Source organism: Anguilla anguilla, chromosome 2, assembly GCF_013347855.1.
Source record: "Anguilla anguilla isolate fAngAng1 chromosome 2, fAngAng1.pri, whole genome shotgun sequence".
Classification (NCBI taxonomy): Eukaryota; Metazoa; Chordata; class Actinopteri; order Anguilliformes; family Anguillidae; genus Anguilla; species Anguilla anguilla.
The window spans coordinates 18,942,880-19,087,058 of NC_049202.1; the positions used below are offsets into that span (position 1 = coordinate 18,942,880).

At 42.9% G+C, this 144,179-nt stretch overlaps 3 protein-coding genes and 1 long non-coding RNA gene across 12 annotated transcripts in view; 1 reads left to right on the plus strand and 3 right to left on the minus strand.

The window, feature by feature from the left end:
- Positions 1–2,490: 2,490 nt before the first annotated feature.
- ldb3b (LIM domain binding 3b) lies at positions 2,491–32,365 on the minus strand. Of its 2 annotated transcripts, XM_035402064.1 has the most exons (9): positions 31,923–32,358; positions 22,167–22,318; positions 15,913–15,988; positions 9,401–9,423; positions 7,875–8,078; positions 6,696–6,725; positions 4,635–4,801; positions 3,297–3,333; positions 2,491–3,059 (listed from the first exon to the last, which is right to left on the minus strand). In XM_035402064.1, exons 1-9 carry the CDS (start codon positions 32,016–32,018, stop codon positions 2,963–2,965), a joined length of 882 nt encoding a protein of 293 aa, XP_035257955.1. In that variant the 5' UTR covers positions 32,019–32,358; the 3' UTR covers positions 2,491–2,962. The 2 variants fall into 2 exon arrangements, with proteins under 2 accessions (XP_035257955.1, XP_035257964.1); XM_035402073.1 differs by lacking the exons at positions 6,696–6,725; positions 7,875–8,078; positions 9,401–9,423 and adding an exon at positions 14,321–14,535 and having other exon boundaries at positions 31,923–32,365.
- A 20,053-nt stretch (positions 32,366–52,418) lies between these two features.
- On the minus strand, positions 52,419–86,232 carry LOC118219832 (melanopsin-A-like). Its single transcript, XM_035403289.1, has 12 exons — positions 86,133–86,232; positions 85,717–85,879; positions 69,939–70,081; positions 68,706–68,839; positions 63,776–63,979; positions 62,824–62,995; positions 62,144–62,305; positions 60,911–61,018; positions 59,994–60,174; positions 58,466–58,630; positions 55,543–55,611; positions 52,419–53,504 (listed from the first exon to the last, which is right to left on the minus strand). Exons 2-12 carry the CDS (start codon positions 85,861–85,863, stop codon positions 53,280–53,282), a joined length of 1,710 nt encoding a protein of 569 aa, XP_035259180.1. The 5' UTR covers positions 85,864–85,879; positions 86,133–86,232; the 3' UTR covers positions 52,419–53,279.
- LOC118219833 lies at positions 85,723–88,325 on the plus strand. Its single transcript, XR_004763855.1, has 3 exons — positions 85,723–85,850; positions 85,973–86,018; positions 87,045–88,325. It is a non-coding gene; the product is annotated as an uncharacterized LOC118219833 (long non-coding RNA).
- A 24,861-nt stretch (positions 88,326–113,186) lies between these two features.
- LOC118221694 (inactive ubiquitin carboxyl-terminal hydrolase 54-like) overlaps positions 113,187–144,179 on the minus strand; it is a 93,033-nt gene continuing 62,040 nt past the window's right edge. For 2 of the 8 annotated variants that reach the window (XM_035406988.1, XM_035406990.1), the window contains 17 exons: positions 144,162–144,179; positions 142,987–143,069; positions 141,109–141,220; positions 136,834–136,980; positions 135,886–136,035; positions 133,390–133,558; positions 131,991–132,173; positions 130,995–131,598; positions 130,198–130,331; positions 127,888–128,049; positions 126,468–126,587; positions 124,148–124,337; positions 118,922–119,874; positions 117,515–117,645; positions 116,793–116,927; positions 113,915–114,109; positions 113,269–113,383 (listed from right to left, as the gene is read on the minus strand). The exon at positions 144,162–144,179 is cut by the window's right edge and continues 96 nt beyond it. In XM_035406988.1, the coding sequence (XP_035262879.1) occupies positions 113,960–114,109; positions 116,793–116,927; positions 117,515–117,645; positions 118,922–119,874; positions 124,148–124,337; positions 126,468–126,587; positions 127,888–128,049; positions 130,198–130,331; positions 130,995–131,598; positions 131,991–132,173; positions 133,390–133,558; positions 135,886–136,035; positions 136,834–136,980; positions 141,109–141,220; positions 142,987–143,069; positions 144,162–144,179 (3,441 nt within the window). In that variant the 3' untranslated portion in view covers positions 113,269–113,383; positions 113,915–113,959. Of the gene's footprint in view, positions 113,384–113,914; positions 114,231–116,792; positions 116,928–117,514; positions 117,646–118,921; positions 119,875–124,147; positions 124,338–126,467; positions 126,588–127,887; positions 128,050–130,197; positions 130,332–130,994; positions 131,599–131,990; positions 132,174–133,389; positions 133,559–135,885; positions 136,036–136,833; positions 136,981–141,108; positions 141,221–142,986; positions 143,070–144,161 lie in introns of those variants that run through there. The other 6 variants (XM_035406989.1, XM_035406992.1, XM_035406991.1 and 3 more) reach the window with 6 other exon arrangements.

The following is a 144,179-nucleotide window of genomic DNA, read 5'->3' on the forward strand; positions in this document are numbered from 1 at the left end:
ACTTCCACAGGAAATATTAGTTGTCCATGCCAGTGGAAAACACAGTCAGCCCAGAATTCTCCATAAATACTCAATTAAGTCCAGGTCTGGTGAATGGGAAGGGCATAGCTTATCGATAACATTGTTATCATGCTGATCAAACCATTGGGTGACTGCACATTCTTTGTAGGTTCGGGCATTCTCATCCTGGAAGCTACCCATCCCATTTGAAATTAAATGGTGCAACATGGGATGGGATTAAAGTAATACTCAGAATAATTGAATAGTAATTATCATTGACATTGTCTTTTAAGGGGATGTGCATACTCAAATCATGCTCTGATTGTTTTTACTTTTGACAATAAATAATAATAATAATGATAATAATAATAATAATAATAATAATAATAATAATAGGTGGCACGATGCAGTGGGTAGCACTGTTTCCTCCGAGCAAGAAGGTGTTTAGTGCAAATCCCCTGGGGCCTTTATGTTCTCCCTGTGTCTGCATGGACTGTTTGCTTGTCTGTGTTTTCATGTGCCTATGTTTAGTTTGTTATTATTGATGTATTTTGTGATTTTAGCATGCTTTTATCTCCTAGCCCACCTCCCCTTCCCTTAAGTGGCTTTTGTCGCTTGTCAGGCCACCACTGTAAATAAGAATTTGTTTTTAATGACTTTCCTGGTGAAATAAAGGTGAAATAAAAAAATGGATTTCCTCTAGGTCACTCTGGTATCCTCCCACAGTCCAAAAACATGCAGGTTAGATTAATTGGAAAGTCTAAATTGCCTCTGGGTATGAGTGTGGGAGTGAATAGTGTGTGCAGTGTGGTGAACTGTCCAGGTTGTATTCCTGCCTCTCGCCCAATGCATGCTGGGATAGACTCCAGCCTCCCAGACCAGGAATAAGCAGGCACAGATAATGGATGGATGGATAATGATAATAATAATAATAATAATAATAATAATAACAATCATAATCATAATCATAAAAATATTAATACATAATAAATAATAATAATAAGTCCTTCCTGAAGATGCAGAGACAAAGAATGGCAGCTATCTATCCAGTTTATCTCATATTTTCTGACCCGAACAGCTGGTCCATGCTCAGTTCATGTAACCCAAATCCTACCCAATATTGATCTATTAAAAGGCTGATCCTGAGTCAGTGGCCAGGAGCTGTAATTATGTGACCCCGTAGCAGAAATGTCAGAGTACACTGACGTATTGCAATTCTTAATAAATGTCAGAGAACAACACTCCACAGCAGACCCCAGGGAATAGCTCCATTTTTATGACACAAACTGTTTGATCATGAGGCCGCATTTCTTTCGACACTAAACCTGTTTGACAGAGGCAATCTGTAGGTGAAAGAATACCATTTTTCTGGTGGGGGAGGCGGGGGTTGGGTAGGTGGGGGGGGGGGGGGGGGGGGGGGTAGTGCTGGAGAAAGTTGCCAAATCACTGGAAACAAGAAAAGACACTGCCAAATCGGGAGCATAATTCTCAGATCGTATGACAATGGGCGAGTGTGGAGACGCTGAGGGAGAGAGAGAGTTACGTAAGACGGCTTTACGCTGGTGCCGCGGGGTGTAATCCAGATAAGCTACCCATATGTGTACCTGGGATTATGGGATTTGTAATCAGTGCTGTGTGATGATAGAAATGTAAAGGGTCTGATGAATGCCTATCATCCCACATTCAGAAGGGAAAAATGTAAATGCAAGGCCAAAGCCTTCAGTGTCATTAATAACCTGGATTGCCCTGGTGTGACCTGTGATTACATGCGGTTGGTTCATATAAGGAACGAATGACTTCTTGCAGTTCTCCTCGAGTGCACGCACGCACGCACGCACACGGTCTTGTTGGCTACCGCTCCCACACCCTTTGGCTGTGTCACACCTGCTACCCTGTTAAAACATGCAAATCTTTTTTTTTCTCTCCCCCTCTTGCCTTTGTTTATGCAGAAAACACAGTGGAAGAAACCTGCTTTATGTTTTGATTAGACTTGCATTAGTAAGATCACACTTTTTTTGCCAGCAGTCTAAATTGTTATTCAGTACACCTATGATTGCTTGGCTTCCAATATTCTGATAGATAAGTCAATCGATAAGCATAAAAAACGGTTTAATATGCATAAGAATATTGGATGGTGGAGAACATAGGGAATGAGACAGCTTTAGACATTAATATATTTTGCCAGAAGTCTAAATTGTTATTCAGTACACCTATTATTGTTTGGTTTCCAATATTCCAATAGAGAAGTCAATCGATAAGCATAAAAAAGATTTAATATGCATACGGATATTGAATGGTGGAGAACAGAGTGAATGACATAGCTTTAGATATGCATATATACTGTCCTGCATATGAATTCAATTCTTTCTTCTTGTTCTTCATCTTAGTAGGAAAAATAGCACTAGGTGTTGTAAAAGTAGAATTAGTAAAAAAATGTGAACAAGTAAAGAAATTTCCAACTTCACCCCAGAAACAAAGCTGACAAGGCTCTTGTGTGGCTCACTTCATTTAAAGTGGTATTTATTCACATTGATGAACTCTTAATATACGGGAGAAAATACAACGTAATAAGGGAGAAAATACAATAAGTTCTTTCATAATTCTTTTTTGTACAGTAGTAATATGTTTCTTTTAGGATCAGCTGAACAGCCAAAAGAGAAAAAAGAAAAAGAAAAGAGAAAGAGCAGAGCACTACATCATTGCCATGTGTTAACTGGCTGAAGGATATGTCCTTACAGTGGCGGAAGGATATAGGAACAAAAAAAAAAAAAACACAAAACAAAGTGAAGAACAAGCACTTTCAGGGCAGCGTTTCGTGTTTACTTCTGAGCTAGTCTACCACTCTAACACACATTCCAGTTGCATTTGTTCAAGTCTTCCCTTCTCTGCTCCTCTTCTTGCGCTTCTGTTCAACTTGTCTGCTTCGATGCGGTTACTCTGTCCATCTGCCACCTTCGCGGGCTCACTCCTGCACGTTAAGGATCTGAGCCGAGAGGCCGTGATGCCACTTTCTCAACTTGGTGAATCGCGGGCCCCGGAGTTCCGTTTCAAACTTTTCCCTAAGATGTGAAGAAAGAGGGGGGAAAAAATCAAGGGGCAAGAGATGGGTTAGAGATTGTGGACTCCTTGGCTGGGGTCTTCATTAACGGTGGCTAATAGCCTTAACAGTGACATTTTGCATTTGATTAAGTTACTGTTATAGTAACTACACCATGTGTAACAATGTTGTAATTACTTTAGGAACAAGCACTCTCCCACTGCCACAAACACTGACACTGACACTGCAGATGGCCTACCTTGATTTCCTCAGGGCCTCTTCATCTGGGTCTTGCACTAAGAGAGGGAGAGAGAGCGAAAGAGAATGAAAAGGAGAAAGAGAATGAGTACATGTTTCTGCATCCCACATCATTTATTGTTTTTTTAAAACGGGATGGGTAAGGAAACGTAAAAGGCCATTAAGACAGAAGAGAAGAGGTTTGGAGTCACGGCTGCTGCAGCTTGCTTGCGAATTACTGTACAAGCATATGATTTCAGAAGTCTCCAGCAGTCGCAACGAGGCCTTGAGATCACTGTGACTGGTGTCCTTGCAAGGCGGTGTCACACAGGGAGTGTGAATTTCAGTTAGGCAGGAAATCTTCTTTTTCATTTCTGTCTTCTGTCTCATTTCTCAGCGGTAGAGAGAGATGTAGAGGGAGAGGTAGAGGGAAAGAGGCAGAGGGAGAGAGAGGCAGAGAGAGAGAGGTAGAGGGAGAGAGGTAGTGGGAGAGAGAGAGAGAGGTAGTGGGAGAGAGGCAGAGGGAGAAAGGTAGAGTGAGAGAGGTAGAGGGAGAAAGGTGGAGTGAGAGAGGTAGAGGGTGAAAGGTAGAGGGAGAGAGGTAGTGGGAGAGAGAGAGAGAGGTAGTGGGAGAGAGGCAGAGGGAGAAAGGTAGAGTGAGAGAGGTAGAGGGAGAAAGGTGGAGTGAGAGAGGTAGAGGGAGAAAGGTGGAGTGAGAGAGGTAGAGGGTGAAAGGTAGAGGGAGACAGGTAGTGGGAGAGAGAGAGAGAGAGAGAAAGGTAGAGTGAGAGGTAGAGGGTGAAAGGTGGAGTGAGAGAGGTAGAGGGTGAAAGGTGGAGTGAGAGAGGCAGAGGGAGAGAGAGGTAGAGGGAGAGAGGCAGAAGGAGAGAGGCAGGGAGAGGTAGAGGGTGAAAGGTAGAGTGAGAGGTAGAGGGAGAAAGGTAGAGGGAGAGAGGCAGAGGGAGAGAGAGGCAGAAGGAGAGAAAGGTAGAGGGAGAGAGAGGCAGAGGGAGAGAGGTAGAGGGAGAGAGAGAGAGAGGTAGTGGGAGAGAGGCAGAGAGAGAAAGGTAGAGTGAGAGGTAGAGGGAGAAAGGTGGAGCGAGAGAGGCAGAGGGAGAGAGAGGCAGAGAGAGAGAGGGAGAGGGAGAGAGAGAGAGGTAGTGGGAGAGAGGCAGAGGGAGAAAGGTAGAGTGAGAGGTAGAGGGAGAAAGGTAGTGGGAGAGAGGCAGACAGAGAAAGGTAGAGTGAGAGGTAGAGGGAGAAAGGTGGAGTGAGAGAGGTAGAGGGAGAGAGGCAGAGGGAGAGAGAGGCAGAGGGAGAGAGGCAGAAGGAGAGAGGCAGGGAGGGAGGCTTGACTCACTGTACTCGGTGCCTGTAATGTGGGCCAGCATGCGGAAGGACTTTGACTGCAGGTTGGCGGCACGGCGGGCCCATTCGGCCAGGTCCGGGTCCTTCTCCTGGTTCTTGATCACAGCCTGGTACACCGGGGAGGCACTGTCTACCAGACGGTCTTTAACAGGGAGCGTACTGCAACCACAGCGAGAGCCAACGTTAGGCGAGCGACCTTTAAGCCCAAAACTAGCCCCCATGGATCCCTGAAATAATCTTTACCACGGAGTATATCACAAACATAGAAAGAGCTGAGTTAATGTCAGGTACATGAACTTTAACCCTGCCATCTTCCCCTATGAGAAAAAACCCACCCCACACTCCACTCCGACACAGTCTTTAACAGGACAGGGAGCATACTACAAACTCACAGAGAACCACACAGCAGTATCACAGTATCACTGACTTTTAATCTGACCCCCTGCACCTGTTGCCCCATGCAAACCCTGACAACCCTCCAGCAGCCCCCACCCCCCACCCCACTTCAACCCAGGAAGCTGTATTGCAGATAGTCTTCCCTGCTGTCTTCCCAAACCTGTGTGCAGTGCAGCCTACCACACTTTGAAGTGCAACTTAATGACTCAAAAGAGCCTGTGAGAAGGAGCAAGCTGTGGTTTTTTGAATGATCCTACAGTCCTGATAGTGTCTAAGAAACACTGCGTAAATGTCACTAAACCCACTCACTCTCGAGCCTGCAGTCGTGTGGTTTTCCTTGTGAATGAAAGCGACTGCTTTACAGAACACTTTGTCAGCAGTTTTTCTGCACTGTCTGACGCAACAGTATTTATTTTATTTGTTTTTTTCCACCCCGTGTAGGCATGTCTTTAGCAGGAGGGCAAAATAGGAACGTTTTCAGAACATTCATGCTTCAGTTAATCATGAAATTTGCAATGCCAAGCAATGCTGCAGAAGTCTGTTAAACAGTTTTTTGTGTCTTCATGAAATGGCTGTTCCTAATGACTAAGTTAAATACTGTGTGCTACACTATCTTGCTTTTGGAATGTCAGCCGCTACTTCTTCCAGTGTTTCCTAATGTTCACAGACTGTAGAAGTCAATGAAAACTGCGTGAACTCAAACTCTGTGGGCCATTGTAAAAACCCTTGTGTCACATCAGCCCAAACTTTAAAATCTGTTTCTTCTTCTTGGGTATCCAGGCAACTAAGTAGTAAATTGTAACTTATATGCGCACTTGCTGTTGGGAAATATTCTCTTTTGAGACTACAATCCATCAAATGTGCATGAACGTTCATGACTATTGAGTTTGAAATCATCTGCCATGTGATACTTAAGGGGACCCTTGACTAACGGACTAACTAACTTGCCACAAACCGAGGTGCCTGAACAATAGAATGAATGTCATGCTCAGAGCTCCACCTTGAATCCAATCTGAAGGAAGTGCTCTACTGAGAATCTGACCTGACGCCCAGATTCTGGCCTAAAGCCATTGAAGAGAGCAGCCTGTGCAGGTGGCAGACCTTGCAGGTTATTAATGGAGTCGCAGCTGAGCAGAATGTGAATGGAATGAAAGCAGTGGGTTCTTATGACAATAAAAACCATGGATAACAGCCTGGATCCTCTTCTGACAGCTAGGCTGCTCTGTTCTTCAGTTGAGTTCCTCTGTTAAAAGCCACGTGTCAATAGAACTGTGTATGTATGCATGTATGTGCATGTCTGTGTGAGTGCAATACCACTATTGGTATTGATTGCAGTGACCCTTCACCCCTGTAAACGCTGTAAAAGCACTCGTCTATTATGATGTCATCACTGCGCTAGTATGCATCACTGTGCCGGGGATTGTTTTACTCATCCACGAGGGAGAATGAAATGTGTCAGCAGAAGGATTGAGAAGAATAGTGAGGAGAGATGGAGAGGAAGAGATGGAATGATAGATAGAGAGAGAAGCAAAAAGGGAAAGATTACAGTTAGGATAAAGAGACAGTTAAAAATGGAAGAAGATAGGAAGACAGCGTTAGAGAGATAGAGACAGAGACAGACTCGACACCAGTGTGAGATGACCGTCAGTCTACTTACGCCAGGGGAGAACCAGTTTGACCTTCCTCACTGAGTGACCAGGGCGGGGAATGGGTGGGGCCAAACCACAGAGGGGGTGGATGGGGTAAGGGGTACGAGCAGAGGGGAGAAGAAGTGAGATGGAGGGCGTGGTGTGGATGTTGGTTGGTTTGGTGAAGGAGTAGCAGAAGGGTTGGGGGTTTTGGGGAGAAAAGGAGAAGTAGACATGAGCTTGTCAATGGAATATGTCCGTTCAAGTGACATTCCTGATTAAGACATGGGATACGCATATGGATATATACACCATTCATGCAAATTTACATACATGCACACATATTGCACAGATATACGGACATGTATGTCTTTGCAGGCATAAAGACAGTCAAAAACATGTAGACAGCAGATACATAATTCAATGGAAGTAAGGTCCCTGGTTCTTACTAAAATGAAACATGGATTAATAGCAACAAAAAAAAAAAACATGCTACACATTTTCTAAAGTTGTCCATGTGTTAATTTATTTCTGTGTATTTTCAAATGGAAATATATTTGTGAAAGGAGCTTTAACTGTGAGTTAAACTATGGGTCCAGTGAAAGCAATGGGCTAATGAGATAATGACAGATATATTTATTTAATCCAGTCACAATTTTGTGAATCAGGATGATGTCATGGCTGGTTGGTGTAGAATCAACAATGGTTTAATGAGTGAATGAGTGAGTGAGTCAGTGGGTACTTCTGTGTTATGATCACACAGATAGTTGCTTATCATTGACCCTACATGAGGTGACCAAGTGTACTAGGTGTCCCCTGTGTGTTCGTAGGCTGTCAGTGTCAAGAGAAGGCCGCATCCGTCTTGGTCTCTAAAACCAACCAATCACTATACCTCCCCTTACACCTCTCAGTGGATCTCAGAGCTCTGCCATGCCCTATGGACAATTGCTGAAGATTTTAACAGATGGCACTCCTCACAAATCACACATCATGCCTGCTTAGGAATAGCCTTAGCTTGAATGTTATATGCATATCTATTACAGATAAAATAAACAGGTTGTATCTGTGAAATTTTAAGAAACCAATAGCATGCAAACATTTTTTCCTCCAAGAAGGGGAGAAGCCAATCCCAGTTCCAGCCAAGAGCTGGTCATTGGCAGAGAACAGGAAGTTCATGCAGGCCAAGGGGGAAAAGGGGCGTGTCTTACCCAGACATTTCATTGCCTCTGGCCTGGGCCTGGCCAGCTATGGCGTCCATGATGGCGTCCTGGGAGTACATGCTAATAGGGGTGTTGTACTGGGCGTGGATTATAGTGGCCTTGCCACCCGGGCCCTTAACCTCAATTGGCTTGTGAGTGGAGAGGGCGGAGTCCTTCAGCACACTGGCGTTGAAGTTGGGAACATACTCAGTGCTGCGAAGAGGAGGTGATCACAAGGTGGCAGTGATGAGCATACGAGAGAGAGGAGAAGGTAGAGGGAGAGAGAAAGACAAAGGGATAGGATAGCAAAAGAGAAGAAGTGAGAGATAGAGATGGAGACAGAAAAATGAGCAGGAGATGAAGATAAAGAAAAGAATAAAAAAGTAAAAGATAAAGCAGAAGATAAGACGAAAAGGAAGGGATAGAATGAGAGAGGAGAACATTGTGAGAGGTTAGTTAGGCTGTGCAGGTGCAAGGTACAGCAGGAAAGGACAGCGCACATAACAAGTCTTGAAATAAGATGTAGGCACTGGTTAAGCCTTAGTACAATTTAAGACTTGACTTTAAGTATAAGCAGTATCTTCCTACCAAACTTGGCTACACTTCCATATTGTACAAATCATCCTAGTTTCTTAGTGTAACAAAGCACACTCACCTAAATGGAAAATAAATTATGAAATCCAAAATATGGGGCATACATCTTAAAGGGCATCACACTTAGGATGGTCAAATAAGTTAACATAGCATTAAACACTGAAAACGTCAACGGACACAATCACACAAACCAAAAAAAGCTTTGAGCAGAAAAACAAGCAGCTCACATCTACTGTGCCTTTGGCAAACTAACTGTAACACATGCTTATGAGGGTAGCACAGGAAATAAGGCTCTCTAAGCCATACAGGGAATTAGACTCACACGAGAGTAAAATCTTTCAGTTCATTGGCCAATCATGCCACCACACAGCCGACAGCATGCACAGCACGATCTCCACGCTATCACCAGAGAAAACCGTATGCACCACTCTTGGCATTCCTGTGGTCACATGCCACACACAGCAGTAGCTCTTGCAGTGACATCGTGCAAAAACACAACATCATAGATGTCAGCGCGTGTCACAGCAACAAAGATATTGGAGGGAATCAAAGGATCGGCCTCAAAATGATATCAAGGATATCAGAGGATAACATCAAAGATGGCCCTCAAAATCAAATAATTGTTGATGTTTCTGAACATAAAAAGCATGACACCAAAGTCATTGGAGAGTGACGTCAAAGATGTCTCAGGAAATAGCATTCCCAGAAGTGCACTCTCTCTTATGTGGAAAAGGTCACATGGTCACATGGGTTTTCCACATGGGCATGCAGCAGGCAGTGCGGTCTCAGTTCACTGGCTGGCTGAGTTTTATTGCATTTTTTTGTCAAAAAAGCAAGCCGAACGAGTTTGAAAATGAATCTGAAAGCACATGTTCATGATCAAGCACCATGCTCCACGCCACACGGTCCTAAGCACAGAGAACTCAGGAGATAATACTAACGTGGCAGCAGTGTTGGCAATGATCTGTAACAGCAACATTTAAAGAAGGAGAGAGAAAGAGAGAAAAAGAGAAAGAGAGAGAGAAAGAGAAAGAGAAATTAAAAAGAGTTTATCTTATTGTCACGTTCACTTCATGGAGTGGGAGTTTTGTTCACAAAGTTCAGGAAACATGAAGACAGAAGACAGAAGAGGGGAAGAAGTGTGGTGATGCTGAAGATTGCCTGTAGATTAAGGTCTGATGTATAACAGAGCACAACAGCCATCATTGGGCAACTCTTTCAGTTAACTTCACACACTGGTAAATGGTAAATGGACTGCATTTATATAGCGCTTTTATCCAAAGCACTTTACAATTGATGACTCTCATTTGCCAGAGCAGTTAGGGGTTAGGTGTCTTGCTCAAAGACACTTCGACACACCCAGGGTGGGGTTTGAACCGGCAACCTTCCAACTGCCCGACAATCGATCTTACCTCCTGAGCTATGTCGCCCCTAAACTACACACATTGATGCAGTCATCCATGTGATGGCTCAAGACCACATACACAAAAACATTGGAATTTTGACCATGACTACAAGTATTTGGGCAGGTCCCTTGGCAAAATTATGGAAGCAATTAACCTCTTAAGGAACAAGCCAAATTTTGCCAATCCTTGCCCATTTAGGGGGTACCCTATTTAAAGCTTTATAACTCCAGACGTGAACACCACAGAGACTTGAAAAATGGCTTAAATGAAGCAAGACATTTGTACAATTTACAATACTAACACAGATTAGTTTATATTCATAATTTTGGAAGAAATAAAGTGCCACAAATGCAATTGTTTTGACAAAAAATCCAAAATAAATTTGCACTTTTTAAGTTTGCAATGAAATACTGCGAGATTGAATATATGCAGGAGGTTAAACTATACATGTGCTAGGTCAAAAACGTCTTGACCACAAGTTCATAAAATCTAAGGGTGGATATGTAGAACTACTATAGATGTATGAAGCAAAAACTAAGCAGTGTACCCAGCATCTCCAAATCTATCCAAAATGTCTAAATTATGCATTGCTGTAAATCATAACATATCCATGTATTTCACTACAAATCAACTGTTTTGACTCAAGAAAATCACTGTTGCATAATTTTCAAATGGGAATTACAAGCTTTCAGTCAGTACAGTGGTCTAAAATAGCTAGGTGTCCAGAAACATATCCAAAATCTCTCCAAAATTGAATAAAATGCTTTTTGTCCATTATAAAGCATATAAATGAGCCCCTTATGAGGGTTTAAGATGAAACATTGCTATCAGATTAAAAAAATAATGCAAAAACATTGTCACACAATGCGGTACAGTACCTAAATGTGTAATAATTAACTCGTGTGTATTTCTATACTCTGTACTCCCGTATGTTTTCTTGTATGGGGATGAGACAACATGAAAACAATTTTCACCCGTCCACCACGTTTTGGCAATGTTCCAGCTATGACGTCATCACTGTTGCATGCTTCACAAAAACTATTACACTTCCGTCTAACGCTTACATTACAGTGTAAAATATTTACATTATATAACACCACTAACCTATTTAAAGATACTCAATTTCAAAAATAACGTATATAACCGAAATATTTTGAACGGTAATACTTACATAGCAATGATGAAATCTCCTCTATGTTCAGTAGATAGAGACAGAGACGGTATCAATGATATTGTTCTATTCGCTTCTGTTTTGCTCCAGAAAACGATGTCAGCTAGGTCTATCAGCAAACATATGGTTTAGCTATGTTCAGAAGTCCTCAATAATAATAGTATTTTCCAAGAAATTACGAAATATCCTTGAACACGTTTCGTTAGGTGCATCGTATTTGTCTGCTAACAGAGTGATTGCGTAAGTGAATGCTATGGTAAGAATATTTTCTGTTACGCTGACCTATAAAACGCTATTCCAAAAGCAGAATTAGACATGTTATACATCGTTAGAAAGCTTATACTCTCGCCTACCGAATAAATGAATTGTAAATCAAGTCAGACTGTACTAAAAAGGACGACGACGCCGTAAACAACAGGTGTGGTGTTACGCACAGCTATTTTGGAAGATACCCAGGCGTCACAGGTGCGCCTATATTTCCCAAACGGATTGTCCAAGACAATATATGACCACGCAGTCTCAAAAGGGACATCTCTACACGTAAAACCAACAGTAAGGTTTTATATTTATTCAATATTTAGTCCCAGATATTGACTGTAGAATGACATGGTATCATTTTTAAAAACTTTTTCTCGTTTATTTCGTTATTCAGTGAGCAGCGTTTTCACTGCTGTATAGGCATATCTTAGTGCTATTGTCGGGTTTATCTTGCTGCTATGACGGAATACGATTTTTTAGTGGTGAAAGAATATTTTTATTAATGCCAGGATAGACAATATTGTCCATTATGTCAAGGGTGGGGGGTGTTTTTTAGATGAGACTGCAGGGAGGGGGTGCGTGTTAAATGAACGACCGGAGCGACAATGGTGGGGCTGCGAAACTCCGTTTTCGGCATAGTTGTCATGTATCGTCTACTAATGAAACTGAAACAACGCGTTTCTGTTTTCATCTCACACGTTGGTTGCAGTAGCACCGAATGTTTGACTTTAGTAATCTAGGCACGCGGGCGTGCCCACCACTAGGGGCAATGCGCTAAGAGGTTAAGGAAGTAATCTTCTGAAAAGAGAAAGCTTTATGCAGGGAGGGTATATGGAGGAGGTGCTGTTCTTCCCCATTGCCTCTATAATAAGACAGGAATGTGGAAGCAGGTCATCATCATAGCTTTGCTCCCTTGCCTGGACCTCTGAGACAGGGAAACACCAAGCTCTGTGACTGCCGATCATGTCAAATCCCTGCAAAAAAAATGTCAACCCCCCATGATTCACAGGACTCTGCTGATAGGGTTCTCACCTAAATTGAAGCTTCCCAGAGAACATTCTGTGGTGAAAAGTTGGTGAAACCGTGTCTAGGCATTCAGGGAAAAACCCAGCTATGTTTGATTGAAAAGTGAAAGTTTTATAGTCGACTAGAACATAGCCAGGCTATATCCTGGTAAAACCTGAGCTATATTGGGGTTAATCTAGTCTGTTTATGTCAAAACATCTCTCAACCAAGATTTCCACCCCTCTAGATGTCTAGATTCTGGCTTTTTTTCCACTGGTTTGGCAGTGCATAACTCAAACCCTACACTGAATACACAGGCTCCCTGTAAAGTTACCCATCGCACTTTAAAATCTTGATCCTGGCTATGAAACCATTAAATGCTCTGGCTCCACTTCAGTGACCTTCTCCATTCCAAGGAATCCAGGCCAAAAGCTTATTTCAGAATCTGAAAAACATTCCTCTGGGGATCGAGCCTTCCATTTGTCAGTTCCTAAGCTCTGAACACAACACATCCACCAGAAAATCTCTGATCAAACTTTCCCTGTTCTGTATTCTTACTTACTGTGCTGCTTTTTGCACACTGGATTGTTGGCAATTTGGTGGACTTGGACTGATCCTGTACACCGTAAACCACCCTTGGTAACTGGATAGTGCTATAGTTTTATTTATATAGAGCATTTTAGGCATTACTAAAATGTATATGCTGAGGAAATGCTCTACAAGTATACAGCAGCAAAGAATGCCCCCTGGGATCTGTGATTGAAACCTCTGCTTAAAACTACATGGTGTTGTCACACGCAGCGAGACTCTACCTTTAGCCAATAAAAATAACACTGTGTACTGTACAAGAGGAGTGAAAGGGGGAACTACTGTACTGCATCTAGGGAGGTGAGAGCATACGCAGGGGGTGTGGGCAGGGGAGTGGGTAGGGGAGTGGGTAGGGGTTGGTTTAGGATACACAGGAACTTGAGCCCTGACATTGCGGAGCCCTAAAAAGGAGCGCGAGGAGCAGGTGCGCTCCTGTTTTGACGCAGCCAGAGGGAAACTCTACCACCCAGCGCTGAGGACATGCTGTGCATTGAGGAACCTCGCTGTTGCTTAGCAGCGAGGCATGAGGTCACCTGGACAGCTTACAAGTCCACAGAATCTGCAATCCTGTCTTTATTTTAGGTCGCTCCGGTTACTGCAGCGCCTCTTGCCTTCAGACTGGAGGTAGGGGGACTAATTAGACCCGTTGCAAGTGGGCTTTTCATGGGCGGTAATTGGATCTCGATTCAGCATTCTCGGTTTAAACATTATATGGCAAATTTGAGTTCCAAATTAAGATGAAACCTGATTTTTGACTGAATGAAGAACGTGCTTTTCTAAAACCCAAAAATAAGGTATGGAATGCTACGCGACAGTGAAATAGTATCCTTCGAACAAGATGTTGTCAGGGAGACCTTTCATGTCGCCTTCTCGAGAGGAATCGGTTTCACCAAATCGGACACAGCGATAGGATGGCTGACATGTCCAAGGGGCTGTGGCAGTGAGGAATTATAAGGGCTGGTTAATATTACCCAGAGCACAGCAGCTCACCTAAAGCACATTTCTTTGCTTGTACCAGAGCCGGCTACTGGCATAAACACTCACACATTTTTATTGTACTTTATTGTTATTTATGTCTCTGCAGTGTCTGTGGTTTCCCGGTCCACGATTGGTTCCCCCAATGATCCCCCGCCCTCAGTCCGCAATCAGTTCGTCCTCAAACATTCTTATTTAGGGCCAGCAAAATCCTAGAGCTGGCCATGGCTCCCAAGTGACTGAATCACCATGATGAAATTGCTGTGAAGTGGGAACCAATGAGTTTGGGCATGTAGGTCAAAGAGCGAATGTGCTGACGTTCTCATCGCCTTCCTGCTAAAGACGCGACTGCACCACTCCAGCTGATCCCGACCAAGCTCCGCCCCCTCCCGTTTCCCTGGCACCAGTCGTAGCCGCGCGGGCTACGAGGCACCCTGAACGCGCGTCTCATCACGTACCCTACAGGACCCCCTTCGGCAGAAGCCCCTCCTCCTTGCACCCCTTGAGCCAGAGCCATCTCCTCGAGCGTTTCGGCAGAGTACAGGCCGATAGGGGAGTTATACTGCTGCCTTAGCCCAGAAGCCTGCTTTCCTACAGGGCTCCGTAAAGCAGAGGACTGGGCGACGGGGCTGAACACGCTCTTTGATGGAGGGGTGGCACCAGCTTCAACATCCTGCAAGTCAGAAACTGGGTCAGTGCCCCCGTAGAGGGAAGGAAGGTTTCCCGACCAAGCTGATGTGAAATCTTTGTTCTGGTGTTTCTTCATCCGGGCTATCCTTGGAAAAAAAATGGGTTACCTAAATATACAGTAAAATGCAAAAGTATTGGGACAGGGAATGAATATGAGGTTAAAGTGTGGCCTGTCAGCTTTAACTGGAGAGCATTTATCAGGTGGTTCATGCAGGAATTTCAGCCCTTCTTCCCCCCCCCCACATTTTCGGGGAGCAAAAGTAATCGGACTAATGAATTTCATATGAAATAAAGTCATCATATTTAGTACTTGGCTACAAGTCCTCTGCATTTGATGACTGCCAGAAGTATGCGACCCTTAGACATCAGCAGACGCTGGGTATGCTTCCTGATAATGCTCTGTCAGGCCTGTACTGCAGTCACCATTCGCTCCTGCTTGTTTCTGCAGCATTTTTCCTTCAGTCTTGTCATCAGCAAGTGAAACAAATGAATTCAGGATGGGTGATGGACATGGCCAGTCAGGATCATTCCACGTTTTTGCCCTAAAGAACTCCTTAGTAGCTTTAGCAGTACTTTTGTCTTGCTGCAAGATGAAGCACTTATATATGAATATGCATATGCTGTGACTCTGTATTCCAGCACATTGGATTTCAAATAAAACAATGAATATGAGGTTCAATTATTCAGGCGATCCCTGCATAAAAAGGGCTGTAATTCCTACACGATTCAACTGATATGGATGCAAATACTCTCAAATTGAAGTTGGCAGCCTGCAATTGAACCCCTTCTTCATTTTATTTCAAATCCATTGTGCTGGAGTAGAGAGACAGAGAGAGAGAGAGAGAGAGAGAGAGAGAGAGAGCAGAACCAGTGAAACACAGAGTGATTCATCTTGATTGACTGTCATGTTAGACAGATGGGAAATTAATTTTAGGTAGTGGTCCCATTGGGAGTAACACTCCAGATATTCACTGATGTTGCATGTGCACTCCAATTCCACTAGAGGGAACTAAGCTGACACCTGCGTTAGCTGTTAGTTAAGTCATGATCTGGCCATTTGTCTGCTCTGTGATCCTGATTTTTATTTCAATGGGATATAACACATGCAATTGTGTATGAGTGCCAGTATCACACTAGTTTCCTTTGGCAGGTATGATGGAAGACACACATGCACCCACACGCGCACCCAAACACACCCACACACACACACACACACACACACACACACACACACGCACACACACAGATTCTCTCAATCTCTGCCTTTTCATTTCTCCATCTTTCTGGATGTTTCCGACCTTGTTTTCTTATTGGGCAGCACAGTGTTGGCTGCTGACTAGTGTGGTATGTTTTTTTTTACCTTCTGATGGGCGATGACCGGCATTGGGGAGTCCATTCTTGGGGTAGCCGTGGGAACAGGAGCCGGGCGCTTCGACCTAAAGCAGAGAAGCAAACACAACAATGAAAAGCCACCGACGATGGCCTTGATTACTTCAGCCAACAGCTGTGGACACAAAACAACACATTTTCAACGTACAACCAGAATCACTGGTGTCAGAAAAAGGTTTTATTTAGCAAAACACACACTAGGCGAGGCTCTTGAGAGAGAAAGTAACCTCTCTTTAGATTGTATCTAGACTCTCCCATCACTTCTCCCTAGCATTTGTTCAAATCTTCTTTTAAGACTACATTTGGCAATAAGATACTTGAGTTTGCCTGTCAGGAAAGCTAATCGTACTTGCAGTATAACCCTGTCAGCTCTTTTTGCTCTGTAAACGGCAGCATGCGCGTTATCTTTTTGTTGTTACCATTGTGATGCATGTGTATACTTTTGTAAGTTGCCCAGGCAAGACGGGTGTCATGCTAAAAGGATATAATGTTCTATAATTTGGTGGAGATGTTAGCGGTTGGCTTCCGTAAGGGCTACTGAATCGGAGGACTGATGAACTTCGCAGAACGGCGGATCGCTGAAACCTCCCAGTCAACAGCGAGGCTAACGACCCCGCTCTGACTCGACGTGCCAGCCGCAGTGCCCCCCAGAGGCCACTCAAATTTGACACGGCACCGCGCGGCGCGTTTTACGAGAAGGCTTTCGTACTCCCGCTGTGTGAATGAGTCAGGTGCTGAGCGTCGTCCGGGGGCTTCCCCTGATTCGGCCACGGGGGCTCCCTGCGTGCGTGACCCGGTTTCCCAGCTTCTTCACCTTGCTCAGTTAGGGCCTCTGAAAACACCCATTGAGTTTGCCCTCTATGTGCCCTCGCCACCTATAACCTTGCGTAGGCCTGACTCATTCGCGGTTTACTCTCTCTCTCTCTCTCTGGCCTTTCACAGGCTGCCATTCAGCTCCGATCACTCCATTACTCTGTGCTGTCAACACCAGTGCCATTCTATCTATCAATTAAACCATCAAATCACACTCGGTGTAATCTCCCCTTTGAAAGTTATTGCCACTGAACATTATGAAAATGAATTCATCATTCAGTCTAGACTCACACTTCGGAAATTGCAGGTTAGGTTGAAATAAAAAGTAGTGTATTATCAGGGATGGGGAGGGGCAGGACAGAGTTTTTGGAAGCCATAGTCAATGCCAGTTAGCACTTGTTATTTCACGCTTATGGATTTGATGATGATCATGACAAAAGATACCAGCAGGGGGGGCTCCTGAATGGCACTTTCTGTGTCGCTGCAGAATACTGTAATCAAGGGTCATTTTTTGAGGGTTTAACGTAAATGCCATGGCACAAGATATTAGTGATGAATCAAGACTTCTTTAGATAATAACTGTGAATGGGTTTTGTAGTTTTTTCAGAATTATACTTCTTTGTGTTTGAAGTGACCTTCAATTTTTTCAATTTGTGACTCTCTGAACCAATCATGGTTATTCATGCCTGTAACTGAATTGCATGTATGATTACAGAAAACTGATGTGAGATAGCCTTTCCAAAAAAAATCTAGCTGAATGCAGCTCTTACACAAAAGGATATTACACTATGTTTTACTCATCTAAACAGTTACATTTTATAATATACATTTTCAGATAGTAAACTGTGATTTATGGATATTTTGAGGTTGGGAAGGAAGGGTGAGCAGTGCCGTTGAAACAAATTATAAGATAATTCTAGAGAAGTGATAAATCCATCAATAATTCCCCAAAACGCAGAGGTTGTCTCTAAGAGACAGCAGAGGAAAGAGTCAGAATGCGGCTCTTTCATCAAGGCGAACTTCCCCCCGCTCCCCTCCACTGATCGGAGTGAGCAGACACGCTCTGCAAACCCCTGCACACAACACAGCTTGGGAGACTGTGACTCTGGACATAAGTCAAAGAAAGGCTACAACCTAAAATAGGACTGTCTGCACAGCCCAATACTCGTATCCCATGATGCAGTCCTTATTACGGCCCATATTAAGTCATCTGTAATGCTAGTAGGCCGACGCTATTTACTAAGTAATCGACCGCTGATTGGCAAGCGAACGTTTGGCGATGAGCTAACTTTTTATTCGCAGAAAATATCAAAATTCACATTCAGAATTCAGAAATGATGTTGCAAGTTTTCATCTGTTTTTATCTGGCTGTCTATTTTCTTTGCCTCTAATTTTCTGGACAATCGAGCAGCGGCTTTTCCCCCGGACCACCGAAGTCAATTTGATTCCCTATAAAAAGCTAAAAGTCTATTTTTCAGCAGTTGGTGACAATTTATCTTTGAAAATAGCATACATTTAAAAAAAATCTATTTGGATCGATTGATGGAAATTTGAGGGCTATTCCCAGCCTCATTATCTCTTGTTTACAGAGTTCGTTGGTGTGGTGAGAAGAGAGAGAGTATCCGCACACTGTTTTTCCTGCTCCCATTTGTGATTTAATGGTACACCCAGTCACATGTTCCGGTTGATGTACCCGAGGAGACCTTTGAGGTCGAAACGTTGTACCATTAAATCACTTTGGGAGCATAAAAAACAGTGCGCGGATACACTCTCTCTTCTTACTAACTATTTTTTTTATCCTGCACCTGTTGGAATATTTCGGATGTGCGTGCATTCCCCCGGACTTCATTGGGGTGGTCGTCTGATTTTGGATGTCATAATGCTATTAATTTGGAGGAATCAGTACCACCTGCACCGAGGGCTTCGATTCTGGTGCAAAGCTACCGAAATACCATAGAGGCCATATTTCCTGAATGGCCTCGTCTCTCTGGTCTGCTGCTATTGTTGCCTCGGCAACACTGCACTGATTACATTACCTGCTTGAGTAAGCTTGGAAAATCTGTGGCTCTTTGGTGTTTATTTGTATGCAACGTTGTACATACAGTTATATACAAGAGGAAACCTTTTCATCTTGAAAAATACTTTTCAATAATCTTTTTTTAATAATCTTTTTACTAATTAATAATCAAAAATTGATGAAGGTTTAGAAAACAATCTGTGTTCTTTCATCTGTTGCCCACAGGTTTAAAATATGTTCCTTGTGTGAATAAATCATTTTAGACACATGGCCCTGAATAACTGGATAACAAAACTGGGACTAACACCGCCCTAATGATAAAAATAAAATGACATCACTGCAGGTTTCGGGTCCGGTGTGTACTTGAGGTCCTCTTTCAGGTTTGACCTTAATGACACTGAGTGACATGAGTGACATCCTGGAGATAAACGGGTGACAATGGTGCATAAAGAGGTGCCTCAGAGGCTCAAAAGCGATGGTTGAGTATGGGTTAAATGGACACAGCGCTGTGGCAAAAATTCCGATGGGTGCTCTTTCTCAAACCACGCAGCAGGGAAGATTTCTGTGTCCTCTGTCCCATCTTCGTCTTTACATCCCGACTGCTAGTCTCCTCTTTTTGCAAAAGCCAACAACAAAAAAACGTAGTAACTGGTTGCATCGGTATATTCTCTAAAAGGAAAAATGTAAAGTTTGTGTCATTGAATTTCGCTTGCTCCTCAACAACCTGAGCAAAACATAGACCTCCTGAAATTAGACTGGAAAGTACAAGACCTCTATTCATAGACCAGCTGCTATGCCTTTAGTTTAAAAAAAAAAAACAGGAAAATTTTTTGCCTGAGTTTTGAAATTATAGAGCTAGCTACAGCAAAAGCCTACACCCACACCAGACCTTTTGATTAACATTAACTTGATGAGAGACCCAGTAGCCCTGTAAGGAGGTTTTTATATTTTAATGAACCATAATGCTTGGATGATGGATGATTCATTAACTGAATTTCAGTTTGTCCAGTTATCAAAAGAATGTAATTATAACTTTCAGTAAAGATGCTCTTTCTTTTATTTTTTTTTTGCTACAAAGGTATTTTTAAGTGGGCAAAATAAAGCTCTCTTCATGTTCTTCGTGTTCCTGCGTAAGTGAACTCTACTGCGGCAGTGGGCATGGAGTCTGGGCGATGGGATGGGGTGTGGGGGGGGGGGGGGTTGGTGGAGAGCCTGGCAGAGCATGACAAATTGCTGATCTGATTAATGTAGCTGCCACAGCCAGCAAAGCCATTTATTTACCGGAATGAAAAGGGGGGCAGAAGTGAGAGAAACAAGGCTTCCCGCTGGTCGGAGAAGTCCGGGGATTTGATTAACCGTAATCTTTATTGGTAGTGTTTAAGGGTAGCCCAAGTCTTCAGATCATCAATAACATCCCCGCAGAACATTATCCTTTGTGGAGGGAAACGGGGGCAATGCTGAAATTATTTATGAGCTCACACTAACAAGGCAGAGCAAAGGATGTCATTTCAACCAGAACGCGCGCACTATAGATGAACCTCTAATGAACCTCCGGAAAACATTTATTTTCCAAAACGCATTGCTTATTGTAGTGGAGGAGGGAGCGCTCAGGCTCCGCGACAGTAATAACTAGCCGAAAGGTCTCTCGCCGTCAGAAGCCTGCGAGCGGATCCGCAAACGTATCAGGGTTAAGTTTGCAGCCAGTTTTCTTCTTGCTAAACTCCTTGCATGCCTTTTCCAGGGTCGGTGTCACATTCTGTAGGTTCACGTGCTAAGGTCTCCGAATTCTGCGACACAGAGGGGTGCCGCATGATCATTCAGTCACCTGCACATCCTAACCCCACCGCCTAGTCCACCACATTCTGCGCCAGCCCCTCCTACTCTTGTTATGATTAATGAAGTCAAACAAATCTCCACCAGCTCTCCATCCAGAGACCCTACTGGTCTTTTATGCAGGAAGGAAGGAAATAAGAAGAAAATGAAGTGACCTCACTCTTCCGTTTATCCCAAGAATCGGTGTTAAGAGAAAGCACTAATTAATGAGACTCAGTGGAGTGGGGCAATGACTCGGGGTATGGTAACATATCTGCCTTTAGGCTTACTCCAAAACACATACTCAGTCCAAAAGCACCCAGACTAAATTGGACCCAGAGCGCGGTTTGCATTAATTAGAAATCTATGTAGCCCACTGGCAGCTTGTCTCACAAGTCGCAGGCATTTATTTTAATTGAAAATGCTGTGAGCGATAATTTCTCATAATCAGCTTTTTGAAAAAGCAGCTTTTCCATTTTCTTGATCTCTCGCAATTGACATTCCTTCCGCATTGCGGCATTTCACATTTCAATTATCGCCACCTCAAATAGTTCTCATTTGTCATGTGAAACCAGACTTTAATGACAGAAAGGGATTCTTCAGGGGAGGGATGAATGGGCGATGTGAGTCACGCGCGTGACTCATCCGCGTAAACGAAGCCGCCAGACCGTCCTCCAGCGAGGCGCTTTGGCGCCCGCCTCCAGTCGCTCCGCGGGAGCTCTTCAAGCATCGCGCTCGGAAAACGACGTCGAACACAACTCCTGCTGCCTACGACACACCAGCTACGAATCCTACCTGTTCCGTATTAGCGACCGATTCACTAACGCAAGCAAGTAAGCCACTCAACCGCGCCCAATTCGTTTGCAGAGGCCGTTAATGGTGACACAAAACAAAAGCAAACCCAATTGAGCGGAGACTTGGTGGTTACACAATATGAAGCGTGATTTGGAAGAACTTGTCCAAAAAAGTATTCAACCAGAATAAGCAGTTGGGGTGCATGGCATTGACACTATGGAGTCATGCATTGACGTTTGGCTAATTAAATGTTGCCAGGTTTTATTTGTTGTACAAATTTGATGGTTTGTGTCAGGTAGTCAGAATGAGCTAATTTACAACGCCATAAATTAAGTACCAATTCAGCACCTTGGTAAAACTCCTTTTAAGGGGAGCTGTTCAATGCACTAAATCCAACAGCTTTCCATATTCTATTGCTGTGTTGGCTACAGACCATGATTTTAATAGACCTCTTACAACAAATGGGTCTTACTGGAGTGAGACACTGGCTCATGTACAATAATGTTATTTTTAGTTGCAAAGCATGACATTTTGGTCAGCCTTCATTAAATATTTTTTGAGGAAGAGTCATGCTCACACAGCCGCACACACACATACACCCACACACACACACACACACACACACACAAACACACTCACATGCACGCACACACACGCATACACACACAAAACAGAACAGGGGTGACACAAAATACTAACTGTAATGTGCTGCTGGTCATTCTCATGTGGGCATGTGTATGTGTATGTGTATGCGTACGCGAGCATGCGTATGTGCGCGAGCTGGGCACCTTTGCATGCTGAGTGTCAGGCTATGGGTGGCCGCCTTGATTTTGTTCTGAGCCTCCAGATGGGTCAGGCCTTCTGTGCTGATCCCGTCAATGGCCGAGATGATGTCACCAGAGCTCAGATTGCCCACCGCCGATTTGCTGCCAGGCGAGATCTGTGGACGGACAGACATCCATATTACAGGATATCGACAAGCTGCCAATGCTCTCCCAATACTGCTGTTCCTCTGCTGCTGGAAAAAATATGGTCCTTAAGAAAGTGTCCAGATAAAAGGTCAATCAATTAGCTGGCCAAACAAAGCCCCATCCATTTACCCGATTGATTGATCGATCGATCAATCAATCAATCAATCAATCAATCACTGCACCATTTAAGAATCACACAAATCATCACAACAGCAGTACAAATTCCTTAGGATCAGTTTTCAAAAGACCATTCAACAAAATATTTTATAGTGGTGTCAGCTGTTTTTTTTTCACATATTCAAGAGTGGCAAGGCTGGGTTGGAGTGGTGGCAATTCAACTGAGATAAACCATTTGAACAGTATTAATACAAGCAATGGGATTGACTCAACACAATGAAAAAGGCTTTTTTTCCTCATAACCTCCCCCCCCCCAATCCTTATTTACAGCTAGATCTGTTGAAGTTGAAGTGGCATGGCACACCCCAATCTGGAAAATCCACCTGTACTGTCCCATATCTATCAGGGGTGGGGATGCACATCCATCTGTCTGCGCTCTGTCCATGGTGAGCTCCTCTGTTCTCCTGGGAGACCGAGGTGAAATCCACCTTTATTGGCCTGTCTCATAAATATCAGCACTAATTGGCAATTGGAGCTCAGGGAATTCCCCAGCAAATCTGAAAGGTTATCACTGGTGGAACATGCTTCTTCTTGATGACTCATCTTGGCATGGAGCCATTCAAAGCAATTACAGGACGATCTTTGACCCCGCCCCCCCCCCCCCCCCCCCCCCCCCCCCACCACTTTCATCACAAGTTTAGCCAAATTCAGCCACCTGGTGCCCAGTGGCTAGGCGGATATACTGATTGGTGGCCCTCATCTTAGTTCATCTGAGGGTGCAACAGAATGAAATGTTGAGTTTGAAGAAGAATGCAGGTTTCCACCCTGCTGGAAACAGAAGAGGGAGCCTAGTCATATGCAAGTCCTTTTCCTAATATTTGTTGTTGTCAGTTGTTGTATTCCCTATGACAATGGCAAACAAAGAGAAGAAGAACCTTTTCTTCTGCAATGGATTGGTGACCTGTCTCTCAGCCATTGCCTGCCCCCCTCCACGACCCTGACCAGCAATGAGCAGTTCAAGAAAATGGATGGATGGAACCATCACTTTCTTCCTTTGCAGTTTATGGATGCTGAGGGACAGAGGGGTAATTTTGGTGGTGAACTGCAGAGCAGAGCAAGATAAGACACGTACGCATTCGGAAAGGAATCTGAACAGGAGGCACACACGGATAAGGTGTGTCCAAACACAAGAGGTTCTCTATCAACAAAACATGGTTGAGGAACAGTGCTGCATCAAGGTATCAGTGCTGTGTTGGTGTACAGTCTAGGACATCTTTACTAAGAATAAAAGAAAGGAATTGCTTAGACCACACAGTGAGTTTGGGCGCTGCAACTGGCTACTAGACCATATCTTTTTAACCCCCACCCTAAAGGATCTCATGGGCTTGGCATTCACGCAATGAAAAGCTATCTGAATGCTGTAACAGTATAGTGATGGATTACACCCCCTAGGGTTAAAGTTTCAGCACCATATCTTAAGAGTATAGAGATTTTCACATTTCCTTCCTCTAGAGAATTTTTAATGGGAACATGTTGCCATTGCATTCTTCAGTTGTAGTATGCCTGTTCAGATGTTCATTCTATTTACATGTGCGGACAGGTTTACTGGGCCTGACAGATTTGTAACACATTAAAAATGTGCATTTTAAATCACAGTAAACCCTTCAAAGCATGACATAAGACTTATTATACAATATTTTGAGTTTTTTTTAAATCAAGTTTTCAGCTCTTTCATACAAATAATTGGTTCCCTTTGGTTATTGAATGTTTGAAAGCCATGAATATTTATAGACATGATATGATTTCAGTGTAAGTCACGCAAGCACCTTGCCCATTATCATGATATCTGCACTTAAAAGGTTGGCAACACACAATTCTTTAATGACCTCACCAAGGTTGTTTAGTGTTCAATCAAGCATTCTCCTTGAATAAACAAGATTATCTTCACAGGAATGCAAGACTTGAGAGTTGATCATTTTCAAGAAAAGAATTGAGATCAGGTAAATGTTTTGTTACTACATGTACTCCAAATGTATCAAATATGTGTTTCATTAATTCCTAGTGAGTACTGCTCTGTAAAAGAAACTAAAGGAGGGAATGGTGCCAAGCTACATACGTACATATTTTATACCTAAATTGATGTAGCAGCCATGAAAATGACTGAGGCCGGTCTAAAATCCTTTCAAACACTTGATTGAGCCTTGATTGAAGCCTGCTCTGAGAGCTGGATGGGCAGGGCTGTGCATTTAGTCTCATTCCACTGGATCAGGCAAACTCAAGTGACTAACAGGTAATGCATCTGAAAAGACTTTGTCCCAGGTCTGTTTTACAATTCATTAAATATCATCAATGTGTGTGTGTGTGTGCGAGTGTGTGTGTGTGTGTGTGTGTGGACTAGCAACAGTGGGTTGCGTTAAAGAAGGGCCACATATTCCCTCAGGGCTTGTGCTGCTACCACCCTATCAATATTCATCTGGACTGGCCCAATAAAAAAGGTGCCAGACCAGGTGAGAGCATTGATTTGATGTGCTGTGTGGCATAGTGGTTAGGGAACCGGTTTAATTCTCAGGAGGGGCACTGCCATTGTACCCTTGAGCACGGTACTTAACCAGAATTGCTTCATCCTGCTGTATAAATGTATTGCGTGTAAAAGGAAACCATGGAAGCCACCCTGGATAAAAGCGTCGGCTAAATGCAGTGCAATGAGCCCGAGCCAGAACCAGAGCTGGTGCCCCGCGTTTGGACTGAACGGCGGGGTGAAAAAAACCCAGCGCCCTGCCAGATCCATGATCCACCCGATCTGCTACAAGTACACTGACCTTCAGCTCCCTGCTAAAAACAGCTCCGCCTGTCAGCAGTGTGGCTGCTGCCTTTAATACCCCAGGCCTGGGGGGTTGGAGAGGAGGGGGGTAAGGAGGAATGTTGGCGCTTGTAGGGGCTAACAGGGCTAACATTAATGACATGTGCTATCTCACTGTAGCTACTTTTGCAGGATGGCGCTGGGGCTGTATGCTAACCCCTCCCAGTCCAGCTGGAGACCCCTCTCTCACTTCAACATTGGCCATCGGGGACAATGCTGGATTCTATTGTGAGAAATTTTTTCCAGCTTCACAATCCTTCTCATTTCTGTTAAAGTTCTACCACAGATGCACTGCTTAGCAACAACCTTCATCAAAAAACATACTTTCAAATCAGCCTGGATACGTCCTGTCACAATCAAACCTCAAGCCTCGACTGGCACGTTGCCTGTGTGTAGTTTGGTCTTGTTGACATTTCGCTTGAAGCCATCAGTGGACTTACCACTGAACTCTCAATGGAAGGTCAGCTAGAATATTTACTGGTGATACTTGGAATGATCATGATGATCGGCCACCCTTTTGAATTTGCGTGCAGTGCATGGGCATGCATATGATAGAAGGAAGGAGTGGGGGGTTGTGTTACCACGGTTACCCAGTTTGGCCCTACACCTGACATGACCGCTGAAGAGCACAGTAGTGCTCACTGCTTCACGCCAATAGGTGTCATGCTAATTCTTGCAGAGGTGTGGTCATTAACACCCTAGTAAAGTCTGATTCATTTTTGTAATATCATTTTGCCGTGGAGTAACAGACATACAGTAAACTGCAGCCTCTAGTTAGCGCTGCATACTTTGGTGAGTCTTAAAATGATGCCTCCATTTTATGTCTGAGAATGAATAATGTTCATAAATGTATTTTACTGTTTTAAATTTCTTTCAGATAAAATAAACTGTGTCTATAATCTCATTTTGATAACTAACATTTCACATAAGCACTCTATTGTTGTCAATGTACTTATTGTCGAGATTTTAGATTTTGAGTCTTTTGCGTATGTTTTTAAATATGGTTCTAAAATCCAGATGGCTTAGAAAAAGGCTCATATAAGCATCTGAATGGAGGAGCTATGCAGCGTGACAATGCATTTATGTTACAGTAAAAGTAAAATAAATAATACCCTACTACGCAGAAGTCAATAAAAATTGGCTGCTTTGTAATGCTGGGGTGGTTGGGGGGAGGAGCAAAGAGAGCTGCCCCTCCTCATTGGCCACTGGCAGAGCTTCTGCTGTTCCCTAAAGCCTGGGAGCCCGTCAGGACCACAGACAGCAGCAGCTTCACTTACAGGCATGCACAGCTGAGGATGATTTGTAATCAGCTCAGGAATTTCTTGGTCCCTTAATCAGTCACTTTTTAAAGGCACAGCCTGCTTTAGTTTGGGAGAGACTTTCATGGACAACACTGGCAATAAATTGTATTTTTTGGATCATGGGATATTTTATTGTACACTGGGAGATAGTTTATTGTCCATTGGCATGACACCTGACCCTGAAATTTCATCTGCATCATCCAGAAAAAAATAACCCTCTCTCTGTCTCTCTCTCTCTCTCTGTCTCTCTCTCTCTCTCTCTCTCTCTCCTTCAAAGCCATTGGTATAATCTATTTAAAGGGTTCTCAGTTTCTTGGTTTTTTTCCACCAAACAACCAAGAAACTGTGTCCCAACTGTTGCCAGTAAGAACTATGCTACTTCCAATCAGCTCCCTGCAAAACAAGATCCAAAGTGAGAGTCCCATGTATCTGCATGACGCTGCCAAGACCACAAGCTTCTTCACATGCTATGTCCACAAACCATTAACATAATGCTACGATAAGCAGAAGCCTGCCTGCTGACCTATCACATAGTTAAGCCTGTTTTCAAGTGGCAGGACTACAAGCTTACATTGTACTGAGAATGTTAGCAAACTATTAGCCCAACAAGTGGTTAATATGACTGCAAAACCTGACGCAAACTGAAGATGCACAAAAATAGCCTGTATTTTGTTTCAGTTATTTATGAGGGTTCCCCATCAACACTGACATAAAGGTTCTGATCCCCACGGGGGAAACACGCCCTTCAGGAAAACTTCCTTTTTTTTTAAACGCCATGTCAAATCTCTTTTGCAGATGTGCCTGATCTTTGCTCTTCCCCACTACTAAAATGCCCGGTTCAGCTAATTACACCATGATTACTCAAACCTCTGTTCTTCTGTGGTTACATAGCAGAGAATCAGAATGGCCCTCTGCTGGCAAGCTACAAATGAAGACACATAACTTGTAAATGTCATAGTAAACCATTAGGGTGAGGGTGGCTTGCCTCTGATGCAGGGTCTATAACACTTACCCAGCACCTTATGAAATCCACACTTGCACGTGCCTTTTCCATTTTTTTTTAATTTTTAATCTTTAGGAGGTGAACAAAATCTATATGTCATTTCTCTCTTGAACCAACATGAGTCCATAAAACATGGAGAAATTTCACCCAGCTCAAAGTATGCTTCCTGCCATTCCATAGTGTGAATAACTTCAAGCAGCAAAACCATCTGTTTGACAAACTTATCACGAGCCGTTCGACTGCGAAGCTGACCAGATGAAATGCGATTTAATTTCTCTGCTCTGAGTTGTATCTCTATTTTAAATTTTAGACTTTAGACGCTCTCCCCGTCCACCCAAGGTAATGAACACCCAGCTAGCGCCGTTATAAATCAGATGAACAAACTGCTGATGCTGCTGTGAGAAGAAACTGATTCTGAGATGATTTTCTATTTATTTTTAGCAATGCCACATAAAATTTCATTTTAGAAGACGCTGGAACTTTATTCATTCCAGCCTGCCTGCCAAGTGAAATTTGCTACTCACTACAGTTGCCAGGATTAAAGTTTAAGGTTGGCCTTCGGTGTACCATCTTTTTTTCTAGTATTACATGTTTTGTCATGCAAACCAGGATTGATGGTCTGATTTAAAACACGAGAACGATACACAGGAAGGTGTTCCATGGACAAGCCGCTTCATTAAAAATGAACATGTCTATCAACATACGTCATCCCTGAAACATGCCAATTAACGGGTGTCATCACCAAAATGTTTGCATCATGACCTCAGAGAAACATCTTTGATGTCATAATGTGAACTCTTACTGCAGCATTGTGAGAATGTTACAGTAAGTTACAGTACAGTAATGTATCTAATATAAATCAGCAAAATTATTTTATTACAAATAACCTGAAGTTTAAATTGTACAATGCCAATAATAAACAAAAGCAATGGGCCCTACAAAATCAAACCACATTTTAATCAGATGTAAATTACAGAGAAATGTAAAAATATGTATTTAAATATGTATTCAGTTTCTCTTAAATCAGAACTCAATCTAGTGAATTTCAATCACGCACAGTAATTACGATAAAATGCTTTAAATTCAGTAACTTATGCATGCATCACAGAACAATGAAAATGTGATTGCAGAATTAGCTGCTCATGGTGCACCACTAAAATGAATTGTTTTTTTTTTCTTTCTACTTTCAACTAATCAACTTCAAATTGTTGCATGGCTGAGGCGTTCATACTATGCATATTTATTGAAATAACCTCCCACAGGAGGAAAAGCAACTAGGTGTTAGTTTAAATGGATTTAATGAATAAATAAATTGTCATCTTGTTCTTAAGCGAATGCAAAATGGTGTTTCCACAAACAGTTTATTTTCTCCACAGCACAAGGCACACTGCAAATAGAGACTAACTAAAGGTAAATGGGAAACCATTTCCATTTTTCCTCATCAACCAGTGCTGATCTGCTGAATGTTTTGCCCAGGTAGAATATGCTGTTCTTCTCAATCTTTTTGTGAGGACCTTTACACAAAAAAGGTCCTCACAGTAGTATTAGAACTACAACATTTTTTCATTTTTTAATTCAGTGTGTCTTCTTGGTAGCGAAAAATCACAGCAAAACAGCTGATATGGTGACATGCATGCATGTGCAGAAGAGAAACCACTTCGGGGTGAAGGAAGAGAGAGGAAGTCTGAATACATATGACTAGAACAGACCTGGGTCAAATACATATTTGAGCCTGCCAGTATGACCTGAAGGCGGGATTTGCACTTTTTGAGAGTATTTCATTGGTTCCAATACACCAGACAAGATCAGGAAAGCGTAGAAAAGTATTTGAATACAAATCAAATACGTATTTGACCCAGGTGTGGACTAGGGCCACCAGTTTGTCTCCCCTTGTTTTCTAGCATGGTACCTGCACAAAACCTGCACCCACACCAGCCCTTTTCTGATAAGATTGGACACATTTATACTGGTTCATTTTTCTGCAGCAAAGCTCAATCCTGGTCCTGGAAATCCGCAGATCTGCTGGTTCTTTTTTTTTCTTCTTAAGATCAGCTATTCGGACCAAAGAAACCACTGACCTGAGATAACTCTGTAGTCAACTGCTTTAACTGATCAATTGCTGTGCTACTCAAGTGCTGAGTAACAACAAAGTCAGCAGACCATGTGGCTCTCCAGGACCAGGAGTAAGGACCAGCTACATGGTTTTTGTAGCATTTGAACTTCCATCCATGTTCGCTTTTTATCCTGATTCTCCCCATACTAGATCAACTAATTATTTTTCAATTAGGAACTCAATTGTACGATTGATCATTTTGTTGTGACGTTGGAGTGCCTGTGGGGACCCCTGGAGGATAACTATTGAAATACAAGTTTAAATCCCTGGGGGTCACATGGTGGGAATAAACTGGTGGCCCTACATATGACATAAGCATCCTCTGCTTTGGTTCATTTCCCATGCCTCACCCTGGTCATACCTCTGCACACATCCCTAACATGACTGGCACTCATTTAAGTACAATCTGAAATGTCCAAACTCTTCATTGTACCACCAATATAAAAAGACTGATGTCTGATTATAAGTAGCGGTAACCTAATGGGGCTAGTAATCAGAAGACTGCAGGATTCCATTGTATCCTTTTAGCAATTAATTCAGCAATAGCCCTTTAAACACCATCTCACAATTAATGAGATGCACTTTTTTAATGCACAATTTAAAAACCCTTTAAATATTAATTTTAGTGTTTGCTGAGTTAAAACTTAGCAACGAGCATTGAGTTGCAGCAAGGTAAAAGACAAATTGTGATTGAGTCCATAAAGTTGAAATCCAGACCTGTGCTTGCTTTTTGTATTCAGAGGCTCTATTAATGGAAATGGAAAGATTACATGCTCTTGGATCTCAGTCAAACCAGCACTAACTTTTACAGCCAATTTTGGCCTTCAATCAAGTTCTGAAAAGCTGCCAGACGGAGAAAGTCAAACAATGTTCCACTGATATCACCCTGACAGCACAGAAGGTATGAGATCATGCACCATTGATACTATCTCAGTGAGCGGAAAAAGGTAGCCTAGTGTACATTGTTCCTGTCATGTCACAATTACATGGAAATCAAAGGACTGTAATGCTGTTCTGTTCGTCTGTTGTGGGGCAGGATCAAGCTCCAGAGTTTACATGTATATGTGTGTTTTTTTCAGTCCTCAATTTGTTTGTAAATCATGTTAAATGCCATTGCAAATGTATCCTGATGAGGGCTGCAAATAACTCCCTGCATATAAATGCCCCCTAGGACTGAAATGAATTTCCATCTGAGACACAGGAACCTGAATCGGTTCCACAACTTTGGGTGCCAACTGCATACCGTTCCTCATTTATATTGATAATTTCCTCCTTGTGATAATCACACATTCTTGAAAACATTCAAATAACTAGCCTCTACTACTACCAGATCAATAAACCCCATGTTGTTTGATGGCAGACTTGGTTTTGTGGATACGCACCACACTTACAGTATGGTCAGGCAACTTGCATTCAGACTTTAAAGGCTCAAAGATGTGTTAAAGTGTATTTCCACCTAGGCAGTCAAAAGAAGCTCCGCTTTTACTTTACAATTAACATTTAACCTTGCACAGATTAAAAATAAAGTGGAGTGAGACACAACAAGACAAGGTCGTATAAAGTTTAGTCATTTAAAAACAGAATTTCAAACTAGGCAAGCAGAAGCATCCCACCGAGTTCAATACAAGAACAAATAGCCAGAGAAAGAGGCTACTGATTTATGGAGGGAAATAGCAAATGCAAATGTAAAAATGCCTAGCTTCATCTCAATCGCATATCCTCTTACAAATATTGTTTTTCACAGAGTTCTTGCATTTGGCGCTATACATAGCCATACATTCTGTGAATGCATCTTCAAATTTCACAGTTTATTTCATTGCAGGGGGTGGGAGAGGGGGGAGGGGTGGCGCTGGAAGAAGAATTTACATTACAGATATTCTAACCATTTGAATCGCAATAACAAAATTGAGAGGGACAGGACATTCTACGATGAATGATGCACAAAATGATCCCTTTGCTGTTCTCATAGCTAGACCCACAAACTCCTTATATGTGTGACAAGCTAACCCAGTTCCACGGATAATTTTGAGCACAAATAAAAAGCATGCTCACTGATGACTTAATCTACATAAATGAGGACTTGATGTCCATCAGCAAATAACCAGAATGCGAGCAGAGAAGCAGTGTGCTAGTGTAGAGGTCAGTGGCGGAGTTGCGGTTGGGTGTGGTTTGTTCTTACCCGGGAGATGGTGAGGGGCATGTTGAAGTCCTTGCCTCCTTGCAGTCTGAAGCCCCATGGTGCAGGTCCTTTCAGGGTTACAGTGTAGTTGCTCATTTTCAAAAAAATAAAAAATAAAAAATATATACGTATATTTATAAACAGATATCTTTTCTTCTAATTCTCCTCCCAGTCGTCCAGGGAAAAAAAACCAGGGAGGGGGGCCAGCGAGCACCAGGGAGCCACTGGAAGGAAAGATCGACAAATGAAACAAAAATCCCAATGGTGAGAATAGCACAGAGGAACTGAAAACAGAAAGGATGAAGAGATATTTCACACGTTCCCCGTGTAAACCCCTAGCGCTCTATTCCTTTCACTCCCTGCCCATGCAACAACAACCCCCTCAGCAACCACACCAACTACTGCTTGTACACAAACCCCGCAAAATGAGAGAGAGATTGGCAGAATTGTAATAAAAGAAAAAAGGGAGAGATAGAGGTCTTGCCTGCTCGGACGGGCCGAAGTGACAGCCTAAGAATAGCCCGGTTCTGCAGAAAGCAATAGCACTCTGGCCCTGGGGGTCCTTATATGGCCTGTAAGGGGACACCCAGAATGTCAGGTCTCCATGATTCACACAGCTGATATAGCCTCTTCTTTAGCCAGACATTTCTAGTCGGCCCCCACCCACCCACCCACCCACCCGCACAAACAAGGCACCTCCCACTCCTGGCCTAACCCCCCTGTCACGGTGCACTAGACGAGGGTGAGGAAACAACAGATTAACTAATTAACAGGAAAAAGGAGCTCTTACTCCTGGAACACCCCAGGTCACCTTTGACTCAACCCCAAAAGCATGCACTCCCACCCACCTGCCTATTTTTAGCTTCACCTGTGCGGCCCAAAGCATGGCATCTCAGCATTGTGAGGATATTTTGACAGGACTTTATGGGTGTGTGACAGTCCGATGTACTGACTGACAGATAGACAAGCGAATTGGGTGAATAAAAATAAAACTGTAAGAGGACGTGTGTGAAAATAGTTTGCCGTATGCTGTAAGGCAGCAGACAGAAACACAAACCTCCATCCAGCGCTGCACCCAATGCAGCACATATGCTTAGAATGTAAAACACATGCTCTTAAACCAGATGGTTGTGGTTGTAAACCCCAGGCCGAGCATTGCTATTGCACATTTAACAGAGTACGTAACCTGAACTACTTCCATTAATCCCCAGGTGCATAAATAGATGACGTGTGAATATTATTAGACATAAGCCTATGCAATATTCATAAAATTTGTTCATCATCTGTCTAAATTGATGTAGAGGAGGACATCAGCTAAGTGAATTAATAAGTATAATTGCGGGAATGTTTATTTTTGATGCTGTCATGTTTAATTAATTTTTATGTGAGCTGAATGATTCCTAGATTTAAAAAAAGTTACTCAATGCACTAACTATGGCTATAACTTGAAAAATGCTGATTGGCTTTTAACCAAGGCAGGGGGAAACCTGCCAGAGTTAATTTGAGGCCTGAATGTGAGTTAAATGAGTTGGATCTCTTAAATTTTATTGCCCGTTAATTCCTTTAACTGTTGTGTTTGTAGGTGCTTATTTCCCCCCTTGCGAGTTTCATTGAAGCTCACCTTTTCTGTAATAGTTTGTGGATAAAGACATTTCACCTGAAATAATTGAGTTAAATAAGGCAATGCAACACTCTTTTAATTTCAGCTCACGAGTGAAATGTATATCCAACTTGACAGTAGAAACTGAGGAATGTGGCTATGAGAAAGGCAACACGTTCCCAAAGACTGGGTCTGCGTTCTATGGCACCCCAAGTAGCCTGTCAAGAGTAGATGATGTTAAATTATCATGGGAGGCGATAACTAATGCAGTTGAATCGTGTAGCTATCAATTTAGTGGAGAGATCCACCTATGGGGAATGACATCCAGTTATGACCTCTGTAGAAGCACTCCACTGCACTGGCTCTGGCTTTGCCTGGCTCTGTCAGACAGTAGTGTGTCCAATGCTAAAGGAGGCTCCCACCCTCTTGAAAAGGCATATAGGACATGTGTGGCAAGCAGGGCAGTCTAGATGGTTCTCTTCACTCAATGTTTCAGATAACCAGGGTTATGACAGTAACTTAAGGTTCTCTTTCATCATCTCATGTTCAAGATACACCAATGGGGAAATATGAGCAGCTCCCAGATTGCCAGATATGTACTCTGGTGGACAGCACCCCAATTCACATCCTGGCACCAGATCCCCCCCTGTATATCTCATTAGGGAGGGTGGGCTAGGATGATGCCCGCCTTTTGTAGGGTTGAGGTGTCGAGCTATGGAGGGTTCGACAGCTTGAGGTTCCCTTATGGCATGGGCTGCCATGTCTTTGACTTCTAGGCCATGTATTTTGACTTCTAAACTTTGGTCGTGTTTCATGTGCTTGGTGGAGGCATGGAGAACTGGGAAATTATGTTTTCGGGGGTCTGGGAGGGCCCAGTAATTTCCCATCATAGAGCAATACAGCAGGGAGCAGGGAAAGAAGCATGGGAGAATTGGCAAGCTAGTATGTATCCTAAACCCAGTCCTGTTCAACATTAGCAAATGCAGAAAGAAGATCATATTTAAGGCATGGAGCCCCATACAGAAGAGTAGGAAGCTAGCAACAAGTGGAGCTTGTCAGCACTGCCCTAGCTTCCCAAGACTTTCATGCCCTACAGAGACAGATCCAAGGATATATCATCATGTGCACTCCAATGTTTGCAAGAAACAAATATATTCACTGAGAAGGAGTAGCGTAGCAGTGTCATATATGCTCTTCCAGCAGGGTGGGAGCCTCCTTTGGCATTGGATGTACTACTGTCTGTCACAGACGGACTTGGTGCAATTGGATGCTTCTGTGGAGGTCACAATTGCATGTCATTGTCCTTAGGTGGATCTTGAACACAAGATGATGAAACAGAACTCAACATCAAACTTTGAATATTATTAACAAGTGATGTGTTCCTTCAGGAATCATCAAGCCTGCTTCCATTGTACAATAGAAATCGTGCAGTACCAACAATCTAGAGATTAATTTCAGAAAAGCATGATGCAAACAATTTGTTGCTTGCGGGTTGTAGATAAATCTACTACCACTTCAGGAAACTCACCTTCCCTTCAGAACTGGAATTCGTATGACTTGTATAGAGAAGGAGAATCATGGCTAAGAGGCATTTTTCACCTTCAACAATTATGTTTCTTCATATGTAATTTTATCATTGACAATTAAATTGTTTTATTGATAGTATTAAATAGGCCACAGTATAGTTATAATTATCAACTGGAACCTACTTTTAGCTAAAGGATCTCATTGTTCATGAGTTCGTATGCTCACACTTGCTACCACTTAACTGAAGCTAGGTAGGGAAATAGTTGTAGATCTACTGATTTTTCCCACAAGTTCTGTGCAGAAACTTTGCAAGATGTCTTTTGGGAATTCCATTTCTTTGTGAAAAGCTCTAATAAAAGACAAAATATTCAAATCTCTGATATTAGCTGACAACCTTAGAACTTACATTACATTACAGGTATTTGGCAGACGCTCTTATCCAGAGCGACGTACAACAAAGTGTATAACCATAACCAGGAACAAGTGTGTTGAAAACCCTAGAGGGAAGTACAGTTCCAAGTGCAGGGAGTGACCGCATAGTTTAATTTGGACCCTGTAGATTAATCTGATCAACACAAACAAAAGCAGCAACAAAGCAGATGCAAACAATAATACAAGCAATAATTAAGTAGGCACGAATGAAATAACTAAAATAAACTAAGATAAACAGCTTACCTAGCTACAAACCTAAGCTTACATAGTCAATTAGAGACTACAGGGAGGTAGGGAGGGATGGGGAGAGGTGCAGCCTGAAGAGGTGAGTCTTCGGTCATTGCTTGAAGGTGATCAGGGTCTCAGCTGTTCTGACCTCCACGGGAAGGTCATTCCACCATCGTGGAACCAGAACAGACAGGAGACCGGGAAGCGCAAGTGCGAAGAGAAGGAGGTGCCAGGCATCCTGAGGTAGAGGAACGGAGGGGTCTGGCTGGCATGTAGGGTTTGAAGATCTTATGGAGGTATGCTGGGGCTGATCTCTTGACTGCCTGGTATGTTAGGACCAATGTTTTGAATTTGATGCGAGCCATGACAGGCAGCCAGTGGAGGGTAGTGAGCAGGGGGGTGACATGGGAGTGTCTGGGGAGGTTGAAGACCAGACGAGCTGCAACATTCTGGATGAGTTGCAGGGGTCTGATGGCAGATGCCGGCAGGCCAGCCAGAAGAGAGTTGCAGTAGTCCAGGTGGGACAGTACCATTGCTTGGACCAGGAGCTGGGTTGAGTAGGTGGTGAGAAAGGGATGGATTCTCCGGATGTTGTACAGGAAGAATCTGCATGCCCGGTTTACCGCTGTGATATTCTTGGAGAGGGACAGCCTGTTGTCCATCACCACTCCGAGATTCACTGTTCTGCTCACTTTCAAAACTATTGTGAAATGTACAATAATCAAAGGCACAGTTACGTTTTAATATTTTTTATGATGCTAGAAATAGAATACCCTAAAAATCAATAAACAAAATAAACACTACACTTCCACAAAATATTTTGAACACCTCTGCTTTTATTAAACACATGTTTTGGTCAAAATAACTTTTTTCAAAACATTGCAACAACAATGTAGAGGTCCATCCTTTAAAAGTAGGTAAACCTCCAAGTGTATTCATGAATCAGAAGCATTTTATTTTTTAATGAATTGTCATTACCAGTCCTAGGTACACTTTGAGCATGGACAGAAGACAAGCACTTTGCATTTTAAGTAGTGAAGTTGTCTGTGACGCTAAACAGATCTCTGTGTTGGCTGATTTTAGTTACAGTACGTGCTGACTGGACCGTGTCACAAATCGTGGGCATGCGGTCGCTGAGATAACAATGGGAAAATAGGAAGCTGTTGGTCAGGTCGTGTGATAGCCATTAAGAGTGGCAGCATTCCTAATTAGGCAAACTCATGGCAAGCTGCAAGGCAGGCCATTATAGTTGTCTCTCTTAGGAATTGAGTCTATACCATAAGAGAGCCAAACACAAAATGTTCCTGATTTATTGGTTTTTATCACTGGTTTACTGGAGGTCTTTTTTATGATGGTTTTATTGTTCAATTTTGTTTTATTGTGGTTTTATTTGTTTTTATTTAAAGCTTTCTTGGCCTTTTGTCCCTTTTTAGTATCTTTTTGTAACATTGTTTTAGATTGGAGGTTATTGTTTCTGTAAATATTTTTTTTTTATGATGTTCAAATAAATCTCTCTCTCACTCTCTCTCTGCATTGTTTGAGAGAGGCAAAAAACATGACAGGGTAAAAGGAGTGCGATATGAATATGTTATCAGCATTTAAATGTCTTCAAAAATGAAGGCTGACACATTCATTAGAAGGACAATATCTGTCATGAGAAGCAGAAGTGTTATAAAGTGTAATTCCCCTTTAAGCTTTGTATCTGTCAAGACCTGTGTGGGAGGCTTTGGGTAGATTTTGATATGGGGGTTTTCATTCTGGGTCCAGGGTACTGTGCCAAACACAGGCATATGCTCTCTATGGTTAATTTTTTATTTGGACAAGCAAAGCTTGCAATTTGGATCACTAGGAGGAAGAAGATTACAACAAGGGGAGGTCACGGATCCATTGCTAGTTTTCAGAGGGTGGTTTTAGAAAGTTTTGCTTATAGATCATGTGTATTTTAGTTGGACTAGTAATATAAGCACTTACAGAAAATCTGGGGGTGTTAACGAGGCTGTGTCGTCGATGATGGAGGGGGCTACAAGGTATGTTTTAAAAGAACACGATGTAATACATGGGTGGACTGGAATGAGTTTGGCTTTTATTCTGTTTTGTTTTATTGTGTTTCTACTTATTTATTTTATTCATTGGTTTTTATCTCTGGTTCACTGGAGATCTGTTTTCTGATGGTTTTATTGTTCAATTTTGTTTTATTGTGGTTTTATTTGTTTCTACTTACAGCTTTCTTGGCCTTTTGTCTTTTTTTAGTTTCTTTTTGGAAGATTGTTATAGATTGAAGGTTATTGTTTCTGTAAATATTGTTTGTAATGTTCAAATAAGAGGGACATAAAAATAAAAATCTCTCTCTTGCTACATTATTTTAGGCTGGTATAGTATTTGCTGTTCCCCCAGGCTCTGGCAGGCATCTGCGTGCTTACCTACCTGCATAATGCAGCTCAGTATTTGAAATTTTTAATTAGAGAAGCTATATGTGAATATGAAAAATACTCTTATGTGGCTGAATTTGTCACGTGAGAAAGTGAAGCTTTCTTCATAGCATGCATGGACGAGCTGTAAACATGTGCTGCTTAGCATTCTGGGCCAAATGTGCTCCTCGCTCCACGTGTGTCTGCTATCTAGTTTTCAGATGATCACCTTTGAGCAACAGACAATATAATTTGATTGGCCAAATTTGCTCTGTTTTTATCATATGAATGTTCTCTATCCCAGCTTTCCCCTCTACAGACATCAAAAGAAATGTTGTTTGAAGCAATTAGAGGAGTTGCACAGTGGGTCTAGCAAATGAATACAAAATCCAGGGTGTCCTGGAGTGTTCTCTCCTTTAAAATTTTTTATTACTTTAATGGCTTCTGGAGGGAACACAAAACATCCAAATTATTGTGGGCCAGAGCTCGGTGTGACCAGAGAATGCCTATCAAAGATCAGTTGGTGACAATTTATTTGAAATTGGTGACATTTGTTTGAAATAATTTATTGAAAATCTTAATGATAATGGTTGTGACTCTTCATTTTAACTCCTTGAACCCAAATAACACCTATTGGCATCATAAACACTCCCTTAAATCTCCATTGAATAACTATCTTATTTCTAAATGTAGGATCGTTTTCTTTTTTATTTTTTGTTATGCGGTGGAGACTTGCATCTCTCAAATGCATTTAATTGACTAACTATAAAACCATATTTGCGTTTAAAAACCACAACTACATTTAACAAAAGGCTAGCAACAGAACTAGTTGCTGAAAACACAAAGCACAAAGCACACAGCACTGCAGTTTTAATACTGCAGGAACATGTTTCAGAAATAAACATTTTCAGTAGAACTACTACTTCATGCCATACTTCATTCTAATGACGAAGATGATGATTCGAGAGGTGAAAGTGAAAGTGTGCTTTCTGGGGATGGAAATGTTTATTTCTGTGAAAGACGACGTGCAACTGAGGGCGAAGTGAGACTGAAACTGATAAATTCACACTATTCGAATAGGTAACATGTTGTTTTTACAGCACATGTAATGAAATACAAACATTATTATATACACATTCCACTGCTATACTGACAATTATAACTATTGGAATATAACCATTGTTTTATAGGCATTACAAAGCCTACAGTTATATCGAAAATGTATTTGAAACATTGGGATTCAGCAGGCTGTTTCTGTATTCTGCCACCTGCTTCAGTAGCTATTTAGTAGTAGTAGTAGTTATTTATACAGGTGTTTATTTTTGTTTTATTTCATAGTTATATATAATGTACATACATTTTTATTGTGTAATTTATTATTGTTAGAAATATGTATTGTTTGGATTGATTCCAGTGTCATCAAAATAAAAGAAAACAGTTTTATTTAACCATTTCAGTTCTCAGAGCATATTTCTGCCAGATACTCTGCTAATATTTATTATTCATTATAAAGCAATGGTATGCCATCTTTTTGCAATGTAAGATGAAGTACCTGAGCGGGCAGTTTTGTTTTTGGAGATACTCAAATGAACACATTTTTTTTAGCAAGCAAAAAATATTTTCTCCTCCTAAAACAGGGCCTACCAATTAATCCATATTATATCCATGCCTAAACTTGGTATTTCCAGGTGGGGACAAGTCTTGTGAAAAGAATCATGGGTTGCAAGAGGGGTTATCTCTTGGGTAAACCTGTTTAATCTGGGTAGTGGGAAAAAATGTCAAAATCACCTTAGGGCTTAAAGAGATGTGTGAGAAGATTTGTCTTTATTACACTTGTGTTGAAGTATTCAAAGTGCCGTTAAACAAGGGTGTTAGCTGTTAAAACTGCTCAATTCCTAACATATTTCACTCAATCCTCACTATCCCAACAGGAGTAATGACTGAGCAGCTGAGCTAATGAATTGAAAAGAAGTGTCACCCAACAGTGCAAAATGCTCTGGAGGAGAGTGTTTTGGCACAAGCAGACCGCATTCTGGATCACACGCATTTTACCTCTGTAGACATACAACGAGGAGGCACCAAAAATCTTAAAAGATCAATAATATTGCACATAAAAATTGAATAACATATAATATCTTTTTACAAAAAATAGCACAGACAATTTACTCAACTAAAAAAAAAAAAATCCTGTTGGTACAGGATGTTTTTGTAAAGGTGGGCAAATAAAAAATAAAAAAATGTATTCATTGCACACAGATTCAGTGTGCTCTGAATAAGAGTAATGTATTCCACTGTTTTAAAAAATCCAGTCTGTGGGCAGCTGGGTTTGTACTTTAGTTTAATGTATTGCAGAGTGCAATATATTCTAGAACCAATAGCCAATCATCTGTATGTCACTACAAGCACACACATTTAATTATGTTTGAATACATGAGCCACGATACTATACTTATAGCCAGTCATGCCTTCCACCAACATCATATTAATTTCTCTATGCAGCCACGCTCTCCAAGGACTGGTCCATGGTACATTATAGGAAATGCTGAAATATCTTATACTGTCTATTCTGTGTGATTGTAAACTCAAAATAGCTGTACCACTATGGATTGACTATGTGTATATTGGCTATGTGAATATAATTTGTTTGCTGCATGACTGACTTTGGGTACTAATACAGTCAATCAAATATTGACCCACTATTGTCAGGAGCCCAAACTCACGGAAATGAGGATGTAGATCTATTAATACCACTGAGTATTCCTAATTCGGAAAAAAGAAAGAGATCTTGGTAAGAACTGGTGAAAAATATGCAACTATGTTGAGCTGAAGTTAATCATTATATAAAGAGCACTTAAATTAACCACTGGTGAATTCCTCTTCAATGTAGTGTAGTGATGTCCACCAGCATCGCTATTTAGATCCTGCTGGCATCTGGAAAAAATGAATCAATGCACGTAATGCAATGCAATGCAATAACAACCCCGGGAATTTCCCCATTCAGACATTTAACATGAGGATGGACTATGACCTAACTCCCTCTCTGACCACAGCCTTTCAGAGCATGGAAAATATGCAGGGCAGTCCATTGTGTTGAGATGTCTCTCGAACAGTGGATAGGTGTCTATATTTAACACACCACGTGTTTCTAATTTATTTATTTATTTTTTACAAGTTTGTAGGTGACTTCCTAGCACATAAATGAGACCAATCCTATGGTGACATGAGATTAACCATATGGTACATGACAAGGAAGGAAAAAGACTATTCCATTTGAGCCAGCAGAAAATGGCCATCAGAAGGTTTTTGATTATTTCTTGTTCTGCTGTGTTGCAACATCAAGTTAAAATACCGGAAGAGATGATAAGCAGTTTTTGTTGCTCACAAGTGCAGAAATGCACTTCATCATCTTTCATCTTTTCTACAGCACTATACATTAATTAGAGGAGCTCACTGACCTGCATAGCCTTGGCACCTATACAGCACACACACCATTTGGGGCGGCTCAATCCTTTTGCAGCTGTTGGGTAACATTCAATGCCAAACTACATTCTTTGTCCTAGAAATGGTAAACACAATTTCCAGCTTACAGGGAGTGGACAAATTACAGGTAGTGGACAAAACCTGAGAATAGTTTGGTAACAAGGGTTTTTAGTGTAAAATAGTTTAAGTGTACCAAGCGTCAATAATGTGTGGCCCCTGTGTCAAATTTGGCTCTTGCAATATTATTAGACCTACCAATGGCCTCCTATATGTAGACGTTATTTAAGGTAAAATTTTAAGATCAATTAAATATGTTCTTAATAGAGCTGGTGTTACATAACATGACATAACATAATATAACATGACATAACATATCATAACATAATGATAAGGACAGGCCATTCAGCCCAACTCTGCTGGTCATTTTCCTGACTAAATTGTACCTTGTGCTCTGATCACCTACAGATTAGACATTATCTAACACCATATTATGTGAACATCGTGTTTTGTGAACATGAAAGAGTCCAGCCATCCCAGCCCATCTAGTGGTGCAGCAAGGAACCAAGAATCCATATTTGTGAGAGAGTGAGGAGCAGGTGAGAAACGCTGGTGATCATTGTGTAGTCCTTCTGGCTTTGACACTCAACTACCACTGCTCTATTATGGGGAAAAACAAATACAAACTGCAAATAAGACGTGGCTTTGCAATCCTGAAAAAAAATATGACTGACTGTGAGACCAAGAACAACCATGTACAATCAACATCTCAGCTTTTTAGTAAGAATCTGTTCAATCCTCAGACTGTAGCTACTATGTTGCTGGTCCACAGGAGCTTGTTTTCGCTGTATCATCTTAATGATAATTTTCCACAAATGGAGTTATACTTATTGTTGGGTTTTGCTAAGTCACAAATTGTGATACATAAAGCATTTGATTAATTATTTGCCAACCATTGAATAGTTAATCAGTGATAAGCAGGCAAGATGGTTTGGAAAACAATCAAAAGGTGATTGTCACAATATTTTATTTTTTTTACGGATGTCATGGTTCCTGGTTCTACTGTTTTTCTATTTTTAAAATACGGGGGTCTCCATATTGAAACACATACCAGAGTACGTGGAGCCTAGAGTATGTGTTCTCTACACTGATGTGTTAATTATTTAACAAAAATGTGATATCAGTAAAGTCAACATTCCTTCAGTCTACCTGAAAGCAATGTATTTAGCAGATGTACTGTACAGTATTTTCTGCATGGTCCTCCAGCAGTAGCAGAGTACACCAACAGAGGGCGCCAGTACCTGGGCTGCCTCAGAGTCAGTATTGTGACCCAGAAGATCACAGGACTGTTTCAGTCTGGGAAAAATCTCGGGCTTGACACATAAACGGCCATAAACTAGGAGAGAACTGCATGTCTTTAACCTGTCAGGCCCAGTTTGAACCTTAAATTGTCTCTTGTCTCAGGGCTTTTATTTGATTTAGTTCGGAGCCCAAAGCAATTCTCTTGGGTAGAATCAGTCAGTCTTTCTTGTGTAGAGGCTGTGATTGATGTTTGTAATAGTGACCAAGGACCAGGGTAAAGGAGAACAATAACAAACAAAAGCAATAAAAAACTGCACTTAAAATTCCAGTATGTTGGAACCCAAACCACTCTAATTAGAACAATCCACGTTCAACTCAAATGGCACAAAGAATTGACAACAGAAAAAGTTAAATTGAGTGCAACAAAACTACAGCTCCGTTTGAGGGCTCCAGTCCTGTAGCATGAAATGTTTACACTCAAGTGCTAAATTAGACGTTCCATAAATTGTAACTGCTATCTAACGCTTGTTCTTTCCATAATTGTCTTCAATAATTAATCAAGGATCACTGATTAATCTTTGGATCATCAGAGCTATCATCAGCATGCCTTCTGCTGGCCCAAGCAATGCATCCCTTCTCTGCGAACTGATTGTCATAAAGAACTTATGATGCCTGCGAGTCTGAAACATGTAATCTATAGGGCCCAGTCTGTGCTCACAGTGAACAAATTAACAGACTGATTGAAGATGGTATTGTGAATATTCACTTTGTCTGTTGAGATTAGCAGACTGTGTTCCACTTCTTCAACAGGGATACTTGGAATTCCACTAATGCCCAGCATCAACAATCCAGAGCACAGACCAGCCAGAATAGTCACAGAGTAATCAAAGTAATGCCCTCATGTCCATGATGAAATTGCAAATGGACGTGGGAACACATTTGTGTGCATTATTGCCTTACGGTACATTATATTACATTATGTGTAGGCGTGGCAAACACCATTATCCAGTGTGTCTAACTTTGCATATAGTAGCTTACGTTTTCTGTGCTGTACATTTATACAACCTGGATATTCTCAGACATAATTTAGGTTAAGTACATTGCCAGAGGGCACAGCCATAGAGCAGTTCAATTCCAATCAGCTCATTTATCATGATGAAATGCGATGAGCAATTAGGAACCACTGAATGGACATTGCATTCACACCCTGTCAACTATAGGCTGATTGCAACATTTTTGATTTGATTGCTTACATACCCCATCATTAATGTGGGCAAATCTCTCTCCTGAAAAAATTACATTACCTTGTGACATTTGGAACTGCATATATTTAAACATTTTAATTCTCACATTTCCTACGCTCCAAAGAAAACATCTATCCCATCATCTCAGGGGGATTCATTTTATCTCATAAAAAACACGTTTTCAACGTACAAAAATGCCAAGTTACTCACACATACAAGACATGCACTGTCTATAACTCATTCATTCAAACCACCAAAATCTAGGTTTGTCATTAAAAGTATTGATATCAAAATGACGCCAAGTTACTGTACTACAAACAATATAGGCTATCTTGCCTCCCAAAATTAAATAAGCTGTATTCCAAAGCAATACTACCCAATGTTTCCTCAATTGTTTCAAGTCTCTTAGGAATTAGTAGAACCGGAAGACTTGATAGTGGAGAATAGGAGTAGACGCATATGTCCCAGCAAGCTTTGCATATGATAAAATAACAATAATATGAGAGAAATGAGGAGAAATTATGAAATTGAGTAGTTGAAACAATATGTTTTTAGCAGAATGGGCATGTAGGGGAAGGTTGACATGATCACAGGCTATAGTGCAAAGTAAATGAAGTGACCATGAGCGAGCTGAGCTTCCTTATGGAACGGTATATATAACAGACGGTATACAGTAACAGTTGTTGAAGTGGTGGGTAAAGTAATGTGTGATAATGAGAAAGAAATCTATTGCACAGATGTGCTTTTCTCATGTTCAGTATTCGTAGTTATAATTATGATTGAGTCATGATTTTAAATGTAATGTTTTAATGGGGAGTTGCAGACCGTACATACTTAGTAATTATTTGTATGTGGCTAGATAGAGAACAGGGCGAGGTAACATGAATGTAGAAACGTGGCGTTTGCTGATAAGGTTTTCTACAGTAGCCAAGTGAAGAAATTTAGTTAGTAGAAATGGCACAGTGGTCAACTGGTGTAACCTTTTTAAGAAAATCAATACATTTGCCATCATGAAATGCATATGGGTGGCCGTCAGTGACTTTTGGTAAAGCAAATATAAGTGTAAGAAAACCTTAGTGTAAAATATGCAAATATCTGCCTGAGGGCGAGGTGGGATTCGATCCTCCAATATAGCTATGCATTGCATGAAATTTCATTGGCAAACCATGGTCCATGGTTTTAAAGAAGAACACAGGCCACTAAGCACAGCCAAGCTCCGGTTGAATCCATATGGCCTGGTGATATTGTAGCCGGTTAAGTGAATGTGCAGATGGTATGTCATAATGCAGTGTGTATGTTCGGTGAACGGCGGGTAGATGTGGTGCAAAGGAAAATTGTTGAGAAGTAATAGAGAATTATTAGTGAGCAAAAATGCAGGTTAAAGAATGTTGTTACTAGCTGGGCTTGAAGCGACGACTTCATGATCCATAGTCAGTAAGGCTTACCTGTAAGCTGTGACCTGACAAGCTGTTGAACATCGGAAATTTCTTGGGTGATAATAGAAGAACTGGGCTTGTGACCGAAAGGTCATATGTTAGATTCCTGGGTAGGACACTGCTGTTGTACCCTTGAGCAAGGTACTTAACCTGCACAGCTTCAGTATATATCCAGCTGTATAAATCGATACAATGTAAAAACCGCTGGATACAATGACCGCTAGGCCACAAACAGACTACTGTTGACAAAACTGGAAATGTTTCAGACTAAAAAGTTATGGGTATTTTGCATGTGTATGCGAGATTTTGATTGGCTCGTGTACGTGGAAGATTGGCTGAACTCCTCCCTCTAGCTCCCTCCTCACATACTACTGACATGCATTACTATGCACCTATTATACATGGTTGTGTGTACTAATTATTTATTTTTTTTGATGATATGTTGACTGTACCCCTGTATTGTGTCATGCTAATATGGATTGTCCATTTATGTATTGTGCTGCAGAGTAGAACAACACACTGTACCGAAAACAAATTCCACCGGCCTTGGCCGTGTGGCTAATAAACTATCTATCTATCTATCTATCTATCTATCTGGTGTCGGTAAAATGACCAATGGGGAGACATTTTGTTTGTGGGATAGGCGGCAGGAAAAAGAAGAAGAAGAAGAAGAAGAAGAAGAAGAAGAAGAAAATTCAAAATCCCCTTAGTTTGGGGCTGTATTGTGTGGACATGTGAAGTTGTTTATGAATTCTGTCTGTTGAAATGGGGTCAGAACGTACAGAATTGAATGTTTTTAAGGGCTGAGTGTCTGTGGTTGTTGCGGTTCTTTCTGTGGGGAACCCTGAAAAGTGTCAAACTCTCGGTGCTGTATAGGTATGGGGCATGCCCCGCCAAGGCGTAACTTGGCAGGATGGCATACCTGCCATCCCAATTACCCTTCTGGAATGCAGTGCCAGATACCATCTATTCAGCAGAACAGGAATGAAAGGGAACAACCTCCCCTGCCTCTCTGAGGAATTCCACTTTATTCTGTGGCATCAGTCCTGACTGACAGTTCAGAATGTTGCATGACCTTACAGTTAGCCAATCAGTTAGCCCAGTGAGCCAATCAGCAAGATCAATCAGAGGTACACAGGGTCCGAAGTCTCTTCTGAGCGGAGCATACGGTGCTGTGAAAAAGTTCTTTTTTTCTTCTATTATTGCATATTTGTCACACAGATCTTTTAACAAAATGCAATGCTAGACAAATGGAAACTAATCAAACACAAAACACATTTTTTCAAATTATTTTATTTATTTAATGAGGTCCTTTCAAAGACATGCATTTGCATCCTAAGAGAAATTGTCTAGCAGCCTGGGACTCCGTTAAGTATTCCTTTTGGGCAATTCAGAGTAACTCTGAGGTCAAGACATTTATTTGACTGAAAAATAGAAACAGCAGGCCTTTGACAGAAAGAATGCAAGAAGAAGGACCAACGCACAGGGACCTCGCCAGTAAACAGCCGAAGAACATGGTCTATGTAGACTGCCATACCTCACATAGAGTACTGCAGTGTGTGGTGGCGTCATTGGTTGAAATGGATAAAATACAGAAGAAGATTACCCCCTTAGGGGTTGGGTATGGTGGTTGCAGGGGTGAGGGTAGCGAAAGTTGGCCAGTGAAAGCACATTTGAAACAACTTCACTACAGGCACATCAGTGCATTGGTAAATTTGTCAATGCACCCTCATTATATAACAAGGGCTCTGAAGGGGGGAAAGACCCATTTAGGTTGACAGCGAATGGATGGTGAATGGAAAAATCACTTTCCCACTAGATGATTGCCAAGGGACTTTTGGCATTGTGGGTCCAGTCTTGTGACAATAATACAGGATTAGCAGCGTGCTAACTTTAGAAACAATTAGATTTACAAATAACCTCACACAAACATGCATTAGCTCACGCATGCACAGACATACATGTATAAAAATTGTAATTGGCTTGACAAATGTATTTATAAACAGGACATATGCACATATGAACTGTTAACAATTTTACACACATTCTAATTGCCTTGACATCCATATTTATGAATTTTAAATTAGAAAGCATATTACATATTTAAACAAGCTGAAATATGTTTACACACACACACACAATGTAGGAGGGTACATAAAGTACTGAAAATGGGTGTGAATAATTGTGATACATTTGAATACATTTCAAGCAAAATCTTTTCTCTATGATATTGTTTCAATATTAAAGACTATAATTTACCTTTTTTTAACCATATTATAGAGCCCATTACTTCTATTGTTAATTTACTCATACTAATTTACTCATCTTTCTCAAGAATGTGAATAACTTTGGAGGGCATTGCACATACAGACTATGAACCTGATGTACTTAGCACATTATGTACTTAATCTAGGTATTAGTGTGGCTGTCCTGAAAGGCTATGACAAAAAATATGTGTTTTAAGATCAATAATTTTAACGTACATTGCTGCATCTCCTGTAAAACTTTGTAACGATAAGACCATGTGGACACCAATTCCTTTGTTAATGATTATTCGAACACCAGTGTGTATGTTCAGAAAAGCAACACAATAACCAAAATGACGAAATTAGTAATTCCTTACCTTTATTTAAAAAATGGCAGATCATGATTTTAAATTACACCAAGATTGAAATAAAAATACAACTTACATCAGCGTAATAGACTAATTGTGCAGCTGAAGTCACTTTGACATATTGTGTGCAACAAAGGCCCTGAATTAAATGACAAATATTACAGAATGCGGTTGAAATTACTCCCCCTACTTCCACCCTGGCTTCACAAACAGTAGACACTGGATTTATGCATACAATCTGACAAGTTGTCAAAATTAGTCTGTAACAGGGACGAATACGTTAAAAGAAAGTTAATCAGCTCCAAGGAACTGTGTCATTTGTGGTATCGCAGATTTACAGTATATGGCAATGGAATGTTCTCAGTGTGTCTAAATATTTTTGTACATTACATGCAAAAACTTTCATTTGAAGTTCCAATTAAAAACAGACTGATGTCTAATGTGTAAAATGACATTCAAATGGAAATATTTAGATTTGATTTCATAGAGGAGAACTAGCTGAAGCTTTCTTATATTAAATTATAATCTAAAAGCACGGTCTTTCTTAGCCTGACAGGATTTTGTAGATGCCATAATCTTCTGCATGTTGAGCCAAATAATCAGAAACTCCATTGCCCCTCCAAATTTTTGCTTTGCCCAAAATTGAAATAGTAGTTCAGTCGTTCAACAGGGGAGTGCCGTTAACAGAAATAGAAAAAGCCATCCCCTGGTTAAAATAAGGCAATTATGTAAAATAACATAAAATGGAACATTTTCCCTAAACAATGCAGCAGTTCTAGTATTCAATATCATATTGGCATGCTTGTCAGCATGCACGCTATAGGCAGATATCTTAAAGTGTACTTCAAGTTCAATGCACGCTTTTGATTGCCAAAGACAAAAAAAGATTGGTAGGGGAGGCTATGATGAAGAATAAATTGCTGGTAGCTGGGCTAGAGGGTGTGGTGTGATTTATGAGATATTTGCGGCGTTAACGTTAGCAGCATGCTAACAGGCAGGCTTGCTTTGGGCCATGGCCAACAAAACAATGCCAAGGACCTGCAGAGTTTTTTGAGGTTGTCAATAAAAACAGGATATTTACTGGTACAGTTAGAACAGAGGGTACTATTATACTATAGTTTTTGAAATATATGCGTGCAGTGTCTATGCTTGTTAGCTGATATTCCAACCACAAATTAATTGATCTAACTTACACATTTAAAATAAATAAATAAATAAAAATAATTCTGCAATCTGGTTGGGTTGCTTGAATTACAGTAAAGCAATACGGGTACTCTGGTTTCCTCCCACAGTCCAAAGAAAAGCAGGTAGGCTAATTGGAGACTCTAAATTGCCCATACCTGTAGGTATGAGCAAGTGAGTGGTGTGTGTGCCCTGCAATAGGTTGACACCCTGTCCAGGGTGTATTCCTGCCTCTTGCCCAATGCACGCTGGGATAGGCTCCAGCACCCCTCGCGACCCTGTCAGGTTAGGTAATGGATGGATGGATGGATTATTATACAGCAAGAAAGCTACCGTAATTTAATTACGTGGGTTTAGTTTAAATGGGACAAGTTGTACATTAAACATTTTCTGTCTATCAGTGCATTCTGCCAATCATGAAGCAGAACGATAACATAGCTCTTTTAAGCATGTGTAGCTGATGTTGGATTAGTTGTAACAGTCACTTTATTCAGTAGTGTTGTGACTTTATTAAATTTTTGTACTTTCTTTGTTGTGATGACCTATGATCCCCTAGAGTAGTGCTTAAATTGAACCCTGTCTTTTTGGAAAAAGTACTGCCATTTCTGAATTTTAAATGATTGCATCAAGCTAATTGGGATGTATTGATCATTCCACACTCTGGCTGGCCTCTCACTTAGTACAGCTGGTTTCACTCAGGGCATAAAAAAACAAAGGGAGGTTTAGCCATGGTTAGCTAAGTTGACAAAACATCATCTAGCTAACAATGAAGTAAGATAAAGCCAAGTTTCACAATTTTGTTTCATGTATAAAGTGTGTCTAATTTAGGACTGTGGCTGAGAACATACATTGGCCATAAGCTGGCTAGCTTTCAGATTGAATAAATAAATTTATGAGGCGAATGCATGGTCAAAACTTAATTGGTGCTACTGCAGTAGAAGCGTGTCTCATGTCTGGTGTACTATATATGGAGCCATAGTCCGATACAATTTTGATCCAATTCAACAGTTATTGAAGCAAGATAGCTGCCATCTGATCCAATCACGTGCAATCCTGGAAAGGACTGGCGCACACACAAATTATTTAGGAAGCAAATATATTGCCCCTGCTGCTGGCTCGGGAGAGTGAACATAATCTGCAGTTGTCCTCCGAAACGCATTCTTGCCAGCCAGCTGCTTCTTTTCAGCTGCAAGCCACGTATGCACAGAGCAGGGGAGAGGAAACCCATTCAAATGCATGCGCAGAGAGTCACTCGAGCAACAAAAAAATGCTGATATCCTGACCAAAATTGCAAGTTACTTTGAGAAAAAAGTGACTGATGTTTTTAGAGATTATTGTGCAAACAACTTTGTTCCTAAGCTATGTTCTCACAAATGTTCATTTTATTTACATATCTTTGGTCGAGAAATCATTTCTTTAAACATTTTGCACTTACTAAAGATTCATTAGAATGTATGTAATTACTCTCATTTAGTACGGTGTTCCTCAGAATATGTCTTGTATAAAAACATGTAGCTGACATCATAATATGGACAAAGGTTTGTTTTGGCACCGTATTGCCGCATAATACATCCATCTGGGCCTCAACCATCAAGGCGCCAGGTCTGTGGAACGGGAGTAAACAAAATTGGCATAATGTCCTCTCATTGGGCCTCATTCACAAAACTTTGGTTCTTAAAAATGTTCTCATAAAAAACCAATATGGGATTCATGACACGTGCAGACCTTTGTCTTCGTCAGGTCCAGATTAATATAGTCAATGCTTACGCTAGTAGACAGCTTACACAATAGACAAAAGTTGCTGGCCAAAATATGTTTGCCTCTCCAAAGAATGTTATTGCCATCCTCTCCCAACCAAAGTGGGCTATAACCAGGGCTGTCCGCCACTTTTCCATTAGAAATGAAAGGAATGGGTTTTTTTTTGGGATTTCGACCATTCATATTTTAATTTGGCAATTCAAGTTTTTTAAAATTATTATAGTCATATTGCAAGTCCCAAGAAAATCTGTAACAGCTATGTATGTAACTTTGAAGCTTTAAATAATAAACCGCGTCCCAACATCTAGGTAAATTAAAGTTTGTCTTGTCGGGCGGCAGAACATATTTAAAAATTTAAACATTATATAGAAACGTTTTACATGATAATGATACAACAGTGGAATAAGACAATTCAAGTTGTTCTCCAGCAAGCCCAGCTTTTTCCCATTCTGCTTATCTGCTTCAGAAGCTGAAATACATTAGAGAGTTGACAACATGTATAAACTACACAAGCACTAAGCACATTTTGTACATTTTGACTGTCTACATCATATTCCAAAGGACATAAAAGGTGCCATGGACAGAAATCATATTGCGTTTTACAAAAGGACATTCTACACATGCACAACACACAAAAAAAAAAAAAAAAAAACATTTTTAATATAATGTTTCAAAACATAAGGTACAAAAATATGTAATTTCCATCACTATATTCATATTGGTCAGGGTTACTGTACTGTACCACTGTGAGGAGGGCTCATCTTATATTACATTCATACACATCCTGCACGATTGCACGTGGATACACTACAAAATGATATAAAGAATGTAACAACGCATGCTCGCACGCACGCACACCTGCGCACAAAGGAAAAAAATGACAGTAGAAAAATAAAACATTTAAAATTCAAATATTAAAATAAACTCCCCGGCCCCAATAAAATAACCTTTGTAATCACTTCCATAGGTAAACAACATTTCAGGTAAAAGTGTGGATTAGAGGAGGTGCGACAGCAGCAGGAGCTCTAAGTTGAAATCCAGTGGTTTTCTGGGGAGTGGTGGGGGCTGGGGGGGGGGGGGGGGGGGGTGGGGGCGTGGCAGTGGTGATACTGTAACAGAATTGTTATAATGAGCCTGAAATTGCCACTCCTGAAATCCAGGGGTCAATCCCTGGCTCACAGGCATCAACTGGGGAATATGCACTGCTTGTCTTAATCTGTACCCCCCCCCCCCCCCCCCACACACACACACACACACAGTGAAAGTCCTGGGGCAGTCATGTGCACAGGCATGGCTCTAGCCTTTCAGCCATCCAGGACCGGGTGGAGGGAAGATAGCAGTTATATACTGGGGGGGGGGGTTAAATAGCAACCGACTCTTGACTACTTTTATACATCTGGACATAACAGCCCTTTTGTCAACTCTGTAACCATGAGACCTCATTTTTAAATTGAGTGCAAGCAATGGCGTACATGCATATGCAAAATATGCTAATGTGACTGCAGTCTAGTACAAATAATAAACCTATTTACTCTTTTTGGTCAAGAACTATTAAAGCTGCCCAAAGTTGGGGGTGGGGGCGGAGGCAAGAATACTCAGCTTATGGTGGCTACTGAGCCACTGGCTAGTGTATGACCTTCTTATTTAAATCTATTGTCCTAAAGTTAGGACCGGAGGTCATGCTCAGAGAAAGCAGTTTTACTAGACTCCTGCAATGTAACAGACAAACTGTCACATTAATCTCACCCTCTCACATTCTCTTGGTCTCTCTCTCTCTCTCTCTCTCATCTCTGGTATTTGAGAATCTGACCAGCTGTACCAGGGAAATTTCAAAATTTACACGGCCTGCTGTCTGACCCTCCTAAATGGACAAAGTCCAACCGGGACCAGCATTCCACTCACCGCCAACCTATCAGTTGCTTCCCCACGGGGGGTTTGCAACACACCTTTTCTGCACCTGTGCAAATGTCTTTCAGTATTACATTGAACAGGGAAAGCACAAGAAGACACAACACAGGTAGTGGCTGGAGTCATCAGGTGGAAGTAGGTATATGCTGATTACAGCCCCTTAACAACTTTGCACAATCATATATTTAAAAAAATAAATAAGTATAGCTCTGTATGAGCCAAAAAGGTGATGTGGGCTTTTTCAGATGTTTTCGGCCTGACCCGTGGAAGGGAGAAGTGAACCCTGTTGGCCCCCCAGCGACTCCACGGTGACTGGCCTTGCCCCCAGTTCCCCATTGGTTGTTTTGGAGCGGGAACCATGGCTGCTTGATCTGTGCGGCGGCAAGACGGCTGGGCTAGACTCTGCGGTGACGAGGATGCAAGGTATCTGCCCGGAGATTGCATTAAGCCCCACCCCTTCACCAGCCTGGTCAAACCCAGAGAGGAAGAAAAGACCCAATCAAAAAACAGAGTGGTCCAGTATCCTACTCATTGCTGAGATGTTGTGAGGCTGTAAAGGCTATGACACTGTTATTTGTTAAGTTCACATCCTGACTGGGCATGTTGTTGTTCAGTCCAAAAGCTTGAATACAGGAAAAATAATCACTTCAAGAATTCAGTCAGCGAACAAAGTGAGCGTGAGCATTGAAAGGCAGTGGAAAGAGCATTTGCTCTGCTTTTGACAATGGTCATAGCTGTCCTGAAATTTAACACCTACATTTTCCCTGAATATGTAAGGCTCAATGCATTTGCTCTGCTAGGTCCCTATCACATTTCTGTTACCATTCATTTTATCTTAACTATTACACTGGGCCAACCAGTGGAAGATGGGCTCCCCCTCTATAATATAGCCAGATTTCTCTAGTGATTTCTTCAGATCAGGGAGTTTTTTCTTGCCACTGTTTGAGTGTTTTTCTTCCCGCTGGGGAGTTTAAAAAAAAATCTCAATTGCTTGCTTTTTTTTCCACTGAAGAAGGGACTTTGTGACGGAGTCTCTGTAAAAAGCGCTATACAAATAAAATTGAATTGAACTACTGTCCTGAGACTCTAGAATCCACTGGTGCCCAGAGACGGTAATGCTCTCTGCTGTTCTAAAATGGTAATGCTTTCTACTGCCCTGAGACGTGATGCTCTCTGCTGTTTTGAGATGGTAATGCTCTCTGCTGTTTTGAGATGGTAATGCTCTTTGCCATTCTGAGACTGTAATGCTTTAGTGAAGACAGTAATGCTATTCCTGCAATTACAAGAAAACTCCCAAAGTCCATTAATGGAGTTTGTCTCTAGCCAATTGGCCCAGCTGAGCCACTACTTTAGACTCAATAACAAATGTTCTACTTTACGGCTGTTTGTACACAAAGCATGCATACAGACAATTGCATGAACAAAGGATGGATCTCAATCCGCCTGGCCTCATTGCCCTGCTGTATCATCCATGACACCAAAACGTTCTGGGTCAGTCCTCAGCCATGCCATGCTAGTGCCATTAAACTACGATTTCATGGTCATACCATAGCAGGCTTTTTGGCAACAGCAGGAGATTCTGCTTTGAGTCTAAAATGTAAATGAGCCAAGTCCTGTCCCTGTGTGTGTGTGTGTGTGTGTGTGTACATATGTGTTTCCATGCCATGTCATATCAAACAGGTCTTCTAAGCAATTTCTCTCTCTCTCTTTCTCTCTCTCCTTTCTGCTTTCCATCCCTTTTTCTTATACTCTCCTATCTTTGTTTCTTCCTTTTGTGTTGCACCTGCAACAGGGCCTGCAGTCTGGGCTGGTCAATTAACGCAATAATTCCTACAGTTTTCTGCATGACACGCTCAACCTTACAGTGGAAAGTCAAATGACTCACTACTTAGCTCCAATTTAGAATGCAATTTTCCAATAACCAGTACCAGAAGAGAATGAGAACCATGATGGTTGGAGCCACCATGTGCTGTCAATCTTCTAGCTGCTTGAATGAAACATTGATTGGCGATTGATTCATATTAGTGATCAGGAAGCATTCTGTCCATTGGATTAGCATCAAAAACAAATCACTTCAGAAGTCGGGCAGATAGTCTGTTGGAAGCCATCATTAAGCCAGACCTTTTTATCAATGCATGTGAGCATTGCAGTGTAAATCTCTCAGCAATCATGTGACATCCACCCCAACTTCACACTTCTACCACTTCTAATTGGCATGCGATGCTATTTGTCACTTTTCCAACGGCAATCTTTTTATTTCATTAAATACTCATGAAAGTCCAGAATGTATAATGAAATCATGTGTTTGTTGTCATTATCAACTCACTCGTTTGGCAAAACTGATTTCATCATTCAAGGACGCTCAGCTGGCTAACTCCAGTGCCAAGACAAGGAAGCATTGAAAGCTTTAGACAAAATATCCCTGGGCACTAAAATCAGATGCCATTACACAGAGGGTAGTAACTGATGGGCCAGTTCAGTCCGGTCACCAATGATGTACTTACCATTAAAGGTGAACTATGACTCAGTTGGCCCACTTCAGCCATAGAGATGTCGTATGTGCCCGTAGAGGCCTGTTGGGGAGGGGCACAGTCAGGTTAGAGAACATTCCCGCGTTCCCACGGCGACACAGAGATCACACAAGTAATGCTTCTCTTCTCGCTTCACATGGAACCAAGTCAGACCACAAAAGCAGAATCAATACTTTGCATCCTCCTTTTGGAGTTTTAGTTTTGTGCCATTATTCACCTAGACCACATTGTGGTTATCATTTCTGCAGAGATTATGGTGTCAAAGCCTCACTCACTACCTGGCTGACTCACTGACCCATTGTCTCAGTAAGTGGCTCTCTGGCAAACTCATTCACTGAACAACTTGGTCACCACCTTTTACAGTGGGACTGAGTGGAAGACAGTGGAGGACAGTACCCCGTTTCACCACTAGATGGCTGAAAGGGACATCAGAGCAGATATAAACCCTGAACATTGCTTTAAGTTGTGGTCTCTCTCTCCCAGAAAACAGAGTAGGGCAGATGTTCTAGGAAGAGTTTCCAGAGACAGGCTCTCCATTCGAATTGCGTATTAATGATACGTTATTTGTCAGGAGAAACAGTGAGCTCCCTCAAACGTGGACATGGTACCCAGGTTCGAGGTGAAGGGGGGAGTTTTCATCGCCGGTACTTGGTGGTGGCCACCAGCGCAATCCCGCAGTGAAAGAAGTGTGTTCAGGGATTATCTCAAAGATCATACCAGATTAGTCCAGAAAAGAATTAAACCTCACTATAATCGCAGAATAATGGAGTCTCTCTTCTCTCTCTCCCTCACACTCTCTCTCTCTCTCTCTGCCTCCCTCCCTTGTCTGGCCCTCTCTTATTCCATCCTCTCGTAACCTGGCCCCCATATTGACCTGGAACTTCAGTGCTGCTATTGTGAGCTGGTACTTTATTGGTGTGTGTGGGGGGGGTCAAGTACCCAGCAAGACATAACATTTTGTTCCTGATCCCGTTGTTCCTGCTGTTCCCTGTTTGTCCGGTGCCAATCGGGAGGGTTCTTTCGCCTTGTGACACTTCTCATGATCACATCGTGACAGTGCTAATGCGCCTCGACCGTGCAGCACAGCCAAAAAAACACGGGGGCCTGAACGAGCCACAGTCTCCAGGCTAGCCTGAAGTACTCATGGCACAACAAAAGAGCATTCACTAATTGAGAGGACTGGCAAATGGAAAACAGTTGGATGGCAACAAGAAATACTGGAGTCCTCCAGACCATAAATAATCTAGCAGACGGCTTCCCACGTATGTTCAGCATCATTCAAAAATATTTAATGGCCCAGTTTCCCCAGCACACAAAAAAAAAAATTGCAAGGGGAATTGACGATGACAGTGGAAATAATTCAGAAGAATTTAATTATATGGACCAGGAGCAGCAGTCCAACGCTAATAGCTCGAGTGATAATGCCCCCAGAAAGTAATGGTGATTTAAAACCACACGCACATTCTCTCAGTCCCACCACAGAGCAAGCAGGCTGTGCGGAGGTTCTATCAATGAACCTCATTGACAAGATCACTTTCGTCTCCCGGGTTGCCAGATCAAAGCAGGAAGCAGAACGTCTCTGGGAGCAGCGATTGTCAGATTAGCGTGAAGGAAGCATGACAAAGAAATATTTGTTTTGCGAGGGAAAAATATTCCCCGCACTCATTATAATTATTAATTTGCTTAGCATATGTTCTCATCTAGGGCAGTGTATATTTTTGCATATCAACCATTCATAATGCAGGACATTTTCTGTTGAGTTAATGCATGCTAAAAATAAGGGATTCTGACCTTGCAAGAAAAAATAAATCTTTATCTGTTAAATGTGTATTTTAGTGACAAATGGAAATACGCTGCCTCCACACACAGGAGCTTGGAACAGATATCCAAGATTGTTTGAGGTTGCATGGATGGCTTCAAACTGCACAGTCCTTTGCTGTTTAGTCAAAGAAAGTTTTAGTGCATTACACACTTTTATTTGCAGTATGTGCACACTAAAGCAACACTGCAAATATGGATTTCAATCATGACTACATGTTGAGAGTCCTTTAATATATATTTTAAAAGAAAAAGTTTTCATAAAGGTTAATGTTGCTAGGTTGTGCGATAAGTGCTCTTGCCTTCCAGAGGGATAAAAACAATAAATATTGGTGTTCCTTATTTCTGGCAGGGCACAGTTCAAAGTCACACCTTGTGACTGCTAATAACACAATGTTATTTCCCAAGTTTTGTTCCCTTGGGAAACAAGAATTCATTCATTTTGGAAGCCAGTTCCCTGTCGAATTTTCAAGGGCCTAAGGAGTGAAATTTGAAAATCTCTTCCTGAATGAGCCAGTTCATCTGTAACTGTGCCACAATGTACCTAAGATTGTTTATTTTTGCTCGAGCTCAGGGGGGTATTTCACAAAGCAGTGCCCTGTTTTGTGAAGCAGGATTACTCAGTTAGCAGGATAACTACACTGAGTAAAACCTGGAGCCTTCCCAAATCTGGAAAAAGGACTGAAGTAAAAAAGAGTTTGTCGGGATTTTACTCAGCGCATATTCCAGTTAACTCAGTAATCCTGCTTCCTGAAACAGGAGGATTGAAATCCAGCTGTTTCTATCAAAGTTTTTGCTGCAGCACTTGGTTGAAGGCCTGCTTAAAGATTAATATAGGCTTCAATTATTCACTTAGAAAACTAGTGCTTTTTGAAAATGTATTTTACTGTACAAGACATCCATCAGATGTTTCTCAGATATTTTACCACACACCCTTGCTTTGCCCCACCTGTTCCATCCGCTTCTGTATTTCCTCACCTCCAAATCTTTCCCCTTCACAGAGACCAATTCCGGCTCCTCCTACACGCCACCTATGCCCCGCCCATTCATGCCGGGAGGTGGAGCTAGCGTCCATTACCTTCTCGCAGATCCCCAGCTCCCGGCCCTTCATCTTGGCCTTGAGAGAGTTGGCGGGCTTGCACTGGGGCATCTCCTGCGTGTACTTCCGGGTGTCGCTGGAGACCTGCCGGCTGGCGGGGTGCGACCCCATGCTGGAGAGGTCCGCCTCCGTGTCCGTCCAGCCCTGAAACAGAGATCGAGCGCCAAGTCCAACCAGAAGCATCGCTGCGGCATGCATTACGTCTCGCTTCACCTTTCGAGCGCCATTTTGTGTTCTTGTTACGCCTTCCACTTTAGGTGTATTCACACTTGATGCCTTTGTTCAATGAGATAGAGGGAAAAAAAAAAAAAATACTCCTTTTCTGCTCGTAATAGCTGGGATTATGTTTCAAAATACTTATTCCTCATTTATTTCATTTTTCCCAATTAGGGAAAAAACCTTGTATTCGAGGAGCAGTCAGAAGAGTGTATTAAATATTGAAGGACAATTCATACACAGCTGGCACAGAACACTGTAGGCATCCAGCTCACCAAAAGATCCTCTGGTGAAAAATGAGACAGAGGAAAATCCTGCTGACTAAATTCCTCCCTCATTGGACGAAGGAAAGCAAACATCAGGACGTAGAGGAAAATGGACAGACAGACCTGATGAGTGTGTGTGTGTGTGTGCGTGTGCGTATGTGTATGTGAGAGTTTTATGCTATGGTATATTACAAGTATTCCATATTATCATTACAGTCAATTACATGATACTCTACCACAGTGGTCTCCAACCCTGGTCCTGGAGAGCTACAGGGTCTGCTGGTTTTTGTTTTCACCTTAAAATCAGCACCCAATTGAGACCCAAGACACCAGGTTAGTTGAGTTAACTGTGTAATCAACTGCTCTATTTGATTCATGAAGTGCAGAGTCACTATGGAAACCAGCAGACCCTGTAGCTCTCCAGGACCAGGGTTGGCTGCTCTACCATGTATAAACTGCAGTTAAAGTGTGTGTAGTGTTTATTAGTACTTCAGTACTGTATGGTTCCATAATGTGTGCTTTGAAGTCAGAGCCAGAGAAAACAATTGAATGAAAATGTTTCCTGTTTTCTGTAAATCTCTCCATACAGTATACAGTACATGCTTTATCTGTTCATCATTTAAATCCCCTCCCCTGCTATCTTTCTTTCTGTCCCTCATTCCCTCAGATATGTTGATATGCTCACCCTTTACATGAACTCTGTACAACCCCATAATCTACGAGATCACACACCCCAAATACAGGTAATGTACACAGGATAGCACCATAAATATAGTCACCATACACAGTCCAGTACACACAGGCTGCAGGGTCACACCCAAAATATGAGCGGTAATTACATGTACTGTAAAATATATCACATGTACAGAGGCTGTTCATCACCCTCTGATGTTGCTAATATGCTATGCTGTACTGTGATGTATTGCAGTAATTGTAATGCCTGTGTTTGTTTTGCGACGCTAGACCGATTTTCCTCAAGGGAACACAATAAATGAATTTATGGGCCGTCAGCCACGCCCACGTACAGACTCGCTGTCGGAGACGGATGAGAGGCGGGGCTTGACGCTGCGCTGGTTGCTGTTCTCAGAGCACTGGCTGGTGACGGTGAAGCGGCGCGTGGACATGAAGCTGCTGCTGGCAAAGCGGTCCCTGCTCGGCACGCACAGGATCACGCCCAGACACGGGATGTACTTAGCAATGGCTGACCTGGGGGGGGGAGAGAGAGAGAGAGAGAGTGAGGGATAGAGAGAGAGAGAGAGAGAGAGAGAGAGGGATAGAGAGAGAGAGAGAGAGAGGGGGAGAGAGAGAGAGAGAGAGAGAGAGAGAGAGAGAGTGAGAGATAGAGAGAGAGAGAGAGAGAGACTGGTTAGAAGATCTGTTTCATATGATATGGCATGGAAACACATAAAAGATATGTACACATGCACACACATCACACACACATCTTTTACACACACACACACACACACACAAAGAGGGACAGGGCATGGCTCATTAATATTCTGGACTCAAAGCAGCACCCACTGTTGCTGCCAAAAAGCCTGCTACAAACTATAACCATGAAATCTTAATGGCACCAGCATGGCATGGCTGGGCATTAACCCAGAACCTTGTGGTGTCACCGGGGATACAGAAGGGCAATGAGGCCACACAATTTGTGCACCACTTAACAGAAAGGAAATTAGCTTGGAGCTACACAGTGTTTTGTGGGTCAAAGCAGTCACCTCTGAAATGGAGATGCCAGATTGAATTAGCCTATCAGGTGACAGCATAGAAGGAGTGTCAGAGAGTGCTTTACTTTGCAGAAACATTTCACCGTGCAACGTGTCAGTATTTTGGCATCCATTCCGTGTACATTATAAGTAATGACATATTTTGGGTTAACTGGACCGTCACCCTGTGTGTGGTGACTATATTCGAGGTGCTATCCTGCATGCATTACCTGTATTTGGGGTGTGTGATGGCGTAGATTATGGGGTTGTGGATGGCTGAGGCCTTGGCTATCACCGCTGGTACAGAGTTCATGTAAGGGGTGAGCATATCAGCATATCTGAGGGAGAGAGGGACAGAAAGATAATAGATAGCAGGGGTGGGGATTTAAATGATGAACAGATAAAGCATGTAGACAAATTGAGAGATTTACAGAAAACAGGAAACATTTTCATTCAGTTGTGCTCTCTGGCTCTGACTTCAAAGCACACATTATGGAACCATACAGCACTAAAGTACTAATAAAAACTACACACAATTTAACTGCAGTTCATACATGGTAGAGTGTCAAGCAATTGACTGTAATGCATTTTATAATGATAAAATGAAATACTTATGAAGAACCTCATAACACACATACACATATGCACATGCACACGCACACACACATACACATGCAATAAACTTTTTTGCGTGGGCATGTATGTGTGTCACATGCTTCAGGGCTCAGAATGCACAGTGCATTAACCTGGTTCTCAGTGGCAAGGCTGTATGTGTATGTGCGCTAAGGGGAAATCAGGGAGAGTGGATTGCACAGATTAATCTCCTGAGAGTAATGGGTGAAATGTACACTATTACCCTTTAATGGTGATGAGCCTACATATAAATCAGGTCTGCTATTAACCTCATACAGAAACACAGGCATTTGCAGACACTGCATACCTTCTGCACGCCAGGTGATTTACTGAAAAGGTCATTCAGAAATCTGAAAATTTTCTTTACACCATCTCAACATGTTGTTGCAATATCATGGCAACCACCAATGAGGGGTTAATTTGTCTGATCTATCTGTCTTTCTATCTGTCTGTCTATCAATCTTCATCTATGACAGTACTTTGCAGGTTGCACAGATAAGCAGATTGAAGCTCTTTTCTCCAAGGTAACATCCTGGAACAGATACATACTGTACAACATGTTTTACTATAGGTTTTGTTTTACTACAGGTTTTACTATACTAAGCAAAAGACCGTAAATTCAAGCTGTAAGAGATAGTGTTAGTGTGGTAATGACTTACTATGACAGCAAGTGGCAGCGTTACTTTCGATATATGAGAGTAGAACTCCATGAATGAAACACGGTTGTAAAATACTACTGCAGTGAGAGACAATGTTATGATGCTGAAAAGACAGTGTTACTATGGCAGCAGGATCTACATTGTAGCTGTGGAAACATGAGAAATGTTTACCCTGCGAAAGCTGTCAGGGCAACACAGGAGTAGGGGGACCAGGATATGACGTAGAGTAGGATGACGATGAGGGCGATCTTCGCCATTTTCCACTCGTTCTTCATGCGGTGGAATTTCTTAATTGAGTCTTTGGTGTTGTCCCCAGTAATCTTACCCACCGCCCTGCAATAAACACACACACACACACACACACACACACACAGGCAAACACACACACACATAACCACATACACACAAACACAAACACGTGCACATACACACACACACACACACACACAAACATATAACCACACATACACACAGGCAAACACACGCACACACACACACACACACACACAGGCAAACACACACACACATAACCACATACACACAAACATATAACCACACATACACAAAGAAACAAACACACACACATGCACACACACACAAACATATAACCACACATACGCAAAGAGACAAACACGTGCACACACACACACATAAACATATAACCACACAAATACGAAGAGGAAAAACACACACACACACAGACAGAGAGAGGGAGCAAGAGAGTGAAACAGAGAGAGAAAAACACATACACAGAGACTTTAACAAACTAATATTACTGTAACAAATGAATATTATGCATAAGCCATAAGGGCCCATAAAATGACTGCAGCTCAAGGGGGGCGGAAGCTCACATGTTCGTGTCGCGGATGGCGCGGAAGATGAAGACGTAGCAGTAGATGATGATGAAGAGGGGGATGAAGAATACGAAGGTGAACAGCAGCATGGTGTAGGCGCGCACCGAGGGGCTGAAGGTCATGTAGTCCCAGGAGCAGGAGGTGAGCAGGCCCTCCGGGACATAGGCACCTGTGGGATGGCAGACAAGGCGCTACACTCAGAACCCTTCGTTTCTTACCAACCAATAAGGATTTCTTCCTGTCTTTTCGACCCCTCTTTACATTGGTTCTTGTGTACATCTCTCCCACCTGCATTCATGACAAAATTACTCTTCTGGCCGCTGTAATATGTGTTCCAGCTGCTTATCCCAAACAAGTACCTTAACAGATTCATGGAAGTGCGTGGAGACCTGATTTTCCAAAAATCAGTCACCATCAACAATGGGCATACAACCATTTCTTAAAAATAAACGGTTGCATAGGCAGTGAAGCAGATGACAAGAGGTGCTTATTTTGCATAATTACAAGGACGAGGATAACCCTGCCAGCACCCTACCTTCTTAGGTGATGCTACACCCAATCATGTCCCACCGTGGAATCAATGCCAGAGCATAGGGTGCATCACTACACTGAGACCCAACTCTTTAGCAGGACAAAGACCCTGGGCAGCTCATTCAGCCCATGTATGTCAAACTATGTTTTCTTAATTTGCAGAATTAGATAACAAGGTGTGCATTCATTGGCTACATAGTATTGTATGATTTTACATTTATTTTACAACAGCAAACTGAGTAAAAAGTTAGAGCTAGTTAAACATAGAAAATGAACAACTGAAGTTTTGGCAAAAAGCCAATGCATGCACATCAGAGTACTGCTGGTAGTCCCCATATCACCACAACATCCAAGTCACAAGGAATATCTTGATGGACAGTATACGACTTCTACCACCCCTCCCCTTGCTGTCACTCACTCCAACCAAAGAAAGGGGGCAGGCTCCACCCCATGGAGTAGACCCAGCTGGCGGCCAGGATAAGCATGGCGCGTCTCCGTGACATCACCCCGATGGAGGCCAGCGGGCGCGTGATCACGAAGTATCGGTCCAGGGCGATGACCGTGAGGGTGATCATGGAGCAGATCCCGAAAAGAGCGCCACAGAATGCATACAGCTCGCAGCCTGCCGGGACAGGACAGAGGGAAGGACAGGTCAGCACGCAGTTCGAACACAGCCATTCTGGATCAGAATGGAATAGCACTGTGCAACAATTAAATTATGACACTGTAACTTTAAATGGGAATTGCACCGTGAAATAGACATTTACTTAGACATGTACAAGAGTGGCTGTCCTCTTGAATAAAATGAGCTCTCAGCCAGCTCTCTACCAGTAGTGAGTGCAGAGACATAGCCCCCAAATTACTGTGTATGCTCCAGGTACCTGCTTTGCTAAAGACTACAACAGGCGGGCATTTATAGTCAATGGGCGGGTGTCAGACAACATCAGACACAGGTTGCCATTCCTACTGAATACAAATGGAGAGGCTGGGAATTAATACTTGGTTGGAGAGAGGGTAACATTACTTACTAGCAGGCTAGCCACCAAAGAAAGAAAATCCAGGTTTATCTGTTCATTTCAGTTTATTTTACTGTAAAGTCCTAATAAAAAGGAAATGCCACTTCAGTGGGGAAAATCGCATGGGTTTAATGCAACGATTTGATTAACTCTGATTTGCACCGGTGACTCATAGCGAGTTATTTCAAACAAAGTCACAACTTGCAATATTTGGTTATAATAAAGCTGGGCAAAATTAAAGGCGTGGCTGACATTCCCTCATAAGAAATATTAACAAAAGTGTTCAAAAACACAATTACATACCACACTTTAAAATGAGCTATGTTGTTTGAGGTAGAATTCCCCCCTTTAAATAGAAGTTGGATCATTATGTTAACATATTTGCCCCAGTGTGAAGGGCCCAAGGGGATGAGTGTAGGAGTGTGTTCAGACTTCAGAAACACAAGTTTACTTTAGTTTCTCAAACAGTATAAGGAACATGTTTTCAGTTATCTTAATATGCACCTCTCTAAACCTAGTAGTCTGACATCAATTACCCACAACTCTGTTGCTCAAACAAATGAACGTATAACGTATAACCACGTATTGTCAGGACTCGGGTGCTGGGACCCAGGCGCAGAGTGGGGGAAAAAAAAAAAAAAAAAACACGAAACTCAAAAAGGGAAAATTAACAAAGACTTTACTAACGACAGGTGAACAAACAGGGAACAGACAAGGCCACAATGGGCTAAAACACACTCAAAAAATAATCTAATGAAACAGAAAACAGGAACTCAAAAACACAGGCAGGGCAGAACACGGGAAGGCAGAGCACAAGGGAAGGTCAAACGAAACACAAGTCAGGAACAAAATACAGGCAGGTACAAACTGTTTGTAACAAATAGAATTCGGGAACAAACACAAACAGGTCACAAACACAGGCAGGTACATACGGTTTTCAGATTTCAGGAACAAACACAAGAAGGCAGGTACATGAAAGTCAGGAGACAAACACAAGGAACCAGCACCCAAGTCAAGGGAACAGAGAACTTAAATAGACAGGGGTAACAAGACACAGGTGAACTCAAAAAACAATCAAACCAGAAGGAGGGGATAAGACAGGTGGGAACAATGATGGGATAACGAGACAATGAAACAATCATACAATTAACAGGGGGGGAGCAGGACACAAAACAGAAGTGCCGCCATCTGGCGGCCCAACAGGGGAAACACAGACAGGAAAACAGGACCATGACACGTATAAACAGCAAGCATTCTTTGATGTGAACAGAGAAGCCCTGTGGTGATCCCTACAAACAGAATTAATGCACGTCATAAAAAATAGATGCCCCTGGATCAACAGCACCTGACGGCACCTCATAATTACAGGGAAACTGAAAGCGTGCGTAGAGGAAGGGATTTGATACTCCGGTACTACGACAAACTGAGCATGCAGCCCAAATCAATAAATACATTTCTTTCATCTACCAGATATGAAATATCTGCAAGTGCAGAAATGCTTCATAATTTACATCCAACCCCTTCTGGCCTTGTGGAGGGCCCTGCTGATTAGATTCCAGGACTGGTCCCTGCTGGATGTTCCTGTCGAAGGCTCACACACACACGGGCACACACGCATTGCTGGCTTCATTCAGCTCTTTTGCGCTAGTCGTACCGGGGTTTTGCTGGAGAGGGAACAAATTCCTCAGCCCACTTCTGAATCTTGTACGGTTCTACGATCATACAATCAGGTAACTTTCTGAAATAAGGAGACTGTGCTAGGAGGTGTTAATAATGAACTGTTTAACCTTAGCCGTCCGACAGGCAAAATCTACTCAAGTTCATTTGTTTCCCCAAATGCATTTATCTATGTATCTGTTTTTGTTTCCAATTGTTCTTCAGTCCAGTAGCCCTACATAACTGTAACCCTTACATATAACAGCAAAGTACTATGTGTTAAATGAACTCTGGTAGTTTATTTAACTCAAGAGTTCATTTGAGCCTTGTATGGGCTAAAATAGCAATCATTTATTAGTAACGAGAACTTTACTGGAGTTGAGACAATGCTGAGGTCTTTTTGAGTGCACTGAATGAACAGTAAGTACATTATGTGCGACGCGTAATACGCTCCATCACTTCCATTTTTGGACCCCGTGACCACATTCAACCACAGCCATCAGAGATTGGAGACGGTTTTTCTTTTTTTTTTTAACACCTTAACTAATTCATAATCACTTTATATGCTGGAATTTGGTGCCAGAGGGCCTGCAATTGGGAAAAAATGAAATGCACGGGGACATTCACATGTTCTGCAGGCTGGATTTGGGTCATGCCATTTTCAGCTCAGTACCAACAGATCCACTCCCCAGCAATTAAAGAGAAAAAAAAAGGAGGTATGTTTTTAACAATGTTGAATTACACTCTGAAGTGGGACTGCAAGGTGTTAGAGAGGAAGACAAATGACCCAGAACCAAAAAAAATAAAAAATAAAAAAAACCCGACCCTGACCCGACCCTCCACTCTGTCGACCTGCAGCTAACGTGTTTAGGAAAAGAGGATGGATGATTTTTTTTGTGAAAGCGCTACAGCGGTGATCAAAGGCTTTTTCGGCACTCAAACAAATGAGGAGGGCAAAGAGCGACAAGGGGCAGTGTTTGAGCCAAAGCTGGTCGAACGAAACGACTTTAGCTAAGAGTTCCCAACGATCCAGCTGTCAAATCGAATAATCGGAAAACATTTTATTTTAGCCCTAAATGTACACCTTTGACAAGGTTTCTCTTCCCCTGCACCCTCGCTATGTGGCCTGCAAAGCCAAATGTCGAGCTGGACTTTAATCTCTGTCCTGGAAACACCATTTTTCACCCCTCGCGCCACTTTCACATTCACATTGGTTTATGACCCCGTTCTGAGGGTCATTTTTCACCATTAAGTAATGGCAGGCATTAGGGTAATCCCCATCCTCTAGGCAGGCAGCGCTGTCCCTCAGAAAGGCCAGTATACAGCCACATTCTACACGGCACCCTAAACGTCACATTCTCTGTTCCTACGAGGTCTTTCCTGAAAGGCTGCGCACCCTCGTCTTTAGTGGTGTAGGGTCAGTCACTGCATCTTCCACCAGTTTCGGTGCGGATTTTATATAGAGCTCAAAAACTACAAACAGGCAGTCTGTAGCGCATACGGGAAATGAACTGCCCCTGCCTCCATCAGTGCTGCGATCAATCGATCAATCAACCAATCAGTCGTCTCCTCTCGCCTCCTTTTCGTTTAAACTCGGCGGAGCTCCTCAGAGCTCTGGGGAGCGCTGAGGCAGGAGATCAATGGCGCTCCTTTCGGGCGTCTGCTTAAGAAGCGGAATCGCGGCTCCTCCGGGGGGGGGGGGGGAGATGAAGACGTGCGCGTTAGCCGCGGAGCGAAAGCCGGCGATGGGAGTGGTCTTTGAAGCCGGGCGCTGGCCTCCACCCGGGCCGTGCGCCGCGTGCGTCAATGCCCTCGCTAATTTCCGGCGACGGCCCTCGACGGGGCGCTTCCCGGTTATCAGCAAGTGTTCCCGAAGAAAGGACAGCGCCAGGCCCTTATCGGTCAGCCTGCCCTCGTGTTATCCGCTAATCCCACTTCCGCAGTTCAAAGCACTGCATGCGAGAAAAGTGCTCTGACAAATTGGAAAGGTGGCAAAATGGCATCTTTTCTTTGATGTGGAAGGGCTTACAGGTTCCGCTATCGATTGGTCACCACTTCAGGGTGGGAAAAAAAAGGGATGAGGAAGAGGAGTTCCGCACAAAATTCAGTTTTTATACAATCAGTCTACGTGATGCATGTATACCGTTTACAGAAGACATTTTGTAACAGCATAAACTAATTAAACTGCTCTAAAGCAAGTTTTTGAAAGATCTGACCTTTGAAAGATTTCGAAAGATAACGATATTAAATATTGAGTCCAGAGTTAAAAAAAAAAAAAAGACTGCTCAATCAAATCATACGTTATTATGGACGCACTCAGTTCATTTGTTAACTGTTGGTTTGATGTGAACTGTGATTCTCATGCTAATTTTTCAAATTGACCAGGCTGCTCTTCTCATTAGTGAAAATCGAAACATCTGTCTTAGATCACTCATTGTGTCTCTTTCCATTTCATTGCTTTCCAATCTAAATGGCTAAATGTGCTAAATGTTACTTTGTTTCGTCACATATGGTCCCCCATTATGTTTAGTCATACACAGTACCTTTTAAAAATAAATAATGAAATAAATAAATCCATCCTGTGTTCATTCCTCTGAGTAAGACATATAAAACCCCACCCACACCACCATTTTTGCAATCCTTCAGATTTTTTACTTTAGACTGCTGGAAATGTACCTTTCTCACTGAAGATCCACCGTTTGTGCATGCTGGTGATGAAGAAAATGGGCGTCTGGGTAATGCACATGAGGAAGTCCGTGACAGCCAGATTAATGATGAACATGTTAGCGGGCGTCCTAAGACTGCGGCTCCTGTACATGCACACACACACACACACACACACACACACACACACACACAATACAAAATGAGAGGGAGAGACAGCTATAGCCTTTTTAATGAATTCATCCTGATGGACTGTGTGGAATGTTTACTAAGGCTTACTTATTTTAAAGATTACTTCATTTAAAAGAAGTCAAGTTGCACTGGGTCAGTTGGGCCACCATGAATACTCTATCTGTTCTGAAGCTGTGCACTTTGACACTGATGTCATTCTTCAAGTGTAGCTTAGCGGCAGCATTTCTAATAACACACACGTGAAACTTTACAATTAATTGTCTAAGTTGTCCAAGTTAAGATTCTCTGAACTTTACACAATGCTCTTAAAATTTGTTTTCACGCAACATTTTTCACATTTTTCAGGCTGTCACATGGTCTGTGTATGAAAGCCTTGAAGTCATCGAGCATATCAGGGAATTGGAGGTGTCAAGAAGATAGAAAGCTTTCGTGCCAGAGAATAAGTTACTGACTGGCCTACAGAGAATTCCACCCTGTCGTTAGCATGAAGGGAGTGTGGCACAAGTGCAGTCCCCTAAAAAAAGTGCTGTGGTGCACCTTCATGCCTGGCCACACTACTTAACCTAAACCACTCTAGTTCTATTTAATATCCATCTATGAAACTGAACAGTGAGTAAATTTGGGAGCCAGTGACTCTTTTCTACATAAAATAGCATCTAATTTTGAATTTTAACGATCCACACGGTTCTAAAGTAGATTGAAAATTGGAGGAGATACACTGTATATATCTCCAGCTGACTACTACTAGTAGCATGTGGACACCTGGCATGTCACTGTGTAGAACCTGGTGGTAAATATGTTAGCCCTGGCTGACATAAACACACCCCACTCTGGGTGGAACAAATTTGACCATGTCCCATTGCAGAGGATTCCTGGTCCTTTGATGTCCAAGCTACTGAACCCAAAATGTGCTCACAGTGAGTGCCACTATTGACGCCCCTGCTCAGGACCTAATGTACCACAAGCTCTTTTTCCGTTGGATAATGTCATGTAATACCTTCATGTCTAGTGTGACTGGAAAGGCCTGAGGCTATCAGATGGACGGGGCCGTACCTGCAGAAGGCATACATGACCAGGAAGTTCCCCACCATGCCGGTGATGCCGACAGCCAGAATGACTGAGCCGATGATATAGTGGGCGTGGTCTGGCACATCCACCGTGGGGAAAGGGTGGCGGGACTCTTGCACCATCGCCACCTGCAGGGAAGCAAGTGGATTTACATGAAACATGATGACAGAACAGACCCAGCTAACTATTTTTGGTTCATAGTACATTTAAAAAATATTAGGATAAAGTCTAGCATGTACATTTATCTAGTTTTCACAATGTTCCTTAAAGATAATTTATAAGTCACAAGAAGCAGTGCAGAAATTGTCTTGGAATATTATTACGTTTTATTATTCCAGTTTATAAAAGGATAGCCACTGTTAATTTCATCTGGGAGGTTAGCAGAGCTGAAAAATCCTGGTTCACAAAATGAAAGTCTTTACCAGATTTTCATTTCAATCACCTGGATTTGCTAATTAGGTAAGGAAGTAGAACTAAATAATTAAATCTACTGGCATGGGTAGAGGAAACACAAGTCAGAATATTTATTTTCTGACCCCCTCTGGTAGTTATGTTTGACATATAAGCATGGCTTATATCATAAACACTCATAAATGTTAAAAACACAAACCATACAATAGGTTATTTAAGGTTTGGAGAAACAAGCAAGAGAGAGCAAGACTTTGAAAAAAAATCAGCCACAATACATTATATTAATATATTTGTACATGATTAATTCATGTTAACAACTAAATTAGTTAATTCCAATTCATGTGATCCTATTGTAAAGTGTTTCCCACCGCCCACCAGTATATTTTCATGCAACATGCCCAGAACATTCTTCTGTGCTTCTGTGTCTCTGACATAACTTCTTTGGAGCAATAAATAATTTCTATAAATGGTTGAAAAAGAACAGTTTGATGTAGAGGCAGATATGAATACAGAAGTCAATACAATCTCATAAGGAAGTCCCATCGATTGGAAGTATAATAAACCTTACAGTACGAAAAAGAAGAAAACAGGCCTCAGTGTTCCCTCCCTAGTGAGGGATGTGGGAGACAAGGCCACTTAATGACAGCAGGAAAGAGGGATTAGCAGAGGGGTCAGAGGGGGGCTTTACATCTGCTCCCAAGTCTCATCTCATGTCCAATATATCTGTCAGGAGGCATCCCAGTTAAAAAGAAAAAAAAACTGATTGTCGGATGAACTGAGTTTGAACACCACACAGAGCTAAAGATAAAGCTTTTATCAATGCCACAGAGGGCTTTGTGGAAAGGTGGAAAAATGTAACTGTGGTTAAGGCTGTGACTTAGCCTACTCAGGACACCATGCTCTGCAGCTAAGGAATTACTTCCAAGACACCGCTGAGCCCTTTTCCCCTCCATATTGGACATTGCACATTCTTTGTGACATGACAGCAATGCGTGCTAACCACAAGGGTATTTTACAGGGTGGGTAGGGCAGGGCACGTTGGGGGTGGGGGGGGCATTCGATAGTAAAAAGAGGGCACTGCCTGCCCTGTAAACAAACAGACTTTGTCACAACTCAAGTGTCTATAGTCTATTGGTATAAATTTTACTTTTTGTTGTTAAGCATGCTCATTATATTTTACATGATTGAGATCTATTTTGAAATTAAACTTTAGCCTCCGACACATTGGCTGGTATTGAATTTTGGAACTGTATTTAGGTATGGGACACAAAATTTGAATAAACAGGCCTTTATAGCCATCAGCCATTTAAACATTTCCAATACTAATCAATGGGGCACAGAAGGTACAGTAATACTCAGAGGCTTGCTTCCAAAGTGTTTACCTGGACAAAGTGTCCACTCCTACTTAGGTAGACTCCCAGCTGTACACCATTCATCAGAACCGAGATGACCTGCATATACTATTCAACAAGTTCACACTGTTCACGTTATATCTATATATTCACCTGTATACACCTAATCCCTGGTATAATTTCACCTACACCTTAAATCTGGTCTGAGATCACCTGTGTGGACTTCAGTGCATCTGTGCACACCTTACAATACACCTTACATGCGGTCTCAGATCACTTATATAGGTAATTTACCAGGTGAAACCAACATTACCAGGACTCTTTGTCATTTCTCATTCAACAGGTAAAATCAAGCAGGGATTTTAAACCACTGGGCCAGTTTTTCTTTTTTGGATTTGATCCATCATGGCACCCAGCACAGTGCATTACAGACATGCAGTTAGCTGCTAAACTCCACAGGATGTGGCGTCTATATGTGACCCAGATAACATAATGTACATTCTCCAATAGGTTTAAACCGCTGACCTAATTCCACTTATATCCTGATGTTCTGTGCGCTGCCTGAATGCATGACTACATGCTGCTTAAAGGCCAAAGTCACCGCGTTTACATAACTGGCTCCTTTCAACAAATTCCAATTGAGTTCAAACATTCTGTTGAACTGATTATAAATAAAGGCAGCAGAGAATTAGTGTTTATAATCCTTGTTTTCCAACAGAGAACATTTTTTTCTTTCATTAATCCTGCCGTTATTAGCGAAGCATGTTAGGGTTGTTCACAGAATATCATTTATTGGTGATAAAACTATGGCCCTCTGACTACCTGCTTGCTTTCTTCACATGCTTCCGCCTCCCTGCCCTTGTTATGCTCCCAGATTTAGCAATATGAAGGAAGAAGTCATAGAGAACCAAGAAGAAATTACAATAGGCCTAAGTGTCATACATGGATGGTTGTAATGGTGGCTTGATATGCATACATTTTCTGTGGCTGTTTTCTGTATGGAAGAAGTCTGAATTTCAGTGGACTGCACCTTTTGCACCTCCAGCATAGATTAGCCAAATGTGCTCTTAGCGCCAGCAAGACATTCCACTGCCTACCCACAAGGCTATGCACCTAAAATAACAAAAGGGTGAAATGCACTAGTTTCAGCAGTAAACACAAAGGCCCAGACTACTGCTGCAACTGAACGGCAGGATCAGCCTTAATGGCGAATCATGACGAACAAAATCTGGTCAATACATGACAGGTCAATACTGGCTATGGGTCACACTCTGTTTGAGGCTATAATATACACCCATTACAGAGACATTACAGTATGTAGGAAGCACCTTCAAATAGCTTGCCCCCATCTTGATGGCAACCGGCTTGTACTGGCTCCAAAGCATGAATTCAGAGCAGAACTGGTGATCTGTGGACACCGCAATCATTCACAAAATAAAAAATAAAAATAAACAGCCCTTCCACACAGATGTCCAGTCAAGGGGAGGCAGGAGTGTTCAGGACTAATGCAACATGTATCACACAGTATCGGTTGGTTGGTGACAGAAGTCTCTTCACTGACAGCAACTGCTGAGTGCGAGTGTGTCACCCACTATGACGTAAACATAGGCATATATTGGTGCTATTGGCCTATTTCTAACCAAAATGGACAGTCTGGAGTGCCAACTTTTACATGAGTGTTTTATATTAAGCTAGGACTACTGAACCTCCCCCACCATATGCAACTACTTTTTCATCAACTATGTATAAATATGTTTTTCTAATTCCACAACTTGAAGTTCACTATGTACTGAGACTATACAATGACCGCCTATAATTTGTTGCCTATTCATTGCATTTCATGTAGGTTAGTTATGCTACTTTCCATTAATGAAATGCCTATTTATCATTAAATTTATTTTTGAAAATTTAAATATTGAAAATATATTTCATAGTCATAAAAATTATTTTTCATAAATAATTATGGTTATGGTAAATAAAAATGGTTAATTATATAAATTCATTCTTGCATATTCAAATTTTGAAATTGCTTCGGTTATCATGCTCAAATGGTTTCAAACTACCAAAGTATGGCAACTGTGCATATCCATGCAGTCTCACCCAATGCAAACCAGTCTTCAGGGTCGCAGTGTCAACGTTGTTTTAAAACCTTGTTTCAACATTTTAACAATGTTGACATGGTGCCACAGAATACCAGTGTGCTTTGGTTGGAAAAACACAGCTGGTGTACTTCAGTGTACCTCCACAACTACGTCTGTGAGTGTTCATGAGTAACTGTGGCATAATATTTGGAAAGAGACATTGCTGTTGAGTTTTTCAAAAATATTTTTTGTCACATTGAGCACCACACACGTTTGCCCATTGAGGTCTGATGTATCATGGTGAGCTGCAGCAGATATCTAGAATACTCATCAAATCTCAGAGAAACTATCTGGTTGGATAGATAGCACTCTGTGTCAGGGGTTCGAGGGGTTGGACCCTGGCGCAGAGTAAAAAAACACAGGAGACTCCAAAAGGGAAATTCAAACAAAGACTTTACTAAATAAACAGGGAACAAACAAAGGGCCACGAGCGGCAAAACCATAAACACAAAAAGATTCTTAAGAACCTAAAAAAAAACAAAACAGAACACAGGCAGGGCGGAATACAGGCAGGACAGAATACACACAAGCAGGAATGCAGGCAGAAACAAAGTCAGAAACACACAACGCACAAGCAGGACCGAAGCAGGCAGAATACATACATTCAGAAATGAACACAAGTAGGAAACAAACACAAGGAACCAGCACCCAAGTCAAGGGGACAAAGAACTTAAATAGACAGGGGGTAACAAGGCACAGGTGAACTCAAAAAACAATCAAACCAGAAAAGGAGGGGATAACAAGACACAGGTGGGAACAATGATAGAATAATGAGACAATAATGGAAAACAATAATACAATTAACGGGGAAGCAGGACACAAAACAGAAGTGCCGCCATCTGGCGGCCCAACAAAAGAAACACAGACAGGAAAACACAGAACCATGACACTTTGGGTATATTTAATTTTTTGGTGTCCCTGAAAACTAATAGACGCAATTGAAAAATAGTGCATGGTGGTATATATAGAACCCAAGGAGACAGGAGACGTATAATCAGTATAATCTCGGTCCAGATGCCCAAAGTATCCAAGCCTTGGCTGAAATAGAGATAAGAGTTTAAAATGAAATAGCATTAGGAGGATCATCTGTTTCAGAGATTGGTGGGAAAAGGAATAACCAAAGAGTTTCCCTGCTCCAAGACCAGAGGCTCTCCCTCCATTTTTTTATAAGGCTACAATACATGCTTCAAAGCAGCAAATCACGTGAGAAGCTGTGATGTCAAAGCACATAGGCAGACTCAAGGTCTTCACCAATGTGTTCCCAGTGGAAATTACTGGGTGCTGATTAGAAAGTGTATGTTTGTATTTCAGATTTTCTTATGTATTATGCAAAGCTACATAGAGAATGTTCACTGTCAAAAAAGCATTATATTTCAGGTCTTTTTATTATTAGTGCATAAAGTATCCCATCTGTTAATGTTGGCTTGATATACTGTAATACATATACAGTGTATAAATGCAGATGGGCAAGCCTATGTAAATCGTTCTATTTCCAAGCAACCTTGAGAGTCTAGTTTGCTTTCCTTCCGGCTAAAATCATGTTCCGGAGGTTTTTACATTGTGGCTGATAAGAAATGTTTGCTCTTGTCTTTTTTCTTCTTGAATTTGTTTTTTTAAAAAATTTGTTTCCTCTCTTTGGACCCAATAATCGAAATGATGGCTGCTTGAAAATGTCAGAAAAGGCAGACATCGAAAGTAGGTACAAGGCAGTGCGTTGACAGCAACACGGTTGTTGTAGCTTTGGCTCTGTTCTCCAGCACTTTTGATTTATAATAAAAACAATGAATACGGGGTGCATACTGCCAGCTTTCATCTGATGGTATTTACATGGCTATCTGGTGATCCTTGTAGGAATTACAGCCCTTTTTATTCATGGGCCCTCCATTTTAGGGGACCAAAAATAGTTGGATAATTGGCTGGTAATTTTTCTTTTTTTACTTGGCAGGCTGTGTGTCTTTGTGTCATTAGTTCATGCACAAAAAGCTAACAAAAGGTCTACTGTTTGTTCTAGGTGAGACATTTTCATTTGTTATCTCTCAACATGAGGACCAAAGAAGCATCAATGCCAGTAAAGCAAGGCCATCGTGAAGCTGAGAAATCAGAATAAATTAATCAGAGATATGGTACATGGACTGCATTTATATAGCGCTTTTATCCAAAGCGCTTTACAATTGATGCCCCTCATTCGCCAGAGCAGTTAGGGGTCAGGGGTTAGGTGTCTTGCTCAAGGACACTTCGACATGCCCAGGGCGGGGTTTGAACCGGCAACCCTCCGACTGCCAGACAATCGGTCTTACCTCCTGAGCTATGTCGCCCCATATAGAGATAGAGATATAGCCAAAACATTGGATCTGTCAAAATCAACTGTTGGGCACACTGAAGCAAGCACACACTTGCTTTACTTGCTTGTGAGCTCAGCAATAACAAACAACCTGGCAGACTATGGAAGACCACTGTTGTGGAGAATGCTTTCTATTCAGCTGTTTTAAACTGTTGACCCGATCAAGAACACTCTCCAGGATGTAGGCATAGCTGTTACAAAGACTACCATAAAGCAAAGACTATACCAGCATAACCTCAGAGGGGTTCACCACAAGATGCAAACCACTTGGTAAGCCTCAAGAACAGAACAAGAAAAAAAAACTTCACAGTTCTGGAACAAAGTCTTAAGGACAGATTAAACCAACATTAACCTGTACCAAAGTGAAGGGAGGAAAGAAAGGAACTGCTCATGATCCAATGCATGCCACCTCAGCTGTGAAACATGGTGGAGGTAGTGTTATGGCTTGAGCATGTATTCACTGTTTCATTTCAGATCCAATATGCTGGAGTACAGAGCCAAACCAGCTAAACTTGTGTCACTCTCCAAATACTTACAGACACTGTTTAAGAGGTGAAATAATGAGGTTGTCTGTTTATTGGAACACTGCACTAATCATCACACAGAGGCATACAGAGCTCCAGCAAGAGCAGGCAACGGACAAATGAACAGGAATCCTGGCTACGGCTACGGCTTCTTGTCTTCTGCTTACAGTACACTACTTAAAGTGTTGTATTGTAAACAGCAACATGTTTAGACATATCTGGGCATTGGCCATTTTAATCATTGCTGCCTGAAATCAACGTTGGTAGAAACACTGACCTTTAGTTCTGTTCTTGCAGCAAGAGCATGCGCACAGGTCCTGAAATATATAATACGTCACACAGTAAAAAAAAAAAAAAAATACACTGTATTGCGTGCTAACATAAAAGCATTCCAACATGAAAGAACATGAGGGATTGTTCCGATGGCGACAAGTGTGTTGGAAAATGGGCTTGCAGCAGGGCTTACCGCAGATTTATTGTCATGGATTGCAGCACATGACAATTGCTCCAAACATTCGCTCTGGAGATGGAGTAAGGGATCATTCATTCTTTTCTGTGGATGGATAAGGCAGGGACAATGGCCCAAGGGCCCTGTCAACCAGCCTGTACAATAGCTCAAAGTGTCAGGCCCCGGGCCCTCACTTTCAATAATACCGTATTTCTGTCCACACGTCATTAATGCATACACACACACACAAAGCGCACACACACATTAATGCTTAACAGGGCACACATGCACACACACACACACACACACACACGTTCACACATAAACACACGCACAGTTTACAAACATGCCTACAGCTGTCTTTTTAGTCTTTGTTTGTAGAACACCTCAGTTTACAATCCAGGCAGTCATCTACTGAGGGATACCAGGAGACGACAGGGTCGTGTTTAAATGAGACTGGTTCAGACTGGTTTCGACTGGGGCAACTGGCAGGAAGTCAATGCAGTTCCCCTGGGAGACAAAGATAAGTTCTCACTGTGGGTGTGTCCTCGCTTGATCAATAACTAGATCAGTTTTGGCTCCCACACAGAGGCTGTGCTGGACACACACACGCTGGCTGTCTGTGAGAGGAACACAGATAACATGCAGAGAACAGAGCATGGTCACATTTCCATGGTAGTTTCCACCATCTCTAATCAAAATATAACCTCCACCACTGGAGTTTTGACAGTCCACAGAATGTAATAATATTGTATAAGAGACAGAATGTTGTTATTATGATATAAAATACACAGTAGTAAATGTACGAGATTATTATAAGACCAACCATTTCATGATTGATGACAAAGACCAAACTTCATTGTGTGTGTGTGTGTGTGTGTGTGTATATATATATATACATATATGTGTGTGTGTGTGTGTGTGAAAAAGAGAATGTGAAAAGGGAGAGAGAAAAGTAAGAAAAGAAAAGAAATGTAGTATGAATGGGGAGAGGGACCACATTTCTGATTGTCTGGCCAAATGGCTGTAAACAGTATAAAATGGAAACTGTGAAATGTACCCCTTAATCTGTCAAATAAAGTTTAAGATGAGCAGATACACATTAAGTACAGGCTAAAACTGTCCTCATATAACTAGAAATTACCAGTACTCAACCTTGACAGGAAATTCAAGCATCAACAAGGACAGTGGAAACATTTTTCATACAAAAATCATATTAAATCTCAACTGTTAAATCTGGTAAACAATCTAAATTACGTTGCCCTTCTAATCAGTTTGACAAATCAGTTTGGTGAGCCGAAAGTTACCCTGCATTTGTTTCCTACATCGCAGAAAGCTAGCTACAGCAGAAGCAACTCAGTATTGATGTTTAGCAGCAGAAGGCTATGCCAAGCATCAATAGTGAATTGCTTGCACAAACAGACCACAAGAAAGATCACATGTGGTGCGGGCATTTTAACTGCCCACAGGCTTAGACAGTAATGTCATTTTGAATGGAAAATAAATGGTAGCGAATGCAAGTGATTATTACAGTCATACAATGCTTCATTTGATTCAATCTTTTCTATTCATGTCAACGACTACTTCATTTAACACCAAAGTGGTGTTACGCTGTAAAATCTATTTATTGATTTCATGGCTGTCTTAAATGTCAGTATTTGTCTCTTTGTGCATTGACATCTTAATTCTTGTTGCCGTTTTCAATAAGTTTTTTTTACACAGTTGAGAAGCTTCGGTGAATAAAACATTGTTTTTATTTTAAATATAGGCAAAAGTGAACAAAATGAAAACCAAATGACCAGTCATTATTATTGCAGTGTTCTTAATATGTTCTTATGCGCTGGACTGAGTGCAGTATAGAAACGTTACCAGGGTTACAGTTGAGGGGGGAAATCCTCTCCTCTAAAAGATTTCCTTCTTTCTGAATCCTACAGTGAGCCAAAGACCCTTATATAATTTACAAAGGGTCTGGGTCTTAAGGAAGCCTTACTGTAGCCTTTATATAATAAGAAAATAATATAGCTCTATTGGGATAAGATTTTGGTTGTGAAGAATGGAGGATGAATTGGGGAAGTTCCCATGCAAGCGGTAATGTAACCCCCCAACTCGGTTTTCTGGTTCCCTGATTTTAACCTTTATTCCCAACCCATCCCCCTAGTCCAACCCAAAACATGACCTTATCCAAAACCAAACCTCAACCTCGAACTCTAACCCCAAACCCCTATTCCCTTAGGGAAACTTAATTTCCCCCCCCCCCCCCACCCCAAAAAACCATGATCAGGAGGGCAAATGGCAGCTGTGAGCCAGTTAAGTCCTCTTCGTGAAACTTCTTTAGGAATTTGCATCATAATTGAATTAATTTTACTAATTCAATCGGAATTTAAATTGTAAATATTGTGCATTACATAAGACAATCAGTGCCCCATGAACCAAGAGTCCCTGGACTATGCACTGAATCCTCTAATCGCCCTAAAACTCCCATGTCAAATTTTAAATCAGTAACTGTCTAATGCATATACCAGGAAACTTCATAAGTAGGATTGGTTTATCAGGCATCTTGATAGTGCAAACTTTTAAACAAAGCTGTGATCCAAACTGACCTATTTTAGGCCACTGGAAATTCCCTTGCTCCATTCTCTGAAAGCTGATACACAAAATACAGATTTTTAAATAGATGAGAGACATTACATAAGGCTCACTGGGCTTCTATCAGAGTTATTGCTTATGATATTAAAGCCTTTATATGGAGTACTCTGACAAATATAACTAAATCCGTTTTTCTACAGTCCAAAGAGGCCCAGGGACATGAGGAACTGGGCCAAGGAATATTCAAGAATATGGGTGAAATGGCAGGAATTTCACTCCGAATGATTCGCTCGCCTGGGCCTAAGTTCAACAGAGTTCTCATGCAATTAGAACACATCGACCAGGACATATGTAAAAAAAGACCAAAAAAAACCCCCCAAAAAACAAACAAACCTGGATTGAGCTGACAGCAGCTCCTAAACTGGGCTCTGTGAGAAAGTGCCAGGGGGTGTTCAGCATAATGGATTAATTTTTAAAAACATGTTGTTTATATCTCCATATTTATAAACTGACACAGATTGTCCTTTCAGATTGAGTAAGCCAGGGCTAGTTTATAATAGGGTATACCCTCAGCTAGAGGATAGTAATTTGGGAGTCCCTGGGTTAAGGAAGTGAATGGCTGCCATGTTGGATAGCTGTATCCCTGAGAAACCACAATCACAAGTTCGCTGTACAGTATATGGAAGTGTCAGTTATATAAGCAATCTTGAATAAGTGCTTCCACTTAGTGAATACATCCAGTACATACAACAGCAGTGTGTAATAACACTGGGGCCTCAATCAGCATTGAAGAAAGTCGTCTATTTGGTCCTCCGCACGCTCTGATCAATGATTAGTAAATATTTTTCAGAATGACGTGGGAATAAAGGCGGTACTGCCACATTCTATTGCACTACAGTCTTGAAACTAAGAAACAGTAATGGGCAGGGCATATTTTAGTCATATCTCATTGTTATTGGCCTATTCAGTAAGCCAAATTAATGCTGGGACAACTCATTCATTAAAGCTGCTTTGAAGCGTTCGTAAACGTTCATGTGTGGGTGTTGAATAAAGAAGTTACATTTTAAACAGTAACCATTTTATCGAGATGGGTGGATGGACGGATGGATGACGGATGGATGGATGGATGGATGGATGGTCCTCACACACAGCTCAGGATATCTGCACCCTGAAGTCGCTCGCCCATACACTTGTGCCGTCGCAAGAATTGAATCTTTGTAGGCCTCACAAGCCAGAGGCAAGGCTGTGTCTACAAAGATAGATAGTGATCTGTACAGAGCCACACTTCTGGCGGAAAAAGGCTTTAGCGCCTCTACTGCAGTCTCTTTGTGCGTATGTGTATAACTGTTAGCACAAAGGAAAGGTTAAAACATTATTTTGGAGTCAGATAACTGAAAACAGTAAATTAATCCTGTTCCAGTAGCACCAGGTAAGACTACACAGTTCCTTCGTTACTCAGACACTTCCGCTGTTTGGTGTGCCTGAGGGGACTCTTACAGCCGGAGAAGCGTAGTTCTCTGTTCAAGTGGTAATATTAGAAATGGGTTTGAACTTCAGTGACCCCTGGCCTGCCAGTAGGTGGCAATGCAACCAGGCCTTGTGGGAGTCGTCCACTGACAGCTTTCATAAAGCACATTTCACGAAACATACCTGTACTTTCAATCAAGCAATTCTTGAAAAAGGAGAAACACATACACAGTTACTCACACAAACACACACGCACACAAACTTACAAAGCTCACACATCCACACTTACAAAACCCTTTTTGCATATGCTCCCGTACCCAGCTTTCTTTAAGAACTTAACTATAGAAGGGTCATGTGTGAATGGGGGCTGGAGAAAATTTTGCTCAGGAAATTTGCCAGCTCAAGAAATCGGAACATCTTCAGAAATGTTCAGTTTTGACGTGAGTGTGAACAAAGCTGTAATATTCCCAGATGAAGTGCACAAAACTCAACTTGTCATGTTGTTTCCTTCTGAGAAAGTACTGTATATGGAGCATGTACACCATATACATGATAACATACAATAGTTTACAAAATTCATAGTAATTGCCAAGCTACTTAGTGAACATTAGCGTTTTAAATTAAGTTAAGAACATCATACCTCGCTGGGACTGTGCCTACACATCCTGGCTATTCTCTTGACATACTTGCTTAGGTTATTTGGAGTACTTGACAGTTGGCTACAGACAAACGCTCTCACACAGACTGGCAGACAGAAGAAATGCTATGACATAGCACTGGGGAAAAATGCTGAGACATCCCCAGAAATGCTGACATAATGCACACAAGAAATGCTACGATTCACGAAATCTCACACGCAAACACACACACACACGCGCACGCACACACACACACACACACACACACATGCTTGCATGTGTCTATGACTGAGGTCTTTTCATCTCTGATGGAGTGAACAGAAGCATATAATTTGGGGCAAACAGCTTTAAACTACACTGGGTTCATTATGCAATTAAATCATTTCTGGCTAGTCACTCTTCCAAACCCTTCTGCATGTGATGTTGCAGAATAATCCTCGCCAAAAGTGAGGAACCAGTCTTTTCATGAATATAAGAGTCAGCCATATATGGGGATGATGTTGGACAACTATGTTCCCCCTGCTCTCACCCCTTCTTATGACATCACCTTACTTTGCTTCAAATGTGGAGGAGGATGAAAGAAATTATATGCTGAGAAATGGGAATGACTAACTGCTACTGGTCATCATTTTCTTTTATCTGGACAATAGATAGATGACACTTCTCTCACAATAGAGAAGAGCATATCTTTTTAAAAAAACTCATAAAATAATGAAATTGTAAGTGATACAGCTGAAGTGGACAATAATTCAATTCAATTAAATCTAAATTTAAAAAGCTTAAATGAGCCTTCTGATTAGAATGCTAAAGCAGTAACTTTTAAGGTTCTTTGGACATGTTATTTGAAATGAAACACCATTGTCTCTTGACTTTCTGATTGTTGCATAAGATAATTAATATAATAAAATGTACTCGAGTAAATTAATTCTAATGGCTGATTAATGATTAATATAGCACATTTATTGTTAACTTTGCCATGGCTGAAATCACTACAGTACTTGTCAGAAAAGCTCCCTGTAGTAAGGAAAGAGATTCTTCAGGGTTATGGAATTGCACTAAAAAAGCAAATTGGGATACCAATCACAATTAAATTCAACATACACATTTGAATTGCTCACTAGGATTCAAGGACTATAGACATTGCGAAAAATTTTAGATTAAATGTGGTCACCTTGTAAACCCAGGCTCTTCATAGCCATTCACCCTTATAGAGCGTCTGCATTCTCCAGTACTCCAGTTCTCCTGACCCAAGTCGACTAATACAAGCTGTCACGTGCAGATACTGAGACGGAGACACAAAGTGAAGGTGAGGTGGGTGTGGTCTGGTACGCCTCCCAAGTTGATGTATTGACCTCTCAGCTATTGATGTAATGTATTGACCTCTCAGCTATTGTAGCTGCAGCCTGTACAATATCCTTCACTACTTAAAAATGTGACATGGACAGGTAAAAGTTGACTGAATCTGAAATCTGAATTTAATGTCAGCAAGAAGTTGGTATGTACAGGAGAGCCCTCGTATGGCTCTGCTTTTTTTAGCTGTCCTGCTCAGACACACTTCTGACATTGAAAGAATACCAATCCTTTCAATACCAATTACTCGATCCTTCTCGCGGAAGACTCTGCAGTGGGGACTCTGGGGAGAGTGTCTGATATCACAGTATAATTGGCAAAATCCTGCCCTGAGCACCTCACGTAATCTCCCCAATAGACCGAGGCCACCTACTGTTTTGTAGGCACTACTACGCCCCGAAGTTCCTCCCGCAAACAGTAGCAAGAGAAGATATCATATTGTTGTTGCTGAACTAATTCAACTCTGCTTTAAATGGGCAGGACGATTAAAGAAATTTCATGCTCTCTTTGCGTGCACTTGTGTGTGTATGTGAGAAAGAGAGAGCACGTGTGGATGATTGTGTATCTATGGGTGTGTGTATGAAAGTATATGCACACAGTATGTGTCTGTGTGGGTAAGTCTGTGTATATACACTTAAAGTTATAAGTTTATGTGTAGCTGCATGTGTCTGAGGGTATGCGTATGAAAGAGTGTATGTGTGCGTGTGTGTGAGAGAGAGAGAGACAGAGAGAGAAAATTTATGCTTGCATGTGTGCATGCTTGCATATCTGTGTGAAAACATGCATGTATGTGCATGTGTATCTATTTGTGCGTATACAAGAGTGTGTGTCACTGACTAAACTGACTGTACACACATTTCCAAGTGGAAAGATGTGTTACTTTCTTTTGAAGCTCAGACAGCTGATTTAACTAAATGCCTTGCATAATGCAATTGCTGCCTGTAAGGCCAATAAGTTTGTATGGTGCATGAGGGGAAACTACAAAGTGCACTAAAATAATCACAGAGCAATTATGACAAACATTCATTCAAACTGTGCTACGGAGGATGCTCCCCACAGTAACCTTGTTAGTGTAACATCACATTCTGTCCCCGGACTTCCTCTCATGTGTGTATTCTTTAGATTGATTTACTCTCTGTCAGAAGCTGCCTCTGCTTCTGTTCCATAGTATGAAATATGCCATTAGAGAATTAATTCTACAGACATTGATATAACAGCTTCATATAACATACATCTTAACATCTTGAAACAGATGGATTTTAGCATATGTTGCCAGAATTATACTTCAGTCAAGAAGTTTATAAGAAATAAAAAAGGATGTTTAAACAAATAATACAAATATAACCTATAACCAGCTTAATATCCATACAGAACAGAAAACTTTGTTCAGCTACATAAAAATATTAAACTGCCAATGGTGGATGTCCCCCCCCCCCCAAAGTGACATATCTGATGGTTTTTCTTCCACAATTCATTATTCCGCAGTTCATTGTTGAGCCATGGCATATGCCTTATCTGTAAAATGCGACGGCAGAAATGCCTCGTGCAAATCGTACAGTGCAAGTCTGTCTAATATTCTTGGTAGAAACATCTAATTCTCTTATGATTTGATTCGCAGCAATAGCCTGCTTCTAGAATAGTTAATAGTCCTCGGTTAGTTCAGCATAGTTCCCTATAACAGCACGGTCGAACAGGTAAAAAGGCAGTATTTGAGTTGGCAAGCATAAACACCAATTCATATAACACCTTGAGGTTAGTAACTGACCTGTCTATAAGCGTTTACAATTGAACCGAGTAGCCTATGTCCGGCTGTCTCTTGCGCACGAAACCGCTGCAGCCTACATATTGCCTCAAGATCTAAAGTCCGTAGTGCAATAGCCTTCTGCTGGACTAAAGTCCACTGATTCACACAGGACGCTTGCACGTCTACTCTGAAAAAAGGGTCTCACGTGACCAAAACAACGTAAACACAACAATATGATCAAAAATACCCACACGCGGTGAGTACTTATATTACAACGTGGGGTACTCTACAACAACATGAAAATACGAGTTACCTTCCTGAAAACTATATCACAAATCGTAACGGTAGAATGGACACGGAATTCTAAAATCCCACGTTAAATACATTTTCTTCTTCCATTCCATCATTTCGGTGCAGGGTTGAACGTACTCTGCACTTCAGGGAATCTCGACCGGGAAACGCTTGAAAGAAGCAGGCACTGACGAACAGGCGGAAATTCATTCACAGGCAAGAGCGTGTCGTGAATCTACTGAAAGCTTGAACCGCTGGTTTTCACCCAATATTGCGTATGATAACATTTAACGGGATCATTGCGCATTCACAAATTAGTTATCGGACTCAAACTGCAAACTACCTGGATGAGTGCTACACCACGCTTATCACTTTAAAGAAGTGCACTATGCCCCTCGTTGTACCCAAGCGGAGGGGCAGAGACAGTCATAGCGGCAGAAAATAGACGGTCAGAAACAGCAGGCACTCACTGTGGTGGAAAACGCCGGGCGGTCCACTAGCTTGTAGGCGTTGACTTCGCTGTAGTTCCAAGGGGCCACCGTGTCCACTACGGGGCCAGCGGTGCCGTTTAGGTCCCGAGGGGAATCCCTTCTGAAACTTTGCAGTGAGTCCATCATCCCGCAGTGGACGAGTCTAAAAACAAATTAAAAATTAAAAAAAACAAAAAACAGAGGATGAAATCAGGGTTTTCATTTATATTGCTGTTATTCTGCTGTTTCTCTATAGTTTGAGAGGAAATTGTGACAGAAGGAGAGGGAAGTCACTTCCACTGGTAGGTGATAAAAAGTTATCTGCTTCCAGTGAGAATGCTTGTGTGAATGTGTGTGTGTGTTTGTGTGTAGGTATGTGTGTGTGTGCAGGAGTATATTCCACAACTGTAGAGCACCTTGATCAAACAGCCTCACAGATCCTGTCCACAGACCATCTGCACTCCGCTGAAGTCATTCATCCCTCTGGTGTGTGATACAGAGGACCTCCTACTCGCGCTCGGTGGCTAACCCCCCCCCCCCCCCCAACCTCATCCGTCATGCTCTCTCACTGACTCTCTCTTTCTCCCTGCATTCTTCTTACCCCTCTGTCTATCTCTCTCTCCCTCACCTTTTTTATTTTTTCCTTCAACCCCCCCCCCCCCCCCCCCGCACACACGCACACACGCACACACGCACACAGACACACAGACACACAGTGTTCCTTTTCAGCTTTAATTTACTGAACTATACCCACACGTAGAACACTGGCAATTGATATGCATGCAGGTGTGTGTGTGTGTGTGTGTATGTTGCTTTCGGAAGCATTCATAGCCATGTTATTTCCTGGGATGTGGGTGTGCATGTGCTTTGTCTATTCATATATATTTTCTTGTTTGTTTATGCCTTGCTGGTAGCTGTAACTGTCAAGATGATGTCGTGAGTATTTAGAGTCTGATGAAGTAATCCTTTCATTAAAATGGAACAAAATGAATAGATACATTAGATATCTAGTTATTAAAATATGAGATGGAGTCCCAAAAGCTGAAGGTTTGAATTCCTTCGGTAATTATGTAGTGCATGTGTGGGGTGGGTCACAGGAATGCAGGACATTGGGGGGAAGTAGAGTAGATTATGAGGACAGAGAAGCTTAGCTTTTTTCTGTAAGTCTACATATAAAATGTAATAAAGGGACTAACACAGATATCCCATGTTATTTATACATTATATTTAGTCTTTTCCTCGAATTATGATTTATGAAAAGCAATGCGCTCCGAATGTCTCATGTTGTGATCTTCTTACCCTGTGCTTATTCTGTGTTGTTAATTCAGCTTCTCAGTGTCATGAGACTGACCCGCCCACCCTGCTGACTGAGTGCTGTGCCGGAACCAGCTGAGTCAAAGGATGCTGACCTCTGAAAAATCTGAAGAAGAAATATGAGCAACAAGATAAAGCACTCTTTAATGAGCTCATTATCCTGATAATAAAACACTCAGTTCCTGACTAAATGCTGTAGATGAAGAACTTACCTTGTAATGCTGAGTTTCTAAGTTCGAAGGTTTGGAGAGACGTTGTTGTACTTTTGAGGGACTTGTTCTACCCAGACACTATCCCGTTGCTCTGGATGGTCAGAATCAGCTCATGGGGTGCTCTGAGTCATTTTGAGTCAATTTAAATTTATTTTACCATGCTTCTTTCTCCTAAAAATTCCCAGGCTGTTCACTGTCTGCCCTGAAAAATGTGTACGTAAGGACACTGACAATCAGTGTGATACAGTGCATGTCACAGTCAATTTACTGTGACTTTAACCTCCTCCAGTCTAATAAAATGGTTAAGTTATAGTTCTTTTTGTATTAAGCATACCTAAAGCCTTTCATCCCTATTTCAACTATATTTGTTATTTATTTTTATTTGGAAAATAGGTATGTGGACAGATTGCCGTAAAATAAAATGAACCAATGGCTTGGGTGCCGGACAGACAGTGAGGACCAGTATACTTCCATGTAATTTGCAATGATGAGCAAATTAGCCTGATGAAATAACGAGTGACATGATAAACAGTATCCAATAAGGAGAGATGAGACTGAAACATTTGCGTAGAGAATGTCTCTATTTTGAAGTACAGGTTAGAAAGTGGCTGTATCAAATATATTATCATATATTTTGTAAATTTTTGATTTATTGTACCAAAACCAAAAAAATGTAACCATGTGCAATTAACATTTTAATGGCCCTCTCATGGACATTTGGTATGAACCATTTATGTAAATGTATGAAACAGTTAAAAACATTTACTAAGTGAAAGAAAAAACAATTACACGCATGGCAATGGTAACGGGGTTAAACATTTACTAAGTAGGGGTAAATGTTTCAAACATTCCCTCAGTAAGAAGAATACACTTTCATCATGATGGGCTAATTATTCCATCACAGCTTGTGCACTGCAGGTAAAACACCGGCTAGGTTTAGCAATGTATCTCTCTCTCTCTCTCTCTCTCTCTCTCTCTCTCTCTCTCTCCCTTCTCTCTGTCTACTGTAATTCCTAATATTTTTAAAAAATATTAAAGATATTAAAAATCTGTTCTCTATAAGTAGTGAGCCTACAGCCAGATATTTCTTTATGATTTCATAGATAGTGTATGATTACTTATTTGTTGAATTTCTGTGTTGTAATAATTTTTAAAATATAAACATATTGCTATATGATTTGGAGTTAGTTTTGAATTGCTGGTTTTCACCAGTTTATTCCACCTGTTTGATTAACCCATTGATTAATTTAGAGGTTTGAATGGTAATTATTATCTTTAAATAAAGTGAATCATCCATCCATCCATTATCTAACCCGCTTATTCCTGATTAGGTTCAGAGGGGGTGTTGGAGCCTGTCCCAGCATGCATTGGGCAAGAGGACAGGTCACTTGTCCATCGCAGGTCACACACATTATTCACTAACACACTCATACCTAGTGTAACCTAACCTGCATGCCTTTGTGCTGTGGGAGGAAACTGGAGCACCCGGAGGAAACCCACACTGACACAGGGAGAACATGCAACAAAAAACTACAGAATAGAACATTTTTAATCAATCATTTAAATGTCTAATATGTATACCATTAGATGTCATCTGCTTATTGTTTCCTTGAGGTATTTCTCATTGAGGCAACCTGTTGTAAGGGAATTACTGGATTCACTGTTGCTACACCCTAGATTTAACTAAATCCTACTTAGCCAGCAACAATCTTAAATTTAGATTTCCCCCTCAGTAACATCCAATGCAATAAGTAGTGACATCTGTCTGAACATACAAAGTGGTTCCCCAGGGCTAGGTTGAGAACTGCTGCATTAAGGCTTTTTCCATTGCAGAACACTCCAAGCAGAGTAGGGAAGGTAAAAATGGTGGCCCTTTTTAGGCAGCTAACAATAGGGTCGCGGGGGTTGCTGGAGCCTATCCCAGCATGCATGGCCTGGACAAGCCATCAATCTAACGCACTCTCCATTCACTCACACACTCACCTATGGGCAATTTAGAGTCTCCAATTAGCCTACCTGCATGTCTTTGGACTGTGGGAGGAAACCAGAGTACCCAAAGGACACGTAGACATGGGGAGAACATGCAAACTCCACACAGACCAGGCCACATTTGAACCCCGAACCTCTTGCTGTGGGGCGACAGTGCTACCCACTGCACCACCATTATTTCGAATTTTGAATAAAGTTGATGGAATAATGTGTTCATGTAATTGATCATATTAAACTACAACTTCAGATCACGACGACGGTGAGGATGCTATGTGTCAATTTGTCCATCCCTGGAACAGTCTGGATTTGATATTAGATCATGGGGCCAATCCACACACTGGAGCCCATTACACTGGCATTATGCCACCAGTCAGGAAGAGGATTACATTACATTACATTTATTTGGCAGACGCTTTTATCCAAAGCGATGTACAAAAAGTGCATTTCATGGTCATAGACAACTGCTAAACACAGGTTCAATAAGATACAATGCGTATTTTGTACAGCTATTTCTAGCCAATAACACAGTTTAGTTCACACAGTGAACACTATTCAGACCTAACCTCTGCAAAGCCAACTAGGCAGAAGAATAAGCTACAGTATTAGGACAAATACAAATTACCAGTACCAAGTGCTGGGATGGGGCAACATGTAACAAGTGTCATGAAAAAAGGGGGGGGGGGGGAGATTTAAAGTGAAATACACAGCGTGGTGGTGGTTAATCTAGGTATAGTCTGAAGAGATGAGTCTTCAGGCCACGGCTGAAGATGGGTAGTGAGGGGGAGGTTCGGAGAGGGACGGGGAGATCGTTCCACCACTGGGGAGCTAGGGTGGAGAAGCTCTGTGATCCCTTTGGGCGGGTGGGAGGGGTTACAAGGCGCCCTGCTGCCGCAGAGCGGAGTGGTCGAGTAGGCACATAGAATCGAGTCATGTCCTGCAAGTAGATGGGGGCTGTCCTGTTGGCAGCAGTGTAGGCAAGGGTCAGGGCTTTGAACCGGATCCTGGCAGCGACCGGTAGCCAGTGGAGTGATCGCAGCAGAGGAGTGACGTGGGAGAATTTGGGAAGGTTGTAGATGAGTCGGGCAGCGGCATTCTGGGCATTCTGAATCATCTGTAGTGGCTGTATGGCACAAGCTGGCAGGATCTCACAGGGCTGCCACAAATGAGGTAGGGTCTGCTCTGGAGTTAACCAGGTACTAAGCTGGCTCAACAGGGCCACCACAGAGCTCCCAAAACCTACTGCAAATAACAATTTACTGATTCATGCCATTCAGTAAGGATACATAATGTGTGCATAATATGTACATAATGATTACACGTTTCTTTCAAGGTCGCCAAATCTGTGAAATGCACTCATGTAAGGAACTCATTTGTAGGGAGGGGGATCATGTGATGCGTGCATTTGTGTGTGTGTGTGAGAGAGAGAGAGAGAGAGAGAGAGATGAAAAATGACCAATATCACAACTGTTTCTGTGTGGGTAACAACTCTCTTATCACAGTAACCACCTGGGTCTGTTTATATAGATTAATATAATCCATAGTATTAAAATGTATTGTTATTTACAGTATGTTTATGCAAAGCTTAAAAATGTAATTACTGGTTTTCCCTTGTTGCACACTTTCTGTGGCCACATGGTCTCATACCATTCTAATAATCCAACATAAAACTAAATTGAAATTTAATTAAGATACATAGTGAGCAGTAGAATAGATTTGTACAGTAGATTTTCACATCCTGCCTCTTCCAATGTGACCCATTCCTTAAGGCAAATCCTGAGACCTTGTTGGTCACCATGAGGTTATTATGTCAATGGTATTAAGTTATTTCGTAATGCAAATACTGAGGACAAAGTCTTTGTTTATTCATTTGTAAGGCCCTCTATGCTTAGTGCCCCTCCATCAATGCTTCCATTTGTTGTTCTTATTGGACTGATACGATTACAACCAGACTTATAAAGGCCAAAATCTAGAATTTTCTCAAATGTGAAAGGGGCCATTGTTAATCCTAATGCTTGTTGTTCTTGTGAATTTGAACTAAGTGCCCCACACCAAAGCTTTAACTAGCATTTCAAATCCGACTTGACCATGGCTGGAGATTGACAATCCAGTTCACTGGGGGAACGTGGAACTGACATGGGGTGGGGGAGTCCAAATATTTTTCATGTTGGTCTGTTGTAGTTCTCAGTACACATATCTGCTGATTTCACAACTGCTACTTAAATGCAGTTCATTGCCCACGATTACCCCAGATTTTACCCGGTCAGACAATCCGCCAATCCCTGGGCAATAGCACGGTCAACTGTGCACTCGCAGTAGTTTCAGCCACAGTCAGCAGTGGCTGCATTTGGTATCAACGCTCTTTAGGATTCACCAGGCTACTCAACTCTTGGAGTTCATGTTAATACTTAGCCTGCAGCCACACAGGAGGAAGTAAGCATTACGATGATAAGAAATAAACAAACACAGAAGTCATTATGTTCTGCCTCGGTACATATGCCTCTACGAACGTGAGCATTTTGCTGAGACTGTTCTCTCTCTGCGTGCGACTCAGACCAGTGCCAATAAGCACTTGTAGTGATTCTGCATTTTTTCTTCTCTATGTTAATGCAATCTGAGTTGAACTTTTATGATCTGTGCGTCGCGTCATGAAGCGGTAGGGCGCACAGGGTGCCTTATTCACACCAAAACGGGTGCATTCGTTTGAGACTCGCCTCTATATGTCTTTAAATACATCTGAGCTAATGCCCTTTTATGGGTTCGCATTCCTGACCGATTCCTAGAAGAAAAAAAACAATCAGGGTCAAGAAGTTCCTGATCACATTTCCTTGGAAATGTGATCAGGATTTCCGCACAGGCAATTTTCCTTAACGGATATGATGAAAGCGGGGATTTGGAAGCGAGCATCTGCACGGCGAGAAGCTCTCTCACATTAGGGCCCGCCCAGACTGGCCAATGGACTCAAGCTCCAGATTAAAGCCACAGCGCTGCCCTCCCATGTTATAAGGATTTAGAGGGATGGGGAGATTACCATTAAACTGAGAGGTAGGATTTTTTAGATTCAATGTTAATCCCACTGTAATCTGGCCCCAAAGCATCCTTCAGAAGTACAAGCACATGTTAGACAGCAGCATTTCCCTTTGGTAAATAAAGGGACAGATTGATACAACAAACTGAAAATATGAGTTGGGCTGTCCATGCGTAAGAGGGCTTGTGCTGGAAAACTAACACCAGATCTTAAGAAATGCTTTACTAGATCATGCTATGCTGCTTTTTTAATTGGTAAAATAACACACCGAACGTAAGATGGCCGACTCTTGGCATTTAACTTGGAACTGACTCTATGGACTTTGTATACAGCACAAATGTATTAAGCAAAATGGCAATGAGTTCATTTCTGATGTCATGTGGAAACTCATCATAGGCAGAGAGCAATCAAGCTTAAAAGGTGAAGGACTGGGTGGGGGGTGGGAGGTGTCTTGTGAATAGCACATTCCCGATTGAGTGGCCATTGATTGGCTGGATCACAACCTGACTGTCCCAGTGCTACATTGCCTATTACTTTGAACTCCTGAGTCAACACTCTTACACCACCCCCTTCCACTAGATACATCTTTCCAGTTTGGAACGTCTAATTGCCTCTGTGCTCTGGAGTGGAAATGTCCATTGGTAAATCAGGAAGTCCGCTGTGTTCTCTTCACTTTGCAATCTGCCCGCTGAGCTTGGGGACTTGCTATTGAGCAATGAGGTCAGGGGAAGCTCTGCTGCACAAAAGTCCTGCATCTCTCCCTGGATAAAGCTATCTATGGTTTGCTTTTTCCTGTGGGACTTCCAGTCAGAACAGAGTTTCCTCAACCTCATCCAAGTCCTCCAATTACTTACTGGTCTTTCATGGGTATTAAGCTGCCCTAGACGTAGTCACTATGGTTGATGCATCTGAATTAAATGTAATATTCTCAGTGATGAAAGGGCCAATATTATGTCTATGGTAGCTTGCATTTCACCCCCAGGATGATATACATTGTAACACCTCAATACACTGAAGTAAATTCACATGTGATAAATTTGTTGCTGCTCCAAGACATTACTCCTTAACACTGCTTATCTCACAAGTTGAGATGACATGTATGCTTGAAAGTTCAGGAATAGTGGAATGGGGCAAGGGTGGGGATGTAAAAACAGAAATGATTTTGTGTGCAGTTTTGTGGGTTTTTCTGTAACTGTATGCAGGGGAGATGCTGGTATCCAGTCCAAGAGGTGAATTCTCTGTAGTCCCTCTGTGTTATGAGAAGTTTCTCATCACAAGCATTCCAACAGAACATCCAGTTTCAATGCGTGGCGGCAATATTCCAGATCTAATTTGGGTACACAATGACCTTTTCTTTTTATACGAATTAAACATCTCATAATTTTTATTGCTGTATTCCGTCTTAACAAAACAAAAGGTTCAAAGTTTTGGCTTACTCCAAATATCAGAAGCCCATTTCTCCTTCAGCTTCACATAAATAAGTTCCTTCAACTGACAAATGAGAGACACACACAGAATGTGCAGAGAAAGCTAGCTGCGCCCAAGAGTTCTGTTTCGGTGTACTCTGGAAACGACCTGAAGACGACCATTGATAGGAGATGTGAAGATGACCTCTTGCACTTTTTTGTTTTTGCTCTTTTACTGCATGTATGTGCACAATTACTGTAGTAAACTGATTGAATTTGCATGTTGTAGCCTATTTTGTAGGCTATGCTATTGCTGCTAATTTGTATCTTTGCATAAGATTTGGTACAATGTACAAAGATTTAATGTACATTACTAGCCCATATAGCCTAGTCTCATTACATCTTGCAGGAAGTGACTATTCCATTAATAAGTCAAAATAATTTTTGAGACAAACCAGATGTTTCAGCAGTTTTTAAAAAAAGGACTTCATTATTTTCTGGAGTTTGCAGACTTGGTAATGAGTTCCAGCCTGCCATTGCTTGAAACAATTCGAATTTTCTCCATTTGAACTTGTTCTATGTTTAGGTAGAAGGAAGAATGCCTTGTGGAGTAATTGTGTTTGAGCTGAAGGGCAGATTCTTATTAGAGTGTTTCTGGACATTTTGTTATGGAGATGTTCTTTAGAAACAAAGTAATAAGTAATTAATTCTGTTTTAACAACCAGTTCAAGCTATTATGCATTATTTGTGACTACGTCCTTTCAGATCAGCAGATTGTAGTTGCCGTTTCACTGTAGTCAGGGGAACTGGTTTCTCTCTAGTTGCATTTGGTTCTTCCTGTAGCTGTGGTGCAGTTTCACAATAGTTTCTCTTGATAGACAACACAGGATATTTGTCTTCTTCCACTTGATCTTCCTTGTTTTCTCCTGTTAACAGTCCTGCCCCTCAGCAGGACCCTACTGAACACTGAACCTGGAAATCTTATAGAATAAAAGTATTAGGCTACCTGGAGTTAAAAAAACCCAACTTAACGTAGATTAGATTTCACTCAATTTAATTATCCCTCCACCTCCCTTCTACCACTCCATCTCCCAATTTGCAAAATGATTGGATAGATTTACAATAATTAATTTAAGTGTAATTAAAGCCAAATAAGACTATTTCAAGGAATGTCGGGTCTTAGGTTATTTTTAAGTTAAAGTCATCTTTTTATGTTATTGTAGGCATTAATTAAAAAATGTCTGTTCTTTGGTTTATTGTTCAATAAATGTGCATATATTCACTGATTTCTTCTCTTCCTGAAGTAAAAAAAAGAAAAGAAAACTACTGGTGGCCTAATACTTTTGGCTTATACTGTACACTCCAAATAAATTCACAGGGCACCCACCCCATGTCACTCATGTTGGACCAAGCCAGAGAAAACTTATGCACCCTGAGAAAATATCTCATTGCCTTGTTTTGAATTATTTTGCAGAATTGGATATTTCTTACGACTCCAAACATCAGTAGCACAATTCAAAATTGGGCATAAACAAGCTTGATACATCATAAAATTGGAGAAGCTTATATATATATTTAGCTTTTTTGGATTTGGTGCGGGGGGAGGGGGGGGGGGAGGGGCGGGAAGTGGAAGACAGCTGTACAGAGTGAAGAAGGAAGAAGGAAGGAAATTCTCTGGGGTCTCCCAATGTTATGAGAAGTGTCTGTAAGTGATTGCATCTTTTTTTTCTCACCATATTCCCAGCTAATTCTCAGTTCCCACAACATTCCGGGACAATTAACGGCGAAAACAGAGCCTGTTTGTTTATTTTCTCGGAAGTCCCTTGAACATTACTTTGAACACAAGGAACACTGCAGATGGCCTTCGAATGCCATTAAGTTAAACGCTATTCGTTTAAAAAAATATTTTTTTGATGCTTGATGTCGTAACGTGATCGCAAAACCAAATAGGAAGCTAACCCAAATGTTCTCAGACATTCTTGAATGTTTTGCTTTAGCTGGATTACACTCATATTAATTCATTTGCGGAAACTTCTGTTTAGAGCAACTTAAAGTGAAAGGCATTTTAACTTTAGTGTTGTGACAACATTAAAGATTCAAAACTCAGCGAAACATACTTAACAAAAACAGTGGCATGTTTAGTGTTTATTAGAACTTTCTAACTTTTATAGTACTTTTTAGTTTCTATAAAAACGTTTTACCACTACACTAATAAATATGCCTTACTTAATTATTAATAATAGTACAATACCTATTTCTTTTAATAGATGCTCATGTCCAGAGATACTTACAATGTCATAATAGTAATAACTACTCGAAAACAAATAGCACAGTGATTGACATTTAGAAGATTGAATCAGCTAAAATATAAGCAGCCATCCATTAGTCAGCATACTATTTCTAATAACTGTCCTTTAAATCAGCATGTGTGCATCATAATACCACGAACATGGAGCTTATATGACAGAGTTCACCTCACCATGGCAGTGAGATCCTGAGATCTCGCAGCAGGAAGTGAATTACCACAGAGATTGGATTGTTTCATGTTTCCTTGCCCCAATAATTGTCTTCCCACTCCAGGATAAATGAAGGACCATGTTCTTCAGACCCGAGAGCCACCAGGGAATGATCTGGCGATCGAAATTCTGAGAACAGTCAAGGAAGGTGTTCTGCAAGCACGTCCCAAGTTCTTAGAACTGTCTCCATTCAGCATCTGGGAAGCGTGTATTCAAACATTCTAAGAACAGGCTGTGTTGTATGTTGGGAAATCCTATGAGCTGCATTCTATTGATTTTCTGTGTTATGGATTCTGGAGGCTTGGATGCATACCTGGACTCAAAGGTGTGTGATTTCACCAGCAGTTGATCTTCTTACAGCAAGATATTTTTTTAATGGAAAGGGAAAGGTAGTGCTATGCTTACATTCAGAATTTTGATTGGAGCATTATATCCATTTACACATAGGGTTTCACATGTCTTTGGAAGGCTGTGTTATAATGCCTCTCTGGAACCTTGGTGCAGACGTTCTTGTGCATGCACGCTCTCATATGCCTGTGGCACTTTTTTGACTATTAGTTATCTTCCTTAGATATCATAGTTTTTCAGTTAGATGATGAGATTGAAACTTCCTTGTCCATCATATTCACAAGTTGTGTGATTTTTCTATCTTTGCACGACTATCATTCCTAATTTTGGTAAGTTGCTATGGCAGTGACAAGAAGCGCATTACATAATCCTGGCAAGATATTGGCATTGTGAAGAAGCCCATGGAAGGGACAATGAAGAGGTGACATTAATAATAGTATACAGGGAAATAAGTGTTAAGAGAATAAAGTGTATGAGTGCTGTAAGGTACACAGAAAAATATTTTAGTGGGTTTCTTGCAAAGGTGATTCTCTTAAAATAACTTCAGATATTGGCATATAAAAATCTTTTGCATACCTGATGTTTTGTATCCCAATGTGGATAACGTTGGCAAGACACACTGGCAAGAGACAGGCAGGGATTGTCCTCCTCTTGGGCTTCAGTCAGGTCTTCAGTAGGAATCTTCAGCACCACAGACAGCGGCATCCTTGCCTATAGACAGCCATGCCATTGTATCACTTCAGTGGCTCCTCAAACTTTATAATTATTATTATTATTGTTATTATTATTAATAATACTTATTATTATATTAATATTAATAATAATAATATTGTTGTTAAGAGGCCATACTTATGCATCTGAATTAAACATACTTATTTGATCATTTATTTATGCTTATAATAACATAGAAATATGCAGACATTTAAATGTATATTCTTTATGTTATAATAACCATTATGTTTCATGATTCATATTCCTAGTAATATTAATAATTTATTCATTTTGTATTTTTTTCCCCCCAAAGTAATCAGACCAAAGCATTGCAAATTAACAGTTAGTGTTAGTGAATGTTAGTGAATGTGTTTTCTTAAGAAGGACATGAAAATATTTATGCTTCTGTGCATTGATGAATTCTTAGTGTGCTTTAAGTGCTGTACTTTAAATATGCTTTTAAGAAGAGTGGGATTTTTTTTTTCCCAAGCCATTTACTTGGTTTAATCTTTCCAGGAATAATCTTAAAACACAAATTAAGAATTAAGTGTTCCCTGCAGACGAAAAAAAAAAAAAAACCCATCAACAACAACAACAACAACAATAATAATAATAATAATAATATAACTTCTTGTATAACAGGAAAATAAAAGGGATGGTTTCCATGCCCATGCTGAGATATCTGGGACCACAATCCCTGTGCAGATAAAATATCAATATCGATGTTACATAGTAATCATTTGTGCATCAGAGGTAAATGTCAACTTCATCTCTGGAGAACAAATAATAATAATCCTGCTGAAACACAGGAGAACAATGCAATATAGAAACACATTTATTCAGGTCATTGTGGGTGCTCCAGTTTGCCCGTGCCTGCTGGGGCCAGATGTTGTGACCCACCCCCGCAAGGTTATTTCGGTTTGACACTGAATGATGTGAGGGTGACATCACTCTTCCTGATAGTGGTGGGCGGAGCCACCTCGCACTGTCACCAGTTTGCATCAGCCAAACAAAAGGCCTTCGGCACCCCGGGACCAGGAGAAGAAAGGACCACGGTGAAGAAAGGAGGCTCATTTGGTATGCATGACCATTGTGACGTAACAGTTTTATGCTATGCCCCTTATCTTAAAAAGAACAGGTCAATTCGGCGTTACTTTGAAAGATAACATCACAAAACTGACAGTTTATTTGTGTACCATTTATGCCTGTGTTTAATGATAACTATCATTTGTATAAATTTGAATAATAATAACTATATTTGCATATCAATTGTATACAGAGACGTTAGTACTGATGTGTTCTGTTTACATTTACAGGCATTCAGTAGATGCTCTAATCCAGAGCGACTTACACAACTTTTACATGGCATTTAAATTGCATCAATTTATACAGCTAGATATATACTGAACTAATGCAGTGTATAAATACCTTGCTCAAGGGTACAACGGCAGTACCCTACCTGGGAATCAGACCTGTGACCTTTAGGTTACAAGACCAGTTCCTAACCCATTATACTATATTGCCATCATTTTGGAGGATGACAGGTCATCAATGCATAAACGTATGTGCCATCTTTTCTTACAGAAACTTTCAAACCTCAGCTCTTGCGTCCACCAGCAAGCTCTAATCTTCTATTATTGTGAAATTATTTATGACCTAAGCAGGGATATCGCCATCCAGGGAAATTTTAAAAGACTTCCATTCACACATTTATTCTTCACTTAATCCTCGGAAGAGTACAAGTGCAGTGTCCAGCAACACTGCAACAACTATTCCACACCATCCTCTATGGCTGGTTGGTTAATGTCCAAATATATTTTTACCTGAACACTGCAAGCCAGTTGCATATGTCAGTACACGTATTTGTTGAGTGGTGTTGGGGAAAGAAGTGCACAAACCATGAACAGCTGCTTTGTTCAGGCAAGAACGTTCCTTTTCATGTGAATCAATGCATTTTATTTTTCAGAACAGCTGATTTTAAGATTATCCAATGTCACTTAAAGTAAATGGCACTCCTTTGCATTCAACAACAATTCAAGCACTGGTTTATATGTCAAGGTAAGCCACACTCATGTTAAACTCACTGGACCAAACAAGATGAACACACCACTACAGGCCCATTAATGTCTGTTTATTTGATTGCACTTCGTTTTTTGAGTGACAACTCATTTGCTGTTTATAATGGAGTGAATGGCACATCTTTTTCTTATGTTACTTAATTTATTTTCACACATGGCTGTGTGTTGGTGAAGGCAGATTATTTCAAATGTGTTAAGATTAACGACCTGTTAATGACATGTATATTACAACGAAATGTTGAATAATGACGTTACGTTGTTTGTATTGGAATTTTCAGTTATGCAGAGAAATGAGTAAAATGTCATTTAAGAAAGGCTTTATTTGTCATATGCATATACATGTACATGCAGTGGAATGCGTCCTCTGCATTTAACCCATCCTAATTACTTAGGAGCAGTGGGCAGCCACAGTGCAGCGCCCGGGGGCCAACTTTAGTTCCGAGGCCAGTGCCTTCGTCAAGGGTAACAGCAGGATAATTATTGGGTACATGCATATTATTATTATTATTTTTTTAATATTCATCATCATTGCTTAAAGAATGCTGTTCTGGTGTTCTTTACAATTGCTGATAATGTGGCACTCAGGTTTCATAAACCAAAGCAAGAAAATGCACTTTCAAGTTCAGAGGCTAAACATATAAACAGATTATGTGTCACAATTAAAGCATTTATCACATTATAGCAATTATCACAAGTATAAACATCAGTTTTTATATGATGGTCTACCAACCAACATGAGACTTCAATCATACAAGCTCAGATTCAAAGTGAGACCTGACTGTGGGATGGAAGAAAAAGAAAAGACAATCTGAGTATTATCATGGTATGAGAAACCATGGGGGAAGATGACAGGCTGCATATAAAAAGAGAGAGACAAGTATAGACCCCTGGGGGACACTTGGATTAAATTAAAAATGTAAGGTTTAAACTCTGTGACAGAATATAATCATTTTTAACAGTATCCTCAGTCATCACTTGACAATGTTTAGTGTAGACGACACATTATTCCTGCATGGAAGGAGTAGGTTGGAATGGACAGGAATCATTTTGCTTTCTGAGCAATATTTGTTTCACTACTTTCTGCATATGGCTCAGAGTTCCCCAGTGTCATTGAAGCATGGTTTTCGTGTGCAAACAATTTATTGACAAATTCAGAAAAACAGTTCTCGTCAAATCCTTGACTTGAGTCCAGAGGGAGTTTTGTCTAATCAATTGTGCTGACTGACCATTAATTGAATGATTGCATGTGTTAATCCAGTTTCTGTGGACACAAGAATACTGATGGCAATGCAAGTTTAAATCTCTGTGGGTCCTACAGTCTGTGGATGAATAAATAATGCAGCTTTTACACAGAGAGGGATATTAGCACTGATTTTTGTATTTTAAAATTAAATAAATAGTAAACTTTCATTTTATTCAAAATTGTTTTCCACGACACAATGTACATCATCGCATGCTCAGAATTTAACGTTTGATTTATGTCCCTCGCCGGTTCTGGCCTACATGGGTAGAGGCCAATTCTATGCCCCCTGACCAAACTTCTGACATTCCATGAAGTCATTTGAGCTACACACTTTCAGCAATGGATCGCTACAGGCTAACTTTGGCTTGGGGGGGTCATATAGCATGGCATTTAGCTCCCCTTCTTCCGATTCCATTTCCAGGAAGCAGCAAGGGAACTGGGCCTTTTAAACGGAAACATGGGACAGAACTGGACGAGCAAGAGCCAGATCTCAGGCACTGGTTTCAGTTGAATATTCACTTTGACCAGAATTACTGTATTATCCTTATTAAAATTTTTAAAAAGTTATTTTCCCCAGTGGTGTTACATTTTAGACATTTGTTGAAATTCCCATATTTAATCTATGGTAATATTTTCACAGAAATATTTAAAAATGTGTTTGGTAATAACAAAAATATCGTTAGTGAACAAAACACTTGGGCAAATGCAGGCCACACTGGCGTGTCAGTCTTCAATTATGCAAATAACATCCCAGCATGCAAAGGGTTCTGTAAAAAAATAAAATTCTGGACAGGCCTGATTGCAGGTGCTTTCACTTGCTTCTATTTTTTATGAGCAACAGAATGTAAGATGATGTTAACGTGGTAAGCAGAGGGAAAGATATCAACATGCAGGAATTAAAAGTGAGGCAAAATAGGGAACCAACTGAGTGTCAACTGATGACAAATTTCAACCGGGGAGAAGAGCGGCTAATTACCGGTTAAGTGACTTTATACTGGTGTTTTCATTTTGTTGTTCAGCACCAGAATATATAAACAGACCTCAGTGATGCTTCTCGGGTGTTACAGTATGTCTTTTCTGATACGTTACTGTGGAGTGTAAGAAAGAGATGTGCTAATAGAAGGCTTTGACGACCCTGTGATGTGAATGATCAGCCCTGGCTTCACAGCGGTGAAGCTTCACATCCCCAGCAGGTGACTGATCAGACGCTCATCAAGAGAGTACGCAGACCACAATCAAAGCTACACATATGCACAAGCACACACACAAGGCAGCACACACACACAAGCCTGTACAAGCATTTGCATAGGACAAGCCTGCCCTTACACATGGACTCGTTAAAGCACCCCAACACAAGCACACACACATACACAAACAGATATACACACAAACTGTATGCATGCGCACATTATCACACAGGCATTCAGGTTCACACTTAGACTACAAGCCTAAGCACTGTTGTAATGTATGTATATGTATACGTGCATCACTCTATGTTTTAACATCCCTGCATGTCATCTACATTTTTAACTATCAATTTCCCAGTTATGAACCCCCCCCCCTTAACTTGCCAACATCCTTCTCTGCTGTCCACATACGTAGGCAATGAAAACAGCAGTACTTGGCAATATTGTGTACGAATAACCTTATTTGAAAGATTGGAAGCTGGGACCTTTGAGACCTGCTGTGTCTCTCCAATCCCTGACTGCGCTGTGCTGTGTAGTGAAACCCCTCCCATTCAATCCCCTCAACTGCCCACTATGCTAACTGGTAAAGCTTTGTCTGTCAGTATAGAATTAGCACACACTTCCCCTCGCACCCGATAGTTTGTTAACAAAAAACCACCAGCCCCCCCCCCCTACCCCCCCCCAGGATGATATAGTTTATCAATGCAGGACACCACCCTCAGTGTAATTAACTAGGCTCAACCAGATCAATGGGACAAAATAGTGTTTGGAGCCTTTGAGGACACTCAGCAAAGCATTTGGTTTGACATACTGTACAGGTATGTTCTGGTTGGGCCACCCACATGTGTCTCAATTAATTAACTGCTAGCTGCAATCAGATGAGAATTCACATGGTAATAGCACTTTATATCAATGTTACTCTAATTGTAACAATACATTATAGAACATATACAGTACAAATCAGCAGCTTCAGTTTCTCCCTCTTGCTTGTCATAAAACATCTGTCTGCTTGATCAAATAACATTTTTTATATAGTTTACAATAAAATCGTCGCCAAAAAATGCAGGGATCAAAAAACCGGAAAATACGGAGCCAACCGAAGGGTGAAAAAAGTAATAAAAAATAAGTTCTTTTCTGATTCTGGGAAAGGAAGAAGGAGACATGCTCCTGGAAAACAGCAGCAAATATAATAAACAATGAGCTGGAAACGACAGAGAGCTTCCAATACTGAAACATGGAAAACACATCAATAGAGACACACATCTGAAACAAAATGAATGTGCCAATCCATTGACTGTTAGGTAACTGAAAGGACGTCATTGGAACACACGAGCTGGGAGTTAGGGTATCCCGTTCAATAGTGATGACAGTCCATAAAAAACAAAAACCTCGATACACAACAAAACCCCTCATGTTCACAGACTCTGTGAGAGAGGAATTATGCAGAAATGAACAAACATGAGTGTTTTGTTAACACTGTCCTAATAAAATAATAAACTAGACTATAAATTGACTTTTGAACTGCTGTTATTAGGAGAAGTGAAGCAGGCAACTGAGGCAATCGGTTCTATGGTGTTTTCCTCAAGAGCCCACATTGGGGGCAAGATGGCCGTGCTTGTGGTCATGGTCTTGGAGGGAAGGGGGCACTTGCAAGTGTTTAGAGTAAATAGAGTTTAGAGTAAAACGCCACTCCATGGAGGTGGTGGGGTACTGCAGCTAGAGTGCCAGACCCAGTCATGCTCTGAGGCACTTCACTGCAAAAACCCAAAGATAAGTCGGTTCTCAAGTATTTTTGTCTTATATTCAGACTTTTGAACATTATTTATATTACTTTTTTGCTTATTTATATTACTTTTACTGTCTATTTGAGAGGAAAAAGCCTCATTACAAGTTTAAGACAGATTTTTTTTTCCAGGGCAGGGTTAGTGTGCCAGAGAGTTGAAAGAATAAATCAGCTCATTTATGCACATTTATATAACCAAGCAGGCCAACTGAGATCACGACTTGTGATCTCAATCAGATGTAGGGGACATGATTTGGTGGCCAGAAGTACAAATAATGAGTGGGAATTTGAACAGGAGCAGGAGTTAACACCAAAAGTGTTGTGGGATTTTAATGACTGCGACTGGCTGTTAGCCACCCTGAAATTGAGAGAAGTGTTGCAGTAATGGGACAGGCATATGGATACAATTTGGCTTTTCAAAACTTAAAATAAAATTGCAAAAAAAAAAAAATGCTATCACCACGGTACCCTCCTAAAAAGCCAAAGAGAGAGAGACCTGGATGCGTTGTGGACACACAAACAACAGGGTTAATGTATAGGCAGCTGGGCATAGCAGTGGGGAGAATTGGAGAAGTGGACCTCAGCAGTTCTAGCGCTGTAATTTAAAGTGGTCTGACAGAGCCAAAATGGCCCCCCGAGGGATATTAAGTAGCTGTAGCATTAGCTAATTTGGATTTAGATCATAGGTACAGTTGGAGCCACCTCTTTAGTTCTACTTGTTGCTTAGATACAACAATTTCCCCACCCACCCCACCAATGAACATTGTGAGGAAGTTATCATGCAGATCTACAAAAGCTGAATCACTCTGTGACAGCTGCTTTGTAATTGAAGGACTGACCCTGGAATTCCATATCCCCCCTGCAGCACAAGAATCTGAAGCAAGAACTGCAGGGGCAGAGGCATCACTAGGGGGGTGCGAGGGGTGCGGACCGCACCGGGTAATAATGTTTTTGTGCAGTGCTTTGTGTAGCGATGTGTTAAAACATTTATTTGATTTAATTAGCGGTGTTAAGCATTCATTTGTTGTTTGAATGCATACCACGCAATTCCTTGCGCCCCCCCACCCGGTGGACAACATCCAACACAACACCCCCCCCCCCACCCCCCCCCCCCATCGACAACATTGGGTGACCGCACCAGGTGTCACCAACCCTAGTGACACCACTGTGCAGCGGAGCAGGAAGGAGGGAACTAGTGAGCGGGTTCCTTGCACCAGGGTGGGTTGGGGGTTCAGTGGACACCATGACATGAGCGGGTCAGCCCTCTCCAGGCACTTCACCCACAGCGCCACAGCAACCACCAGTCCCGCTCTGCTTATTTGTTATTTTATTTCATCCATTTATTATTGTGCAGAAATGCCCCGGGGCTTTTTAAATACCGCTGAAGCGGAGCCGCCAGCACAGGTCCGCCGCAGCTGAAATTCCCGCCTCCGACTCGGACCCCCCCCCGGCCGTGGACAGAAATAGGCGCACGTTTCTATTTTGTCCTCTCCCACTCTCGCGCTGCGCCTCTGTCTCTCTCTCTCTCTCTCTCCCGCCCCTTCGCTGAGCTATCTTTAGCCACGCGGGCGCGTTTCATTCAAGGAGACCCGCACGGCGTCTGAGATGGGGAGCGCACGTGCGGGGGTGCTCACGTGGCCCCCCCCTGCGCCGCCGCCGCCGCTGCGGCTCAGACCTGAGACGGAGGGAAGGGGGGGGGGGGGGGGGCGTCGCTGAGCGGAGGCAGCACGCGCCTCTGAGCACCTGCCAAAATAAAACAAAAAACGTCTATTTCAAACGGGAAGGAAGTAATTAAGCGGTGCTACCGGCAGGAAGGAGTTGTCGTCGAACGTTTTCCGTTTCTCGAATGCTGGATCGCAGGAATGCGTCATGTTGCATCCGTGCGACTTCTAAAACGCTTTGCTGGCTAACGCTATCCCTGAAACACAATTCAGAGATATGGCTCAGCATACCATTTTAAACCCTGGACATGTTTCAGTTCTCAATCAAAAATAAGCTACTGCACGTGTGTGTCTGCACACCTAACAGACACAGCAAGGACAAAGAACAGAATTAATGGATGGAATTAAAATGCATATTGAAGAGGGTATAGAGACAGGTCACCATGGCAACAGAAGAGCAGCGCGAAGCCCCTCCCATGGACATGGTGAAACAGAAGAAATTAGTCCTCGCCGTGCAACGAGGACAGAGAAACCAAGGATCTAGCAGGGGTGAAAGGTCATGAAGGTCAGGCAGATGACCATCCTACATGGCCTGAGACAAGGACCTGCTGGAAGGGGAAAGTTCTGTAGGTGGTTCATATGGAGCATTCACTGATTTGATTGGCTGGGGAGTGTAGGCGTGTTTCCAGACATTTATTGTCTCATTATGAGGCTTTCTTAATTAAATATGCATACTCTTATACTCATAATATTCATAACTATGAGCACAGTAAACTGTATAAGATAGACAATGCATGTAACCAGCTATATCGCTGTATATACTGTACTGAAACAAGTTGGATAGTAGCATTAGTAGTCCAACTGTTACATTTAAAACAGTCAGGCATTTTAATAATAAAAGAAAACATGCAACTGTTTTCTTTTTCATTTTCAAGACGTTCAAAATTGGCCCCGTTAGGCTGCTCTGGCCTGGGCAAGCCATCTCTATGTGGCCGAATGACTCTTTGCCACTTTCAGACAGGCGATCTTTTTTAAATGGAAAACAATTGGATCTCACCACTGCCACACTTAAATCAGGAAACACTGACTTGGCCACATTCATGTAGGCTGCGACCATGTGTGAGGACTGGATCGATCTCTGTCTCTCTGAGCAAAGAGGTCCATCTGCTTTACAGTGATGGAAACAGCCCGGGCAAAGAGAGGGCAAGGCCCACATAAAACACAGCGATGAGCTCAGGTAAAAAAAAAAAAAAAAAGATGGATCTCTCTTTAATATCGTTTTACATGCAATTTCACATTAAGGCATATTTCTTTACAGATGCGCTGACCCAGGGTTGACTTAAAGTGAGTACGTCACTGTACACACAAGGAATTCACATGACCATAAATTTCACTTAAATACTGTACTGTACAGGGTGCAGTAGCAGTGTCCATTGTGGCCTCGAACCAAGACCCCTTTTACAAGTCCATTCCTAGACTACTCCATGCAGTCATACTGCAATATATCGTTCATATTCTACGCATTACAATAATCTAACAGGACTCACACATGTATGGACGTGTTTTCTACCCTATTGCATTTTATTATAAAATATTAATTCGTTTCCTTGACTGAAGCTTTTATTCTGCATGATTTGTAGTTCATTTCTTTCACGCATATGCATACACTGATATGTCAGGACATTTTGGTCATTGACAGCTTTGAAACTACTGTGCCCACAGCTCTATAATGGAACTTATTTATGAAGGGTCAGGCCTCATAGTCCCTCCTGCACACTAAACACCAACCCTCCACCACCATCCCACCTAGACGTCCCTTTTCAAAAAAAAATATTTTCCTCTAATTTCTTTTGTTGCTTACGCTCAACTTTTATTTACAGCTCTGCGTCCCCTCTAACGATCACTAACGTTATGTCAGCAACTTCACGTCAGCAAATTGCTGCTGCTCAACGTGCCTTCTCCCTTCCCTTCTGGCAGAAGGAATTAAGCCCTGAGGTTTTTATCTGTGTGTGTGTGTGTGTGCGTCTGCATGTGCGTGTACGTGTGTGTGCGTCTTTCTGCATGCATGCGTATGTGTGTGTGTGTGTGTGGTCATAGCTGAAAATGAAATCATGCTTGTAATTTCTAAATGAAAATACGGTCGTATAAATTTATATTTTTTATTAAATTAGCAGTACCGAGGACAAAAAAAAAAAAAAAGAAAGTCACCATCTGCCAATGCCCTGCATGGCATACACATTTTACTGTGCATCTTTACTGACACCTAGTGGATCTTTCCATAGGCAGAGAACTAGAAAACATATAGCCACCTTAAACATATGATGTAGGTGGGTATCTGTGGGACTGAAATGGGACTTGGCAATTTGGCTCCCATCCCATCCCCTCTTAAGAACCTGGTCATATCTTGCTTATGATTTGAAGCCTTTTTCCCCTTGCACAGAGATTAAAGACCAATTTCATTTCCTGATGTACCATATATGGGTGCGCACATGTGTAAATTTCCCTTTACATCTGAAGCTTATGAGACTGCATTGAGACAGCCAGATGTCCAGCATCATCCAATGAGTGTGTGCACGTGTGTGGGGGAAAACTGGTGGTAAACTGCATGATGGGAATCTACTCCCCACTTTTTCCCAAATGTTCGCACACACCGTTATTCGTAAATACATACATGTGCAGAAAGATTCTGAGACCAAGCACTGAGATCCAGAACACTTTTTACCACTTAACATATGGTTAGGTTAGATATTAGGATTGAGAAAGATGATCAGTTGTTATTGAGGCAGAGTAAGCAGCAGATAAATCTGTAGCAGTGCATCTTAGCCACCAGGGTGTTCTTTCTCCAAGCACTGTCCTGAAAGAGGGAGTATTCAAGGCCTTAATGAAGACACAGGTCCACTCCCTCCTTAAAATGAGGATTTTTCTTTTTTAAACGTTGACTAATGGTAAGTGGATGGAAATAACTGATTGTTAATCAAGGACCCAAATCACATTTTAACACAAACAGTACTGGAATACATAATTTTATCAATCTGTCCCAGGTATGTGGTACCTGGGACAGATTGTCTGAATGTTGTTTTTTAGTTATTGGCAAATGTAATAGGTCCTTATTTAGTGGACTCAAATTAATGTAATATGCAACATGTCCTTATTTAGTGGACTCAAATGAATGAAATGAGTTGATATTGCTCGCTTTTTCCGAGCTCTGTCAACAGAGGAAGAGGAGATCTGTGGAAATTCGTTTAGGTAAAAATAAAAAAAAAAGGTTTAACACAGAGTATAGCATGTAGAATAGCTTACCGGGACCAGTAGCAGGAAATGAGTTGATTGGTTACTTGCGTCCACCCTTTAAAAGACTAATGATGGCATAGGTGTGTTTTCCAAAGGCTGTCAGTCACTGACTCATAGGCATCGACAGTGATTTTGCAAATCATGATATCACCGCCCATTTGAGGTTCATAGAAGTCTAACCCATCCATTACTAGTCAAAGGACTTGCCAGTTCACTTGTACTGTCCAGTCATTCAAATACGCGAGCACAGAAACCTAGACTGGAAGCCAAGAAGAGTACCTCATAACACTGCACGTACTGCAATGCGCAGTGTGTAAAACGCTGAGTAGCAAGAGCTCTACCCCTGCTTAGAGATAGCAGCCATTTTGGAAGCAGCAGACAGAGTCATTGTGCCGTGCTCCTGGGAGAGCACATTAGAATCAAACTTTATTGCAAAAATACATGTTCCTTCTGTCAGCACATCATTTACAAACAGGTTTCAAAATCGAAATCCATCCAAAGGCCTTCCACGACGTCAAGACACACCCCCTCTCTTCACCAGGCTCTCATCAACTGTACGCACCTCTATTACACATAAACCGACAGTTGCAATAAATCTCTTCTTTCATTTTTTGGTTTAAAAAAAATAAATAGAAAATAAAAGTGGACAAATCTGCAATCTGCATTTCTGCTGGTTATTCATAGGGTGCAATGTGTTGCATAGCATACTCGCAAAGTCCAGTTAGCGACACCTCACTCATTTCAAACAAATGAAAACTCTTGGGAAGCTAATTTCTCTTTATCAGGGTGGCAATCTTTGGTTATCTTACAAAATTTGGGCAAAGATCCAGTTTTGTTCAGTGACTCGAGTTGTTCATATGCTGACACAGCTTACTATTAAATTTAACAGACGGGGTACATTTGTTTGAGAAGCATATATTAGAAAACATATTCATTACTATCATTTTCACATTTATAATTACATACATTGCATATGCGTAGAATACAGTGTAAAGCTACATACAGTATATTGTAAAATCTATTGAATAATATATGCATAAAATGGCATATATGGAAATGTTAAATCAATATATCTTGCAATATATGCTATGTTCTGTTATAACTCCCTCCTCTTCATTTGTTCATATATTAGTTTCATATGGGCTGGGACAATATTGCGTTATCTTTGTAAGTCACTAATTGTGTTTCCATTTGTTAATCTACAGATTAAAACCATAGAGCTCGGTTTGCGTATTTAAAAATGTTATTTAATTTAATTTAAGTAAAAATCAGCAACAAACGCTTTCTGTCTGTTCTGCTACTTTTCATCTGACAGGGTTTCATTTTGGAATCACCCAAATGCACCAAAAATGAGGTTCTCAGAACCACACCCTGGTCTTCAGGGACACGAGAAATGATATATACAATGACATTTTCAACTTCTCAAAACAAAGATTTCAGATAATCTAGCTAGTTTAGTAAGAGATGAGTCCCTCAGCCCAGCAGTACCTGTTTCATAATACTGTCTTATCAGCTGCATTTCAGTGCTACAAAAGTTTGTTCGCTATTATTTTTAAAAAATTACAATTACATCGGCCTTACTGAAAGGTGAACATTACAAAGCTTGCTACGAGAACTCCGAAACACTGGATGCGGTGCAAAGTTCTCAGATCTACCATGTCATTATAACAGTACAGGTTAACAACTGCCTCTCAAAACAAGACAGTCTCTTAACTATATTCATTCAAATCTACAAATAAATGAATAAATATATGTGCGTATACCATATATATACGCGCATAAACACAATTCACTATTACAGGAGATTAATCTTGGCACAGTTGCAAAATTATACAGTTTTTTTAAAAATGTATGCCTGAAAAAGCCTGAGCCTAAACAATGTAGGTTACAGTATGTCGATGTCCTTCATGGTCAGCTTTCAAATCTGACTTTCCCTCTGTTCAATTAAACTTTCCAGTTAAGGAAAACGTTCCGTTTCATTTTGGAGATAATAATTTGTTTCTCTCACTGATAGGCCAGGCATTTTAATGGAATGAGACAGTCTTACTATGAAATTCTTATTTCTATTGTCTACTTACTTACTGTACAGCGTCTGCTTTAACTGAGAAACAAAAACAACAGTTTGGGTTTTCAGAATCTTTAGTCTTTACACCATGGACACCCCAGAGTACTGATCTCCAAGTTAGTCAAAGGAACTGGAGTCTCTCTCATCGTCTGTCTGTCTGTCCGTCTGTGAATTCCTGTGTAATGTGTTGTAATTGATTTGTTTTTCACTAATACATTTTTCACGACATACATCCCTTTCACATATATTGGGCAAAGCCACCAGTTCTCAGCTGTTCATCTGGCTGGAATTCATTTTCTAACTTCAGGTCTGAAGGTCTGGAAGTTTCTGGGTGGCATTAAATAATAACCACATCGAGCAGACCATTCATCATAAAGCTCAGGGAGGGAGGGGTGGGGGTGGAGGGAGTGGGGGAGGGGGGGGGGGGGGAGAACAGCCCTCGTCACCACATTTACATTCACTGATTCACTGACCCTCATATTGTAGCAATCACAGCTTCAGCTAAACGCAAAAACAAAAAGCAAGCTAACGGCGCGTTGGAATTATCTCCCTGAAAAAAAGGGAGGGCTCGTCAGATGGAATTAAAACAGCAGTTTTCAGACCAGCTTTTTACACTTCTGAAGTGCACTATACTCGTCGTTGATGCAGAATAATTTAATACTAGTATTGTTAACATTCCGTAGCGTCTTAAAATAAAGTTTATCCATTCTTTAGACTGCCGTACGTTCTGTGGCTCTCTTTCACATATGCTCGCTTTCAGTTAAATAAGCAGGCACCCTCCGCCTGTAACACCGACAGTAGAAAGTGTCTGAGACAGGAAACGTCCATCTAGAAAAAAAGGTAGAGTCCTTTGCAGACAGTCCCCAAGTGAAAGGTTAAAATGCACATGCCCACTCCTTATAATAGAGTGGTGATTAAAGATATATAAAATGACAGCGGCTTATCTTCGTTTTTACTATTACAGGGCATATAAGTATAAGGCTAAACAATTAATACAATCTCTACACTACTGACCCACATCCTAAAAAAAAAAAGTTTAAAAAAAAAAACAAAAAAAACTTAACGTAATAAAGACTATAGATATACTTTGAGGACGTATAAAGGATGGGGTTTCTAAAGGGAAGAACAGGCCCGACGGGAATATGGTTGGCTAGGAACAGAGTGAATGGATGGAGCACCTGAGTGGGGATCACGGCTCCCTTGAGTGGCGTCCAATCACACAAATCACGGCACGGCACGGCACGGCACGGCCAAACCACACCCCCACCGCCCCTTGCCCCTCCCACCTCGCCCGGGGAAACACCGCCTGCCACGACGACCATCCCGGCGGAATCTGCGGACGCGGAAGCGGCCGAACCGCCGCCGGTCTCTTTCCTCAGGCGCGCGCTGAAGAGGCGGGTCCTCCGCGGCGCTGGTCTCGCTGTTAGCCTCTTCGCTTCGCGGCGCCCGCGCGCCACGCTCACGACGCCCGACTCGGCGCGGCGCCGCAGGCGGGCACAAGCTCTGCACGGAGCTCACGACACCCCTGCCCCCCCCCCCCACCCCGCCCGGCCAACTTCGGCGAGGCGGGGTTTGTCTGCGCTTCGTACTCCGGCCGAAATGTTCCTTCGAACGTTCGAATCGAAAAGCGAGTTCGCAGCTGCGTTTCCTTTCTTTCGGGAGGGAGGGGACTTTTCTACGGTGAGGTTTCAACAGCTGGCGGGGGCGCCGGCGACGGCGGTGGGATTCAGGCACCGACCCCTCCTGGTGCCGGAAGGTTCCGGCTGTACCCTGCAGGGTGAGTATTGATCGTGACGGGGGTACAGATCATTCCCGCTGTGGGTCTCGCCCCATGTGACCTGTGTGTGGGCGTGAGGCCACACGTACAGAGGAGGAGGGGGAGAGTGGGGGGGGGGGGGGGCGAGAGAAAGAAAGGAGGATCAGGGGGGAGAAGCATTGAGGGAAAGAGCAGCATGAGAGAGCGGGGGGATTGGAGAACAGGGAGAGAAGAGAAGGAGCGAGAAGGGGACAGGCAGAGGAGGAAGAGTGATACAGAGAAAAAGAGACAAAGAAAGCAAAGTTGGGGGAAGGAGAGACAGATAAAGAGGTAACGAGCTGAGAGAGAGGCAGAGAAAGGGTAATGGTGTATGAAAGAAAGGACAGAAAGTGAGGGAGAGAGTAAGAAAGAGATAAAGAAGGAGAAAGAAGGGTCAAAGAAGAGTCACAGAGGCTAAGGAGTCAGGGAAGTGGGTAAAGCAGAGCAAGGACAAGATGGAAAGATAATGGAGAGTGAAAGACGTAAAAGAGAGGAGCAGAAGAGCAGAGATGAAGAGAGGATGAGGAAGAGAGAAAGGAGAAGGGTGGGATCCAGAGAAGAGTGTTCAGATGTTCAGAACACAGGACTGGGGCCGGGTGGAGCAGGAGCGGGGCAGACCAGAGAGGCGTGGCCTTTTCTGATTGGCCAGGCCCACCCAGCAGCCACTTTCCCTGCACTTCTTGCGGGGCAGATGATGGGGGTGCTGGACGTAAGGGGGGGGGGGGGGGGGGGGGGGGGGGGGCTTGCGATGACAGCCCGGGGGAGGCTACATGAGGCCAGGATACCCACCGTCCTGAGGGGGGCCAGTGCCAAGCAGGAACTACAGACGGAAGGTAGCCGGGGGGGTTGGTGTGGGGGGGGGGGGCTGTCAGCGTGGGTCCAGTACTGGGGAGGAGGCGGGGGAGGGGGTGAGGACCCCACGGCTGCCCGGCGAGGTGCCACGAGCGGCTCGTCGCTCAGTGAAGCGCGGCGCTCTTCACTGGAGAGAGCTTCACCCCCGTCAAACACAGCCAGAAGCTCCGGGGCCTCCTGGTCACCTCCTGCAGAAGAGAGGGAGGGAAAGAGGGAGGGCGGAGAGAGTAAGGGAGGATTACATACTGCATGTCTGAAAAGAGAAAAGGTCACACAGAACCAAAAGAAGCAGGCTGAAGATGACACCACAGCTACACAGTAAAACGTTTGGTGTTAAATCAACACTTACCAAGTGCATATAGTCCCTATTGGACTTGTATGTACTCGGTTAAGAGTTGAATTAACACTGGGAAAGGGAGTCTGGAATATTCCGGAGAGAAATTCCTCTTTTGATGGAAAAGAGAGCAGAGTTCATTATGTCACAGGTCAACAAGGCCTACTAAAGTAAGGCCGCTATAGGATTGCAAGAGTCTGACATAAGCGGAAAGCACAAATAGTGTGGACTAAAAAAAACTGGACAGAATTGTGGATGGGGGTCATGGAACAGAGACACAGACTTTAAGGCACTTATGCAAATATGATGCAGCCTTGAACTGCCTCCACTGTGCCTGCATGTCTAAAGCCGCAATTTGGAGGGGGTTCAAGGGGCAGGTTACCTGGGGGGGGGGGGGGGGTCCCTCAGGAGGCCACCGCCCAGCGGCCCATGCCTACTGCTGGGGTAGGGATGTTGGCAGGACAGGGCGGTGATGGAGGTGGAGGTGGTGGTGCTGGGGGTCAGAAGGCGGCACGGGAGGATTGTGGGAGGAAGTGAGGTGGGGAAGGGGACGGGCGCGGCCTGTGGCGCTGGCGTCCGCGCGCTTCGTTGAGAGAGACAAGAGCGTGAGAGATGCACGCGGTGAGGGCGAGAGGGAGGCGGGCTCAGACAGCCAAGGATCCGAAACATCGCAGTCTGCACCCCCAGGAGTGACTTCACAGGAACTTAACATAAACAGTACATAATAATACTCACAGGAACTTAACATAAACAGTACATAATAATACTCACAGGAACCAGACAGGGGAACATTTAACATGAACTATATAAGATAAAATCCAACAAAACCCACTTGAATGAGGCTGAAATCAAACCACACCCAAAGCAAGATTGAAGGCCAGTGAAACAAACCTAGTTTAGTGTGATTATGGCAGAGGTGGAAAGTCCAGGGGTCAGAAGTAAAAGTGCTGCCGTGTGTTTCTTCATCCCACGAACGCAGCCAGCTGATTTCACTAATTAGTTATACCTCCTGGCTAAAGAATTGTTCTAATTAGCAAATCCAGGTGATTGTAATAACAATACTTGGGAGGACTTTTACTTTCAGAACCTTTTTCTTCCACCTCTGGACTGCGGTCACATGAGAGTTTAATCAAAGCCCTAGTTGTGCGTTAGTTGCACGAAGAGGACACTAGGTGGCGACGTGACACATGGAGACACTGCGAATGGGCGGTGAGTGACAGACGGATGGTGAGACGGTGTAAGCCTGAGTGACAGACGCACGCTCGCGCAGGCAGAGCAGGGGATAAGCCGGGCGTTAGAAGGGCTTCCCGACAGGGCCGGGGACCGGTTTCGCGAAAAACGTGACTCGCCGGCAAAGATGCGGCCATTTTCCACGTCTGTTTCTGGAGCATTTCATTAAAAAATTGCAATTCGCTTTCCCGAACGCACCTCCCAAAGCACCCACTCAGAGAAATTCATTGCCCACCCCCCCCTGCCTCCCACTACTTCAATGGCAGCACGCATGTGACACTAGAACATTCCGTTCATGGAGAATAGGCCCCAGTTGGTGAATACAGTTACTGAATATATTTTTTCGCTATAAATTAAACAATGTAATTGTTAATCACCAGGATTATCCACGCACATATGTTTCAAATGAGATCCAGTTGAAGCGTTTGGTGACACCTACTCTTCAAAAATAACTGCTAAAATCAACTATTTTTGGTACTTTTGCAAATATATTAGCTATACCAATTCCTTTACTTCTGAAATAATCATATTTTGATGATTGAATGGTCTTTCAGATGAGATTTTTTTGGAACCAAACTCTTCAGTTGTATTCACCCAGTATTTGGTGTAATGACCATAGAAATTCAAATAGTCCTTAGACGTGGGTGCTGAATCAGTTTCTTAAATGCAGAACACAGGAAAAGCACAGGGCTAGCACAAGGACAAAATGACATCTTTCAGGAGGCTACTGCCCCACAAGGCATAGAGAGATTACTAATGACTCATAGGTAATTCTCAAAAAGATCTCAATGTGTTCTGTATCAAAACTCTCAAAATGTCATTTTTTTAACACACCTCAAAGTCTAGTTAATGACAACACATTCTGTGTTTACTTTTAATATAGTCTGTGTTAAAAAGTCTCTTTTTCCAGTAACACATTCATTTCATATTTGTAATACCAAAGTACTTCTGTGTTTCAAAATGCGTTGAAAGTAAGACAAAAGTACAATCACAAAAACTGTTTTAAATTAACACATCCTTTTTGAGAGTCGTACAACGCAATCTGCCCACAGTAATCCGTATTTCAAAATGAATTTAATTTCTGCAAAGAATCACGTGGACGACCGTGATCACAATTTTCTCCGGTCCAAAATGTTATTTATCTTTAAATTATATTTATCTTTGCCTCCTTCGTACAAGCAACACAAAAGCCATACTTTCCAGGGAAGGTATGTTTGCTGCATGCTGGAAGCAGAGGTCTTTGTGAACCGCGAGCGATAAATGCAAAGAAATAGCGTATCGCGTTTGTGAAAAGAGCCCCAGGTTCACTCAGTCACACATCAATAAGCAGCGAGAACCTCTCGCAGGCTTCCGCCCTGGCCCCCACCGCTCTGCAGCTACAACAGCCTCCTCTCTTTCACTCTCACACATTTTAGTTTCTTAGTGTTTTGTGTGTGTGTGTGCGCATGTGTGTGCGGTTGTATGTGCGTGTGTGTGTGTGAGAGAGAGAGAGAGACAGTGAGTGAGTGAGTGAGTGAGAGACACAGTGAGAGTGAGTGAGAGAGAGAGAGTGAGAGTGAGAGTGAGTAAGAGTGTGAGAGAGAAAGTGTGCGAGTGGGTGAAAGAGAGAGAAAGAGAGTTAGAGTGAGAGTGAGTGAGAGAGACAGAGTGAGAGTGAGAGTGAGTAAGAGTGTGAGAGAGAAAGTGTGCGAGTGGGTGAAAGAGAGAGAAAGAGAGTTAGAGTGAGAGTGAGTGAGAGAGACAGAGTGAGAGTGAGAGTGAGTAAGAGTGTGAGAGAGAAAGTGTGCGAGTGGGTGAAAGAGAGAGAAAGAGAGTTAGAGTGAGAGTGAGTGAGAGAGACAGAGTGAGAGTGAGAGTGAGAGTGAGTGAGTGAGAGAGAGTGAGAGTGAGTGAGTAAGAGTGTGAGAGAGAAAGTGTGCGAGTGAAAGTGTGAAATTGAAAGAGAGAGAAAGCGAGTCAGAGTGAGAGTGAGTGAGAGAGAGAGAGAGAGACAGAGTGAGAGTGAGAGAGAGAGAGAGAGAAATGGAGGGACTCACAAAGCTGCGGGAGACGGCCAGGTGTTGGCGCTGTGCTCCGATGGCGGTCCCGCTCAGGCTGCGCGCCACGCGGCGCAGGTTCTCGGGGCTGTACGGCTCCTCCTCCCCGCCCCAGGGCCCCCAGCCTGACGCCGCCTGGGACAGAAGCGCCAACCGCCAGAGTCATCAAACGCAATCCAGGCTGCACTGACACGCTCCGAACAGCAGGGGGCCACAGGGCACAGTGCTACTCAACTTAGAACATCATGTTCCTAATTTAATATCTCTAAGTGGGTAACAATTTAATAATGATAATACTCACAAGATGTACCAATAATACAATCTTAAAAATCTATCCCCAGATATATTTTGAGGATTGGCATGTCTATGGCAGGTCGGGGCACTATTCTTTAATTCTACATTCATTGTAGACTTCAGAGTTTTTTAGTGTTCTTGCACACTACCGTATTTGAAATAAAAAATTGTAGGTTTTTGTGTGTAGACAAGTATGTGTGAGAGTGCATCTTAGTATCTATGAATGGACGTGCATATATGGATGTGCATGTATGCATGTGTATGTGTGTGTGTGTGTGTGTGTGTATGCGTGTGCGCGTGTATCTGTGTGTACATGTATATATGTATGTATGTATGTATGTATGTATGCATGTATGTATATATGTATGTATGTATGTATGTATGTATGTATGTATGTATGTATGTATGTATGATACATTAACACTCACCACTTGTTGGTAGTCAGCAGTGCTTACGCAGCCCGGGGCTCTGTACACAGTCTTCTCTATCTCTGCTGTGGGCGTTCGGGACCGTCCGGGCGGGGCTGTCCCAGGGAGACGGGTGTGTGCCATCACCGGCCCTGCAAGGAGACCAAAGGATTAACCACCCCATCCACCTGTTAGCTTTTACCTGTCTGAATGCCTATACCTGCCAGTCTTTACCTGTCTGAATGTCTATACCTGCCAGTCTTTACCTGTCTGAATGTCTATACCTGTCAGTCTTCACCTGTCTGAATGCCTATACCTGTCAGTCTTTACCTGTCTGAATGCCTATACCTGCCAGTCTTTACCTGTCTGAATGTCTATACCTGTCAGTCTTTACCTGTCTGAATGCCTATACCTGCCAGTCTTTACCTGCCTGAATGCCTACACCTGTGAAACTTTATTTGTCTGCATGCCTACACCTGTCAGTCTTTACCTGTCTGAATGCCTACACCTGTCAGTCTTTACCTGTCTGAATGTCTATACCTGTTAGCCTTTACCTGTCTGCATGCCTACACCTGTTATCCTTTACCTGTCTGCATACCTACACCTGTTAGCCTTTACCTGTCTGAATGACTACACCTGTTAGCCTTTACCTGTCTGAATGCCTACACCTGTGAGCCTTTACCTGTCTGCATGCCTACAACCGTTAGCCTTTACTTGTCTGAATGCCTACACCTGTGAGCCTTTACCTGTCTGCATGCCTACACCTGTTAGCCTTTACCTGTCTGAATGACTACACCTGTGAACCTTTACCTGTCTGCATGTCTACACCTGTTAGCCTTTACCTGTCTGCATGCCTACACCTGTTAGCCTTTACCTGTCTGAATGCCTACACCTGTGAGCCTTTACCTGTCTGAATGCCTACACCTGTGAAACGTTACCTGTCTGCATGCCTACACTTGTTAGCCTTTACCTGTCTGAATAACTACACCTGTGAGCCTTTACCTGTCTGAATGACTACACCTGTTAGCCTTTACCTGTCTGAATGCCTACACCTGTTAGCCTTTACCTGTATGAATGCCTACACCTGTGTGCCTTTACCTATCAGTCTTCATCAACGATTATACTGTTGCCATACAGGGTATTAGCCATTGCAGTGCATCTATTATCCAGATAGTAAAAGGCACACAGAGTCTGTCTTTTAAAAATAAAACAGAAACCTAAAAGCAAGCACTTATAAATATTCCGTGTGATGGCCACAAACCTTGATGCACCTTGATAGAAATCATCCCTGCATTTCCTTTTCTTATTCCACAAAATACAATTTTATTTAGGTTTAGATTATGTTCACCTGGTCCAATTAAAATAATTTTTCAACTCATTAAAATACTATGTTCACCAATGGGGTGTTCAATTGGAGAAAAGGGTTACCTAGTTTCCAGGCTGGCGAGCTGGCACCTTGTGGGGCCCGAGGGAGGCAGGGACCGGCCTGCAGGCTGGCCTGGTAGAGGGAGTCCAGCTCAGAGAGCTCCTCCTCTGGCGATGTTCTCCCTCTGCCCGGGGCATGCTGGGAATTGTAGTAGCGGCCGATGATCCCGCCCCGGCCTTCCTCTGGCGCCTGAGTGCCGGGCTCAGCCGCTTCCTGAGGTGGGGAGGGGTGACCTGGCATGCTCGGGGTAGGGTGGGGCAGAGGGGACAGCCTGGTGTGGCGATCGGGCGGGGTGTGGAAAGCAGCAACCACGCTGTCCGGCCTGTCCAGGCTCCAGGAGGACCAGTGGCGAGTAGGAGGGGCCAGCCCAGGGCTTGTGGGAGATGGAGCAGCGGGGTGTGCACGAGGAGAGATCCAGAGTGACTGTGGGGAAGCGGACCCTGCCTTGGCAACCCTCTTCTCTGGCTCTGTGAGAGCCGGTGAGGGGCCGTTGCTGTGTCGTGACTCATGCGCTGGGACTTGGCTGGCAGCCTGGCGTTGTAGAGGTGGGAGCGGAGGTGGGGGAGGGGGAGGGGGCGGGAGCTCTGGTGGGGCAAGCCCCTCCCCCTCAGACCCCCGGCAGTCAAGGGGCAGTGCGGGTAAAGACGTGGCGTTGTTTCTGTGGACAGGACGGATCCGTGGACCTGAGGTCTGGATGATGTTGGAGAGCTCAGCGGTGTCCCTCCATTTTGGAGGGGAAGGGGGTGGGTGATCACCCTGGTTCCTTTGCGGCCCCACAGGCGGGAGGGGGCAGGGAGACAGGACATGGCTCAGAGGGTCGGAGAGCGAGTTTCTACAAGGGGGGAGGGGCTTGGCGTGAAGAGGAGAGGGCGGGCCAAGGGCGGTGTCCTGGCCTACTTCCCAATCCCCTTCCTTATTGGTTGTCAGCAATACTTGGACCGAGCCAGGCTGTTCACTGTAGGGGAAAGGGGTAAGAAGGGAGAAGGCGGGGTCAGTGACTCTCAGCCAATCAGTAAGTATTATAAAAACCAATACGAAATGGCTCATCGATGGCACTGCTCTACTCCTGACCCAACAAATGGGACAATTTCTCCACACAGTAAATGCCAAAGAAAACCTTAAAGAACACCTTACACACAGCCTTACAGACAAAATTACAGATAACAGATGTCCTCACAGCAAATTTTAAAGACCACACAGAAGATCACACAGATGACCTTACAGTTGACCTTACAGAGGATCTTGCAAATGACCTTAAAGATGGCCTTACAGATGACCTTATGGAAAACCTTACAGACCTTACTGATGATCTCACAGAAGACCACACAGATGACCTTACCGGATGCTCCATTTATGATTCTGCAGGGAGCATGAGTACACCACATGTCCTTTGAGACCAGAGGCAGCCATTGAGCTATGTATAGGCGCCTGAGCCGGTGAGCACGCCCCCTCACAAAAAGGGAGGGGGCGTAAACACTATATTTTGCCATCTCATGTTTTACCACGTGTACGATGAGCCATCGTCAGTCTTCCCATTACCTTGCATGTACAGTAAGCGATAATGCCAAAGAAAGCACAATAATGTCTTTCATAAATCCATAAGCCCAAAAAAAATCCTCCCTTGTCAATCCCAGAACCCCACAATCAATGGTCTTTTTCATGCACACTGGCATGATGGGGGTCATCCCACTTCTCAGCCCTATGTTATCTCAATGCAATTCCTCCCAATTTAAACCAATGTTCTATATGGGGTGTTCCATTTTCTGTTTCCTCAAAGAATTTCCCCAGCAATTTTAAGCTCTATGTTCCCTCAGCCCAGCGCCTTAACAACCAGCAACCGGCACCCTAGAAACCAGCTAGCAACTGCCTAGCAACCACCCAGCAATCACTATAGTATCCACCTGGTAACAGGCAAGCAATCACCAAGCAACTACCTGTTATTACTTAGCAGCACTCTAGCAATCAACCAGTGACGCCCTAGCAACCATATAGTGATGCCTAAGTGACCAACTCATTCACCCTAGCAACCGCCAAGCAACGCCCTAGCAACCACCAATACTCACCTTGTGACCACTTGACAGCACCCTACCAACCAACTAGTAATGACTATTAATAACATATTAACCAGATAGTAACATCCTACTGTAAATCCTGATCAACAAAAATCTTTCCTTCACAGATTCCAGGCATTAAACTTCCATCTTATCCATTTTTTGAAGAGTCGAATGAGCGAGAAGAATAAAAGAATGTGAGGAAGAACATGAGTATAATGACATCAAATGTCATTGTGTTCCTGTACAGAGGGCAAAGGGATAAAAGATCCAAACAGAGACAAAACAAGGCATGTCAAAGCTTACAGTTTGTAATGAGTTGGACTCATTTTATTGATGGACAACATACGCTACTTTCAGTATGCAAAACAACTTTCATACAATAAAATTTGGAATTCCAGGATTCTGTAGCAAGTGGGCATACAACACTACCAGTCATGTGACTGAACAAAGAGTAACTCGGAAGCTGCAGGTCGGTAGGCACTGTGGACCCGGAGGACCAGGGTTGGTTAGACCTGCATACACTGTAGCCCTCCAGTACCAGAGAACAGCCAGGCCAAACCAAGCTAGGTGACAAAATGGAGGATCAGTTGGCTTGTTTCACAATGATGTGCTTTGATAGGATTCGTGTGATTTATGGCATTGGAAGAGTGAGATAACCTTATTCTTATTTGTGTGTTTCGGCTTTTCAAAAATCACGTGTGTTCTGGCTTTTTATTACAGCCAACCAGTAGACCACCTCAGGCCATTGTAACAGTGATATTTATATATTCCTTAAGCTTATTTTAACACAAATCAAGTTTGGTTCATGGCCCTTTGCTTAGTCTATGAATAATTTTTTATCTCAGTAGACCAAGCGCCCACACATTTAGCAGTTAGCACCCACTGATTTCACGTCAGTCTATAATTCAATTAATTAAAATGCTGAATGTCTTTCTGAAGGGCAGTCTGAAATACAGCAAATTACAGAATATGAAAGCGTTTGTTGAACTAACTGGTTAGAAGTCCTGAGCACAGGGCTCTCATTCTTTATGGAACTTGTACACATATTTGACATAATGTGGTTGAAGAGGACAAATCATCCCTGAACAGAAAGTATTAACACAAATTAGCACATTGCATTTAATTCAGAGTTTGGTAGAAATGTGATTTTTTTTTTTAAATCATTAAAATCGATGTGCAAGGGCCCCCCCAAACAATATATCTTTCTTAGATATATTTTTTTCTTAAAAAAATATTTGTTTTTGCTCTTGAGATTATCCAAATTCAAGTGGAACATAACTCAGGTTATTATGTCGACACTCAGCAATAAAAAAGAGTAGTCTCTCATGGACTACTCTTTAAGGAAGCAATGGAGAAAATTTCTTTAGATCTTCGTTTTATTAGAACGTACTTGTTTTTGTCCTTGATGTTGTCTAGATTTCTTCAAATGGAACATAGCATAAGCTGTTGTATCTGCCTTAAGCCACAAAAAATGAATAGTCTCTCTTGGTCTGTTCTTTAAGGAAGTAAAAGAGAACATTTCTTTAGATGTTCGTGAGAGTTAAGCATGTGATTACACAAGCCCAGCGTCTGTTCCCCGACCCTGTCCAGAGGGGCGGCTATGAGGGGCGATGGGAAGGGGACAATTAACGATGAAATCCGAACGCTCACAGATTCAGCCTAGCCACACTTCACACCGGCCACAACCACGAGTCCTGCAGTCATCTCTACCTTTCATATACGTGAAGCCCAAAGCCTCAAGTTCTAATCAGCAGCTAACATACAAATGGTAAGGCAAACTGTTTCCATGGCAACCAAACTAAAAATACACCCTTTTCCCCATGGTGATGTGTGACCATGGTAAAAAAAAAAAAAAGAATAAAAAAAAAAACCATGACGTACATTTCTCTTTTTTTTGGGTTCTGTTTTTTATATTTTCTTACCACCGAAGAACAACGGAGACGTTTCCCCTGTCTTCCCATGCCCAGAATCGCTGAGAAAACGGTGTCCATCGTGTGATCTGCACCTCTGTCTGAACGCTGAAATTGAAGTTAATATTTACAATCACAGCAACAGGCTGGGACAGGCTCACTTGTCTTCTACCCTCATCTTCCAGCACACGGGACGTCCCAGTGAAACTGGGGTACGCACAGAGTGAAATAGGGCTTTGAGTCATCACCCAACATTGATCGATCCTTGTCAGTGAATGACGAAGGGCGCAGTTTCATCGATTGAGAATGCAGTTTTATTTCATCCGCAAGGAGGACGGCAAGGCCTCCTTTACCATATATGGAAAAGCTTGTGATGTAATGGAAAATAACACAAGGTGAGCACCCAGATTGCAAGTAGGCAAGTGGAGTCAAAGAAGAAGCTACAGCAAGACAACGAGAGGAAAGCTGCTGTTTCTGGAGGATAAATAAAAAATATCACTTCCTGCAAACATGGGAAATGTGTGCCGTTTGCACAGGTTAAGCCACTCTCTCACGTTTGTTTGAATGTTAGCCCACCATTCCAAAGAAAGAAAAAGTACAGTTTGCTTACACTGAGGCTTTACTCCTCAATAAATCATTGATGGTTTCCCAATCTATGTCCCTTTGGTAATGGTTAGAGCAAGGGCCAAGGATAGCACATCTATTACAGAGTACAGAATGTGGGCGAGGTTTGCTGTTGCACCCAAAAAAAGGCTACTCCGTAAATATTCTGCAGTAAATATTCAGGTGCAAAGAGACAAATGTTGAAAATTTTGAAAGTCCGGAGAACAATGCAAGCTGCTATCACATCAGAATGTGTGTGGAACTTGCACAAAGCTGTGCAGAGCACAAAGGACTCAAACTGTGAAGCACATGCTCAACTCGCTGGCTGGCCTTCCCCAGCTGAGGTGAGAGAGGCTAAGGCTCCTCCTCTTCCTCTTCCTCCTCCATTGGTAGGTGTTCCCACCTCCGTAAGTCCAACTTTCTGAAGACCCAGACCTCCATAATGGCAGCTTCATTATGAAGGAAAAACTAGACTGCATCTCGTGATCGCACTCACCTCAAAGGAAAGGTCCCACAGGACACTGGCAGTGCCCTGCAGGATTAGGCTAATCTCAGACACGGCTGACAGGTAAAATGTAGGACATAAACAACGCACACAGAGTCTGAGACAGGGCACACCTCACTGCGGAGCTGGGACACACGGGGGAAACGGAACTGGTACCTGGGAGGCCCCTGTGGGCGGGTCTGCTCCTGCTGCGCCGGTTGCGGTTGCGGTTGCGGCTGCGGCTGCGGCTGCATGCGCTGCTGTAGGCCCCGTGCTCTCCTCATGCACTTTTGCAGCTTGGTTTCTGCAGCCATTGTCCTGCTATGAGTGTGAGTTCTGCCCTCATGCATGGCAAGTCTTAGTTTGGCTAAAAACAAACAAACAAACAAACAAAAGCAAAAGAAACAAAAAAGCAGAAAGTAAAGGAAAGAAAGAAACGCAGGAAAAAAAGAGCTGAGTTATGGAGAGCATGCAAAGTCCTCTCTGTCTGTTACACAGAAAACACAAAGTTGTGAATTTATAAAAGAGGGCTCAGAGTGGGGCAGGGACAACCCCACACAACCCGTTTACACGCACACACACACACACACATGCACGTGCGTGCACACACACACACATACACACACACACACAAATGCACACAGATACAGTGCAGGAGGCATGTTACGTGAGTGACATTTCATAGGGAAGATGGAGCGGTTTAGGCCAATAGAGCTTCTTGGTCTCTGTACAACTTTGGTTTTAAAAGGAAACCGCTACACATGTCCCCAAACCAGAATGGAAAAAAAACGATAAAATAATAATAATAATAATAATAATAATAATGAAATAAATGAACCAAGCTAAAAGATAACAGTGTTAAAAGATGAATCTAGTAATGGGTTTTAAAGCTGCTTTCTTTTGCCAAATATGATATGTTCAAAGGGGCCACTTCATCTCACCTCTTTAGCCATCAGCTAACTGAAACGATAAGACACATACAGTGCTCATCACTTCAGTATTTTTATGGGTAAGAGCAGCAGAAGTGGATGATCTGAACATAATATTTAATCAAATTTGACTAAATTTCTATGGGAAATGGCCAAATAAGAGTTGCTCTTATGCAGGAACAATGTCTACTTCAAGGGGCCGACCGGAGTGACTATGCATCACTGAACCTGAGAGACTGTTTAGCTCAAGGTTTGTTGTCATTGCCCCAGGGTTTAACTAAAGGTAATGACATTTGACTTAGGGTAAATTTTGCATTTGATTTAGGGTAAATTTCATTACCTTTCGTCAATAGGCACACGCTCCAGGACCAAGAAAAATCACGCTAAGAGTTGCTGGAGAACCCTGCCGTCAAACGACAGGATCAGAGACCACGGAGGTGCAGGAGTGCTATATGCTATACGTTTGCGTGTGGGGAGGTAGTGGGTGGCGTTGTTGTTAGAGACAAAGAAAGCGGGACCGAGCACAGCGACACACAGACGGCCACAGAAGGACTCGAGTCGGGACGGGGACACAAATCTGCAATGGGGGGGGGAGGGGGTCTGACTCAGAATCCCGGTGCGCCACCCCCGTCCGTGCGTGCGTGCGTGCGTTTGTCCGCGCGTGTGTGTGTGCGTGAGATCAACAAGAGAGAAGCGCCTTTCTTCGCCCCGGCTCTTGTGATACGCTGGCAAACGTAAGGCCGCAAGTGACGAAGGCAGGACACCAGGCGCAGAGGCAACTCCCCCTCGTACCCCCTACCCAGCAAAAAGGGGGAGGGGGGGGGGGGGTTTGGGTTTGGGTTGGTTTGGCACTGGTGAGCGCGAGCAGCTCTGTGTAAAGTGCCTCCTCCTCTTCGGCATTAACACAGACAGGGGAGCGCGGCTGGCCTAAATAAACCGCTTCTGATCCGCTGCTCAAAAATAGAACGGCCCGGACCTCGAACAGCCCAAAAATGTTCCCCTATCAGTACCCGCGCAGGCTGTTATACCCCCTGCCATGACGGCCAAAACAACCGACCGGAGGACAGAGAGGTAGTACACTGTGTGAAATGTGCAATTTTAGCGACCCTGTCCCACCCACCGCCCGCCGCCCCCCTGGAGCTGCCATTTTTAATTTGTTCGCAGGGCGGGACGGCGGTAACAGGGATGTACGAGCGCGCTCCACAGGAAGCTGAAGTTGGAGAGCGCCGCCTGCCAGCGTGTCCGCATCCAGCAACAGCGCCGCCTCGGAGGGAAGGCGTGTTCGGATCTCCTGCGCAGGGCGGGCGGCCTGTCTCCGTGACAACGACCTGAGGGACAGACGGAAATGACGCGCCGGACGAGGCGGGATAAGACGAGACAGGACGGGACGGCACAAGACGGAACGGACGGACGGACGGGCGGGCGGAAGAGCTGAAGGACAGACGGAAGCACACGCAGTCGGGAGCATGGAGCAGCAGCAGCGTCGGCGCTAGCGCTAGCGGTAGCGGTAGCGGCGGGGGCAGGGGCAGCGGCGGCGGCAGCAGCAGCAGCGGGCCGGGGTTACTTACACACTGCCTGGTTGCAGACGCACAGCGCCGCGGCCAGGTCCGAGCCCTGCTCGAGACGCAGGGACTGCTCTAGCAGGGCGTCGGCCTCGGCGAGGCAGCGCTCAGAGCCGTCCCCCGTCCCTGCGGAGCAAGACACCAAGGCAACGGGGCGCGCGGCTGTGAGCGGGGCCCCCGGGGGACGAGCCCGTCCCGCCTCCCCGCCCACAGCCACGCCCCCGTGCGTACATACCCCCTCCAACAGACCTGGAAATAAACCCCGCCTACTGCCCCTCCCACAACCGTGTCCCACGGCCCCGCCCACTGGCAAGCAGGCCCCATACCAATAAGCACATGTTGTGCGAGCGTCACGTATGTACAGCTGTGTCTGCGTAGGCATATGTGTACATGTTTGTGCATTTCTGCATGTTCTGTATTTCCCTTCATAGTGGATAGGGCTCCATGTTACTTGTTTTCTTGGCTGTTGCTTACAACACAGTATGTAGCTACCCAATGCGTAGAGTGCAGACCAACAGTACCTCCGTCGAACGCAGAGGACCGTCCTGTACATGACCAGGCTACCAGGTCACACCCCGCCCCGCCCTCTTTTCTGGAACCCCACACTGACTGAGACTCACAAGACTTCAGCTCGGTCTAACGGCGCGGCCGACGGGCGGACGAGACTGGTGCCGCCAACTGTCACAGCTCCCTCGCCCAATCAGCTGCAGCCTTCACCTCCTCTGAGCCGCACCCGCCCCCTTCCTCTCGCTCCGGCTCTGCATTACCTGGAGCTATCTGCCAGATCCTCTTCCTCCCTGTAGTCTCACCTACCTCTCTCTAACGCAGTTTCTCCCTTTCTTTCCACACCCTCTGCGCTTATTCCTCTCTCATTAATTCGATTCAACATGCTTTACTGACATGATATACATGGACTATATATTGACAATACATAAATACAAGCAGTACTGTAGTGAAACAATTTTAACTGAAGACCATTCACTCTAGTTATCCGAATGGTTACTTTAACAGCAAAATAATAAACAGGCTCTATATTTAATAATTAGAAAAGCATTTTTAAATGTAAACACTTCTAATATTGTCCCTCAAGTGGTGGGGCTGAGGTACATACTGTCCAGTAAGTGGGGCTTTTGGCCGCTGGCAGCTCTTTCCCATTGATCAGCAAAATCAGCTAATTTTTTTAATTAACTGAAATATATCTTCTACAAGATGGGAGAAGCATAAAGCTGTCTCTTTTCAACTGCTGATCTCTCTGGCTCTTCCTCTCCCTTACCATCTCTTCTCTCCCTTTTTTCTCTCTCACTCTATCTCCGTCCCTGATTCTCTGTCTTTCTATCTCTATGTCCGTCTCTACCTTTATCTTTCCCTTTCTTCTTCCCCTCCACCCCTCTCTCTCTCGTAGGTGTTGGTGTAGTGCGGTGTTTACCCTGGTGCTGTAGCTCATCCAGGTCCATGTACTTGCTGGGTCTGGGGTTGAAGCCCATGGCGACCTCTCTCTCCTTCTCCCTCTCCCTCTGCAGCTCCTGCTGCCGCGCGCGGCGAGCCACCTCCTCCTGCAGCTCGTCCAGCTCGCTGCGGCCTTCACCGGCTGCGTGCACAGGGGGACGAGCGCGCACACACACACACACACACACGCACACATAGGGAGACACACACACACACACACACACACACACACACACGCACACATAGGGAGACACACACACACACACACACACACACGCACACACAGGGAGACACACACACGCACACAGGGTGACACACGCACACACGCACAGACACACACGCACACACACATAGGGAGACACACACACACACGGGGAGACGCGCGTGCACACACACACAGGGAGACACATGCACACACACACACACACACACACACACACACACATAGGGAGACACACACACACACGGGGAGACGCGCGTGCACAAACACACAGGGAGACACACGCACACACACACAGGGAGACACGCACACAAGCACAGACACACACGCACACACACAGGGACACACACACACACGCACACATACAGACACACACACACACACACACACACACACACAAGGAGACACACACACAGTACAGAGACAAACAGGGAGAAGGGATAAATTTAGGATTACTTTTCCTCAAACTAAAACCCATAAATTTTAGATTAGACTACGGACAAAATGTTGCGTATTACGTATATGTGTAAAACATGAATACGCTTTCACTGTGGCTTGCTAGCTAGATAATTGTTCTGTCAAGCTGAGGAAGGCACTAGCTTGAGTGTGGGTTGCAATTATAGCCTATTATATTACCTAGTTCTATTAATGGAGAAGTGACCTTGTCGACTGCAAACAAGTTTAGTTTCAACTTCAAATCAAGAGAGTAGAGTTGAGTTTAAAAAAAAAATTATTTTACTGTAACCATGTTTAGGAGGCTAAATCTTTGATAGCCACTCCCATAACAATGACACGTTTGGTGCACATGACACTAAGCCTGAAGTGACTGACAGATGGAAGTGCCTATGTGGTAGTTGGTCTATAAGGTTTGGTTTTCTCAAAAAGAGACTGCTATTGGTGTGGGAAAACGTTCACCTCCCAACCATGCTCTGAATTGCATTCTACATTTGTGAATTGTGTTATATGTGTTATTTGTGAATCATTCTCAATATTTGTAAATTGCATTGCACATTTGTGAATCCTGTTGAATATTTCAGATAGTTCAGATTAATTCATCAACTGTGGTCTTTAAATTGCACTCTACATTTATGAATTTGTGAATCATACTCCGTATTAGAGAATTGCATTCTACTTTTGTAAATCGTATTTTATTTATGAATCATGCTCTGTATCTTTTTTTAAACTGACATTTAGCATACAGTATGCTCTCTTTCACACACTCTCAGAGTTACGCAATGTTACATAAGATTATCTCACTAATACTGGAACAACAGTATGCACCAAACGGAACATGTTTTAACAAACTGCTAACATAAAACCCCAGCCAACATACAAAGGCACACTATACATGTGCACACAAGTGAGCGTGCGCACACACACGCAAACACACACGCAATCACACTGCCAAGGGTGGACAACATGGATCTAACAAGTAATTTAATACATGTTTCTCCATGCCTTTATTAATCAGTATTTTTTCTAATACTGGATGTACTTTTACAAAAGAACTTGTTTAAAGACTGAAATATCAAAACTGGTATTAAATATAATTTATTTTAAAATATTGCAATCTGTGACAAAAACTACGGAAATATAAAATACATTACCATTATATCATACATTTATAATCGTTTCCTGTCCAGTCAATGCATGATCTGATATTTAAAATGTATTACTATTAAAATCCTGGTTAGCAGTAAAGTAGGGCAAACCAGACAGGCTGCTGTAATATTAAAAGGACCGTGCTTTTAAAGGGCACCGTTATCACAGCCTGTCTCAATACAGCAACAGCGGATGGGCGTTTTTCTATTTGGTGATCTGCCCCATTAACTCGAACAGCATTTGAGATCCTTATGTATAAGGTGCTTTAAATCATACCAGTGAAACCTGATATAAACAAATTCCAGCTATTCTTGAGGGTGCCATGCGCACACTCACCACCTCTCTCACGCACACGTATGTGTTCGTAGATGCACACACACACACACAAATACACACAAATACACACAAATCCACACATCCGCTTCCACACACGCGCATACACAGTTGCACGCAAACCCACGCACACACCGAGGTTGACGTGGCTGCTGTTCCAGGAGGGTGTGGGCGTTCTGTTGTCCTGCAGGATGGCACTGCTGCTCTTGGATTTGGGGACACTGCGCCAGGACGGTACAGGAGTCAAAGGTTTCTTCACCGCAGCGTCCCTGTGGGGGGGGGGGGGGGGCATGGGGACACACGGCCAGCATTACAGAACTATCTGTCACTTCACATAAGGGCACTTGTAGACGTACACAAACATCAACAGGTGCCCCAATACAGTTACCAGGGAACAGTGTTAGTCTTGGAATGAGAAGCTAATGTGCGTGTGTTTTCAGGCAGATGTGTAAGTAAAAGCAGATGGTTGCAGGTGTGTTCTGGTATATGTCAGTGTGTGTGTGCATGTGTGTGCGCGTAACTGCGTGTGTTTCTGTATCTGTGTGCAAGCACAGGTACTGTGTGTGATATCTGTGTGTATGTGCATGTCAATTCAATTAAATGTTTTAGCATTTTTGTAGAGATGCTGCTTCGTAAGCAAACAGAAAATAGAAAATTGGGAAAGACTGGGGAAAAAATAGTAAAAAGAAAAAGCATTAAAACTGGTGGAAAAAAACTTAACAAAACTGGGAGGACCTGGGCTATAATGGGGAAGCCCATTCTTTCCGGCTGGCTAACTGGTAATAGGCAGGTAATCTATTAGAGCAAATAGTCACGGTGGTTGCAGAGAGAGATTATATTAAAGCAGCTGGTAAAATAGTCCAAGAAGTTTATATTAGTATACAGATCAAGGGCAAGGGGATACATCCAGGCCTCTAGGGGGCGCCATATACCTGAGAGGGGCGGCTCTGTTTGCCTCAGCAAGGGGCATATCCATGCTGACAGGGCTGTTGCTGTTCCTCTCGCTGCTCTCGTAGCCACTCTCCATCCTCTGAATCAGGCGGGGCGGGGGGTCGAGCCCCCTCAATGGCGGCGGGGGCGGCGGGCAGCGCTCCACGACGCTGGCGACGGGCGTCAGGACGCATCCCGTCCCTGGCCCCGGCCCCGGCCCCGCCCCCGTCCCCGTCCCGAGTCCCGTCCCCACCCCCTGCGCGCCGGCGTCCTCCGGCAGGGCTGTGGCCCCCGGGGGCCCGCTCCCGGCCTGCCGGGGCCGCTCCCGGCTGAAGATGCTGTCGATGTTCAGGGCCTCGCGGCGGGGCCTCCAGGCCGGGCGGTAGCGCCCCCCGGAGGAGCTGGACTTGGACTCGCTGCTGGTGCTCTCGTCCTCCCAGTCGTGGGCCCGCGCCCCGGGCTCCGAGCTGCCCACCCCCGAGCTGGAGGAGGACGACAGGGGCCGGCTGTGCGCCATGGGCCCCGGGTCCTTGAAGTCCCTCAGCCGGCCCGACGGGCAGGGCTTGGGTGTGGACCGAGGGGTCTGCTGGTCTTTCAGTGTCTCCCCTGGAGGGGGGGAGGGAGGGAGCAGAAAAAGACAGAGATAGCGGGGGAGAACTACACTTTAAAAGAATTGGTCTCATGGTAAAATACTGGCAGAACATTACCGTATAAATAACAGTAACTATGTTAAGCATACAGAAGCAAGCTGAATATCTCACAAATGTTACATGTATTGAGGAAATGATTTACACTTCAGCTGTTTACAGTTTTGTTCCCTAGCTATTTTCAGACTTTCACCTAAAACTCACTGACATTTTTCACTGTGTACTATAAAAAACGTAGCATTGCTATTTTTGTTGTTGCGCTTCTTTGAAATACAGCATTAGAAAACTGAAAACTGAGAAAGAATGAGAAAGAAAGGGGGATGGAAGGAGAGACGGCGAGGGAGCCCACACCTGGAGCGTCCATGCTGCTCTGGGAGCCCTTGTCGTCATCGTCGGGGTGACAGACGACGGTGCCCTGCGAGTCCGAGGAGAAGCGGCTGGCCATGGACTCGTGGTGCGGGTGCGAGCGCCGGTGCGTGTAGCTGTCCGCCGAGGAGTCCGTGCGCGTGTCGCTGGAGATGGACGGCTCCCGCCCTGGGACCGGCAAGGAGGGAGCGTCACGACAACGGCGGCCCGAGGGCTCACGTTAAAGGCAGGTGGGGTGGAGAAGGGGGGCGGGAGGGGACGGTTTACCCAGGTCACCCAAAACACCACAACCACCACCTGTGCCGTGACAGCTTCTACTGTCCGAAAGCGAAGACACCAAAACCGAAATGCCCTGCTCTCACTGTTAGAGCTACTGCTCGGGAAATGAGCAACTTCATCCCTACAGAGCTGAATAGAAGCTCAAAAACAGAGACGGCTTTAGTTTCACACAGCTAACCTTTAATAGCCTGATGTGACTCAGTGCCAAAATAAATGACTGTGTGACCACAGAGAGAGCTCTGTAGGGTTAAACAAATCAATACACCAATAAACAACTTCAAACACCAGGTTAGAATATTTACCGTGTTCATCATACAAGCAAGGGGCGGGTCTGGCAATTTACAAAGGAAAATCGAATTCCTTATGGCGGCTCTGACGCACACACATCTACTCCTAAACAAATCTATAGTGCTTGTGATGAACAGAAAAAGTTAAAGAGAGAGAGAGTAGTAAAAGTTTGTTTTGCTGTTACTGCTGGCTAAAGGGCTACCTACTGCATGCCACGAAAGGAGGAACAAACATCAGTGTGATTTATTTATTTCTTTTCTCTAGTTGGACTAATTTTCTTGGATTCACATTTACAGGTAAACTTTTGGTGCAACTGAGAGAAACATCCATACACGTTTTCATATTTTTAACAGTTAAATGATATTTTGATTTTCATAGGTTCTTTTTAGTCAGTTGGGAAATATTTTTGCAGGATTGAAATGAATGTGCCAAAGTCACACTCAATGTATTTGTGATGCGAACACATCATGGCCGACCTTTCAAAAGACCTAAATAACTAATGAGAACATCCCATTTTAACAATTAAATCAAATTTCAAGGCCAAATGATTTGTACACATTAACACGTCTACGTCAGCGTACAAAGGCAATTTGGTAAAACAATAACATGATTATCCAAAGTAAATATGGCATTAAGGTTAACCTGAGAATGTTTCCCCAAGAGAAATCGACAGTGCCAATCATAGTACTACTTTAAAACAAGGGCACCCAGATATTCAGGCAACTACTCAAACACAAGGCTAAGCCCTCTGCAGGGGCTCTTCTCCTACCCTGCGGCCCCCTTCTCCTGACTGGCCGTCGCTGCTGGGCTCCCTTACCTGAGTCTTCGCTGTCGTAGCCAGCCTTGCTGCAGTGGTGCAGGTCGAGGTGAGTGGGCAGGTCCTGCAGTGCCACCGGCGTCCCCCGGGGGTCAGCGTAGAGCAGCAGCAGGGGCTGGTAGTGTCCCTTGATACACCGGGAGACCACATCCTTCCACTTGGGCCCGATCTGACAAGAGACGCACAAAAGAGGAAGCATGGATTTGCAGCACACAGTGATTCTTCAGAAGTAGGTGTGTTTGCATGTGTGCGGGCTACAAAAAGCCAAAGACCTCTTTTCTCTTTTTAATTCAAACAGATAAAAGAGCCTGCGTTAAATGAGTAATAATATAACACGTAATAGAGTGCAATTTTTTCAGAATCATAATTTCAACCAAGTGTCTCTTGAGCCATCTCCTCAAATGCACTTACCATTGACACAGTAAATAGCTTAAACCCTACAGGCCACAACGTGCTTGAGCAGAGGCCACTCTAAACTTTCTTTTTTTTTCTTTTCAACCATACAGCAGTGGCTTTTTTTGTTTTGGATAATTGCCTTGCTGCATAACCCAATTACCAACTTCAGCTCACGAACAGACGACCTGACATTCTCCCAAAGAATTTCCTGGTAGAGCAGAATTCAGGTTCCTTCAATAATAGCAAGTCATCCAGGTCCCAAGGCAGCAAAGCGTCCCCGGACCACCACTACATTTGACTGTCGGGAATGACGTTCTTACTCTGAAATGCTGAATTTGCTTTACGGCAGACATAACGGGACCTGTGCTGTCCACAAAGTTCTGCTTTCGACTCATCTGTCAAAACATCATCCCAGAAGGCTTGGGGATCATCCGGGCGCTTTTTTGCAAATGTGACATGAGCTTTGATGTTTCTCTTGGTTAGCAGTGGTTTCCACCTTGCTACTCTGTCAGGAACTGCATTTTTGCCCAGTCTCTTTCTTGTGGAGTCATGAACACCGACTTTAGCTGAAACTAGAGAAGCCTACAGTTCTTTCGATATTCTCCTGGGATCTTTTGTGCTTTTGTTGCTGCACCCTTGGAGAAATTTTGCAGGCCGGCCACTCCAAGGAAGATTCACCACTGTTCCAAGTGAGCTCCATTTGGAGATAATGGCTCTCACTGTGGTTCGGTGGAGTCCCAGAGCCTTAGAAATGGTTTGTTACCCTTTCCAGACTAATATATTTCAAATTACTTTTTTTAAACCCTTCTGTATTTCCTTTGTCTAATATTACATTTTGTCTATAGTACAATTCAGTCACACCATTCAGTGTGACAAATATGCAATAATAAATCAGGAAATCAGGAAGGGGCAAATACTTTTTTTCATGGTACTGTACCAACAGGTACAGCTCCCTAACAGACCTTCTCTTTACATCACAAAATTGTGTACTGTTTTCTTATATCTGTGGATTACCTGAGTTTATGGGAAAATATACTTTGTTCTCAATGCCCAGATTCAAGGACTATTTACTGCATAAGAATAATCTAATCTGCTCAGATCAGGAAGTTTAATACTCACAAAAATTCTCATAAGTTTTCAGTCAGCCTGTATTGCATGCTGTGCTCAAACTAGTGCAATGCAGACAAGAGTTAAAGAGAGGCTTTCTTCTTTATTCTTAATCGATTTTACTTAATTGAATTTTCTTTTAATTTGCATTCTGTACCATAATGAGAAAAGAAAACACTACAATAGGAGACAAAATTAAGAGAAACCTTTGGGATTACTTGGCCATTCATTATTCAGATAATTGCCATCCTTAATCAAACAATCTCACATTGTGCTTCTCTTTCTTCACATAACACTACAGAATGCAAATTAAAAACCACAATCTGTATAATATAATCAATTTACCACATTCGTACTTTTTTCAGAAGCAATTCAGGGGGAAAAAATGCAGCCACGAGTACATCAGCAATGCTCAGCCAAAGCCAAATTTGAACCTTCAACCTTCTGTGTTATTTAAATTTTTTCTACAACAGAGTGCTGCACCGCACTGCAGATATCTACAATCACACACAAGAACAGCCTCTCATCTATTACTTCCAGCATGGAGACTTCCACCATAGCAATGTGTCTCTGCGTTAGTGCTGCGCATTTCAGAGGTTGCACTGAGGCTCATTAAGACGAATGGAAAAGAGAGAAAAGTGAAACAGTGAAAAGAAATCAGCAGAACTTCATTTTGAAACAGAATGGCCGACACGCAGGAGTTCACCACGGCCAAATGCTGCCGTCTCCCAGGTCTTGCACATGAAGTCCAAAGCCTGATTAATATCACTATCAAACTCAGAAAATGGCGGTAAACTAAAAAAAAAAGGCGGTAAAAAGTGTCAGCAGTATTAAAGGGAAACAGTCCTATGCTTAGAAACATACATTGGTTAGTTAATATGAGGTAGGAAGGGGACTACGTATGAACTCCCTTTGTCTGAGGGAGGAGTTTGTTTGCAGCCAGTTGGTTTAGTTCTGGACCCCAAAAAAGACCTCCATCCCTGGGAATATTACCTCTTTGACGTGTGCGTCGTCAAAGTACATCCACTTGCGGATCTTGGTTTGGAAGAAGAAGGTAGAGTAATGCTTGCCGTAGTAACACACCATGCCCACAAGGTAGAGCTCTGACTGCTTGGCCCTGTCATCCGTCACCCGGAAGAAAAGCTGTGGGCGACAAGGAGAGGGCCAATCAGGTTTCACCACAGTATGGAGCGGCCCAATCGGGGTTAATCATAGCATGAGGTGGGCCAATCAGGTTCCAGCATGCTTGCATAGGCTCTGTTCACAGCTCCCCATCAGACTGCTACTAGTGGTAATTGATATCCACATGCTAATTTGCACAACCTATATTGTTTCCTTAAAAGTCACCCTACAGTCAACCTCGTTTACTGAAGGAAATCCATTACTGCTTCTGCATGTCAAAACAGGCACTTACAGAGATGAGAAAAAGTATATTTCTACTTGTAAGCAAGCACATGTAAGGTGTCTTGGTGATGGCCATCACTATAGTTTTAAGGAAAGCTAACAACTAGCAACAATCCTGAATCATACAATTTGGGTCAGCTCTGTTTTTTTCTGTACAGTTAGCAGAGCACAGGGGTACTCGCACAATGAGTACTAGCTTCTGTGATATTCACAATCCATGATGAAACCCTGAATCTTTTCAAATTTGCCGTGGATACGGACATCTGCCACATGAAGAAATATGAATAAATAAGGACGTGAATAACTTGCTTTCTCCCTCTCCTCTCCTTCTTCGGACAAGATCATCCTCTCAACCTCACTTTTCCACTTTCAATCATTCCCTCTCTTCCTCACTCTCCGTCTCAAAGTAAAATAACCACTTGCAAGCAAACTGGACTGACTCAGCGTTTCTTAATGGCACGCTGTCACTTCGGTAATAAGCGGAAGGGTTGGTTCGCGGTCTACACTAGGAGGCTGACGGTTATGGCTGTCTCTTACATCGCCCAGACGGAGGCAGGTGCCCAGGCTGTGGATGACATCTTCAGCCAGGTCAGAGTTCTCCGAGTCCCACACCAGGCCTATGGTGATGATCTCTGGGGAGTTCATCAGCACCCGCCGAATACGCAACATCTCCCCACAGTTACTCTGTGTGAGAGAGTGAGAGAGAGAGAGAGAGAGGGAGAGAGAGACAGAGAGAGAGAGAACGATGACAGTTATTTCACCAGAAGAGGATTACCTCCCTGTGAGAGAGGGTTGAGGAGACACAGATAGGGCTGGGGGTTTGTGGGTGTGTGCGACAGAGAGACACACAGGACAAGCAAACGTAAGAGAGAGCGTAAGTTGACTGCGGGGCAGAAGGACTGAGAAACAGAAGGTTATCTCACTGCCATGGACAGAAGGACAAGAACAGGGAAAGGAGGTTCATCTCCGCGCGTAACACAATCCATCAATCCGGCACGGACACTCAGTACACACGTTACCACGAATGTCAACACCAGACAAATGCGCTTTCTTTTTGCAGTTGTTTTTTCTCTCTCCTGAGTGCATTCCCATGTAGCCGTCCCCAGACATGTCCCCGCCCCCCCGGATGCTGGCCCCGCCCCCCCTCCCCGGAAGGTGTCCTACAGCACGGCAGCCGGTCCCTGGGGGCCCCTCGGCGCTGGCAGGTACACGCTGTACCGGCTCCGCGGTGGGAGAGCGTCAGTCTCGCGGAGCTCCGCCGCGGCAGGCCAGCAGGCGGTCAGTTCCCGCCCGTAATGGCGCCGGTGTTACATAACCGAGCTGACCGCTCCTCTCCTCCGCACTGCCGGGCGGGTGGCCCGCACGAGGCCCGGGCTGCTCAGATCTCGCACACATTGGTCCGTTTCAAACCAGAGCCAAGGCGAAGTCCCACACGCCCGCCACCCCGCCACCACCCTCGAAAGCAGGGCTTAGGGAGCTTCTAGAACTTTTTTTTTTTGAGTCAGCTCTTGGCCCACGACAACTTGGCAGAGCGAAGGGAGAGGGAGGGAGAGAGAGAGAAGGAAGGAGGGAGGGAGAGATGGACGGAGGGAGGGAGAGAGAGAAGGAAGGAGGGAGGGAGGGAGGGAGGGAGAGATGGATGGAGGGAGAGAGAGAGAAAAGGAAGGAGGGACGGGTGCTAACAGTTCGAGAACGCTCGCTGTGCCTGCCATATCAGCAACATTTGTCACAGGAAAACATTTCCTCCCTCGTGGGAAACAGGGGGAGAGGGCAGGCTGGCACGGGCCGGCACAGGCTGGTACGGGCTGGCATCGGCCTTTGACAGGAAGGGATTATGTGCAGAGAGGGCCAGGCTCTGGCACCGTGGCCTTCATCTCAGGGGACAAACAGATCCACCGTGAGCCATCCCAGAATGAGATGCAAAAACACGGAGCGCAAGCCAGCCGAAATCAGAGCCCGGAGAACCAGCCTGAACACAAACACTTTGAAGAAAACAGCCTGAACACAAACACTTTGAAGAAAACAGTCTGAACACAAACGTTTTGAAGAAAACAGTCTGAACACAAACGCTTTGAAGAAATCAGCCTGAACACAAACGCTTTGAATAAAACAGCCTGAACACAAACGCTTTGAAGAAATCAGCCTGAACACAAACACTTTGAAGAAAACAGCCTGAACACAAAAGCTTTAACTAAACAGCCTGAACACAAACGTTTTGAAGAAAACAGCCTGAACACAAACGCTTTGAAGAAATCAGCCTGAACACAAACACTTTGAAGAAAACAGCCTGAACACAAAAGCTTTAACTAAACAGCCTGAACACAAACGTTTTGAAGAAAACAGCCTGAACACAAACCAGCCTGAACAAAAAACGCTTTGAAGAAAACAGCCTGAACACAACAGCTTTAAACTGTCTGAACACCTTCACAAAAAAAAAAAAATCAGATGGGAAACTTGTTGTTTTCACGTGTGAAAATCATAATTTCAAATCAATGGTTTCACGTGTGCTTAGCTTTTCTCACATGAATGAATTTTCATATAGAAATAGGTCATAGAAATAGGTCACACTGAGTCATTAGCATCTTCACATTTTCACCTGTCACTGACTTTTTAAAATGTCAACTGCAATTTTCACATCTGAAAACAAAACACGTGACTTGAAATAGCACAGGTTACCTTTATCCACTCCCATCTTATCAGTAGGATTATTTAGATTATTCACATGTGTACTCTTCACATGCTGGGTGTTCTCATGTGGTTTTTTAACATATTTTTTTTTTATTAAGGCCACAGCAGCTTTTAAAAAAAACAGCCTGAATACAGCAGCTTTAAACTGAATAGCCTGAGCACAGAAGCTTTAAACTGAACAGCCTGACCACAGAAGCTTTAAACTGAATAGCCTGAGCACAGAAGCTTTAAACAGAACAGCCTGACCACAGAAGCTTTAAACGGAACAGTCTGAACACAGCAGCTTTAAACTACACAGCGTGAACACAGCAGCAAGAAACTAAACAGCCTGAACACAGCAGCAAGAAACTAAACAGGCTGAACACAGCAGTAAGAAACTAAACAGGCTGAACACAGCAGCAAGAAACTAAACAGGCTGAACACAGTGGCTGTAAATAAAACAAAATTAACACGATGACTTTCAAGTGCAATTTATTGACAAGCGTTAAGATTTATGGTATTTAACCAAAAAGAAATTCAACAAATATTTCTATCTTTTCAATTTTTCTCTCCAATTATGCACCTCCATGTCTACCTTTTAAGATATCTCTGCATCACTCACAGCCACACTCACCTGTGAGCGAGTGACTGCTGTACATCTACAGTGCACACAGTACTACAGGAGAGAGCCAGCTCTGACTGAGCGAGAGGTACGCCCCTCGCTGATGACCTCACTGTGGCCACTTCACATGCTGCTGACAGGAACTAATGCAGCAGTGTGCCAAGTAACTCAAAGAAAGAATACTGTTTTTGAGAGACTGGATTTTTAAGAAGAAAAATGTTCCTGTCTGAAGAAATGAGAAATCCAAACACCCGTCCACAATACTTCTGCAGTCAAATCCTCTCAAGTTCCAATCTGCATGGCCACCAATAATGAACCAAAGCTTTGTGATTCTGTGCAGCCTCTTTGTGGGAGCCAAGAAAAGCCCCAGGCTTTACGGAGTCAGCTAGCGGAGAGAGCCTTTGATTGGCCACTTGGCCCAGCCTGTTGAACAGCTTGGCCCGGCCTTCTCACAGCTCCACACTCATCACCAGAACCAAGCGCTTTATACACATCCAAAGCAATTAACTTTCCACATACGGTCACACACACACGCACACATGCATGCACACATGGACGCGCACACACACACACACACACACACACACACACACACACACACACACACACACACACAACCTGTCCAGAGACAAATACACAAACTTACATGTACAAACACATACAAAACTCAGAAGACAGTGATTCAGGTATAGAAAGAACTCAAGAAACAGAAACTCAGAAGTTAAACTGACTGGGTACTGATTTAGCAAGTCATGGGACAGTGACATAGGAAGGAAAGCTTACAGGTGTCACAGGAAGTGAAACTCACGGGGCAGTGACACAGGAAGTGAAAGTTGTGGGACTGAAACAAGAAGTCAAATTAATGAGATAATGACTCAAAGAGAAACCAGATTCTATAAACAGAAAAAGTTACACGGGCCTGTACACTGAAAGCTCTATGAGCTGCCTCTCTAACTTTTCTGTAAAAATGGAACATCCAGTAGTTATGAATCAGAGTGCAGAAGGAACATATAGAAGCTGAGTATCTGGTGAATCTATAGGATATGTAGTGAAACTGATGGGAGATTGATATGGGAAGCAAAACTCAGAAGGCAGTGATACAGGAAGTGAAACTTACAGGACATTGACACAGGAAGTGAAACTTGGGGCACATTGATACAGGAAGTGAAACTCATGGGACATCGATACAGGAAGTGAAACTTACAGGACACTGACACAGGAAGTGAAACTCAAGGGACATTGATACAGGAAGTGAAACTAACAGGACACTGACACAGGAAGTGAAACTCATGGGACATTGATACAGGAAGTGAAACTTACAGGACATTGATACAGGAAGTGAAACTCATGGGGCATTGATACAGGAAGTGAAACTCAGGGGACATTGATACAGGAAGGGAAACTCATGGGGCATTGATACAGGAAGTGAAACTCATGGGGCATTGATACAGGAAGTGAAACTCACGGGACACGGATACAGGAAGTGAAACTCACGGGGCATTTATGCAGGAAGGGAAACTCACGGGACAATTGCGCAGGTCGCCCATGGTGCTGGCGGTGCGGAGCAGCTCCCCGAACATGTCCGGCGTGGGCTTCTCCCGGCACTCCAGCATGCGGACGGCTTGGTTACTGCAGCAGAGGGGCGAATGGGGCAGACGTGTCCTCAAGCGCCGGTGTCAACGTCACCCTCATTGCACCCCGCGCGCGGGCGGCACGTTCACTTTCAGACCGCCCCCGACTGACGCTCATTGCTTTATTTACCTGTCGCATCATTTTAACCACGCCTCTAAATCAAGCACAACACTCCATCCCACCCAACAGGCAATATGATGAGCAGCTGGTTGGCACACTGGCTTTAAAGTTTATTAAACGCATTTAAAGTGGTTTATTAATATAACCTTTTTACATTACTTTGAATTGGTCCATCATTTGTTTTTGACTGTAAAGTACAGTATAGTCCATGTTCACGGTTCATTGCTAAACTGAGTTTTGTTTGGAGGTCTAGGTTCTGACACCACTGTTATGGAATGAGGATTAATGAACAAAAACTCATTAAATTTGTATGTTCAAACTGCAACAATTCTTAACGACATTATAGGCCTATATGAACATAGCCGTTCCTGGTAAGAACTATATGAAGCCACTTCTTTGTGATTCAGTATTTGGTTCATTGCAAGAAGAAGCATCTCTGTCTTTGGCTCCGCGACACTTTTCTTTGATGAATATGATAATAACCTGAAGAAGTCAGATTGGCTGTCGTAAAGTTACAGTATGCATGCGCGCGCATATGTCTCTGTGTGTGTGTGTGTGTGTGTGTGTGTGTGTTCGTGTGTTCGTGTGTTTTGTCCGCGTGCGGGTGGCGCGCGGCGCATGGGGGAGGTTCAGCTCGTCTGCGTATTCGCCCGCGGGGGCCCGCTGGAGCCCTCGTTTCGCGCGGGGACGCGAACGCGGGACACACTGAAGACGCGCTCCTTTCACGCGTTATTAATGCAAATCATTTCACTCGCGCTCTTTTTTCCTTCCCCCCGCGCGAACGTTCGTACCAGACGTCTCGGGTGCCCGTCTCCCGGCAGCCGGCTTAACTGGCAGATAACGCCGGCCCCCTCGGGGGGGGGGGGGGGTAACATGGGAGGGGCCGAGACGACCGCTCCGAGACGGCGTTTAATTACGACGGGGACGATCGCGCCCGGTCCGACGTGCGCGTCGACGTCCCGCGCCCCCCGATGAAGGCTCCCATTAGCTGGTTTCCAGGCGACCTACATACCCAACCCGCTGGGTTACGCTGCCCAGCCGCTCATCTGACAGTCACTTACGTCCTGCTCTGCAGCGAGACCCTCCCTTTCTCTTTCGCTAAAATGCCTTTAATTGCCTATTTTTTCTAAATGTGAAATATACCCCACAGCACAGTCCATTTCCCCCACAGTCCGTGAATATTTTTATCTGCGGAACAACGTTTACTGTTTTACTCAGGAAATGCATTGAGACCTCATTAGACCTGTCACCAGATAGAAAGATAGATGGATAGATAGACAGATAGAGCAATATCACTTATAATTTCTCAAATCCACTTGTTTCGCTGATGCAACGAACAGTACAACAAAACACAACACAACACAATTACTAATTCAACAGACAATACATTACACGGTATATGAAAAACACCCCATCTGGACTTACACCAGAACTCATAAAAGTCTTAAGATACTTTAATGTCTGTTATAAACTAGACTTGAACTTCAGGCAAGGAGGATTAATCCAGGCCACAGTCCAATGCAGCGACGAAGGGGTTAATATAAATCCTTTGCGGATCTCTACTGACCTCCACACTCCTCTCCTCCAACCCTGGTTCCCATTCCCACCAACACTGAGGGATCGTTCCTATCAACATCGCCCCCACTTACCAGAGGGAGGTGGTGGAGATGTAGTGGACCATCTGTATGAAGGGTAGAGGGTCTGACGTGGCCCCACAGCTGTTACACACACACTGAGAAGGAAACACACACACACATAAATACACAAACACACACACAAACAAACACATACACACGCACACCATTAATAAATGACCGTGTCTTGTTGTCCATTGATTTGTGCTTTTTGTGGCCCTATTTGGAAGGGCGAATCATAATTTGTAACGTTTGAAAGATTCTTCGTCAGTTTTGGAGGGCACGGGCCAGCATGTGTCCCCTGAGGCGCGGGCCGCCCGCCGACGGGGGAAGACCGCGAGCGCCGCGCTCAGCTGGAGGACCTACCCTTGCGGCGAGGTGGGGGAAACCCTGCGGGCTGAACCTGAGACTCGACTGCGGCCGATGACATCATCCCCGAGGATCCCTATAGGCAGACTCCGCCGTGACCACATTAAGTCAGCATCGGACTTCAGGGGCACAGGTGTTTCGCAGGACACCAGTGAATGGAGGCCCGTGACTGTTTCTGGGAGGACTCCTTTGTAGACAGCTAACGCTGAGCCCCAGGGTCACCTCTCCTATCTCCCAGAGCAGCTCCAGATAAATCGCACCTGTGTAAATTCGGCCTATGTTTGCCCTCACCTTCACCGTCTCACAAAACAGTGATGATGGTACACCTCACCTTGACTCAGAAGTGCACTAAGCAAGGGCTCCCTAAAAGCAGGGGTGAGCTTCTGCATTGGAAAGGAAAGCTACATTCCAAAAGAGGACGGATGGAAATTACTCACACCGCACGACAAATGAGGCTTACATCATTTTTAAAATTAAAATAAAATTTTTTAGAAGAATTAAATGAAATAAAAGTGAATCAATTTCAGAAGTGCCCTTTCTTTTTCGGAAAACTGTGTATTGTACTGTCGCAGTGTTTGTGTTATTAATAAATTGTAAAGAACCAAAAATAATCATTTTTTAATTTGCGTTTTCTGGTGCGCGCAGTACGTGCGGAGGGAAACTGTGCTGCGGGTGAGGGGGGGGGTGGAGGGGGTCGGACGCTGTGTTCAGTGCACAGACTAATGCGATGAGTCACCTAGAGCTGCAGGAAAGTGCGTGCGGTGTGTCCCTCCTCCTGGGGAGGGGGCGGGAGCGGGGGCGGGGGCGCAGGCTCCACCCACCTGCTCGAAGAGCGTCAT

What these genes read in the sequence shown, in the direction of transcription:
- ldb3b (XM_035402064.1), bottom strand. Translation starts at nt 32,018, where the DNA reads ATGAGCAACTACACTGTAACCCTGAAAGGACCTGCACCATGGGGCTTC. An exon ending in CGGTCATCGCCCATCAGAAG is followed by an intron (nt 9,424 to 15,912) that starts GTAAAAAAAAAC and finishes TTGCTGTTACAG; the next exon opens with ATCATTGCCAACACTGCTGC. An exon ending in ATTGCCAACACTGCTGCCAC is followed by an intron (nt 8,079 to 9,400) that starts GTTAGTATTATC and finishes TCCTCTTCGCAG; the next exon opens with CACTGAGTATGTTCCCAACT.
- LOC118219832 (XM_035403289.1), bottom strand. Translation starts at nt 85,863, where the DNA reads ATGATGGACTCACTGCAAAGTTTCAGAAGGGATTCCCCTCGGGACCTA. An exon ending in GCCCGGCGTTTTCCACCACA is followed by an intron (nt 70,082 to 85,716) that starts GTGAGTGCCTGC and finishes GCTTCCCTGCAG; the next exon opens with GTGGCGATGGTGCAAGAGTC. An exon ending in CCGTCTCCGACAGCGAGTCT is followed by an intron (nt 58,631 to 59,993) that starts GTACGTGGGCGT and finishes TCTCTGTTTCAG; the next exon opens with GGCTGGACGGACACGGAGGC.